At 47.8% G+C, this 109,118-nt stretch overlaps 4 protein-coding genes across 4 annotated transcripts; 1 reads left to right on the top strand and 3 right to left on the bottom strand.

The window, feature by feature from the left end:
* Window positions 1–3,483: 3,483 nt before the first annotated feature.
* CPTP (ceramide-1-phosphate transfer protein) lies at window positions 3,484–8,136 on the bottom strand. The gene is made up of 2 exons (XM_065421260.1): window positions 7,898–8,136; window positions 3,484–6,407 (listed from the first exon to the last, which is right to left on the bottom strand). Exons 1-2 carry the CDS (start codon window positions 8,134–8,136, stop codon window positions 5,885–5,887), a joined length of 762 nt encoding a protein of 253 aa, XP_065277332.1. The 3' UTR covers window positions 3,484–5,884.
* Window positions 8,137–8,339: 203 nt separating this feature from the next.
* Window positions 8,340–32,083, top strand: INTS11 (integrator complex subunit 11). Its single transcript, XM_065421240.1, has 18 exons — window positions 8,340–8,382; window positions 9,790–9,982; window positions 11,145–11,242; window positions 12,573–12,646; window positions 12,893–13,121; window positions 13,997–14,095; window positions 14,198–14,232; window positions 15,802–15,940; window positions 17,854–17,918; window positions 19,059–19,248; window positions 20,206–20,289; window positions 21,624–21,713; window positions 22,411–22,573; window positions 23,634–23,741; window positions 24,495–24,556; window positions 25,458–25,600; window positions 26,080–26,209; window positions 31,889–32,083. The coding sequence occupies exons 2-18, from the start codon at window positions 9,955–9,957 to the stop codon at window positions 31,952–31,954; spliced, it is 1,803 nt and encodes a 600-aa protein (XP_065277312.1). The 5' UTR covers window positions 8,340–8,382; window positions 9,790–9,954; the 3' UTR covers window positions 31,955–32,083.
* Window positions 32,084–32,294: 211 nt separating this feature from the next.
* On the bottom strand, window positions 32,295–34,634 carry LOC135893556 (lysophosphatidic acid receptor 6-like). The gene is made up of 2 exons (XM_065421399.1): window positions 33,410–34,634; window positions 32,295–32,847 (listed from the first exon to the last, which is right to left on the bottom strand). Exons 1-2 carry the CDS (start codon window positions 34,467–34,469, stop codon window positions 32,837–32,839), a joined length of 1,071 nt encoding a protein of 356 aa, XP_065277471.1. The 5' UTR covers window positions 34,470–34,634; the 3' UTR covers window positions 32,295–32,836.
* Window positions 34,635–40,316: 5,682 nt separating this feature from the next.
* PUSL1 (pseudouridine synthase like 1) lies at window positions 40,317–107,403 on the bottom strand. The gene is made up of 8 exons (XM_065421429.1): window positions 107,345–107,403; window positions 103,413–103,470; window positions 87,904–88,091; window positions 72,557–72,706; window positions 69,742–69,915; window positions 50,756–50,810; window positions 42,545–42,707; window positions 40,317–40,379 (listed from the first exon to the last, which is right to left on the bottom strand). The coding sequence occupies exons 1-8, from the start codon at window positions 107,401–107,403 to the stop codon at window positions 40,348–40,350; spliced, it is 879 nt and encodes a 292-aa protein (XP_065277501.1). The 3' UTR covers window positions 40,317–40,347.
* Window positions 107,404–109,118: the final 1,715 nt, after the last annotated feature.

Raw genomic sequence — 109,118 nt, 5'->3', positions numbered from 1 at the left:
CCTCAAGTCAGTGTGGGAGGAAAAGCTAACCTTTGTAGGAAACATCATTTGTTTTTAGTAAAAAAAAAAATAAAAAAAAAATACAAAACAGTTCAGTCCTGGCACTTCCCTCTGCCAGCTGGCAAGGAACATGGAACCAGAAACTTGTTTTTTCTTCTAAAAGGTCACTAATAACCATGTAAAGACTGCAGTTCAATGGTAAATGCTGACAATCCGGTTCCATGATGAATGCTATGGTCCAGCACCACGCGGCTATCACAGGTTGCAGGCCCAGAGGTGGCGCTGTGAGATTGATGCGTAATAAACATGCTCCCATTGTATAATGACCTTAACTCCAAACAAACCCTGTACTCTACCTGCCAAATAATTGTTATAGTTGATGTTCCTTACCAAGCAGTGGCAGAGGAATTATACATCAGTTTCACTGCGGGGGAAGAGAGGGGAATAAAAAAGGAAGTAGCCAATAAGTCCCCTTTCCCTCGTTTTTACACTGAAGTTGTATTGTTCTTTGAAGTAATCATTCCGATCCCCAGTGAGTGATAAACTCTTGCTATAAATCTAAGGCGTTTGGGGATGCAATAACGCCTCCTCAAGCACTTACATTTCTTTCGACTATCTCACGTTTCACTGCAGAATGAATGGTAACTCCGGCTTATTTATCTGCTTGAGACAACAGAAGCAGGAGGCTTTCTAACAGGGATGTTTTTCCTGCTAAAATAACTTCTTTCCAACACCTTAGGGACAGTGCTGATTTTGGTGTAGGACGTATCCCTGTGAAGTCAATGGGGATCAAGGGCCCATAGAAAGCTGCAGGATCAGGCTCTTTGGAGACCCGAAGCTCTTTGTGCACCTTGGGGCGAGGGGGAGAAAAGGGATGGCAATAAAGAAAGTTGCCATAGGTGTTGCAATCTAGATGATTTAAAGTTCTGTTTCAGAGGTTCAGGTGAAATGACTCGCCCATGGTCAGACAGTAGGTCAGTGGCAGAACTAGGAATAAAACCCAGGTCTCCTGGCTTCCCGTCCCCTGCTCAAACCCCTAAGCCATTCTAGTCTACTGTCATTGTAGACAGACATCCAGAAGTTCAGAGGCTTAGCTCACCTTCTTGGGTCCACTGAAATGTCACTCCTCTTTTCAAACAGCCCAAAGCACAGGGACAGTTTTGGCTGGGTATTTACTCTCAACCCAGTTTTAGAGAAGATCACTGACTTGATAAAAAACACACCCAGTCACCCTCTTCAGTCTCCATTACGTTGGTCCCAGGAAACCTTCTAAAGCAGTGGGTCTTCCCCTTTTCCATCCCACAACCCGGTGCGACACCCTAAGAATGTTGAGGGTCCCTTCTAGTCATAAAGAAGAGGAACAAGCAATATGTTGAGAACACATCAAAAATATGGGCAGACATTCTTCGGCACTCTGAATAAATTATCTAGCATTCCCCTTGACAGTACAGCCTGGCTTCGACGTGGGGGTGGTGAAATACTGGCAGAGGAATATAGAATAGTTATTGCTAGAATGTGGAGTAAAACATTAAATGCTGCCATTAAACTCAGTGTTCTTCTCTGGGGACACACTGTGTGTTTCTCTGCCATTACAGATGCACTTTCCCAGCCTCAGCTCTTCATTCTCTTTGGGACCTATTATTCCTCCATAACCTTTCAACTTCATCCCCAGGTACTAAATTTATTCTCCAAACTCCTGATTCTTATTTGAGCCTTTTCATCCAAAGGCACGGTGACTAATTTGCTAGCTAAAGCTCCACATGTTGCATCTCCTGCTGGTTTTCAAATCACACTGGGAAAGAAATCCTTTAACTACTTAAAGGTGACCTGCAATGAAAGAATGGTGTGGAACTTGTTTTTAAATGAGCTATGGAATTATGTGCTCAGTGGCCCAGATAGTAAGGTTAGGAGCAGCAGGCAGACAGCAGGGATCCTAAACTTTTTAATTTTAGGTCATCCAATAGCACAGATTTGAGTCTCCTTCAGAATCATCATTGGAACTTGTCCGGAGCAGAGAGCTAGTCTATACTCCAGGACAGGTAAGTTGTGCTGCTATTTTTTAATAGTCATTTGGCAAAATTGTGATTTCTCGCATATGGGGTTGCCATGTTATCCTTCGTGCAACTCTTCAGGGATCTCTATTCCAGAATACAGTCATTTAGGCACTAAGGCATATCCTGAGGACAGATCTAAACTGGAGAACTTCTGGTTTTAGCACTTAAACTCACTGGTGCACTTCTTACTGGCTCTGCATGCATTGATATTCCATCACGCACCTAGTCTCAAAGCACCAATGAAAAAAGCACTGGTTTCTACTACTAGATGTTTGGAATATGTCTTTCAATAAGTCCATTAGAGGAGTGATACTTGTGCATTTAAATTTAGTGTTTAGCTTGCTGTATGATCCGATGAGGGTAGACACAGTTGTGAGTTTCCTGAGTTCAGTGGGCTGTGTTGTACTGTTTAGCTGAGGTGACCGCAAATCTCTTGGTAAGATTTCTATGTACCATTCCCTAATCTTCGGTAAAGGGTCAGAATGCAAGTGTAGGAATATATCTAAGGATATGAACATATGGAACAGGCCAGCAGAGAATGATCTGAAATCCTTATGTGACTGCAAAGTCAATTCATTGCTCCAGAAATGTATTTCCTTCTCCTTTTAATGTTACGGGCTTACTTAGATTATAAATTCTTCAGGGCAGGGACCATCTTTTTGTTCTGTCTCTATAGAGTCTAGCACAATAGAATCCCTAGTTATGACCAGCCTCCCACATGCTATGGAAATGCAATTAATGAGCGGAGTGGAAAGTGATTGATTTTTAAAGTATGTAGTTTCAGAAGACTAAACTAAGTACACATTCGCTCCAAGATAAAAGGGAATTTAGAGCCAAATGGTGCAAGATTAACACGTGTACAGAGGCAAAGAGATTGCACCTGTTCAATTCATCACTCGATGAACAAGCTCCATCTGCTGCACAGATAGGTTCATTGCGACCCTTCCTCAAAACCTACATCCAGTTCCTGCAGCTGTAGGCCCACATGTCCGACAATACTTTCTGCTTAAACCTGAACCTCTAAACCCAAATGTAATTTGGGCCCCAATCCTGCAAGCTGCTCTGCACGGCTGGGCCCGTATACCATGCAGAGGCCTTCTGTGCAAAGCAGCTTGCAACCCCCCCAGAGCTGTTTGTAGGACCCCGGCCTTAATGAGCAGTAAGGGACAGAGGCTAGGATTTTAGGAACATGGCCAGAGCAGGGAGAGAAGAGGCACCTCAGAATTTGGAGCATCACTAAACAATGCATATGCATAAGAATTTGCTAAAGATGCCACACAGATTGCAGGGTGCTGCTAGAAAGGTGTCGATTTTCAGTGTATTAAGTGTGTGTACCGCCCTGTGGAATCTAACCATCATGTATATATAACCCTCATTTGGAAAAAACAAAACAGGACCAACAGATTAGTAGAAACAAAGCAAATTCAGGTTTTCCACTGGTAAGTGACTTTTTAATTGAAAAACCACTTGTTGGAAATTGCAGAATCAAGTATTACAGCTTTGATGATATAAGAATAGCATTTAGCTTGGACATACTGGTGGAGAATAGATAAACAGTTTTCAGATGATGTTTCTCCCTTTATATTAAACCCTTGGAACAAAGGCATTATGCAAATGTTACTTACGATACATACAGCTTTTTCACATCATATGTAGTGCAAGATGCTTCAATTTCATACAATATTTTAATCGTACACAAAATATGCAACACCACATTTTAGATGAAATATCAACATCTGACCAGAAAGAAAACTCATTTAGCTAAAACAAAACAAAAAATAGCAAGTATTTATTAGACGTTGGAACACTGAGCTACCTGAATTGTCTTAATACGTGGGGGATCTACCCCATGGCATTGAGTGTAAACAGCATTTTGAAAGTTACAGTAAGTTTAAAAGGGGCTTTTCTAAATTAATATCTTAACATGGAAGGAAAATGGCACATTTCACAGAGCTATACTAGAGGCATAAATATCTTTTAATCACTGTGGGTAAATATCCATCCTTGGATCAGATGGGGGGAAACCCTCCTTTCCTGATCCTCAAGCTAAGAAATACTCTGTGGACAGATTCTGATCTACAGAGATGCATGCTGCAGCTGAGAGTTTAGAATCCGCTGTTAAATGTATTGGGTCTCTTCTGATCACTACCCAAATGGCTAATTAAGCAACCACTCATTATTAGGTTCAATATGCCCTGAATGTATGAGACCCAAGATCACATGCCTTCAAAGACCTGAGAAAGGCAGGCGTTTCTGTACACCACCACTCTTTGAAGGCAAGTTATTAATGTAATTTAAGGGAGAGTAGTGTGGCTAGCTAGGTCAAACCCATGAGGTAATACTCAATTCCAGCATTGTGGCCTTATTGGCCATTTAAATGCCTCCGATTATCTAGATCACTTTATTAGCGTTAATAAAATGTACAGGGGCACAGTGTGAGAGGTGTGAACGTTGTCTTGAAATAGTTTCACAGCCGTGGTATTAGTGTTCTTTCTGAAATATCCATGCAGTGTTGTGAAAGATAAATTTTGAAAATATCTGATAAAGTACAATTCATTATTTTATAACCAGCTTGCATACCTTTTCCTGTTTATACACCTATTATATACACAACATATATAGGAATTCTTGCTAAAACAATTTTACCCTTACCACTTGCATGAAGATTTACCCTCCTTTTAAAGCTTATGATTGATTTGGACTGGAAGGCATTAAGCTTCAGCAAACACTATGATTTTATGTATAGTACAAATCATAATTACCCCACCCAGCCAGCAGGACTTCATTTCTCTAGGCTTTCAGCATTCCCTTTATTTCCTAAAGTCTACTCCAGGGGTAGTTTCTGTAACTGTAGCCTCAACATCCATAAGGCTCTGAATTATTCTGTGATTCAGTACTGTGCAGTTTGCACTAAAGATTATTCCCCACCCCCAAAAGGTATGAGGCCAAGCAACAAAACTGGGGGGAGGGAGGTGGAAGAGGGAGAAAATAACAAAGGGACTTCCTATCTCAACAGCCCCACACAAAAACGGGGGGGGAGGGAACGTATCCTTATACCACATCTCCACACCATTTAGTTTTTGGGAGGATGAGTGGGAGAAGAAAGGACAGGAAGTATTATCCAGTGCAAGTGATGACCAGCTGCCATGAAGGTGGTCTGTAATCAATTGCTCACTCTGTTGAGAGAAAGCATCATAATTTCAAGGGCCCTGCTTTGCAGTGCATCAAAACCAAAATACCAGGCCCTGTAACACACATCACCTTGCTAACCCAACCAGAGAACAAGTGGCTGAATGGCAATGAGTGTCATCTGTACACAGGCCTTACAATATCACAGCAAGAGGTTCCAACCCTAGTTTAGCTGAATTTTAGTATTATCACACGAGTAGGACAAAGGGAGAGTCCTCATTACTTTTGTTTAAAAAGGCATTGGAGCTACAAGGATTAAGTGATCACTCGTGGCTGGGTGCTTTGTTTGGCTTTTACAAAGAATATGTTTTTACAAAACCTGATAAAGTTTTGAAAAAGAAGTTCAGTGCAGAGAAAAGCGACAAGTCCTTTAAGTTTAAACAAGCTAATATGGGCTTTGGAATGTTTATTCCAAATTTCTTCTAATAAAAGGGGAGCCAAGAATTAAGTCAGCTCTCTTTTAAAAGGCCAAAGAGTACCAATCAGGTTATTTATGGGCTCTACTAGAGACATGGGGGAGAGGAAGAGAATCCAGTCTCTAGTGCAAATAACCACTTATTTACATGAGTGCACCCTCCCCCCCCATACAGTGAATTCCAGCAATCTCAATATTGAGATATTCTAATCAAACATCTCCTACGCTAGGGGAGGTCAAGCAGTTTGTGTTGGGCATAGAGCTCCTCTGTGATTTTATAGACTTCACAGATATAGGGCAAAGCATCCCCCAGCATAGCCACAGCCTCTTCAGCTGTGCCCACATTCATGGTTTCAAGGAATGTATTTCGAGTGGGTAAGGCACAAAAAGCCACCCCGGCAGCCTTGCGAACAATCCAGGGATGATAGTTAGCCAAGGAAGCATTGTACGTCTCTGAGCAGATCACAGAGGTTTTGGAGTTGTCCTCACCAGTCCTCAGTCCTTCCAAGAACATCTGCAGCCAGTGAAGGGCTCGGTGGAGGCGCAAGAAGGTTCTGCAGCCTGAGTCAGGGTGCTTGGATCGCTGTTGGAGATCAACCAGGCCATTAGCCAGCTCATACTCCACCATGGATTGAACGGTCAAGTACTTTTCTCGCTGGTCACTATTACGGTAATTCTCTATGATCTCTATTTTGGTCACTGCGTCTTTAGAAATGAAGGAGAAAATTGTGCCCAGGCAGTTCAGAAACCTACAATCAAAACAAAAAATCAATTGTGTTATGTGAGGGAGTAAGGGAGCTTGAGAAATGATGCTGAAATGGTGACCTTACTTAAGTGGTTAAGAGTTCGATCAGTCTTAATTTTATATCAGAAATTATTGGACAGACCAGAACTGGTGAACATAGATTGAACTTAAATCTAAAATGGAATATATGTAAAAATAAGGTGGTAGTCATTTTTATTTTTATTACAGGTAATGTAGTAAATAACGGGAACAGGCTTACAAACAAGATAGTAGTGGAGTCAAGTGTCGGTAATATAAAGTAAAACTGGTTAACTACATAGATTCTTTGTGCCTAGTACTAGTCACCTACCTTTTTCAGGGATGATCAAGAGGCAGTGTTTCAGTGTTAGGCTTGGAAGGATTAGATTTTTATCGGTAGACATTGATAAACATTGATTTCACACAAACTGATGAAAAAATATTTTCATCAACAGTCATCAAAGTTTACGTATAGGCAAAGTAAGAAAAATGCTGCTTGAGAACTTTGAGTTTGATATAAGGCGATTTACTTTGTTAAATTGCCAATATCATATGTCAAAACAGTTATTGAGATTCAAAAGCTGAAACTTTGTCTATTATCATTGAACTGTCTGACCCCCCCCCCATAATTTTGTGCAACTGCAAAAATTTAAATTGATAAAATTTGTTTGAAGCATATTTATCATAATTAAAAATATCAAAATTGAATTCTGTCATGCCTCATTATGCTTCACCTCTAGCTTCGATCACAAGAGCAGGGGGGCTGAGGCAGGTGGTTTGCATTAAACTCATGTCAAGTGTGTAGTACGGGGACATTAGAGACACAAGGTAGGTAAGTTCATATCTTTTATTGGATCAACATCTGTTGGGGAGCAAGACAAGCTTCGGAGCTCCAATGAACTCTTCAAGTTGGATGGAGCGTGAGGGCACAGTTATCCTCAAAATGTTCCAAAGAAGGGGACTACGCTCCATAGGACAGTTACCTGACGCTGGTTTCACAGTGCACTATAACATTTTCTTAACTATCAACCCACCTTTGTCCTGTGCCTGCAGTGGTGTTCGTTTCCCACTTCTTTTTAAGTGGTCTCCTGCAGCCTGTTTGTTCAGCATAAGGATCTATCTGCTCGAGCTGGTACCTACCTGTGACACTGGTTGCCTCCTCCAGTCCTAAAGCGCTTGAAAGCTTTGATCTGCCTACACCCCAGCTACAGGCCCGGGAACTGGCAGGACAAACAGGCCAGGCTGGGCAGGGAGGCTACTCACATGTCTCCTCCAGTACTTCCGGGAAGGGCGTGGCCCTCTGCCACGTGACCACAGACGCTAGCTATGGGCGGGGCAGCGAACCCAGACAGCGCCCCCAGCGGCCACCGGCCCACTCGGTATCTCCCCTTAAAAACCGGGGCGGGGCCTCGCGGGCGGCCGCTGAGGTCTCGGGCCGGTTGAGGCCAGTCACAGCCCACGAGCCCCCCCCCTTACCGAACCAGGCCTTTCCAGCCCGCCAGGTACGGGTCCACGCGGACTTCCCGCTGCTCGCTGACACAGGCTGTGAACGCCACCAGCACTTCCCGCAGGGAGAACGTCTCCGCCCCCGCCGCCATGTTGAACCGCTGGAGACTCCCCCGGCTCCCCTCAGCCAGTTGCTTCCGCTTTCCTGACTGTTGCCCCGCCCTCTCTCTCCGCAGCCAATCGACGCCCGAGGCTCTTGCTCCAGCCATTAACCGTCTTCCTCTCCGGGCACCACGTTGCCTTGGCCAATCGCAAGTAGGGATACGGGTGGTGGTTGGGGGGGAGGATGATAGCCGCTGCCCATTGGCTGGCGCTCGCTGTGGACGTGGTGAGAGGCTATGCCTGCGTCACGTGATAGGGGAGTGACCCCCTCCAGGTCGGGACGGCGCTTAGTTAGGGCTGTCGCGCATGCGCAGATGTCACCGGGGAGCGGGCCTGCCAGAAGCAATGGCAACGTGAGTCCGTTTGGGAGCCGCGGCCTGGAAGTGAGCGGGGCCCGTGCCCGGGGGGGGAGAGTTGGGGGGGGTCAGGGGGCGCCGTGCTGGGGAGGGGGGGAGTTGGGGAGGGGGCAGGGGGCGCCGTGCTGGGGAGGGGGGGAGTTGGGGGGATCAGGGGGCGCCGTCCCGCGGGGTACGGTGTGTGTGTGGGGGGGGAGTTGGGGAGGGGCAGGGGGCGCCGTGCTGGGGAGGGGGGGAGTTGGAGGAGTCAGGGGGCGCCGTGCCAAGGAGGGGGAGTTGGGGGGATCAGGGGGCGCCGTCCCGCGGGGTACGGTGTGTGTGTGTGGGGGGGAGTTGGGGAGGGGCAGGGGGCGCTGTGCTGGGGAGGGGGGGAGTTGGAGGAGTCAGGGGGCGCCGTGCCAAGGGGGGGGAGTTGGGGGGATCGGGGGCGCCGTCCCGCGGGGTACGGTGTGTGTGTGTGTGGGGGGAACGGGGGGCGCCGTACTGCGGGTTAACTGGGACATTTTTGTTTTGATCATTTTTTCGGATCCCAACCTTTTAAAATTTAAACTGGTTTTATATAAATAAAATTTTATTCCTAAAAGTTGTTTTGAAACAAACCAATCAGAACGTTATATTCTGGAAAAAAAAAAGGGATGTTTTTATGTTATTTCAGGATATTTTGATTTTATTAAAACACTTCATTTGGTTTTTTTTTAAATGTCAAAAATGACAACTTTTTGTAAATATTTTGATTTTGACTTAAATAACATTTTTGTTTTGTTTTGATGAAAATTTTCCCATCAGCAGTGGTGATAATGCAACCTCACAACTTCCCGTAATGATTTATAAAATAGGGACTGCTCTGGAATCCTAGAAGCAGAGCTAAAGAATGTACTAATTGCATTCAGACAGTTTAAGGTGTTTTGTTATGTCCAGGCTTAGAAGTTAATTGAACTAAATTCATTCTCATCTTTGATCTAATAGCAATTTGCATTGGGAAAGGGATGCAGAGGATGACAGTCTTAATTTTTTTAAACTAACTCACACTGCAAAATCAAGGCTGTAATAGGGAGTTTGTTTGCAATTTGTTAATAAATGAATGAACTTAGAGTCCAGGAGGCTGAAGACCTCACTCTGTCTGGCAGAATCAGCAGCAGTCAGGCTTCCCACATACAGCCATGCCAATGTGCATCCCCTCTCACCTGGGCAGAATCCCTCTAAGGACCAAGTCCATGGCCCAATCAGTCCTGGACTGAGTGACTATAAAACACTCTAATAATGTTAGGGTCAAGGAAACCAGTTTATGTTTTCGCAGAACCTAAGCCTTGACTATATTGGGAGCAGGCATGCATTTTTAGATGACACTAATAATGTGCTGAGTTAGCTGACACTTTTCTTGTCTGTATTCTTGTCTCCCTCTAGGAAGCCATGGGGTCCCAGCTGAGCTCTTCTCTGTGATATTAGTAAATAAACGGATCAGTGGTTTGAAGAAAGGCTGGATCTTCTCTTGTTTTCAGTACCCAGTTATGGTATCTCTGAAATAGCCTGCTATACTGCTAAGGTTCAAAAAGTTCTTCTCGGCTTAAAATGCCTGAAATAAAAGTCACTCCCTTGGGTAAGTTCAAACCACAAGATGGAGCTGAAATAGATAGTAAAGTAGAAAAGGTTTGGATGCTGTGACAGAGCCCTAAAGGAATTAAAATTAGTTAGAAATAACTACAATACGCATAGCAAGAGATTCATGCTTCTTTCCATGTTTTAACATAGAATAGCTTGTTATGGTCTTATACTTGCACTTATACGTTACTACGTTACATTTATGTAACTAGCATGCAGCATTCAGATTTGACTCCTCTCTTTAGGCGATCTTAATCTTGCTTTGCAAACGAGAAGACGGAAAGAGATGTTGCTAACCTTGCTTTCGGATGTTGAAAGGATTAATTCATTTATATTTATAAGCTGCCATATAGTGCAAAATATTATTATTTCCTCTTGTCCTTTTGAATTTGGCAAACACTGTTTTCCGCCCACCCCAAAAATGTTTTTACGGAAGCTGGATTATGCTGTGAGCCTCTTGTTTCCTTTGTGGTTTTGCTTCAGCATACATATTAGCACAACGTGTGCAGAATGTTAGCTTATTTAACATTGCTATAGGACCAGTGGGGGACATTGTTCTGTGGAGTACACAAATTCAAAAATAGCTGCTGCTAGTTTGTATAGCTATGTTTCTGTGTGTAGTCTGCATACAGAGGATGCATCCGAAGAAGTGGGTTGTAGCCCACGAAAGCTTATGCTCTAATAAATTTGTTAGTCTCTAAGGTGCCACAAGTACTCCTGTTCTTTTTGCTGAAAGATGATAGCAGTTTTAGTGACAAACTGTTTGATAGTATCTTCTTAAATATATCAGCAGAAATGCTTTTTGCTAAGATATGTCTTTTGGTCTGAAACTGACAAGCCAGGTGCTAAATGGAGAGCTGCACTTTTACCAAAAGATGAGACACTGTGGCATAGAGGAGTGACTATAGGAGAGGGTTTAGATTTCTAATCCAGCTCTGCCAATGATTTACTGTGTACCATTGGGCAAGTCATTTCCCCTGTCTGAGCCTGAGTTTCCTCTTTTCTAAAATGAGGATAATGATACTTGCCTATTTAATAGGGGTGTTGAAGTTTATCTAGCCAGTGTTTTCCCAGAGCTTCAAATGGCTTATATCCTTCTAAAGGTTTAAGAGGTTATATAGACGTGTGATGCAGCTGCCTTTGTTTGTCTCTTGCTCCAGGGGCTGGCCAGGATGTGGGCCGGAGCTGCATCCTTGTGTCTATTGCAGGGAAAAATGTCATGCTAGACTGCGGGATGCACATGGGCTATAATGATGATGTAAGTATGGCAGAAAGACCAAATGCTGTGTGCAGATTCTTTAAGGTTTATCTGCCCAGCCTTTTCCAGTATTGCTTCTGGTTCTATGGGTGCCTTAGCTACATAACCTACTTGGCCAGCTGTACCAAGCTTCATTTAGAAATTGTTTGAAGAATCCAGCACAACGTTTTGGTGCACTCTTAGGTGAGGGCTCACTTTCCTCTGAAACCTTAGGTATTAACCGCTGCTGGAGTTATAGTACCACACTTGATGGACCAATATCCCCTCTGGCAAATTCTGAGTTCCTGTGTAGGGACTCCCCTCGTCCCCATATATGTTTGTGTTCTGTAGTTCCACCTCCCAGCCCCCAGGTGGTGTGTGGGCTGCCTGAAAACCTTAAAAAGAGGCTCAGCAGGGCAATGGGTGCTGCATTTCAGCGTCATTTCACTTTGTCAGGGGTTCTCAAACTTTTGTACTGGTGACCCCTTTCACATACCAAGCCTCTGAGTGCAACCCCTCCCCCCCCCCCAAATTAAAAACACTTCTTGATATATTTAACACCATTATAAAGGCTGGAGGCAAAGCGGGGTTTGGAGTGGAGGCTGACAGCTCGTGACCCCCCCCCCTGTAATAACCTCGCGACCCCCTGAGGGATCCTGATCCCCAGTTTGAGAACCCCTGCTCTGTGTGGCAGGAGGCTTCCTTTGCTCTTAAAACGTAAAGCCCATCATTAGTTTGGTACTGGGATGAGCTTTGTTACCAGCCAGTTGATTGATGATGGGACCCAAACCAAGACCTGCAGCATGTACGCTTTGCTGGATATAGAGTGACGCAATGGTGGTTTCCCCCCCGACTCTGTTGTTTTGGCTCACGATACCTGAACATTGATGGCGTCTAATAGAGAGAGGAGTAAGCTTAATTCTTGTGTGCAGATAACAAAACTCATAAAACACAGTACAGAGCGAACTACCAGCTTTAGCAGAACTCTATGAAGAGGTCTGAAACCTACAAATGAGAATTATGGTGAAGATAAAATGGATTCGCTATCTTTCTTCTTTGATGATAACTTAATTACTTATTTGCAATGTCAAAATAAACCCTCCCATTGGCAGTTTTCTCCTCCTCCTTCTTGGCACACTCTGCATTCATCTCTTTTATGGGGTTAGCCTGTAGCGATCCACCTTACTGGTGACACCAGCATTCCCTGTTGTCCTGCTGGAGTTCTGCCCTGTAATAAGATCACAGTGCATTCCTAATGCTACATGGGCAGCTGACATTTGTTTAATGTCATGTTTTGAATTCAGTAACCAGCTTTGTTTAATATCTGATAACCTGCTTTTGTGTCTTTTAGAGACGCTTTCCTGATTTTTCATACATTACCCAGAATGGAAGACTGACTGACTTTCTAGACTGTGTAATCATCAGGTAAGAAAACTTCCTGCCGTCTTATAATTCAGGTGCAGAAGAGGAAAGCACTGGAAAATAATTCCCCTTAATGGCTTGCATTTCTATACTGCAAAGATTAGATTGCACTTCTGCTTCATGCAAGGATCTCTCCGTGTTTTACATGAACTAATGCACGTTCACAAGATCTGTGTGTTAGGTGACAGCTATAAACATCTAGCTAAGTGCCTGTAGGTCATATCTTCCATTCTGGATGTTCCTTCACAGCCACTTTCATTTGGACCACTGTGGAGCTTTACCGTATTTCAGCGAAATGGTTGGCTATGATGGACCCATATATATGACGCACCCCACCAAGGCCATCTGCCCCATCCTGCTGGAGGATTACAGGAAAATTACTGTGGATAAGAAAGGGGAGACCAACTTCTTCACTTCCCAAATGATTAAAGACTGCATGAAAAAAGTGGTAGCTGTCCACCTTCACCAGACAATCCAGGTAAAATGACTCACCCCGGGGAACTCTCAGAATAAATCAATTGGACTGTTGAAGAGGAGGGAACAGGGTCTTCCATTGCTACACTTCTGTAGTGCCTGAGATACAAAAAAGGTTAAATGATGTGCCCATGGTCAGACAGTGAGTCGGTGGCAGAGCAGGGGAAGGCGCTCAGGAATCTTAATCCCCTCCCCTCATACTCCTGCCCTAGCTAAGAAGCATTTTCACTTTAAACTTGTAAGATATTGTGTTTCTTGTCAGTTTCCCTTTGCAGCCAGCTATGTGCTCTAAGGAGCTTGATACAGAAGGAAAAGGACTAAACCTAGTCAATTTCCTCTGCAGCCCTTCCACGTATAAAGGGGGTGGAGGGTTGTTGTTCCTCACCTAGCAAAGACCAAAAATAGGTGGAAAAAACAAAGTGCATATAAAAGGAAAAAGAAAAACAAGCAAGAGACCAAGGTGGAGAGGCAGAAATGAGAAAGCAGGGAGTCAGAGACACAATACAAAATAGGAAGAAGGTGAGACAAAGATTACCCAGAGTCCTTTTAGCGGCTGCTATGGAAGCATTTCAGGAGCTAGTGCATTTGTCTTTGGGGGTAATCAAATCCCTTATTTGTTCAGGGTAGTACTGCACTAGAAGTTGGTTCTGTCCTATGGTTTCCTCTAGCGGGAGTGTGACTTTTGGTATAGAGGATGCTGCCTCTCAAACACAGGGGATGGGAAGAGGACAATTGTATTTGGGAAGGGATCAAAATTAGCAGTGAAGAAACAGAGTAATAAAATCAGCTGCCATCAGTGCTCATAATTCCCAATTCATGAATTCTCTTTAACCACTGAGAGAGATGTCTAAAATTGGCTATATGGTTTTGTCTCTGTAGGTAGATGATGAGCTGGAAATCAAGGCGTACTATGCTGGCCATGTGCTGGGAGCAGCCATGTTCCAGATTAAAGTTGGCTCTGAGTCTGTGGTCTATACTGTAAGTATACAGATAAATATTTATAGACCTATACATCTCCTTTGTATGGTATGTGTCCAGTTATCTTTCAGGTAGTAAATGGGTTTTCTTTTCTTCCATTAGGGTGATTATAACATGACGCCAGACAGACACTTAGGGTAAGTAGGAAGCAGAGAAACTATGAATTTTAGTGTGTGATCCATACATGGGAGATCTTAACCTGCAACTCCTGTTAATGTATGGGAGTTTATTACTGATGATTCTTTGTTCTTGGATAAGAGACTCAGTCACTTAGTGCCTTCTCTGTTGGGAAGATAAATTAAGTTTTCAATTATGGAACTAAATAGGTTTAAAATAATTCCTCAAGATCGACTCTGAATGCACTTCTGCAGTATTCTTCTTCTCTCTGGTGTACGGTCATGTTAATCCCCTTTTTAAGACTGCACAATAATTGAATTTAAATGTTCCATATATTTTCCTGTCATGGCATCTTTTATAGATGTTAGCCTTCTAACATAGTTCAGATCAAATGCTATACATTTGCAGTGAGGCATGTTTTATTTTATTACTTGCAATAATAAATGTTGTATCGGTGCTAAAGGAGAAGGATATTAATGTGTATGAAAGATTTTAAATGTTGGTGATCTTTAATAAAATGTAACCTCTTAAATTAGTCTTCAGCAAGTAAATGAAAACTTGTCTCTCAAAAATCTGTAGTGTTAGTCTCCATATTGTGGACTGGATTCATTTAGCAAGAGACAGTTACAATGTGGAACAATGAAGTTAGGATTCTTGGCTCTGCTCCTGACTTCCTGTGTGACCTTGAGCAAGTCACTGCACAGTGATCTGGACAAACTGGAGAAATGGTCTGAAGTAAATAGGATGAAATTGAATAAGGGCAAATGCAAAGTATTCCATTTAGGAAGGAACAATCAATTGCACACATACAAAATGGGAAATGACTGCCTAGGAAGGAGTACTGGGGAAAGGGATCTGGGGGTCATAGTGGACCACAAGCTAAATGAGTCAGCAGTGTAACGCTGTTGCAAAAAAATGAACATCGTTCTGGGATGTATTATCAGGAGCGTTGTAAGCAAGACATGAGAAGTAATTCTTTCGCTCTACTCCACGCTGATTAGGCCTCAACTGGAGTATTGTGTCCAGTTCTGGGTGCCACATTTCAGGAAATGTGGACAAATTGGAGAGAGTCCAGAGAAGAGCAACAAAAATGATTAAAGGTCTAGAAAGCATGACCTATGAGGGAAGATTGAAAAAAATGGGTTTGTTTAGTCTGGAAAAGAGAAGACCGAGAGGGGACATGATAACAGTTTTCAAGTACGTAAAAGGTTGTTACAAGGAGGAGGGAGAAAAATTGTTTTTCTTAACCTCACAGGATAGGACAAGAAGCAATGGACTTAAATTGCAGCAAGGGAGGTTTAGATTGATCATTAGGAAAAACTTCCTAACTGTCAGGGTAGTTAATCATTGGAGATTTTTAAGAGCAGGTTAGACAAACACCTGTCAGGAATGGTCTAGATAATACTTAGTCCTGCCATGAGTGCAGGGGACTGGACTAGATGACCCCTCAAGGTCCCTTCCAGTCCTATGATTTGTGATTTCTGGGCCTCAGTTTCCCCATCTATAAAAGAAGGATAAGGAACATCATTATCCCTATATTAAAGTGCTATATATTATCTATTAGATGGTCTCTCTCTGTTTTGTTTTAGAGCTGCCTGGATTGATAAGTGTCGTCCGGATTTATTAATCAGCGAATCCACCTATGCCACAACTATCAGAGACTCTAAACGCTGCAGAGAGAGGGACTTCCTGAAGAAGGTCCATGAAAGTGTAGAGAGAGGAGGGAAGGTATGGTATGTGGCATAAGCTAATTGGGGCATTTTCCAGTCTGTAGAAAGCATGGGCATCTGGTGGGTCAGTAGGGCCGTATTATTGCTAATATTTGAGCTGACTTCTTACACAGCCTGATGACAGCTCTGTTGCTCCACCAAGCAAAGTTGGTGGTTGGTTTTATTGCTAACCTATGCTAGAAAGGGCAGGGTATTAAGTGTGTGCTTTTGTTTTTCTAGTGGAAGGGAAATGCCAAGGTTACAATCTTAATTCTCTGTAGTTCAAAGTTACAGAGAAAGTAGTGCCTGAGACACAGGCATATGCACTTTGTGCTCTAAACTAGTCTCTTAGTCTCAGTTTCTAAATTTAAATGACTATCTGTCAAAATCTTTACTCTTAACCAATAATTTCTAGTGCTCTCATCTCAGTATTCCGTGCCCCACGATTAGACCCTTAGCAGATTTTTGCTGTAAAACCCCAAATATATGGAAAGTATTAACATACAAAGAGGTACCTACATCCCCGTCTGAAACATTTTAAAAATCTTTGCCTGCACTGCGTGTAGCTTCCCCCTTTTATTTGTTCCGTTCTTTTCTAATAATGTCAGTTTGAAATAAACAACTGGTCTTGTTATCTACATGACCACCAAAGCACATGGCACATAGCGGTGCTTATCATGTCAATAACATCTTCATGCCATTTTTAACTATAGTTGGATTTTGTGGGTCTGCCTTAGGCACTTGTTTGTTTCTCGCTCATTCAGAATTTTGGTCATTGCCTCCCTCTGTTAATAAGACAACATTCTGTAGCCAGTGAGAGAATTTCCCCAATAAAATGTGCCTTAAAGCAGTCCTACTTAAAGGTGGATGTTGTATCTGCATTATAACAAATAGTTTAGAGCCAGATCCCAATGGTCAAGTCACTGGATTCTCAAATAATGGAACTATGCTGATTTGCATGAGGATGTGGCCCTTAGTTCCTGAAGTTTGGATTAAATTAATCGCTGATAAAATGGGAGGTGCAGTCTGTATGGCAATCGCATGTTTACAGTTTTAATGGTGTTCTCTTGGTTAAAAGGTACATTAGTTCATCCCTAGTGACTTTGGCCATATACTTCGTTCATTTATTGTTCTGTTCCCAGTGAGGGAGAAATCTGGAACTGCTTATGGAAGGGAAAAGTGAGTCCTCTGAGAACAGAGGTGGCATACCCATAGATCTCCCACCTAGAGACTCATCTTAGAACTAGCTGATGATTTCTATGAAGTTGTCACTGAATCTGGAAAACCAATCAGTGTAATGTAAGGTCCTGCCAGTTGGCAGCAAGCATCAGTGAAGAGTTTGACAGCAGAAAATATTAGAGACGTGAAACGACGTGTGTGAAAACTCTCCAAGGAGGCAGCTGTGTGTACGTTCTATGTTTGACTCTCACGCTCCTTGTCCCCTGGAGGGCTAAAAAAGTTACTGCTAGGACGTAACTGCTCCAGTGTGGCCTAGGCAGTCAAGATGAAAAGTGCTTGGCACAATATAATTTTCCATAGACAATGCCAGAAATGTGGTTTTGTTTTTATTTACAGTATTTTATTGGAAACTTCCTTGCAGTGCTAAACAGAACAATGTGATTCCCTAGGTCTCCATAAAGCATGTTCCCTGTTATATTGCGAGAATCCAGGGAGCCTAGGCTGTTGCTTTCAGTAAATGTGCAATGTCTCCTCTCCTTAAGAACAAATGATGAACAGGGAAATAAAAAGCAGCATCAGGAAGATCGGCCCTCTGTGGGAAGAGTTTGGAAAGGAGGGCACATGGAGTTCATCTACAAAATGGAATGTGCACCCACTGTGAGCAAGTGCAGGTGTTTGTGGGCACCAGTGGGGCACACAATCTTTGCATGGTGTTTGGCAGTAGTATAGTCTAACTCTGCACTTTAATTGCAGGTTCTCATCCCGGTTTTTGCTCTGGGACGTGCCCAGGAACTCTGCATCTTACTGGAAACTTTCTGGTAAGAACAGCCTCAACTTTTCCATTTAAAACATGTATTTATTCCCTTCCCCTCCTACACTTAGTGCTCATTTTTTCCAGGATTCTGTAGTGTCTGTTTGTCATGCACAGTCTTATATTCATCTCTCTGCCTTGCTGACCTTCTGCCACCTCCCCTACCTGGCAACCCTGGTAGCCCAGCCAACCCTGGTAGCCCTTGCCCACACTCCACTGGGATCTTGCCCAGGGCTGGCTGCATCTGGTCCCAAGCAACAGCTGTCACAGCTGTATTCCAAGTGCTCTGTGTCCTCGCTGCTTTCTCTAACCACTGCCCCACTCTATACCCATTAATGCAACATCGGAAACATCCGAATCCCTCGCGTCAACACCGAGACCAATGCGAACCTCCCCCCGCAATGTTGGGAAAAGCTGGATGGGAACTTTGTGGCCCGAGTTCAGCACTGATATCCACAAAGCCCAAATTCAGACAGACGCACGCCACAGACGCAGATTAAGGAAACCGGCTGCCCTGCAAAGAAGCTGGAATGTAAACCTCTTGAGTGCCTGTATCTGCCCATGCTGGCTGGTGTAGGATTGCTCCCTGTAGTATATTTTCTAGTGCTTTTGTCCCTCCACCACTTGGACACTACTCTAAAATATCTTGCTCTTTTGAGTCATGCCTTATCCTGCCCCCAGACACTCAGTCTAAATTTTCCCTTTCTTTATTTCATACCATCCCTCTGGCCTTGCAAAACTCTCCATGCTCAGGATAAGTAACTTTTTTTGGATGGCCGACTAAAATATTGAGTCTTTTTCATGAACATTGTCATGGTAAGGATCAGAAAGGAGAGGCTGTGTCTCGGTTGGAACATGTACATGATGATCTAAAGCTGCCTTACTCTTAATTATACCCCATAGCATCATGTTTAACATTCATAATTGGTTAGATAAGTCTGGACCAGCTGACAAGGAGAATTGGATCATCTAACATTAATGTGACATAGCGGTGAAATTGACTTCCTATTTCCCCAGGTAAGTGTATGCATAGAAATCTTAAGTCCCTAGACTGATTCTTGAGCACACAAAGGGGAGCGCCTGAGAGGTTTTTGCCAGGATCCCACTTAAGCAACCACAACTGACTGACTCTTCTCTCTCCCCAAAGGGAAAGAATGAACTTGAAGGCCCCAATTTACTTCTCCATGGGACTGACTGAGAAGGCCAATCACTACTACAAGCTCTTCATCACATGGACTAATCAGAAGATCCGGAAAACTTTTGTCCAGAGAAACATGTTCGAATTCAAACACATAAAGGCGTTTGACAGGGCTTTTGCTGATAACCCTGGGCCAATGGTACGTGGAGGTTAAGAATGTGATAGGATTGATGTGCATGGGTAGGAGCTGTTTTAGTGCTGTTTTTTGCCTGGATTTAAGGAAAGCGCACAATTTACATAATACCTGAGCTCCTCGCAATTGTCAATGTATTTTTCACAACACCTTTCTGAGATAGTGAATTACTGTTATCCCCATTTTACAGATGGGAAACTGAGGCCCAAAGAGATTAAGTAATTTGCCTAATGTCACATAGGAAGCCTGTGGCAAACCTGGGACTCTATTCAACAGGGATTTGGGCTTATACTTTTTTTTTTTTTTTTTTTTTTGCACTAATAAATCCAATCATATGCAGCAATAATGAAGCTTTTGTCTTAAACATAATAAAAGGAATAAACATATTACAAGAACTACCTTCCAGTGCATTAAATTTAAAAAGTATTGGAAAATTAATCTAAAAATGGCAAATGTTAAATGCATTCCTCTGCATTGATCCAATCTATAGTTCTTATAACCAATCCCTTTAAATTAAACTCATGAAAGTGACCCTTTTTAAAAAAATGTTGTTTTCTTGCCATTGATTTCGACAGATACCTTTCTAGTTACCTCCCAGCAGATCACTCAGAAACCATCATGGTACTGCTGGCTAATAAAAACTCTTGAAGGGTTTATTAGGAAATGTGAATTTTGAAGTATTTTGTTTTATGGAAAATTATGGAGATCTTGTATGAAAATAAGGCACAGTTTGAAAAAAATTCCTCTGCCTCCCCCTTCTTCCCCCCTCCCCCCCAAAACCCCACAGCTGTAATGAGTCTAAACTGTACTGTATATTAATTGGTACTATATAGATTCATAGATGGAACTTTCCTGGTTCTATTCTTGCGTGCTCTCTCCATAATCTGGGACACCTGTTTTCTAATCATTAGGAAAAATGAATCTCTGTGTGGCAGCTCCTAACACTCTTCTTTTGAAACCTAGGTTGTATTTGCAACCCCAGGTATGCTTCATGCCGGACAGTCCCTTCAGATCTTCAGGAAATGGGCAGGGAATGAAAAGAACATGGTAAGAAATTCTGTGACCTTGAATGATGCTTCATATTGATGTGTGGGGCTACACTCCAGTTGTTTTAGAAATAAACTGTGCCTATATTGGCAGGAGAGTCTTTTGCATGTATCTTTCCTTTATCAGCTGTTCTCTAAACGAGTCATCAGTTAGTAATAACCGCTGACGGAGTGACCTTATTTAATTAAAGCATGATTAAAAAATGCTTTTTATGACTGGCACATTGCATTTGGACCAACTCTGGGCTCTGAAATTAGTGGACGTTTAGCCATTGGCTTCACTGGGGCCAGGATTTGTCTCTGTTGGACAAGGACTCACCCTTTGTGTCGTTGGGGGACAGATGCAGCTTGATGGTTTAATTACTGTGCATGAACATGACGCATTCCATACTGATGGCATGTCTACATTCCAGACTTCAGTCGACCTATGTTAGATACCACATTGCGCTTCAATTAGGGGGGAAAAATTAGTATTAACTCCTTACATGCTGCCTGTGATCCATGCGTGGGGACGCATTGGTCCATTTATTTCAGTGGGGCCACCTTATCGAGTATCCATGCGGGTCAACTTTTACAAAGGCAACACTGGCTATGAAAACCGTCGATGGTGAATAGCTGTGGAACTCTGAGCGTTTCACACTGAGTCACGCTCTGAAAGCCCAGCCTGCTCTGGTGGTCTTGATAAGGATATCAATATCCCATTGAGAGGTTTTGTGCACAAAGGCTGGCCGTGACCTTTGAAACCCATAAAGTGACGTTCCTCAGGTTTGAGACTGTGGAACCACTTACTGAATATTTAGAAGGTCTTTTAAAGAAGCCTTACTTTCGAAGGAATCCCGTGAAACTGAATGATAACCAGGCCTTTATAGTCGGGGAGAGAGGGATTCCCTGAGGAATTGACACGGGTACAGTTCTGTTAGCGTGAGTTTTTGTGACTATTAAAATGTTGCATTGTTGGCAGTAGACTCGGAAAGGATGAGTGATGCAAGATTTTATGTTATGGAAATGTATTTTCAGCTGTGCTTATCTGTTCAAAGCTGTCTGTTTACCCATGACTAGTAATAACCCATATTTAGTAGCATGCAGATTTTAACAGAAGCCGCCTTTTTAATTTAATCTTAATGCTTGTGCCATACTCAGGTCTTTATCATGCAAGATGCTGAGGGGCATAATTGAACAGAATAGATTCAGTAGCTTCTATACATGTCAGGAACCGTGGAAACTTGCCATCAGCATTATACAGGTGGATGTGTGGCTAGCTCTGTCCCAAGAGAACAATTTACTCTAGCTCCATTCAGTGTGCAAATGCTACGTATTTGTCTTGATTCCTTCCAGGTCATTATGCCAGGTTACTGTGTGCAAGGAACTGTGGGCCATAAGATCCTGAGTGGACAGCGGAAGCTAGAAATGGAAGGAAGACAAATAGTAAGTTAATTTTGAAAGGGCACCACTGACTTTCAGGGGGACTTGCACATTGCACTGCCCTGTGTCGGTGAAAATCTCTCCCTGTGTTGATATACATTTTAGCCGAAGTGACTGAATTAGTTCCTTTGGTTGCGCTGACAATGATTTGCATTCTGCTGCCATCCTTCCACATGTGGACCCACAACTACAGTCAGTGGGAGTTTGGCTACGTGGGCAATGGCTGAACAATTGCCCCATAAATCTCTTACCCTGCTGAAATCATTGTAGATGGGCCCAGAGACTTTAATGGGTGTTTACTTCTATATGGAAAAGTACATAAATCACCTGTACCCCGGTAGGTAACTGTCACATAGATTCCTGCTGAAAGGGACATTGCAGCTGGTAATCAAAATTCTTACAAGGTGATTTTCTTTGGGCAAAGCTGAGACAGGTAGTGTATCCAGAATTATAAAGTCTGATCCTGCAAGGTACTAACTGCTTTCCTTGTATGGTGCTGACTTCTGTCAACTGCCCCTGAAGTTAAGGATCTGGCTGTCTCAATTGTCCCACTTTCTGATGTAGGCGTCTTGCTCACTCCAGTTACACGCGGATGCTGAGAGCTCTGGTTTAGTTACTGCGTGGCTTGTAAGTTGTGAACAGGCAAAGCAAGTAGTGATGGGGGATGGTCTGTGTTTGCTTCTCCCCTTGCTCCCTGCAGCTGGAGGTGAAGATGCAGGTAGAATACATGTCCTTTAGTGCCCATGCTGATGCCAAGGGAATAATGCAGCTGATTCGCCAGGCCGAGCCACGCAGTGTTCTTCTGGTTCACGGGGAAGCAAAGAAGATGGAGTTCCTGAAGCAGAAAATTGAACAGGAATTTCGTATGTAAGGTGTTGGGGTCTGGAGGGTGGTGGGGAGGATTAGTAGTGGAAGGGGGAAGGATTAATTATTTTTATAGTTTATATACTTTGGCCAGGACGTTAAATCTAGTTAAATAACATGTTTTGATTGGCTCAAGTACTGAAAGGTCCCTGTGCTGGAAGCAAATGGGTAGGATAACTCTCCAGATGGCATGGTTTGTAGTGAGCCCCTGCTGCAGGTTTAATGATCTCTGGGGACCAGTCAGATGCAGTGTAGTCAAAGAAATGGAGAGTTATTGCATGTGTGCATGTATAAACAGGGAGTTAGTTCTGTAAGCTGTGCCTCTTGGACTCCTAAAACCAACAGAGACTGGTGGGGAAAAGTTCGTTCTTGTTTATAATTCTATACTACGGACTTAAGTTACAGTGAACAAGAGTAGAGGAAAAATAAAAACCTTTTTTGAAAGCAGCTGACTTTAAGGCTAGGTGGAGAATGATCAGCAAAGAGACCATGGTGTATTACTCTCGGGATGCTTATTCATTGGGTGCATTTTCCCAATAGTTTCAGGTGACTTTTGCATTAACTTGTTTTTATCATGGCTGTAAGTTCTGCTGCAGTCTGTGATCGTTTCAGCTCTCGCATATTCTCCAAGCCTCCGGTTGGGTGGGAGTTCCCCAAAGGAAGAAACACATGCTGCTGCATGAAGTGTTGCTGGTGATTCAATAAGTAGCGTTGTTCCCTTTGTGGGAATCTGTGCTGTCTTCCACGGGAAAAGTAAAAAAAAAAAAAAGGCTGTGGCTACTTGTGACTAACAATCCCATGGAATTTACCATGATTAGGGGGGTTAACTCTGGTCTCCTGGCAAGATTCAACTATACTGGTTATTTGAATTACCCCTTCAAGTTTCAATTGACTATAATGTTCTTAGTCCCTGTCCCAAATTGTTGTAAAGGGTTGCTGTTAAACACCTGCCATGTTCCACTCTAGCCATGGGTGCAATGATAGTTCCCGTATAAAAAGTCCTTTGGGATTAGAAGCTCTATATGGATGTTTCTCCAGTATTGTTTGCTTTTAATACAGATGTGAACTGTTACATGCCTGCAAATGGAGAAACCACTACATTGTTCACCAGCCCCAATATACCAGTGGACATTTCCCTTGGATTGTTGAAGAGAGAGAGCGCCATAGGTAATACACCTGTTAACAATGACTTTCCCCTTTCAGGCACTGCAATTCTAGTACATCTTATGTTTTTACTGCTGAATGTACGATTATGCATGGATGTGTGAGAAGGGGATGTTGTGGACACATTTATGTGATCTCCCATATAATGGAGCTTCATAACTAGTCATTGGTTGAAAGAGGCGTCCAGTGGGATGACGTGGATTTCACCTGCCAATTTATCCCCATTCAGAGCATATTCACTGTTTTTTAAAAGCCCCATGCAGGAAAGTCGGAGAGACACAGAATGGGGCTGCCCTGCTATTCATCACTAATGCGCACCCTGCAGAGAGATTACATGTCAGTTTGCTTAATGGATAAAAATGCATACTTCAGTGGGCCAGTTCCGCCCCCATTGGAATGACAAGATAACCTGGTTTTAACCCCCCCAAACTTCTATCTAAAGCAAGGAAGCGACGTGTGCTGCAAGATCGAGAAGAGAAGAGAAAGTCAATGTTGCTGAGAGTGATTTGCCCCATCCCCATGGAGTTGCTAACTGGTTTAAGTACATGGTTTGTAAAGGGTCTCTGCCCAGGTTATAAGACCATAGACTAGACCTACTGCATTTCAGTTGAGGGGCTGGCAGTTCAGACCCTCTTCTCACCATGGCTGTGCAGTCTGTTAGATCCTGAAGTGTTTTACTATGTTTGTATGAAAGGTGTTAGATAAGCACAAGACCATTAATGACTTTGCCCTTCTTTTCTGTTGGTCCCACTCTAGGTCTCGTACCGGATTCCAAGAAGCCAAAGCTCATGCATGGCACATTAATCATGAAGGATAACGTAAGTGAAAAGGAGATTACTCTAGTACAGGGATTCTCAAACTGGGGGTTGGGACCCCTCATGGGGTCACGAGGTTACTCCATGGGGGGTCACGAGCTGCCAGCCTCCACCCCAAACCCTGCTTCACCGCCAGCATTTATAATGGTGTTAAATTTATAAAAAAGTGTTTTTAATTTATAAGAGTGATCACGCTCAGAGACTTGCATGTGAAAGGGGTCACAGAGAACCTCTGTGTTAGTGTCAGCTAACAGTAAAGGTGTTGTGCTCAGTCCTAGCGTCTTGGAAGCAGCTCAGCAGTGACCACTCTAAAGCGTTGTGAGGCTGTGAAGGAAATCCAGGTGTATGAGAATTCCCAGCCTCTCAACTGCCAAGGTTGGTAGAGATCAGACCAACCCAGAGGCGTGGCACTCTGTCTCTGGAAGAGGACACTGGAGACATAGCTAACCAATCCACAGAGCCACTTCCAATAAAGTTCTGCTTTTTGTCATGCTCTTGACTCCTGCTGCCACACTGGATGCATTTACCTTCTGGTCCAGGTCAAGAGATCTTATCCTTCGCCTTGTGGCTGTGGTCTAACTCACTCTTGTCAGACAGGAGGGTTGTGCCAACTTTTATCCATAGAGCAGCTGTGCTTGAAGGCAGGTTTGGAAAACGGGGAATGTATAACAGATAGAGGTGTTTATATAAATAAATCTGTGTACACACACATCTAGCTAGCTGCTGCTGTTGGTGGCATTGTCCACAGTGTGCTAGGCCATTTAAAAAGGCAGGGTCCATGCCCCAAGAAAATCTGTGCGTTTGTCCTTTAGCTCTATAGAGAGCTACCTAATAATGAAAAAAGGACTCTGGAGCAATGTGAACGGCAGCCTGCGATTAATAGATTTCTCCCTTCCCTTGGCAGAGCTTCCGCTTGGTCTCTCCCGAGCAGGCACTGAAGGAACTGGGTCTTGGGGAGCATCAGCTGCGTTTTACCTGCCGTGTCCACATTCAGGATCCTCGCAAGGAGCACGAGATGGTGCTTCGAGTCTATAATCACCTTAAGGGGTAAGCGTGCCACAGGCTGTTTAACAGCTGCTGCTCCAAGGGTGGCCTTGCTGTTCCAAACCAGCTGTGTGTAGCTGGGGAATGTTAATAGGTGACACAGAAACTATTTGTAGAGATTCCAGTGACTAAAATGTAGATAATTCCGCTGGCCCAGCCCCTGAGGATTGGTTTATGCAGACCAATAGGAACCAGAATTTTACTTCAGGATCTCGCCTGTCCTTTTCAGACAGGCCAGAAATCAAGCCCTGTGGGACTATGTGACTTTCTAATGATTAATATTCAAAGTCTTCTTAGGCCTTTTTATAAGTCCTGTTCTGCCCTCCTCAGCTGGTGGGTATTGGCTTACACTCCAGCCGGGGAGTCTGTGAGGTGCAGGTGTTCTCTGTACCGATGCACTGTTTGTAGGAGCTAGGTCTGTGTCGTCAGACACCCACTTCAGTACAGAGCAGGACTGCATAATATACCTTCCATCTTCCTAGAGTCCTGAAAGATTATTCTGTTCAGCATCTCCCTGACGGATCTATCATGGTGGAGTCCATTCTGATCCAAGCCACAGCACAGTCAGAGGACCAAGGAACCAAAGTTTTGCTGGTGTCATGGACATACCAGGTAAGAATAAATGTCATGTCGAAGAGACACCTTCACAAAGCGACTCCGGTTAGCTCTGTTCTAACGTGGGCCTGTGGTGGGGGTTGCAGTTATAAGAACCCGTTTCCAGAGGAAGTGGGTTATTGCAGTGAGGGAACAGAAAAGAGCTACTCCAGCTTTGAGTTTGTTTGAAAAGTCCCGCATGAGCCACTTCGGCTAGGTCTGTGCGGCACGTGGGAGGTGTAACTCCATGCCCAAGCTGTTTTTAGTGCACTAGCTCACGCTGAGCTAGCATGATCGTCTGTCTGGGCTGGGAATCTCACCTCATAGACTTTAAGGTCAGAAGGGACCAATATGGTCATCTAGTCTGACCTCCCGCATGATGCAGGCCACAAAAGCTGACCCACCCACAACAGAATCCTCCAGCCTGCGACCCCTGCCCTATGCTGCGGAGGAAGGCGAAAAACCTCCAGGGCCTCTGCCAATCTACCCTGGAGGAAAATTCCTTCCCGACCCCAAATATGGCGATCAGCAGAACCCCGAGCATACAGGCAAAATTCTACAGCCGGACCCTCATTTTCCCCGCGATGGCACGTTAATGCCTAATTGACTAAAATCACGTTATCCCATCAAACCATTCCCTCCATAAACTTATCAAGCCTAATCTTGAAGCCAGAGAGGTCTTTCGCCCCCACCGTTTCCCTCGGAAGGCTGTTCCAAAATTTCACCCCTCTGACGGTTAGAAACCTTCGTCTAATTTCAAGCCTAAACTTCCCCACGGCCAGTTTATATCCATTCGTTCTCGTGTCCACATTACTACTGAGCTGAAATAATTCCTCTCCCTCCTTGGTATTAATCCCTTTGATATATTTAAAGAGAGCAATCCTATCCCCCCATAGCCTTCTTTTGGTTAGGCTAAACAAACCGAGCTCCTCGAGTCTCCTTTCATAGGAAAGGTTTTCCATTCCTCGGATCATCCTAGCGGCCCTTCTCTGTACCCGTTCCAGTTTGAGTTCGTCCTTTTTAAACATAGGAGACCAGAACTGCACACAGTACTCCAAATGAGGTCTCACCAGCGCCTTGTATAACGGAAGCAGCACCTCCCTGTCCCTACTAGAAATACCTCGCCTAACGCATCCCAAGATCGCATTAGCTTTTTTCACAGCCACGTCACATTGCCGACTCATAGTCATCCTGCGATCAACCAGGACTCCGAGGTCCTTCTCCTCCTCTGTCACTTCCAACCTATGCGTCCCTAACTTATAACTAAAATTCTTGTTAGTCATCCCTAAATGCATCACCTTACACTTCTCACCCTATTATTGTTACTCCAATTTACAAGGTCATCCAAGTCTCCCTGCAGAATAGCCCGATCCTTCTCCGAATTGGCAATACCTCCCAACTTTGTGTCATCCGCAAACTTTATCAGCCCACTCCTACATTCGGTTCCGAGGTCAGTAAGGAATAGATTAAATAAAATAGGACCCAAAACCGAACCTTGAGGAACCCCACCGGTGACCTCCGTCCAACCCGACAGTTCCCCTTTCAGCACTACCCGCTGCAGTCTCCCCTTTAACCAGTTCTTTATCCACCTCTGGATTTTCATATCGATCCCCATCTTTTCTAATTTAACCAATAATTCCTCGTGCGGCACAGTATCAAACGCTTTACTAAAATCGAGGTAAATTAGATCCACCGCATTTCCTTTATCTAGAAGGTCTGTTACTTTCTCAAAGAAGGAGATCAGGTTGGTTTGGCACGATCTGCCTTTCATAAACCCATGTTGTAATTTGTCCCAATTGCCATTCACCTCAAGGTCCTTAACTACTTTCTCCTTCAAAATTTTTTCCAAGACTTTGCATACTACAGAAGTTAAACTAACAGGCCTGTAGTTACCCGGGTCACTTTTTCCCCCCTTCTTGAAAATAGGAACCACATTCGCTATTTTCCAGTCCAACGGTACCACCCCCGAGTTTACAGATTCATTAAAAATTATCGCCAAGGGGCTTGCAATTTCTCGCGCCAGCTCCTTCAATATTCTAGGATGAAGATCATCCGGTCCGCCCGATTTAGTCCCATTTAGCTGGTCAAGTTTGGCTTCCACCTCGGATACTGTAATGTCAATCGCCCCTCCTTTATTCCCCTCTGTCCCGCTCCCTCTATTCCTAAGCCCTTCATTAGCCTTATTAAAGACCGACGCAAAATATTCATGTAGATATTGTGCCATGCCTAGATTATCCTTAATCTCCACTCCATCTACATGCTTCAGCGGTCCCACTTCCTCTTTCTTTGTTTTCTTCCTATTTATATGGCTATAAAACCTCTTACTATTGGATTTAATTCCCCTCGCGAGGTCCAACTCTACACGGCTTTTGGCCTCTCTCGCCGCATCCCTACATGCTCTGACCTCAATAAGGTAGGTTTCCTTGCCGATCTCTCCCCTCTTCCATTCTTTGTACGCTTTCTGTTTTTTCTTAATCGCCCCTTTGAGACGCCCGCTCATCCAGCTAGGTCTAATTCTCCTGCCTACTAACCGTTTCCCCTTTCTAGGGATACAGGCCTCGGACAGCTCGTGCAACTTCAGCTTGAAATAATCCCAGGCCTCATCTGCCTTTAGCTCTCTAAGTACGTTAGCGCAATCCACTTCCCTAAGTAGTCGCCTTAATTTATTAAAGTTGGCCTTTTTGAAATCATAAACCTTAGTCAGAGTTTTATTTGTGTTAATCCTTCCATTTAGTTTAAACCGAATTAGCTCACGGTCACTCGAGCCAAGGTTGTCCCCTACAACCATTTCCTCAACGAGGTCCTCACTGCTCACCAGCACCAAATCTAAAATGGCATCCCCCCTCGTCGGTTCAGCTACTACTCGATGAAGGAATTCATCTGCTAGCACGTCTAGGAACATCTGAGCCCTATTATTGTTACTAGCATTTGTTCCCCAATCTATGTCCCCCATGATTACACAGCTCTTATTAGTTTTTACTTCCTTAAAAACATTAAATAGTTCTCTGTCCGCATCCAGGCTAGATCCCGGCGGTCTATAGCACACCCCAAGCAGTATCTCAGGGGAGGCTCTAGTAGTTCTTTTACGCAGTGTAATTATTGCCCAGACAGACTCCGTCTTATCCATTCCATCACTTATTATTTCTTTACATTTTAGCTCATTATTGACATACAATGCCACAGCCCCACCTTTACCTTTTTTCCGGTCATTCCTAAACAGCACATACCCTTCCATACCTGTACTCCAGTCACGACTACAGTTCCACCACGTTTCGGTTATTCCTACGATATCGGGTTTCATTTCTCGGACCAGGAGCTCCAATTCCTCCATTTTGTTACCTAGGCTTCTCGCATTTGTGTATAAACATCTTACCGTATGCTGTGTATCCTTTCTCCCATTAGTTATGCAATTTGGTACGGACCCCATACCGTCCATCCGCCCCCTCCTTCTTATGTCCAATTCCCTACCCCTACCTATATCTGTGCTTATCTCTTCACCCTCTTTTTCAGCGTTGGAATCTGGCGTGGAGATTAACTGGACATCTCCCAACCGTCTCCCCCAAGTTCCTAGTTTAAAGCCCTTTTGATGAGATGAGCCAGCCTCCCTCCCAGAAGTCTATTTCCTTCCCTACTCAGGTGAAGTCCATCCCGCGAGAACAGCTGTCTGTCCCCGAAAGCCTCCCAGTGGCCATACATCCCAAAGCCCTCCTTATAGCACCACTCCCTGAGCCAGCTATTTATCCTCACAATCCTGTCTGCCCTTTGCTGTCCTTCTCTAGGAACAGGCAGAATCCCACTGAAGATCATCTGAGCCTCGACCTCCTTAAGCGTCTTCCCCAGCCTGGCATAATCTCCCTTGATTCTCTCTAGCGAGAACCTAGCCGTGTCATTCGTTCCTACGTGAAGGACGATCAAGGGGTTCTTACCCGCTCCTTTCAGGATCCTTTTCAACCGCAGGTCCACATCCCGTATCTTAGCGCCCGGCAGACAACACACCCTTCTGTTTTCTGGGTCCGCCCTGGTCACAGGCCTGTCTAATCTCCTCAGTAAGGAGTCCCCAATCACATAAACCTGCCTTTGCCTGGGGGCAGCGCAATCTACTAATCTATCCCCTGTTCCCTGCGGCCGTAACTCCTGCCTGTCTCTATTTTCCCTTATAGTCCCCCTGTTGCCATCCTGTATCCTCCAGGGGCTGAGTATTGATGCTGTTTCCATCAACTCCTCCCCCCTGTCTATCGGACTAGCTGCCCTTCTTTTCTTCCTCTGCCTCCCACCATCAGTTACCACCAGCTGCGTCCCCTCCTCGTTAGCCAAACACCCAAACCTGTTCCTGAGTTCTATTTCCCCCTCACTAGCCCTCCTTTTCCTTGGCCTGCTTCTCACGGTCACGTGCTTCCACTGCTCTTGTTCTCCCCCCGACATTCCCCCCCTCACAGACCATAGCCCCCGCTGCCATCTGCACCCCCGAGCATTCCCCTTCAGCCACCCCTTGCCTTTGCTCCAGTAGCTGCTCAACCCCCCTTCTAAACTCTACCAGGGTCTCCACCTGCATCTCCAACCCTCGGACCTTTTCCTCTAACAGGGCAATTAGACGGCATTTCATACAGACATACCTCTGATCAGGTGCCTCTGCTAGGACTATATACATACCACAGCTGCTACATGCTGCCATCTGCATTGTGTCCCCTGCTGCTTGGCTCATGGCCGCTCTGGGGAAACAGAGCACACCGACGGCCGGGCCCTGCTGCCTCCCCTTCCAGCTCCCCCTGCAAACTCCCACGGAAACTCCCCTGTTAGCAGCCCTGTTGGCCAGCTCCTGGGGGCCGCTGCTCGCTGCTAGGGCCGCTGCTTGGCTGGGAGGCCTCTTCTATAGGCCCCCTAATCAGCCAAGCTCCGCCCCCTAATCAGCTGCAGTGTAGACACAGCCTTAGAGCTTGTGGAAACAACATCTTAGTACTGGGGCATTGTAGATTTACACCCCAGCTTGCCATGCACTGCCTCGCTGGAGTCACCTCCTTTCCTTAAGCTTTCCCCCTAATAAAACTACCTTTCCAGGAGCACCATCTCTGGAGTCTACCCCCCCCCTGTGGGCACTGGAAACAAAATCATCAACCCCCCTAAAATCCATGGCCTTACTTATGTTTGGCTATTTCTAGTATCCTGGCCCTAGTCCTCAGCAATGGGTGGAGTACTGGTAGCAGAGGGAAGGTTGGAGCAGGGGTTTGTATGAAAAATGTGAGGTGTGACTAGCATACATATCAACAGTCTCAAACTTGCTGACTCTCAAAAAGCTCGCCCCAGCCGAGTCACTCGTGTTTAAGTTCAAGGATAGAGTTCTCTAGTGCCTAGGTTTTGTGGGTTTCCAAGGGATTTTCTTTAGAGGGGAAATGTTTTCCTGAGAGCAAAGCAAAAATCAATAGTCCTTTCTTGTCTCTTAAGAAAAGAGACATCTGTTGTCTCAGGGCCCCCTGTACTTTGTTACTGCCAAGTCTGCGATTTTGGAAGAATAAACTCCCATTTGTCAAACTATCAGAAATGGGTTCGGGCCAAACAATTCTGAAACCGTACTAATGTTAGGGGGTTTGGGTCTGGATTTTTGGTTTAGTCCTGTCAAAAGAGCAGCCTCTGATGTGCTGCCCTAAATGAGAGTGGAGTGGGGGCGTTGCCACCTGACCTATTTCTGATGTCTGTGGATAGGATGAAGAACTGGGCAGCTATCTTACCTCCCTATTGAAAAAGGGACTGCCACAAACTACAGCTTGAGTGACGCAGCAATGGGGAAAATGGAACTTCAGAAGCCTTCCAAGTTTACCTCTGGTTTTTTATATTATCTAGAGCATGTAAATACTTAAGTTGTTTTTTTTGAATAAAGAAAAGGTCTATTGTAAAATATCCTGCAGCAGAGAGTATTAAACTATTCAGACAACATTTTGCTTTAGCGGCACTGCTATCCCCCACTGGCAAAGTCCGTCACAAATATCAATTACTGGGCAAGCTGTTTGTATTAAGTTACCTGGAGCAGCTTCGACTGCTGTTCCTTGTAGAGCAAGGTAAGAGATTTTCGAAGTCTTTCCGTTCACATTTATTTTTGTAATATTAAAAAGAACGTTCTGATGCCAGCACTTTGCTTTTTCAACATACGTAAGTACAGCACAGGAAGATGCTCCTCTTAACAGCGTTTTAATTCACTCGGCCACCTTTGAAGCTTGTGAACAAAATAATTGAATCATTTTGTTGCTTCTGCATTGAACGTAAGGTCAGCTGTCAACTTTAACGGTACAGAACGCTGATAGGGAGTTAGAACTTAAAAGTAGGCCTGAGGGATTAAAACTAAGCATAATATTTAAGCAGTTACTTATCCATTACCGCATATGCGTACACGGCTGTGAACTCAAGCTGAGGTTCTGTACTCCCCAGGGGGCCTCTTATCGAGAGGAAGACCATCCCTCAGCTATAAAGCAAAGCTAACTTTCAGAGTGTTCAGCAAAGAAAGGGACAACACGGAGGTGCTTGGCTATTCCCATTTTATAGATTGCGGGACATGGGCAGATATTCAATGCTGTGCCAAAGCAACTGGATTAGAACCTAGCCCTCTGAGTCCCAGTCCTTTGTGCTAGACACTTGATCAGACTGTCTCAATAGCAGTTAAAGGATACCTAAGAGAGAAGGATGCAGATGATGAAATGACTGTCAAGTAGTCGGTATACCAAACCATACTGGTGCAGGCCCATTAGTTTGGATAATTCATATTATACACAAAGACTGAAATTGTTCTTATTCTACAAAGAGATTTTAAATAGCAGAAAGCCAGCTGCTCCCTTTACTTTGGAAATCGGCCTATAATGTCACCACTTTCCAAACAAAGGATTTTTTGTGTACTGCTTAATAAGTAACACTGAAGTGGAACTATTGCCATACATTCTTGACACTCTTCAGTTTTCAGAGCTCTTGATCCCCACTAAAGTCCTATTTATACACAACACAGGCATCTCTACTAATGTGTTGTCTTTTATCTTCATTTTGTCTGCTGAGCCCACCCTTGCCAATTAACAGACTCTAGTCTCCTAGGAAGTGGACTGACCACCAATACATTCAATTCATAGTCCCTGCCCTAAAGAGTATGTGTATACAGCACCTGATCTCACCTGAATACTCCTCCTCCTCCTCAAAGTTTGGTTGGATTTGAACTCGTAACCTATGGGTGAATAACTTACTGACCTTGTTTTAAAAAAGGCAATTCATTCAAGAGCTGGGGTGGTGGTGGTCTTGTTGGCTTGCTTTTATAAGGATAGTCATTGAATTTTCTGTCACAAATGGTATAAACCTTGGTTTTGGATCTGAACTTGAGGCCGAGATGCCATGGCTTGCTGGAAGACGTGAAGTAGTAGAGGAGGGGGTTCAGGCAGCAGTTGAAACTGACCAGGGCCAAAGTGACCCGGCGCATTTTGTAAATTAAGTTGGTAAACCGGCAACTTTGGATGAGCTGGACCCTCATCAGGAAGTGGAGGAGGTGAGTGAGATGATAAGGAAGGAAGCACAGGATGCAGATGAGCAGGATCAGGTAGATGGTCCTCAAGGCCTTCTTCTTGTGAATGCTGCGTCTAGTGTGGGCGATTCGCTTGGCGATGAGAGGGTAGCTGATGAGGATGATGGCAAACGGGATGACAAAGCCAAACAGCAAGGCACAGACGTTGTAGGGCATCATGCGATGGGTCCAGCTGGTCAGCGAGAAGTTCTCAAAGCATGCGGTCTTGTTCCCTGTGCCCTTGTTGTGAAGGGGCCCCCCGAGAATAAGTGGGATCGTGATGCTTGCGGCAACGAGCCAAAAGACTGTGACCGCTATCCTGTAGTGGGTGACTTTGATCCGGATGTAGGTGAAGGGGTGCAGCACGGCCACGTAACGATCCATGCAAATGCAGGTGAAGAAGGCAATGCTGACGTAGATGTTGATGTAATACAAGGCCCCGGTGATCCTACAAGCCATGTCTCCAAAGATCCAATCGTTCTGGTTCAGGTGGTAATGGATTTTAAAGGGCAATATACAAACAAACAAGGTATCTGCTACAGCCAGGTTGATGAGGTAGATGTAGGAGTGCGAGGTGTACTTGACCTTGCAGGTCAAAAGGTAGAGAGCCAAGACGTTTTCTAGCAGTCCCAGTACAAAGACAATGCTGTAGATGATCGTGAAGAGATGGTACTGGAAGTCTGCTTCCACCCAACAATCAACTGTGGTTGCATTCGAGTGTCCCCTGGCCATGGTACAGGAAGTGTTTGCCATGCTTTCTGCTGCAGGAGAACAAGTTCGGTGGGGAGAGCCTAGATTATCCTCTTTTTTCCAAAAGATGAGCAAATCCAAAGCTCCAGGAGCTCTCGGTCCTGGGGTGAGAACTCGAGGTGTGTTGTTACATCAGCCAGCTCTGGTTAAAAGGCAGCTAAAGCTTCTACGCTCAGTAAACCTAATACGATAAAAATAAGCATTAGTGTGGTGGGGAAAGACTTTCCCTCACGTTACAATCAAAAATATCCCCTAAAACAGGAGACGGGTTTACTGCCCTGGGATTGTTTCACCAGCGTACTGACTGTGTGTAACTCCCTTTGCAATGGTTCTAAATGGCAGGCAGGGGAAAGTCTTCAAGTTAAAACGGATGAGGTTTGATTGAAAGCCCAGAGCCAAATCTAAGACCTCCGGGCTGGTGCCAGGCTATTTCCCGTGAACGTGCTGCATGACTTTAGCGCGCCATTATCACAAGTGGCCCCTCATTCTGCATGCCCAGCTTGGGACAGCTTAGTGAGAGGTGCTCAGCACTGGTGGAAGCCAAGCCCCAGTTCTCTGAGATTAGCCATCCGAGTCTGAGCATTGGACTGGGCCCAGCAGCCCTGGCTTCTGTTCCAGGCAAGTCATGTCGCCTCTCTGTGCCTGTTGCCCCTCCTACCCTTTGTCTTAGACTGCAAGCTCTTCAGGGCAGGGGTTGTTTCTCATGACGTATCCGTACAGAGCCGAGCACAAGCGGGCTTGGATGTCAGCTGGGGCCTCTAGCTGCTACTGTAATACAAATAACCTCTTGAAACAATTGGGATACCACCTCCCTGAGGAGTGAGGTTTCACGCAATGTTTGTAAAGTGCTGTGAGATCCTCTGGTGGGAGCCCCTAGGAAAGTAGATGTAACTATTCATTATACATTAAAGGGGCACAGTCCGTCTCCTCTCACTTGTACTGTTGTCACAAGAAGTACCAAAGATGATTATAACAGATGGGGGGGGGGAGGGGAGAGAATAGTTTCATTTTGGCACTACAGGGCGAAGAGCAAGTCTGACTACACAATCTGTTGGTGGGGGTCTTTCAGATAACAGAGGGCGGGGAAAGGGAAATAATTGCAAAACCACACTGTGGCAAACCATGCCTCTCAACTATTCAGTGGATGGTGTCCCAGGCAAGAGAATTTCACCAGAGCAGGATCTAAACGCGCAGCGACAACTCTGATTTGACCCTGTCCCTGACAAGAAAAAGAGCGACCGAGAAATTTCAGCAGGCCTAAAACAAAACATACTGACTCATGTACACAAACGAGGAGGTCTTAGATGGAGAATTAAATTTAAGATAGATCCGAGGAGCAGCCAGGGTGATCTGAATAAATAAGAGTGATGTATGAGTGGAGAGGATACTAGCAAATGAAGTGAGCGGTGGGGTTTTGAATAGGCGGTAGAATTTGTCAAGAGGAAAGAGACAGTAATTTTACTGACCGCTAACTGAATGACGTGGAACAGAGCAGACTGAGTCACTCAGTAAGTCAGTCAGTCAGTCAGCAGAGGTAGCACCACACAGGAAAACACAGGTTTTTTTCCATAAGTGACATTTTGCTGACCACACCACCCCACTCAAATTAAAGGAAAATCTCACGCTCTCACTTCTCAAGCAGGCTTGGTGTGAGAATTGACTAGCCAAGGCACAAAATCTACTTGCCTGACATCACCATGATGAAAACAGAGACTAATATTCTAGTTGTCTGCTGTGAGTACAATCTTGCACAGCTGTGCTAAAGCCACCATCTAAGTAGGCATCCGAAACCAGGTCTGCCCCACTGAAAGAGGACAGCAGCCTTCTCCAGCCTCACAAAAAGAAAGTGAAATGTACGGCTGGAAGGGATCTCGAGAGGTCATCGAGTTCAGCCCGCTGTGCTGACTTGGTAAGACGGGTAACTCCATTTAGATGTTCCACTCCCTTAAAGTGAACCTGCTTTGGATTAATTATGGCAAAACGAGGATAAGAGAGGGAAGAAAACTCTGAGGACATTCCATCATCGGCTCTTTACAAACAATTTAGCATCACAATACACGTCGGAAGTAAATAAATTTAAGTATCTTCATTATACACTAGGGGGTAGAGGTAGTAGCAAAATGACTCTCCCCATGTCACAAAGCTAGGAGAAGCACCCAGTTCCCCAGGTACAGTCAACTTCTCCCTATTGTAAATAAACTAAATTGTTTACTCATGGTTCTCCTATTACCCTAAGGCCCCCATTCCGCAAGTAAATCAGCTTGCAGGACCAGCGCCTACATTTCTTTAAAACCCCAATTCTTTCTGCTGTATTTATCGAGGCCATTTTACTTCCTGCATTTCAGCTCGGATATTGAAAATCACCATTGTGAGATTCACTTGCCAAGCTCTCCATGGTGCAAAATTTCTGGTTTGCAAACCCAGTAGTGAAGAGGAAAAGGTCTGTTGGACTGGAAAAGAAGTTTCCATTGTTATTAATGGAAACGTTTCTGTTAGTCACAGGATAAATGCACGTTTTTACAAAATTTGAATTTCGGGTCACGTGATTTGTAAAGCACCAGAAATGCAAGCATTCCCAATGTCGGGGTGCAGCGTCCTAGGCAGATTACAGCCAAGTGGAAGGAATTAGCAGCATAAGATATTTAAAGCCCCCCCCCCCCAAAAATAAGTTACTATGTCAGCTGGAGCTAGTAAGTTATTTTCACACATTTACCAGGGGCGTTGCAAACCTAATTCAGCCTGATCATTTGGAGAGGGGCTTTCCAACTTGTATTAACATGTAAGCATTCCTTTAAAAAACCCCAGACACTCGCTGCCAGCTGCCCTCGTCCTGGGCCATGCAGCGTCTCAGGATAAATCAAGAAAGGGAAGTAAAAGAAACAAACTCACCCACCAGCCCCAGGCCACTATCTCACGCGAAAAATGCAACGAACACACTGGATCCTCTGAAGACGCTTCACAAAGCAGAGGCTTGATACTGAGCTCTCCTGTCGAAAGTGTAGCACCAGAATGAAGTCACCTTGCAACGCATATCGCAAAACCCTCCCACCTTGCTCTGCAGCGAGAAACCACAGGAAGTGCAGAGGTAGGCCAAGAGTTCCAGTTCATACTCGGACTCGGCCGGTAGGTGAACAGAACATTTCACATCATGCCCAGCATGTGTCACGTGAAACTACAATGAGATGAGTTTCAGTTTTGCCAGCGAGTGAAAGGCGGTCTTCCCGGGCGCCAGCGAGTGAAAGGCACAGTCCCATGTTCATTCACAACTGCGACAGGCACCTGAGCTACTACGCAGCCCTAGGCCTCCCCCTTAGCCGAGAACGCTGATGCTTCCAAATCATGGGCCAGTACTTGACTTTAGCCTGAGCCTAAATCCGATTCATTTCACTTGTGATTTTATCTGTATTTTAACCAATGCTTTTCCTGGTAAGGAGAAATGGCAATGATGCGGCAAGGTTTAGGCCACTGGTTAACGCCTTTCCAGGGAAACAGCTGCCTAAATGTGATTGATCGTGTCCGATTTCCTGTGTGTCTGTATCTATGTGGAGCTCGGATACCCAGGTGAGTCCAAAGCAACGTGACAGCTGGTCCCTTAACTGTTCTGCAATACGTCCAGTCTCTAGGGTAACAACAGGGTGAGTCCAATGCTTCACAAACAGATGCACGAAGCTGTTGTATAACATCAGTCGGCACCGCCCCTACTGAGATACCGACGTTCACCTTCCCGACTGCGTGGAAGGGATTGTGTGGCATTTTCCGGGGCTCCTGGGAACTGCCAGTGGCACTGTTAGTGCTAAGAATGCAGCTCCCGACTCACCCGTGTGCAACCAAAGAAAGTGAGTAGGAACCAACCCGCTATGTATGAAGGGAGAGAATAAAATGGAAAATTCTTACCTCTCCTTCAGTGGGTGGAAGTAGTGAGTCCACTGGTAAACCTGCTACCGGCAACAGTAAAGGGCTGAAATACTTCACCATCACCAGCTCACAACCCTGCCTGTCAGAGTTAATGCACACTGCACAATCTTGCAACTAAGTATTTTTCATTTGTCTGAACAGGTTACCGGGTATCTAGGCCAACCCCCCAGTAACAAAAAGCACCCTCCGACCTTGAGGAGCTGACTGTAGGGCTCTGAACACCAGCTCTGCAGTCAAGGAGAGAGCTTGTCACAGGGTCTTAAGAGTTCAGTCTCATTTCCTGTATATCACAAGCCGCCGCCACCCAACAACCAAAAGGAAACTAAATATGACAGCCCTCTGGAACCTCCATTTTGTGCCACAGGTAGAGAATAGAAAGGACCAAGATGCACCGATGCCCAAAGTCGCCGCAAATGGCGGGGAAATGAGTAAGTGAGATAGACCCTGATAATCTTGGCAGGTCACCTGCATCCACACACTGCAGAGGAAGGTGGGGGGGGAAAAACAGCCACCCACAGTCACTGACAATCTGACCATCTCTCTGGTCCTTCTCAATAATTGCAACACAGGCACATGAGGAGGAGGAGCTAATTCATAAAGTTGACATTAGGCACCTTCAATGTGCACCAAACATGATTTTTGCAGCAGGACCCGGCCAAGCACTAGTGTTTAACTGAGCGATATGTTCGCTTTCTTTTGGAAAAACCACAAAACACTGAAGTTTGCACTAACCAAGCCATAAGACACCGCAAAGCTTTAGAAGAGGTAAAGCAAAAGGCAGAGCGAGATGATGTTATATAAGAATAACTCCTGCTTCAGTCTCTGCCTAAAACTTTTGCCACAAAGACGAACTGTTGCAGAATATGCACAGCAAAACAGGCCCCCCCTCCAGCACACCTAGGTCTGGTTTTTAGCTCCCAGTGACGTCAATGCTCAACACCTCCCAGGGACTCAGCTGCCTGTGACATGGGCCTTTGCAAACAGAGTCCCCCTCAAGGAAGGCTGGGGTTTTGGGGCCATTCACAAGCCAGGCCAATTAACACATCATATGATGCTGACTGTATCAGACCTAGACATAAAATAGGCAAAACTTGAGGTTTAAGTGTCACAAAAAACAATCCTGTTTAATTAAAAAAAAAAAAGGTATCTGTGTTCTCCATCACGCTATGCTCCTGTGCTGACTCACGTGTGCTTTGTGCATGATAAGCCTGCTGTCAGCCCCACGCATTAATAGCTGTAACCCAGTTGCAGCAAAATGTCCGATTATCAAAAATAATTTGCTCGTCTCTAAGGTGCCACAAGTACTCCTCGTTCTTTTTGGTAATCCTGGAGTGTTTCTATTGTTCTAGCAATTTTTTTCTTAAACAAATAGGTCTTCTCTGGCTTTTGCAAATGACCCCAATTAATCAAGGGCCATTATTACTTTTCCGCAATTTTCCATGTCTTGTCCACAACTCAGCTGCAATTATTTGACAATCATCCCGCAATTCAAGTTGGGCTTTCATGATACATACATAAACGACTGTGTCTCCTGCTGGTCTGCAAGACGACAGGGATTACAAAGAAGAGGGGTAAAGAGGAGACAAAGGTTTGCCTACTGTGGTCTGACCCCATTCTGCGTCTGTGCCCAGGGGAAGTGACGCCCCTCCACACACACAGGTCCCTTCCCTGTATGTTGGTGGAGGCAGGAGGCGAGGGGAAGACAGTATGTGAGCGTGCAGCCAGTGGTGTGACCCAAGTAGCTTAGAATCTACAAACCAACCAGCTGTCCGTCGCCCAGAGTTACCAATCCTTCCAAGCCTCTGGGCACGTGGACAAATGACGTGGCGATGTCTCTAGCCACAATCCATGGGGTTTATTGAGACCCGGCCGCGTATCAGCATACAAAGCGAGGTCTGGAAATCTCTGCGACATGGCCCCCACCAACCGAGTTCTTTCAGGCACAGCTGCACGTCTCACAGGGCCGCTATTTTGCTGCGTTACCTTCTGTGTCCACGTCTGCGAGGAGAAAAAGGGAAACCATTGATGTGGAAAGAGAGAGAAACCCAGCCCCACCTGAAAGCACTTAAGTTTGTGTTTCTTCATTTCCTGCCTGGGCTCCGTCCCCACAAATGTGGGCAGATGGTTGGGCGGCTCGGCAGCCAGCGCTTCTTGGGAGAAGTGCCATTAGAACGGGCCAAAACTGACAAGGCCCGCCTAAGAGCTCTGCTTTGTCTCCAAGCTGGTTGTGTGGCTCTTTGTTTCCCTGCTTCTTGTTCCCTGAGTCCCGCTCTGGCACCTCCAAGAAAAATCAAAGGAGGCCTCGTCTGCTGCTGTGGGGGATGAAACCTAACCCCAGTTTAACAGAGCCTCGGGGAGCCTTGACAGCTTTAGCAAGCCCTGGGTGCAACGGAGTGGTCCCAGGGAGGGCTGGTGGGTCTAGCGGAGATGGACGCTCTGTGTTTGTTAAGGCCCCTTCATACCAGCTCACCCCGGCCCTGGTGAATCGCTGGCTAATGAGGAGAGGAAGATTCTACCAGGAGCTGCAGAGAGAGGAAGTGGCTCCCAGGCAGGGCACTCCAGGGAGATGGGGGCCCCAGAGACAGCCTGTAGAAGGTGAACCATGGAGGTCCATTTGTCCCCACCCCGCCTGTAGAAGGGAATTGAGTTTTGTTTATTCATTGCAGCTGCCATGGGCCTGGGGACAGCTCGGGGGTCCGAAGGCCTCTCTCTACGCAGCATAGGATCACCAGTTACACAAGCTTCTCCATATCGCCACCCACCATCGTTTGTGCCCTCAACGCTGACCTGGCCAGGTAGGGCACAGTGCTGTGTAGCTGTCAGGACACCTGGGTTCTACTCCAGGCTTCTGCCTCGGAGCCCATGTGACTATGGGCAAGTCAGTTTTGCCTCTCCGTGCCTCAGTTTCCCCAATCATTGGCAGTAATACACGTCTTTATAAAGGGCTGTGAGAGCTATGGATGAAGTAGCTCCAGTAGGTACTTGATTATTGTATCATTTCACAATGGTGGCTCACATCTGTCACTACGGCAACGCTCGCTAGGAAGTAATTCGATGCCCCCATCCTTCTCCCTTGGAGCGGATCGCTAATCTCATCAGAAGCAAGTATGCGTGTTTACGGCAAAGATTTCATTGATGCCCTTTAATGGGACACTAACACAGAGGCTGTATTCAATTTAGAAATAAGATCGTCTTTGCCCCATCAAGACATCATCTTATCACATTCTGCCTGCAATAAAATCGCTTTTATCGTTCAAGCCAGTTAATATCCTCCCTCCCTACAGGGGATATGAATTTTGGATTGTATGAATTCATAATCTTTTAGGAGAAACAGATTGGCTTTTTTTTTTTTTTTTTTTAAACTTCCTCAAGCAGTACCTGAAATAAACAGCTTAAAACAGATACCACGTCTCCGATCACAGGGACCCCCTGGATTTCTGTCTCCTGTTCTGGACAGGTTAAGCAACAGGCCTTATCATTATGGGTTCTGTGCAAGAACAACCCAGTGAGAGATGGGAATGAAGATGCGAGCAAATTCTGGGTATCTGGCTGGTGCCCACTACCCTTCTCAGCCCGCTATTAAACATTTAAAGAGGGTAGTAGCTCTACTCGTTACGTGCAAGAGACTAAGAGTCTCAAACCCTGGGTTCTGTTCCTGTCTCGGGGAGGGCAGGGGTCAGGTAGTTAGAGCAGGGGACCAGGAGCCAGAATTATTGGATCCTAGACTTCGCTCAGCCACTGATTTGCTCTGTGACCTCGGGCAAGTTGCTGCACCTCCTTTGCTTCGGTTTCCTCATCAAAACGGCCAGAATGCTCACGTGGGTATAACGAGGCTTCATTAGTTCGTCTGCCCTGACACAGCCCCGTTCATCCAAGAATCTCAAAGCCCTTTGCAAACTGTATGATGAATGTTTTACCAACGGAGGAAACTGACCAGGAAACGCACCCGTCCATGATGCCCCATTGCAACGAGCGCCCATTACGACTTCGGCACTCAGTGGAACGTGGCTATAAATAGCCTGTGGGATGAATAATGGCGAAGATGGTTTTGATAGCAAGGCTGGGGCAGGTGACTGCTGCCTTCACAGGCAGATCCGACTCCACTGAAGGAGTCTTGCGATGCTCAGGGTTCCCTCTGACCGGCACTCCATGGATTCACTTACCAGCGTCGTCATACTTCACAGATTTCAGGAAGAGTCCAGCTGCTGGAGCCATGGTGTTTTGTGGATAAGCCAGCGAGTCTCTAATCTCTAATAGTTCCTTTATGTGATAAGAAGCCAGCCTGCCTTGGCCAACTGCTACCAGAGCCCCTGCCATCCTTCGTACCTGAAACAACAGAGAATCCGGCTTAGAAATACCGCCCCGTTGTTGTCCTCATAAAAAGCAGACGTGAAAACCCATCTGATGCTTTCAGTGTAACCCAGCAGGGCCCAGGGGCATGTAACGTTCCATAACTACCAGGGCCAGGGAATTAGCCTATGGAGAGATGCTTCATGCCCTGCAGTTCAAGGCAGCATGCCCGGTCCCTGTCACCCTGGGAGGAATCCTGCCAACACACACTGGTTGAGAAATGGCCCGAGAGGGCCAAGCAAATTCCAGCACTGGCGACTGGTAAATTAAGCCCTTTGCTCAAAGGAAGGTCAGATAAACCAGCCCCTGCAAGAATGCGTTGTCTCTCTGGGGCCTCTTCTGCAGGTATTTTGAGTGCCACCACTGGCTGTGGCATCTCCCTGCCAAGCCAGCTGCGGGAAGCTCCCATCACTCATCCCAGCTAACTCTGTCCCTCTGTCTGGACCCAAAGGGCTCTGGGCGTCTCCTGAGAGGGGCTGAGTGGGAATTAAGGGGACTCAGGCCCTTGGAGGAGATTCCAAGCTCCGTGGTCTATTCTATGCTGGGCTTCTTTACTGAGAGTCAACCCAGGGGCTCCATCACGGCACAGACCCGCTGGGTGTGTCTACACTGCAATGAAACACCTGCAGCTGGCCTGTGTCAGCTGACTTGGGCTCACGGGGCTGTAAAACTGCAGTGGAGATGTTCAGGGGCAAGCAGGAGCCCAGGGTCTGGGACCTCCCCCCTCCCCCCATCACGGGGACTCAGAGCCCGGGCTCCAGCCTGAGTCCGAATGTCCACACTGCAATTTTGCAGCCCCACAGCCTACCCTCGCGTGCCCGGGTCAGCCATGCCTGCTTTAGTGCGGTGTAGACGTACCCAAAGAGAACCAGGCCCAGACCAGTCACCCCAAAGAGCTCTGACTCTCTGTCCATAATGTGGCAGCCTGGAGCTTCCACATCCCCCAGAAGCACCCCTTGGCCTTGCTCTTTTAACTCTCAGGGTCTGTCTACACTGCAACGCAACCCCAGGGATAGAGAACTCGAGTTGGCCGGCCCTGGGTTTGTTAACCTGGGACTTGAGCGTCTACACCCATTCGTAAGCCAAGGTTAGGAATCGTTGAAACCCAACCTGGGGCTCCAGCATCTACATTGCATTATGCAGGTCCGAGTCCAGCCAGGCATATCCCAGACTTCCTAGCGCCCTCCCACAACGTGGCCACTCTTGCCCCTTGTTCATGGGGCCGTGCGGGAAAACTGGACTGCCCATGAAACTTAACCGTTCAGAGGACAAAAAGTCAGCCCATGGGATTGTGGGATACTCCCCAAGCATGAGTCCGGGGGGGGGCGGGGCTGTGTCTACACTGCAAAGCAATAGGGCTTGAACCCAGGCTTGGAGCCTCCACCCCCAAGGGGTCCCGGGACAGAGCCATGTGTGTGTGTGCACGGAAGAGGGGTTAGGGGTGCAAACCCTGGACTTGCATTGCAGCGTAGACATACCCTGAGACCCCGCCTTTGTGACACCCCCTCACGCATGGCCCCTGCTCCCCCAATCCGCTGGTGAGCTCCAGCAGCTGCCCCCTATCTCCAGCCTGCAGGGGGCAGGGCATGGCAGTGGTAGCTCTGCTGTGATTTGCCTGCTCCATGCGTCTGCCCCGCTCAGCGGTGCCTGGGACTGCAGGCAGCAGTGACAGCGGCCACCAATAACACAAATCAGCACAGTGACCTCTAGTGGCCAAAGGAGGAGGGGTGAACTTCAGACAAAATTCCTGGGCCCTCTGCATTATATCATGAGAGCCTTCCTTGCAGTGATACTGAGAGTGCCGGGGACGCTGAAACTTTCTGCTACACAGCAACGCTGCCTCTAACCGGAGCGCACGCGTGGGCAGAGAGAGCTGAGCAGAGGCGAGGAGCAGCAGCACCCACACATCCCTCTGTGGTAGGAAACTAACGAGCACGCGACAGAGCTGGGCTTTCAAACTCAAGTTACGCAACCAACCTGGTTTCCAGGCGGGGGAGACTCGGGGGCTCGTGTCTCTCTCAAAAAGCCAAAAACAAGTGAGTCAGACGAGAAAGAAATGCCCCCGCAGCCGGGAATTTGATATTTCAAACACCTCCTCTGATCTGCATAGAACACCTCCCCACTGCCACTTGCTGCTTCCATCCACACCGGGAGGACGAGAGAGCTACATGGAGAATCTTGCCCTCATGTCTATCACCTGAGCATCTAGGCTAACAGTTGTCCTTTCCCTCTCTGTCCCTGGAACCGAAGGTGCTGCATGGATGCCACTGGCACTTGCATCCGTCGGTGCCTCCTGTCCCAAGATGCCCCAAAATCAGCAGCCTCCTACGCCAGAGGCACGGAGCATCTCCGCAGACAGGCCGTGCACGGCCTGCTGCCTGGCACGGGCGGCAGAAGCCAATGCCCGCTTGCAGCAGCTGCATCAACACGAGCAGCCACCGCCTGACAGCTCCTCCTCAAAAAGGGCACATCTACCAACATGCAGGAGAAGCGAAGCTAAAAACTAGAGCACCAAGGATGCGAGTAGGAATGAGGTCTGCCTACAGGAGGCGCTGTCGCTCGTTAAGAGAGAGGATCTGATAGAGCGTAAGCTCTTTGGGGCAGGACCGTCTTTTTCTTCCATGTTTGAACACGCTGGGGTTCTGGTCCATGAATGCAGCTCATGGGCACTATGGTAATACAAATAATTAATCATCACAATCATAGGTCCAACCCCTCAATCCCCTTAAGCCAGCTGTGATAGGGCTTGGGATGGCCTTTGGGTTCCATACAGCTGCTAGGAAGTGAAACCCATTGTTGTGTTTTTCAAGGCACTGACTGCCCAGCAGCTAGTTAGTTACAGGCGGGAGCTGGACAGGCGTCACTGCTAGCAAACAAGCAGCAAAACCATCAGCAACAGCTGGGCCCTGTATCCTCTCCAGGCAAAGCTCTGGTGGGGCAGGAGAGTGGGCACTGGCAGTGATCCTGTTCAAAGCACGCAGTGCAGCTGGAGAAAGGAGATGATGGGATTTCACAGCTCCCACAAGAGTTAATGCACAAAACGGAAACTGTCCACCCATTGGCACTAGCATCGCATCAGCCAGTGCCCCTTTTAAGGGCCGTGGGCAGACTCAAAGGGGGAGATGGGGCGGGGTGCTGACTCTGCCGGCGGGATGCTCAGTGCTTTCCGAACATCAGGCCCTTTGAAGGCACCTCAAAGTGGGCACCCCAGAGAGCCCCAGGTTGGCCTTTCCAAAGCCCTCTGCTATGCTCGCACGGGCAGGCCCTGCGGCTCCCCTCAGGCCGTAGGACATGGCAGTCCCCGCCCCAAAGAGCTCATGGTCTAAAAGACAAGCGTAGAACACCTCCATCTAAGAGATGGATGAAATTAACAAGTGGGCGGTGCAAGGAGCCAGCCAGCAGCCGAGCTCTCAACATGCCCAGGAGAACGTGAGCCTGAGTGCGTAGCCATGGGCCATAATCCCCATGGTTCAGTCAGCGGGTGCTGCGAGGGCTTCCGACCTTTGCCCTTTCTGGCTGCCTTTCCAAGGGTATAGCTAGCCCAGTGGGGACCCGGGGGGATGCAAGGCACTGTAGAAATGCTAGATGTTATTTAGCCTTTGCTCAGGGTCCCTGCCCTGCAGGTTGCATGGGGCAGAGAGCGCTGTTCGGCCTCTCACAGGAGGGGGACACTTCCATTTTGCTTTTATGCAAAAAGCACACTAAAAAGTTACTTGCTCCCTTTTATATTATTGGCAGCCTGTCCTCAGCCGTGTCACTGTCTCCTCCCCAGCTACCAACCAGCTCCCCCACAGCCTTCCCCCGCATGACTCAAGGGGAAAATTATTCCAGCATCCATGCCATGAAAAGCTGCCTCGCCCTGGCTTCTGTGCTTGCTACCGTCTCTGCGCTCTCTCCATTACAGCCCAAGGCGCTGGCTTAGCCATCTCAGCAGAAGAGTTTAAATACCTTGTCTCCCTTCACCCCCAAGAATCAGAGCAGGACTAACTGAGGTTTCACACACAAACTCTAATGCAGGTAGCTAAGTGTGTACAGGACTTTTGCACAAACCCTTAAACACCAAGGTCCTGTCTGGCTATGAAAGACCCTAGGACATCTTTCATAAGAGCAGGGTTTGCCCTGGTGTCTGCCCACTCGCTGTCACACACGGGGCTCCCTGCCAACCCAGAGGTAGCTGCATTGCAGAGCACAAGGCTGCTGGCTGTGTGTACAGATAGTTTGGGGAGCATTTGGGGATGAAAACTGCTAGAGCAATTGGAATTCTATCACAGTTAATAACTTTGCATCAGGAATTTCCAGCCATTAGGATCCTCCTTTTTTGGGTGACCTATAAAGGTAGAAATAAAATTATGCTGGCACCCTATTTATTTATTTAGCTTCTTTATGGTGCCACCCGATAATGAAAAACAGGAATATCGAGTCTGATTTTGCTGGAGGAGCCGAAAACCTTGAGCCCTTAACTGAAGGGGCAGGGGACGATTAAACTTTAACAAAAATGTCTTTTCTCCCAGATGTCTGGCAGGTGTTTGAGTTGTGGTAGTGCCTAGGAGCTTCTGTCCCATCTCAGCTAAAAGGATCCCTCTTCTCAATTGCTCTGGGTCCACTTTCTTGAGAGTTCAGATCCTATCATCCTTTAAGCTCCCCCATCCCAGAAGCTTCGAGGAAAAGCAGAGCAGACACAACCTGAACTGCTAAAACAAAAACTAAAAGCCCAGACTCCTTCCTGCTCTTGATGCAGTTCATCATGCTGCAGCACCAAAGGACACAAGCACGTCCTGAAAGCCACCTTCTGGGGCTGCCTACTGCCTGACCCTCCTTCCCTCTTGTCATCTGAGCCAAGAAAAAAAACTCAGCACCTCCCTTCTGAGCAGGGCTGAAGAAAGCTCCTTTCTGCTGATAGCTCTTCCAGAAACAGAGTCTGGCAGGCTCTGAGCTGGTACCTTTGCAGCGTAGCTGCTCTCCCAGGAGCTCCGACTGATCTCATCAGAGGGATATAGGGCTGAGGGTGCTAGCTAGGCTGCACGATCGACTCCCAGCCCTCCTCCTCCCTCGTATATCGATGAGCTTATTCTGAAACTAGACTTATCTCCTGGCCCCTGGCATATTTCATGTTGCCCTGTTAGGCTGCAGTCAAGAAATGTCACTTTAAACTCCCACCACAAGCCTGGCTAGCGATCCATTTCTAGGGACACGGGCTGTTCTGCGGTCACGATCAAAGAGACTGTCTAGTGGTTAGAGCTGGGGAAGAGCTGGGGTCTGCTCACTGCATGACTGTGGGCAAGTCAATTTGCCCTTGAGAAGTTTAATGTGCAAAGGGCTTGGAGATCCCCAGGAAAATAAAGGGAGAAAGAGGGGAGTGGGTTCCAAAACCAGGCAGCCAGCTCCTAACAGGGCCAACCAGCAGGAGAGAAGGTTCAGCGGGGGTCACTGACGCGATTGGGACGTCATCCATTGAGCTCACTGCCTGTGGGAACAGCCGCTCAAGCATTCCTAGAACTCTGCAATGCACAGAAGCCCCAACACCTAATTCCACCCGGCTCAGTGGCGACCGGCCTTTCAAGCTGGGCGATGTGTTTGGTGAGGTCCCGCAAGACCCCTCCTCGACACTGCTGGAGCTTTGCGATTGGCTGACTAGTATCCCGGGCGCTGAGAGGAAAGCGACCATGCAGGCTCAGGGGAGACACCAGCTCACAACTGCCTTTGTGTCACACATCGCAGGGATGGGGAGTCCCATTGACATTTGGAGTTGGGCCACAGAACATGCTACTGGTGCAGCACTTGCTTGTGGTTGTAACTTGTATCCCACCCACTGCTATCTCATCCCCTCCCGTGGATCTCTCCAGATTTTCCACTAGCTGATTTTACCAGCAACCCATGAGCGCAGACCGAATCTGTACGAGGGACTCGGATCAAACACACGGGGGCCCAGCTGCCACGCTTACTTGTGCAAACAGCTGTTGTGCAAATGCACATCCACCTCCGTACGTGCAATCGGTTGTGCCCGCACAGAAGGGAAGGCTGGGGCTAACATCGGAGTTCCGTTTAGATTTGTTTTATTAGGCTGCTTGTGCCCTTACAAGAAAAATGAAGAAACAAATGTAAAGCAAATCCTGCAAGGACCTAAGCACAACACTATAAAAGAGGAGGAAACAATTATCCAGGCGGTTGCGTTACAGTGGAGTAAACTCAGCTAATCGGGTTTGTCCTTGTTAAACCCACGCACAGGTCAAACGAGCGAGGAGTTATTTATAAGAAGACAAAGCACCATCACTTTCCCACTAATGCCTTAATCCAATCAAAGCAGCCGGCTCCCAGTGCAGTTAGCAACTAGGGGGTTGGGTTCGGTCGCTAAATCTTCAGATTGATGGGCCAACCCAGCACAGATCTGTTTTATGGATCTTCCCTGCTCAAGCCAGCTAGGTCTTTTCCAGCTCTACCTGCTAAGATCCTATACTTCAGCATGGATAAAACAAGCCAGGTCTGACTGTGAAGAAACGACCCTTCTGGACACGCACTATTTTACATTTTCCCCACTAGAGGTCACTGCCTGCTGCGAATCTAACTCCGATGCCTCAGTGTTTCACGTCTGCCTGCTTTAAAGGCCGGCTGCCTCAGGGATCTGGGATAGCCACACGCCCCGCATCCTCATCAGCCTCACGGGGCCAACACATTACACGCCTCGTGACAATTCTCCTGGGCTGCCCCACCCTGCTTCCCTTGTCAAATGCATCCTGACTGCCCCAGTGGGTAGGTCGGTGCACACAGTTCAAAGCTGAGCTGGGTTTCTGCAGGGATGGGGGAGGTTGTCATAGCTGTCTGCAGTAGATAGTTGGGCAGAGATGGAGCGTGGGGGGGCCCAGAACATCACCGCCCGAGGCTGGGACCTCCTAATGCCTAAAACGCTCACTTGGAGGGAGACAGACAATCTCTCTCTCTTAATTGTCCTTCCCGGGAACAGGGAATGGGCCTACGTCCTTCCCATGCCCTGAAGGTCTCCCCTGTTTCGAGCCCACTGCTGCTCCGCCTTGGCCGCTCAGTCCCTGGGCGCCTGCAGCCAGGGAGTTTAAGAAAACAAAGCTGGTCTGCCGTAATGGAATCCAAAAGAGCTGCTTATTGCTCCCACAAAGAAGACCAAGCTGCCCTCTCTCTGCTGCCAGAACGTGACCATGGCGGAGACCCACCGACCAGCATTGCCAACTCTTTCCTAACAATGAGCTCCATTAAACTGAGGAGCAGCCTCTACCGGGAGGGAGGGGGGGAAATGTGGTGAAAACCCCCCTCCTGAGTCATTTCCAAGCAGACAGGACAAAGCTAGAAAACAGGGCAGAGAAGGGAAGAATCTCCCTGGGAGAGGAACCACACGGCGTAATGGCGCTTTTCCAGCTCTCCTTTCTATAGTTCCACGTAGTATTTCATGATCCAAAACACAAGTGAAAACTCCAGCCTGTCGTCACTAGGGTCGTCACTAGGGTCAGCATCGTAGCACAGAGTGAGACTGCCTGGCTAGTGGCTGCAGCCACTCAAACCGAAGGGATAAGGCAAGGTAGTTTGGGGGGAAGGATAGCTCAGTGGTTTGAGCATTGGCCTGCTAAACCCAGGGTTGTGAGTTCAGTCCTTGAGGGGGCCACTTAGGGATCTGGGGCAAAATCAGTACTTGGTCCTGCTAGTGAAGGCAGGCGGCTGGACTCAATGACCTTTCGGGGTCCCTTCCAGTTCTAGGAGATAGGTATATCTCTCTCTATATTATTATTTAGAACTCCCACCCACATGGCCTGGAACCTCCAGTCATTTTAGGAGCAAACTTAGAGGTTCTGGTTCTACTGGTCCAAACGCTGAAATAAGAATATGGATTCACTGCGTGGCCAGAGCAATGACGGCGCCTCCTTGCCTCAGTTTCCCCCTCTGTAAAATAGGGAAGACACCTCCCAAGGATGTAGTGAAGTTTGCTGAGTGCTTTGAGATCCCTGGGTGAAAGGGGCTGACGGCGGATAGAGCTGTATCACCATCGCGGCACTCTACCATACCTGCCTGTAGAGGAATGATCTGCTCTTGAATTCTAGCTCCCAGAACTGCAGTCCCCTAGAAAAAGAAACAAAAGATCCGTTTTTAAAATGGTCTCTCTCAAACCAGCCACCCGCAGCCCCAAGAGGGACCGTAAATCACTGGTCAATTACAGGCAGGCAGGAGAATCAATGTGAAGCCGTGAGTTTCCACTTCTGATGTAAAGAGCCCTCATTGATCCCCAACACTGAACAGTGACAGCTTCCTCCAGAGCCCAGATTCTCCAGCGGGAACTACGCTGAACTTGCAAACGGTCAGTTATGCAGTGAGCAAAGCTGCACAGAGCCCTCCCCAGCCCTCCACTCGCCTACAGCTAAACGGGCAAATTTCACAGTCCTGGAGTAAGACAAACAGCACTGGCTGAAATAAAGGAGACACAAACCTTTGTCAGGGAAACGGCAGAGCAGATTGATGGGGGAAGCTGAAATGCTGCTTCTAAGACAGACGGCGCCAGAGCAAACAAGCAGCTCGGGGCTGCACAGGACATGCGTTGCACCGTACCCAAGGCAAATTTCTCCCTCACCATCCCAGCTCGCTTCTTGTGTGGAGCTTACAGGAAGTTTATACAGCAGCAGATGCGAGGGTCTGTTCTCTACCCAACCCACACACTGCTCTGTCAGTCACATTCTGGCTGGCCCCATGTAGGTGGGGATGGGAAGAGGCCAGGATGGTCCTTCCCTTTGTGCCCTCAGCACTTGCCCAAATCGTTGAACCACCACATGCATCATGCGGCCCATCTGGCAGGCTCTCTCTGCCCGGCAACAGATTGGAAAGGGGGGCAGCTGCAGAGCTGGGGAGTAGCAGGGGGTGCGGCGGGTCTGGGCGGAGCGGCATCAGCAGAGCCGTGGAACGGTAAAGGCACTGTGGGTCAGGACTGAGGGGAATCAGGACAGCTGCTGGGGGAGGTAGGATGGGCACGGCAGGGGATGCTAGGAGTCAGGATTCCAGAGCATCAGCAGAGCTGGGCTGGGGAAGTTTTGGTCCCCCGCTGCTCTGCCATTCACCTGTTCGCTCTCAATGGCACCAAAACTCAAGCTCTCTTTGTGCCACCACCACCGCGCAGAGCTGAGCCTCAGCCTCTCCCTATATCTCACCGTGACTTAAAAAAGAATCACTTTTAAACTAACGGGAACGGGAACAAAAGACTAAAACAGGCTCCAGAAGAGGAGATTAAGGAGGAACAATTCCACTCTCAATCTTCTTAAGCCTTTGGCAGGAGAAGAGAGAATCAAACACACGGGCCCGGTTTCAGTGCTCCCTGGATGGCACTCATCCGACCTGCCCATAGCCCTCGCTCTGGTTACAGAGGAGAACATGCCCATTGCCCTCGCTCGCCTGGGGGCGGGGCGGGGGGGGGGAGAGGGGTTCAGATCACAGTTTTAGTGCAATCAATAACCTCTCCCATCAGGGAAGTTTGGGTTTTTTAATTTTTTCTTAACTCCTTTTCGTCTCGATGCACTAAAGCGCCCCACGGATTCTCAACCCGTTCAAAACACTAAGTGCCGCTCTGGCCCCGAACAGAAGGAGCCGACAGACCTCAACCCTGCCCTGCGGCGCTCACCCTGCCCTTCCGCTCTGAGCTCCCCGAGACCAACCATGTAACTAGCACAGATACGGACATTGCTGCAGTCCAGGGAAAATCACATTTACCTGCACCTCCAATGAGCCAAAGGTTGCAGACGTTCCCTGAACAGGGCAGCTACAGGGGATCCTACTATCCATTATTATGATTATTGAATCGCGAGCTCACGTGGGCTGCTGCCAGTACGGTGGAGGTTTCCGGGGCCTTGCCTCCACTAGGGATTTCAGCCGTTGGTGATCAGCCCCAGGCAATGCTACTTTGCAGCAGAGAAGCGGTCACCACTTAAGGGCAGGGTAAGTGACGCGGGTGCACATTGAATCTCCCCGTTGACAGTAGGGGCTGCAGCCCAGTCGGTCAGTGAAACGGGGCTGGAATCCCCGTTCATCTGACTCTGTCCTAGGGCAGCAGCCTCCCTGTGTCAGGGCTAAGACTCCCCTCCCTTTTCTTCCCAGCCTGTGAGCACCAGAGGGGTTGCCGATTTTATGTAGCTTTCAAGGAAGCAGATGCTGTCCTGGGGGTTCTTTCGGGGGATTCTTTTCCTGCCATTTCAGAAATTCGCCCCTCACTGAGTAGCACGACCCTAAAATGCCCAAGGACAAAGTAGGTCTGAGCCAGAGGGGAAGAGATGGCCAGGCACTCTCAGAAGGACTAAGCATTTACAGCACAGTCCGGTCGCTGGGGAGACGTGGTCAACTTCATGAGCACAGGTTTAAAACAAACACAAGGAAGTATTTCTTCACACAACGCACAGTTAACCTGTGGAACTCCTTGCCAGAGGATGCTGTGAAGGCCAAGACTATAACAGGGTTCAAAAAAGAACTAGATAAGTTCATGGAGGATAGGGTCCATCAGTGGCTATTAGCCAAGATGGGCAGGGATGGTGTCCCTAGCCTCTGTTTGCCAGAGACTGGGAATGGGCGACAGGGAATGGATCACTTGATGGTTACCTGTTCTGTGCATTCCCTCTGGGGCACCTGGCATTGGCCACTGTTGGAAGACAGGATACTGGGCTGGATGGACCTCTGGTCTGACCCAGTATGGCCGTTCTTATGCTCACTCATGTGATTGTCCCGCCTGGGCTGGTCAGCTCCGTGGTGACTATACATGGATGCAATGCCTTGGCCAAGTGGGCTGGGCGGTTCTGGGCTGCTCCGTGGGGATGATGTGCCTCAGCCTGGCTCGGAGGTGCTCCACACAGGTGCTGCCCACGGGCTAGGAGCTCCATACCAAGTGGGAAATCAACACTTTTTATTTGCGCCTGCTGGGTGGTCCCTGCTGATCCATTTAAAAGGCCAACCACCTCCTCAAGTTATTTCCAATTAAATTCTCAACAGCTGCATAGCCCAGTTTGCCAGCTCCCCCTCATTAAACCTCACCAGCCTCTCACGCGGCCTAACTGGGCTTTAACCAATCAAAAGCCACGCAGGATGCACACACCCAGGCAGGACACTGCCCCGATGAGCTGAGATCTAAATGGGGGCAAGCCAAGCGCAGACAGGATGCCGGGATCAGCAGCGACTGCTACAGGCGGAGAACAAACTGCACCGGCAGAGCTGGCCGGAGACCCCCCAGCTGGAATGGCAAGGGAAGGATTTTTAGGTCAGGGTTCTGGACCCAGGCACATCTAGGTGGAGGAAACTTGCCCAACATCTGAGCTACCCAGGACTGCTGACCCCCCCCCCCCACACACACACACCGAGCCAATCTGTCTGCTACTTTCAGAAGCACTAAATTCACACAAAACCAGCCTCTTCTCCCACCGACATGAAGATTGCTTTTGGCGTTTGCTGCAATTATGCAGCTTCTGTTCAGGAGGCGGGGGAGGGGAGTCATGAGGATCGTTTGGCGGATGTAACCCGAGCAGACGTCTCCCAGGAGGATGCACAAAACACACTCTTCTCCAGAAGATGCAAAATGGGCCTTAATTGAAGCACTATTATTTAAACAGCAGGCACTGCAGCCCTTATGCGCAATTTTACTCCAGGCATCTGTAAGTAATGGGGATCGGGGGTGGGGGGTTAGAGTCAATGGTTAATAATGACACCACCTCAGCCGCCGGAAGCTGATTTTTCCATGGCAGCCCAGTGCGGCTTTCTTGTTCTGGGATCCGTCGCATGACCTTGGTCAAAAGTTCGCCTGGGAAACGAGCATGGCGGCTGCACTGACAGCGGCTCCCTCTGCAGCTAGCAATGAAGCAGTGCTGCCATGAGTTAGGTACGTTCAGAGGGGACATGGCAGAAGCATGCAACATAATGAATGGGACAGGGAGCATTGATCAGAAACCAGCATGACCCGTGTGTCATGATACACGGACAAGGGGACAGTCAATGAACTTGAAAAGCGGCCAAGTCAGACCTGGTCAAAAGGAAAGATTTCCCCCCACATGATACATAATTAGCCGGTGGAACTCATTGCCACAAGATGTCACCGATGCCAAGAAGTTTAGCAGGATTAAATGGGTAGGAGGCATTCATAGGAGTAACAAGACTAGCAAGAGTTAGAATAGTACATATGAAAACACACACCAGACTAGAGTTTTGGAAGGATAATTAGTAGTAGTAGTATTGCAACACCTAGGAGCCCTAGTCATGGATCCCATTTTGCTAGGCACTGTACAAACACAGAATAAAAAACAGCCCGTGGCCCACACAGCTTATCATCTACATATAAAACAACAGACAAAGGTAGATACAGACTGACAGGGGAGTACAAGAAAACCATGAGACGGTGTTGGTCAGCAGGACAGGCTGTGGTCTCTGCACACCAGCAGACTAACCACTGTCAAGTTTTGTGTAGGCATCACGGAAAAGGAGGGTCTTAAGGAGGGTTCTGAAGGAGGCTAATTCATTAGTTTTGTGGATGTTTATGGGGAGCTCAACCCCAGCAAGAGGGGCAGCACGGGGGACAGCACAAAGGTGTTACATTTTCAAACAAGCAAGTGGGCAGTGGAGGCTGGGATCCTGGACCGACCGGCGGTGGGACAGCGAATGAGAGATGGGGAAAGGCCAGGCAGGACCTTGAAAGCGAAGAGAAGCAGCTTATATTTTTGGTACGCTAGAGAAGGGGGAGCCAGTGGAGGGTTGCAAAGAGAGGGGGCGACACGGTCAAAGCAACAGGCCAGGCAAACAATCTTTGCAGCAGCATTCTGAAGGGATCTGAGCGCGACAGGACTGCATTGGTCAAGGCCAGAGAAAAGGATGTTGCAGTAATTGAGGTGCAAGATGGGGAAAGCCCGGATAAAGCCTCCTGCTGTGTGGCAGAAGCTCTCACGTGTGGGGTTTGGGAGTAGACTTTCCTTGGGAGCAGCTGAGACCGTAACTGCCAATTGCAAGGTCTGGATCTTCGATATTGGACTGGATGGAGCACCTGTCCGGCCCAAAGTTCCTAGAAGTTGTCTTTGAGGAAGCTCTCATCACCCCCCCTTTATAAACTGGATGCACCGTGAGTGCTCCAGGCGGCGCTGCCGCATGTGTTGGGATAGACGGAGCCAGCCCTTCCTGCAGCTCCCTCCAGGACTGCTCAGTTGCACGAGCCAAGGTGCAGAAATGAACATTCTTCGGTACCGGGGTCAGCTGCTGAACCATGAAACGCATCTGCAGCCAAATGTTGAGAAAGAATTTCTACCTGTCAAGAGAGCAGGGGATGCAGCCTCCCAGTAGACAGCCGACCAGGAGTCATCCGGAGACGGTCAGCACATTGTCTGGCCTGGGAGATGTTTGTTTCCAAGAAGCTTATAAAAAAAATAAATGTTTATTTCAAAAATATGTAAATACCAACGAAGAAAGAAAAATTCTAGAGTATTAGCATCACCAGCTTTCCATCTCATCGGCAGCTCTAACAAGTGCTAGAGACGTAAACATGGATTAGTTCAGTGACTGGATCCATCCGATTAGCTTGGGGTTTGCATCTTTAATGAGAGAGCTTTCCCCCCAACTATTTAGCAGGTGTCTGAGTTAATTAGTTGTTGCTGAAACAACAGAGTTTTGAACATCAAAATCTCCCCTCTTTCCATTTAATCGGTTTTCAAATGCTTGGTGTCTGTGACTAGTTCCCCAATCATCGAAAGAGTCTTTCAGGGAAACAGAGTGGAAAAGAACTGAATTCATAATGTAACAAACACACCAGGTTGTTGGGTTTTTTTCCTTCCACAAACCTTTCAGATCTTTTCTCATTCACCAGGAAGCAGCAAAAATAAAGATGCACATGCCCATTTCTCCTACTCTTTGCAGGTCATCTTTAGGAAATGGTGCAACTGTCTGGAACACTGGAGGCCCACCAAACGTGGCCTTCCCTTCCACGTGCAACACCGCTTTGTTGTTATTCACCTTCCTTGGGACATAAACTCCACCAGCTTCCTGGCATCCACTCCTTAGCTGGGGTCAAATGTATTATTCCATAACTGTCCACTAGCTGGTGGGGGCTTCCTTCACCTTCTGCTGAAACAGCTGGTTCTGTCTGCTGAGCCAGGATACAGGACGAGATGGACTGTCTGATTCAGCCTGGCCATTCCTACCTCCCTGTGCAATTCCACAGAGCCTCATGGGGCTGGGAAGTGTGCATCAGATGCTGGAGACAGGAAGCGAGTGCTAGAGCCGGAGGGGAAATGGGGCATTTCTGTCCCTCCCCTCCCCATCGGCATTCACATTTTTGATGAAAAACATGGTCAACCTTTCAACCAACTGCAGCAAGTGGAAGGATTCCAGGGAGGGGGCAGGGATAGAGCCAAGGGAGGGTGGAGAAGAGGCGGGCACCGTTTGAACAGGCTGGGGAGAGGGAAGGGCCTGGCCAGGACGTAACAGGAAACGGCAGCGCCATGGGATTCGAGTCACGTTAATTTCAGCCTTTGCACTACGAAATCCCATCTGTCTTGTCGGGAAACACTGCCTCTGACACAGTCTCCCTTCTCTCTCGAGGGCACCCAGCCCTCGGTCTGCGCTGGTCGCTAACGCGGCTTTGCTTACTGGCAGAAAAAGGATGAGGAAAGCAGCTCTGACCCCTAGATCAGGCTCCTTCCCAAACAAGAACTGGCTTTAACCACCACCAGGGAGGCAGCTATTGCTAATTTACTGCAGGTTACATTTATATTTCATTTATGCATCTCAATACCCAGTGCAAAGGGCTGTTCAGAAACAAGTGCTGCAGGAAATTGCAAATGAAGAATCTCGTTACCTAATGAATTGGAGCCATTTAGTTAATAACATTTGCCAGCATAAACCTGGAAGCAGAGCCAGGCTGCTCACTGCAGTTCCTTCAGCCACAGTTCAAACACAATTAGCTGGGCATCATATCACCAAGAAAATGAATGTAAGGAGCCCCCAGCAGGTCAGATTTAACTCTACCTCTTCCCCTTCTCTCCAAAGAGACAGCTGGAGACTTGAACCCTGGTCCTTATGTTCCAGACCCATGTGCTTCTTCCACTTGAGCTAAAGGAGAACTCCCTCAGTTTGTCCTAACGTGTCTGTGAGGGCAACATCATGTATTCATATGCTCAAAGCCAGCATATGAGCTCCAGCACATCGGCAGCAGACAGGATGAACCCAGGAGTCTGACGTCCTCTGCTGGTGGGTGGTTCCATCCTGTTGTCCCAGCGGGAGAAACTGGGCTCCATGCACATGTCACATGCTCAGTTGGCACTGGGGGTAGCAAGGCAGAGAGGGAATACACCAGGGACAGCCATCCCCCCAGGGCCGGTCGGGGCTCTTACATCAGCGCTGCAGGCGGTGCACGCTCAGCCGACGAGCACGGACTGATGCAGGGAGATGCGTGTTCTGATGTTGTTACGGATCAGGTCTCAACAACCGAGGCTAAAAATAGACAGCACAGGGCAGGCGGAAAAGGGAGCCCAGGCAAAAGCGCCGGGGAACTGCCAAGATGCGTTCAGTGCAAGCCACCGCTGAGCTGGCGAGGCAGCTAACGTGCAGCGAACACGCAGCCTGCCTCAGGGGTGAGGAACCAGTCCCGACAAAGGAAGGGCCGGTGGCTAATGCACTGGAGCGAGATTCAGGTTTTTCACTGATTCACGGATTCTAAGGGCCCATCGGGATCCTCCAGCCTGACCCACTGCAGAGCACAGGCCAGAGACCTGCCCCAAAACAATCCCTAGAGCAGAGCTTTTAGAAACACATCCCAGCTTGATTTAAAAATGGTCACTGATGGAGAATCCACCACAGGCCTTGGTAAGTCGTTCCAATGGATAATCACGCTCGCGGTTACGAACGTACGCCCTGTTTCCAGTCTGACTTTGTCTAGCTTCAACTTCCAGCCATTGGATTGGGTTCTACTTTCTCTGCTAGACTGAAGAGCCCGTTATTAAGTATTTATTCCCCACTTAGGTACCTGTAGACTGTAATGAAGTCACCCCGTAACCTTCTCTTTGTTAAACTTAATAAATCAGGGTTTCTAACCCTTTAATCGTTCATCTCCAGACCACTTGGGCAGGTTGGAGTTGGTCCCCCAGCCACCTGGGCTCCTTCCTTTTAAGAGGGAGGAAACAAAGTACTAGACACCTTAACTTACCAATGGGCTACTCGCCAATTAGGCGCTCCTCGAGGTGAGCTGGGGTGGTAGAATCTGAACACAGGCATTGTTGTCTGCCGGCTTGGGGGCTTGCAGTTATTAACCAGATCAAGTGCCGTCTAGGGCAGTGGTTCTCAACCAGGAGTCCGGGGCCCCCTGGAGGGCCGCAAGCAGGTTTCAGGGGGTCCTCCAAGCATGGTCAGCATTAGACTTGCTAGGGTCCAGGGCAGAAAGCCGAAGCCCCACTGCCTAGGGCTGAAGCCCGGGGCCCTGAGCCTCGTCACCGGGGGCTGAAACCGAAGCCTGAGCAATGTAGTTTCACAGGGGCCCCTGTGGCATGAGGACCCCGGCAATTGCCCTGCTTGCTACCCCCTAACGCTGGCCCTGGCTTTATATACAAAAAGCCAGTTGTTGGGGCCCAGGTGGGCCGTGGAGTTTTTATAGCATGTTGGGGGGGCCTCAGAAAGAAAAAGGTTGAGACCCCCTGGTCTATGCTGCTCATGCTGCGAGCCTCTTTTAAGGGAGAGACAATTATCACGGTGCCGGAAACAGGCAGCATCCTGGTCAGCTCCCCGCCCCACAGCACTGCTTACAATAACCCCAGACACAGGGAGTGCTGGAAGCAGGGAAAAGTTCCCCGCCTCTGGTTTTAATTTCACGTCCTGGGAAAATGCAGAGGAGCTGGGTTTCAGTGGGGATATTACATTACGGGGTCCGCGGCGAGGAGGGTTTTGTGCTTGGCTGGGAGGAGGGAATTCGAAACTAGCCAGATTGAATTGCGGGGAGGGGGGGAGCAGGGCAGGCAGCACTGCTAGCAGACAAAACAAATCTCTTCCCCCTTAACCAACCCTCCGCAACGCTGGCTACAGGCGTCCCTGGGGCATTTGCAGATAAGGCTCCCTTGCTTTTCTCTAAGCTGCAGCTCACTATAAATCTGCCTCCTCCTCCCAGGCCCCCTGTCCTCTGTCTCCATCCCCGCCCAGCGTTCAGCATCATTAAAAGGAATTTTTTATGGGTGTGATTTCTAATCGAATTTGCTAGACGTTACCTGACCAGGCTTCGGGATGAATTACTAACTGGAACCTCATGGCATTAGGTTGTTGCATGCTCTGTCTCGCCCCTCCTGGTTTCCTCCCCCCCGTCCCAGAGAAAGCAGGGCTTTGCCAAGCTTTCAGGACCAGCATTTCTCTCTCTCTCTCTCTCTCTCTCTGAGCCTCTGGCAAAACTACAGCACTCAGTGGTTTGTAGCGTCACTATAGATCTTGGAGTGTAGCTACAAGGGGGTGGAAATTAGCGCGATTCACAGGAACAAAAGCAACCAGTGTATGAGGGAGAGGGGAATAAGCAATTCTGCAAGTGAGTTGGGCAAAGTGTGACCATCTTCCCTGAACCCAAGAGGGACTGCAGCCAGGACAGGAGCTTACAGAACTGGGTCCCTGGGTTCTAACAGGATTTGGTCTTGCTGCTTGGCCAGGCCCACTGTGCATTGTAACTACGTGCCGCATCATCAGGGGGGTTGCGCAGGACAGTGTGTTTGGCCCATGACCATTACAACATGGGGCCGCTGGCCTGGCAACATCTGGAGCGTAGATGGGAGGCCATTGGTGGCGTTATAACTGGGTTTGGAATTGCAAGTGGTGGCCACCAGTTCTGGTGCAGAGCACCCCATGCCCTGCAATGCGCACTCCAGGAGAGCGTCCGCTTTACAGCGTGGGTAGGCAATTCTGGGGCTAGGCGCCACTCCTTCTCCGGGTTACATTTCCAATTTCAACGGAACCTTTCCTCCTGCCTCTGCCTTGCTGACCTTCTGCCACCTCCCTTACCTAGCAACCCTGGTAGCCCTTGCCCACACTCCACTGGGATCTTGCCCAGGGCTGGCTGCATCTGGCCCCAAGCAACAGCTGTCACAGCTGTATTCCAAGTGCTCTGTGTCCTCGCTGCTTTCTCTAACCACTGCCCCACTCGATACCCATTAATGCAACATCGGAAACATCCGAATCCCTCGCGTCAACACCGAGACCGACGCGAACCTCCCCCCGCAATGTTGGGAAAAGCTGGATGGGAACTTTGTGGCCCGAGTTCAGCACTGATATCCACAAAGTCCAAATTCAGACAGACGCACGCCACAGACGCAGATTAAGGAAACCGGCTGCCCTGCAAAGAATCTTGGAATGTAAACCTCTTGAGTGCCTGTTTCGGTCAGCAGTTAAACGGGGGTTTTGCAGGCAGGCAGTTGAATGTAATGCAAAAGGAAACACCGATCTTCCCGCGGGTTAGGGTAGGCCCTACGTATTTTGCAGAGCGGATGCACTGTGCATCTGCAACAGAGGAGCTACTGCAGCTAGCAGAGTTGCTATTATGTCCTTCATACACACGGCTGATCATTTGCATCAGCACCACTGACTGGATGCACTTAGTAACGGGCACAAGGAGCAATGTCCAGAACCCAAGGGTCATCAGTGATCTCCCTCCAGCATCCAACCAGAATAAAAGGGCTTGTCACATCTACCTGATTCATCACTTGTCCTTCACAGAGGAGACGAGCGCCAGTCCCAGTGGGGAGATGGGAATTCAGAACTTCTGGTCCACATCTCACAACGCTACTAGCTCTTCTCTGCAAACCCAGTTAGCCTGCAGGGCTGAACGATGCCACTTTGCATTAGAATAGCTGCTGTCAAAAGTCTATCCAAATCCAGTGGCCAGCAGCCGACTGCAAATTAAACCAGCCCAGCTCACTGTGGTGGAAATCTTTGGTGTGGGTCTGGGAGTAGGTGGCATTTTCCCCCTAGAGAACCAGTGCCCCAAACAGAGGCTGCTTGATGGCAGGAGGAGCAATCTTTCAGAGAAGATGTGAAACCGAAGTTGGGAGTGGTTGGGGTTTTTTTGGTAATAGCTTTTAACCTCAGTGTCCCGGTCAAAACATAACACAGTTCCTACATTCCGCCTATTTAAACTCTTCTGTCATTTCAGCTAGAGATAGCGTTCAGCACCACTTCCACTCCTAAATTAAAGTGGAAAATTGCTGTGAGCTGTTAAACAGCTGCCATGTTCCACCCCAGAGATGGCTGCCTCTGAGCAATCCCTGCCTAGTTTGTATGCATGATTCCTAAGCTTGTAAAGAGCTTTAGGATCCTTTAGCGCAGCGTGTATAGGTTCTTATACACGTATGCACAATGGCTCACAAACAGAGCAATGACTACAACCTGAGATGCACAGTATAAAACAAGGTGCAATTCAACTGCCTGCAGAGAAAGTGCTGACTCTGGGTACGCTCCCTGCTGGGAACAGGAAAAAAACCCTCTCCTAATACCCAGAGCAAACCCAAAATGCGATTTCATCGGAGCTGCCTGGGGAAAGTCATGTGGTCACCACCGACTTTGCAGAATGCTTTTCATCATTCAGCAATCCACATCGCAACGTCCACATGCTGCTGGAAAGGCCAGAGCAAGCAAATCAGGAAACTGACGTGCACAGGGAATCCATCTGTAGCAGTCAGGAAGGCATGTAGCAGCAGACAGAGAGGCGTTCCCATACAGGGGCGAGAGTCGGGGGAAACGGCCAGATGGAGATTCTGGTTCAGACATTATTTAAGCAGGCATTCTTCTCCCTTGTCAAATCGTACTGCTTGGATAGAAACAGCCGCTGCTATCAGCAACCTGGAGATCACTCGGATTCTAAAACCTTCGGGGATGATCACTAACGTTCCTTAAAGAGGATCCTACCAACGCTAGTTCTCCCAATGTTTCATGTAGGCTTGCAAACCCCATTTAATTCTTTATTGGTTGTCTTTGAATACTTTGTGCCTTTGCACCATCCCGTCACCCCAAAAGACGGGCAGAAGACCCCGTGTTCACACCCAACCCTGTAACAACAAATCAATATCTGCAGCCCAACTCTCAGGAGCAGCCCTACAACAACAAACCAGCACGAACCTTCTTCTCCTACAGCCCTAAAAACAAAACCCAGCATGCACGGCACAGCACTCAAGAGCAACCCTATAACAACCAAAATGTCCACCCTGCCCTAAAGCATGATCCTACCACAACGAGCCAGTGCCCACGTGATGAAGGCAAAAATATTAGCTTACGAAATGGATACCCAAAAGATTTAGGGTTTCTAAGACTCATTGAAAACAGGATTTTAAAACCCCCAAAGGACACCTCGACACCATCCTACCAACGTGGGGAGATTTTTGTTTTATGGCGGATCCAATCTGGTTCATTTCTGAAAAAAGCGGTTTTGTGGCAGACTCTACAAAAGGACAGAGACAAAGCACTCTCCAGTCCATTACGTGTATAGAGAGGGTACCAGGGCCGGCTCTGGCTTTTTTGCCACCCCAGGCAAAAAAGCCTCCCGCCGCCCCCCCCACAGGGGAGGGCGGCGAGCCCCGCAGGGGAGGGCAGAGCCCCGGCGGCCAGAGCGACGGGGGGAGGGCGGCGAGCCCGGCCGGGGCTCCGCTCTCCCCGGCGGCCAGAGGCAGCGCGAGGGGGGGGGGCGGCAAGCCCGGTCGCGGCCCCGCTCTCGGGCCGGAGCGCCGCGCCGCCCCCCTCCAGGTGCCGCCCCAAGCACCAGCTTGGTGGGCTGGTGCCTGGAGCCGGCCCTGGAGGGTACATACGTAGCAGCACATTTATAGACTCCCACTGTGATCTCATAATTAATTACCCACCGGTATTTATCCATGCGACCAAGTGCTGCTGGAATTCACGTGATAGCGAATGGAAACTATCCAATGCACTGGGAGTTCCCAAATGCCCCAGCTCCCCCATTCACCCCCCCCCCCTCAATTCCTTCCTACTGCCACTAGGGATAACATTTACCTTTGCTAATCCCAACAACTGACCTTTGTATGCAAGTGACTGTTAGTGCTGTGTGGTCTGTTCCCACGCCCCTGCAAAATTATTAGTAATGGCAGACTGGGCAGCTATGACGATTTGGACCATCTGTGTTTAGGTAGAAGGGGTCTGTGTGTGTGGAAAGCGTGGCTGCGAGAAATGCATCCGTGTTGTTCAGGTTGGTTCCCCATTGGCTTGGGCCTGTTCAGAACCTGCAGGCCTGTGGGGAAGGGCTCGGCTCTCTGGGAAGGTGAAAAGCTACCATGCGATCAAAGACAGAAGGGCAGAGTGGGGTTGAGGTCACCTGCTAGCACCGGAGGTCGGCGCACTAAAGGGTGCAGAACGCGGCATTAGAACACTCCACGTTGGGAGGATGCTTTTAAAGACAAATCACTGATAACATCCAGCTGCAACATGTGCTTCTCCTTCCCCTAGTTCAGTTCCCACCCCCAGCCTCTGCTCCTGTCAGAAAACGTTAATATCCTACCGCTTCCCCATGCCATTACTTCCCCTCTATGTATATGTTTTACATGCATGCGCACTCTGCCCATGCGCACTCTGCACACGCAATTTTAAGCAGATTAAGGTCTTGATCCAGCAAAGCATTTATGCACATGTTCTGAATCGAGGCTAATATATTTATTGCAGTCTCCCTTAATTTTATGCAGCACCACAGGCATGGTTTCTTGGTCTCCTAGTTCTCCAAGTCCCCTGATCAATAACCTTGGACCCCAATTTAATGAGAAGGAAAACTGAGGGCCTTGCCACCCATTATGTGACACTAAGTATTTGGACACTTGCATTCAGTTCTTGTCATTGTTTTGCTGCATTGAATCATAGAATATCAGGGTTGGAAGGGACCTCAGGAGGTCATCTAGTCCAATCCCCGGCTCAAAGCAGGACCAACACCAACTAAATCATCCCAGCCAGGGCTTTGTCATGACCCTGGGCAAATTACTTCCCCCTCTCTGCCTCAGTTTTCCCATCTGTAAAACAGGGCTCATAAAGGTGCTCAGGCTCATGATCTATCTGATCTCTGAATTTTAGTTTTTTTCTAAAAGAAGAATATAAAAAGCAGGGGGGAGGGATAGCTCAGTGGTTTGAGCATTGGCCTGCTAAACCCAGGGTTGTGAGTTCAATCCGTGAGGGGGCCATTAGGGATCTGGGGCAAAAATCTGTCTGGGGATTGGTCCTGCTTTGAGCAGGGGGTTGGACTAGATGACCTCCTGAGGTCCCTTCCAACCCTGATATTCTATGATTTTGATCAGGACAAGGCTGAAATCGTGCCACATACTGCTGGGGTCAAGGGCTGGAATTGCCTGTGAAATCTGACTTCCTAAATCGATGCAAGTGGCATCTCTGATGGCAAAGTCGAATAGGACTTAAGGATGAAACCAATAGCAGTCTATAGAAGTTGCTCTAAAAACCTATGGAGCTGAATGGAAAATGAGATTCTTTCTGAAAGTTTTTTGAGCCTTCTTATAGAATTTTATAGCAGGGATATAGCTTAATAGAGAATTCTATCAGATGACTCAAACTTAGAGAAAGGATCTGGTTCTCTGTTAAATTCTGTCAGACTTTTCCATAAGGGGGAACTTTCTTCTTCTTGTTAATATCACACACAATTCTTCTTCTGAGCAGAACTCTGGGCTGGCTTTTCGCTTGGCAGAACCCAGCACCTCGCAACGAATAATACATGTTCAGTGAGAAACAGGTGATGGAAAATTACTCCCAAGGAAGCAGCAATGGGGCTAAGTTCCTGAACATGGCTGTAGCATTCAAGAGTGCTTTGTACTGATGGGACATTAACCTAACTTCCACTGTTGCCAGGCAACACGGAGTTTGATGGAGGGAGCCGTTTTAACAGCTGCCCTTTTACACAGACAAGTGGTCAATTCAGAAGCTCGGTTTTTGTGTGGCGGGGAAGAAAGAAGCAGGAAGAAAAGCTGCATTATTTGACTAAAAGATCATGGTTTATCATTCTCTGTAGCCCACCCTCCCGAGTGAAAAAAATAAATAAACCTCTTAGATTAGTCTTAAAACCTATTTATATGCTATTAGCGCAACCTCAAGCCTTTCTTTGCAAGCTGATTTCCTGCTGCTGCTTCAGTAAAGAAATGCACACGCTGCAGGTACACTGGCTGTCAGTCACAGGTTTGGGAAAGGTGCATACCCAGTTTCATAAGTGACAACTGTCTCACCGTGGGAACATCTGACAGATTCATTATAACCAGGAGATTAATACAAAGGATAAATAAAGCCAGAATTGTATTTATTCCCTACATCAGAAAAATAATGGTTTGGTTTAACAAGATTTTAATAATTAAGGCTGGGATTTTAAAAGGCATCTATGGGAATTAATCATCCAAATCCCATTGAAATCATGCACCTTTGAAAGCCCCAAGTCTGCATGCTCAGTAAATAAATAAATAAAACATTACATCGCTGTAAAAATGACTCGTTATAAAACAGCCGCCTTTGTGCATCACCAGAACATAGCAGAAATGCTCCTTCAACAACTAGTGTGATGCCGTTGATTCAGCTTGAAGGCTCTCTCAAGTTGCTTCGCACGGATTTATGAAGCAAGATAAACTAGAAAATGCACATTCCCTTTCCAAACAATTTAAATCAACAGCGTTCTATTAAAATCGAACACACAAAACTAAGCTGGACCACGTTAAAAATTCACAAATTGATAGATGAGTGACGAGAGAAAGATCTGCCAAGTCCACTGCTTTCCCCAGTAGTACTCTCCTTATCAGGCTATTGGGGTTTTTTCCCCTGAAGCTGGGCTCAGTGCAGGGAGATTTCACTCTGAATCAAAGAGCAACGGATGGGTTTCAAGAAACAGCCCTGGTACTAAAATGGGCCTGTCTACATTTATGATACTGGCACTGGAGTAGCTACACTGCTGTAGTCACTCCGTTGCAAACCCTAATCTAGACATACTGCACTGATGAAAAGCAGGATGTACACCACTGTGGCCATTTACTGGAGTTGGCTGTGCTAATCCAGAAGGGTCTAAATCACACTTCTCTTTCCCTGATGTGTCTGATCACTTAGGTTACCCAATTCCAGTTCCCCCAGGCTCCACACATCCCATAAACACGGGCAATCATTTCCACACGCTAATGACTGGTTATACCATAACTTCACGATGGACAGGCAGGTGGCTTTGGATGGATTGTGCCAGTAAAGATATGCAATTCTGGCCCGCTCCTTTGGTTGCTGGACTATGAGCAATTTATTATTGAACAGTGAGATTGGAGAGGGAGCTCCCCTTCTTGCCCCATCACCACCTCTCCTTGGCTCCTTTTACTTGCCTTCTACCCTTTCCCCCAGCTCCTCCCTCCACCCTGGGACAGACTGCAGGCCTGTTGGTTGAGGTGAGCCTGAAAACATGCCAGCAGAGACGTGCAGAGAAGCCAGGCTGCACAAGCTGGATAAATGTGAGGCAGCACTGGCTAGTGCCTAGAGAAGAAACTCCAAGTCAGCCGTTCCCAAGTTCCAGTCCCAGCTCTGCCTAACGCGCCCTGGGTTGACCCCAGGCCAAAACACTGGACTGCCTCACTTTCCCCACTGGTAATTCTCACCTCCCAGCTGAGGCGATGGATTAGCTATTGCGGCAAAGCCCTCCTTCAAAGCTAAGCATTCCTAGCTACTCAGAGCTGTGGGGTTTTTTAAGGAAGAGAGCTCCGGTATCGTCAGGAGGACATGCCTTTAATGGGAGGATGACCTGACTTTTCACAGCGCCAACAGCTCTGCCAACGTCACCTCCTTGCCACTTCCCCCTCGGCAGAACGCAGCAGGGTAGGGGACACAGGTTTGGAGGGATTGGGGGGGCCCCCAGATGCAAAGGGGTGTTTTAACTTCAGCTCCATCCAGCCCTGATGGAGGAAGGCTCTTTGTCTCCAGCCACAGCAGCCAATGAGTGACACAAGGAGGCTGCCGTGCACAAGAGGCCAGCTATCTCAGCAGTCTTCCCCCTTGCCATCAATCGCCAGGAACTACCTGGAAAGGCAGCTTATTTAGCTGCCCAGTGGAGTGTGGTGGCCCAGGGTAAGATCGGGTAGGTGCAGATTTACTACCAAGATCCTGCCTAGCTCGGATAACGTACGTGTGTATTCTCCCCCCAGTGGCTCAGCTCTATAAACACTGATTTCTTGGGGGAGGAGGGGTGTCTTTCCATCACGACCTACCACTTCTCTTCACTTAAAGGGCCATCACGATGTCCGCTTTGTTCTGGACACACACATGCCAGAACAATTGATTTTTCACTTATCCTAACAAGCCAGGCGATGCCTACCAATGACCTGCTGTTCAGATCAGTGGGTGTTTAAAAAAAACCAACCACCACCTCTTGCACTTCTCTGGCATATTAACTCCCGATGAATCCAGTACTCCTTTGCAAATTGAATAGAGGGGAATCCCTTCTTCCTCACGATGAAATGCAGCTGCCTCTAGAGTGGAACACATTAGCTAACAGTGCATCACAGTCTTGGAGAGGACAGGAGGCACGTTTTACCTGACTGAGCCGTTCCCAGAGCTGGGGGTTGATGGAGGTAGAATTTAAAGGTTTAAACTGGAACAGATCAGGACAACAAGGGCTAGAATTCCTACTTTGGGGAAAACATGCCAGGGAATGTTTAATGAACACAAGTGGTCACGGCCTCGGTCTTACACTCAACCCAAGAGTCTGGCAGTTCAGTGCCATGGTAGCAAGAGAGAGTGCCACCCTCTGAGACGCCAACACCAACCCAGAAACACCCTAATTCTCCTCCCTGGGTCTCTCCTGTACGGATCACACCCAACTCCACCTCGCTTAGAGTGTCTGACCCAGGTGGGACAGCTACAGTCATTGCTCTATTACTAGCCTATGAACATGGGTGCAAACAAATCTCCTTTTTCTTCTGTTTTCAAGGCAGTTTAAGGCGTCTATTTTTTAAAACGTGGTTTATGGAACAAACACCAAATCTCTAGGCACTCTAAAGCTTGGATCTCAGCACCTGGCTGACCCTGCCCAGTGGCCTAAAACAGATCACCCTGCAGTGAGCCTGCTATACTCAAAGTGCCACCATGCCTACAAGGGTCACCACAAAGCTATGAGATGGCACGGGCCTCCCCCTTTAACTACCTCGCTTGCAAGCTGCAAGGCTGGACAGCTGGCAATGGAGGAGGGCGTGCACGCTGCAGCAATGTCTGCAGCTTACACCACACACAATCAGTCCCTTTTTTTGCTCCACAGAACCTTGGCCAAAGTCGGAGATGACGAAATCTGCATGTAACACTTGGAAAATCTCACAGACAGGTTTGTCTCAAGTGCCCCACTCTAAACCTACGCGTGAGATGGAGTTGGCCGGGGGAGGTGTGGGGAGACACGCAATATGGCTAATTCACTAAATACTTAATGCAAGCAGGACTCATGCAGAAGTAATAACAATCCAGCACAGCTTTACGGAGACCACAAGGAAGGGCAGAGTGCTCCAGTTTCAATTCTTGACCTTAATGAGTGGTACATCACTGACCAGAAAGGAGAGGTTTTTAAGATGGCTTTGAGCCTTAAAAACTGAAGCCAATCCCCTGTAACCCAGGGGTTCTCCACCTTCTCAGCTGTATGGCAAGGAGAAGTTAGGGAAACGCTCCACCCGGTGAGAACAACGCATGTCCTTCCACTAGCAGAGCAGAGGATGCAAAGAGCCAGAGTCACGTTAAGTTTGATGGCTCCCGCCAATGGGGCATTCGATACTGACCAGGAGGGCAGGAATGACAACATGTCACTGCATCTGCCTGATCCACACTCCATGGTGGGACAGGCAGCCAGTGGGTCTATTCGGCTCGCTCAGCCGTGGGCTGCTGCTTTCAATCCCCTTCGTTTCCAGTCTTAGGCTGCTGGCAAGAGGAGAGAACAGTGGGCTATTGGCAAGCTGCAGTTCGTGGTCAGCTCAGCAGAAGCAGTGGCCAGTCAAGGTGTATGATCAACGAAGCGCCTGACAGGGCTGAGGGCTATGTGGGTTCTTACCTGTATTCATAGTGATGCGACATGAAGCCAGAAGAGGGTCGGATGTCTACCTGGGCCAGGGTTTTAATGGGAGATTTGAAAGGTTTTTCAGAGCTGACTGAGCGGAAGGTGCTGAAGTCATGGGTCCCTAGGAGGGAACCTGCTGCTTCCTGCATGGCAGGCACATTCAAATGGCTGGAACAAAATGGAGAGAGATGCATCAGCGCAAGAAGGAAGGTCGTAGGGTGAGTCTGGAAGCACGGGAAGGTTCTGCACACCAATGTCTTTGCGGGGGTTAAAGATAATAAATTTCCAAGAAGGGTCCAAGTCCAAGCCCCAGATTCAGACACTCAGAAAAAAACTGGGAGGGGCGAGTAAAGGCTGGGGAACTCCCATATTGCAAATGGCCCCTTATAATGGCCCAAACCAAAAAACATGGTGCCAAACACCCCTGAAGTTTGGGGGTGTTCCTAACCCAGATGTGAATTCTGTTCCCCTCTAAGGGCCTATTATTGCAAAGGTTTACGCAAGGCAGTAGCTATCAAAGAACTTCTAGATCTCTCATGACTGCAGGATCTGAACACCTCCATTAAAGTTACGGCCCTGAAAAAAAACAAACCAAAAATTCTCTCTGGAGGATGAGGTTCTTATAAATTAGAATGGAAATTGCAGAGAAATTCACAACACAAGGACAATTCCCTAAACCACGCCTTTGGAATAGCCTGCTACAACCAAGCCAACCAGAAGGTGCAACTGACTAGAGATGGAAGAGGAACTGACAGGTAACAGCATAAGCTTAAGGCACTGCAAACTCTCAATGAACGGACAGTGTAAAGGGCAAAAAGTAAAGCTAAGATTTCTAACTGCCATTCAGATTTAATAATCCAAAATGTTTAAAGAGAGTAGCTATTTTTTTAAGTTTTTTTTGTGGCAAAAAATGGTGGGTTTGTTTTTGAGAGTCTGGACATGGAAATCACCAAAAGAAATGTCCATTTTTGCTTAAATTTTTTTGGGGGGGTAAGGGGTTGTCAGAAAACCACAAAAATGGTGTGGTTTTTGGCTGAACATTTTCAGGTTTTCAACAAAAGCCCCAAAACTTTTGAAGAAAAACTTCAAAACTTTTTTCCATTTTTGTGGAAATTTTTCACAGGAACAAAAAAAAAAAAAAAAAAAAAAAAAGCTATTTCCCAACTAGCTCTAAAGGTGATACTGGGAATACAGAAAGGAATCTGGTTAGGGAATTTTAAACTGACAGTGTCCCTTTAAAATATATTTATGTATTTAGGGCTGATGCTGCTTTCCACTGAAATCAGTGGGAATTTTCTCTCTGGATTTTGTTAGAGTAAGGATCAATCCAATTAGTAAATTGCCTCCCACTCAGAGTTTGTTACAGTCTGTCTTTACCCATTGTGTGGTATTGTCCTTTGAGAAAATTAACTGCAACATCTGGGCTAAATTAAATGTCATTTCACAAAGCTTGAGATTAGGGTTTATTGTGTGTGCAACATATAATTTTGCAGTTTTAAGCTGATTTTTCCCCTCCCCAGCCCACAAAAAAGAATCCACATATTTAACATTAGGACAATATAATTTTGATTTCTCTGCTGGGACCATCTGGGATTGTTATGCTGGTTTTATAAGAATACATGTAATGAAAAATGTCAAGTTATTCCATGAGTGGTGATAAAACTATTGTAACTGACTTTGAAGTTATAAAACTGTTTTATAATGTGATTGAAAAAACTCCAAAAAAACCAATATTCTTGAATGTATATTTATTATAGTATATGCTGGTAAAAAAGAATGAGGATAGCTTGACATGGTTTTATTCTTTAACTCACAATTTAGAATATCTTAAAGCTTGGAACCAACATCTTGTTTCTTTACTAAAATGTTTGTATCCTCCATTGCAGGCATGCTGCTATATTACTAAACGGTTGTTTCATAGGTACCAATCTGCAATAACTGGTTTGCTATTCCAAGATTGTTTATGAGCACTGGGTTACGCAGAATGGTTTGTTTTTGTAGGGCTGCACGTGAATGATTGGCACCTGCGTTCATTCATTATTTGAATACACAGTATTGTAGAATGTGATCGGGGAGAAGAATTATATGGATTTGCAAACAGGGGCAAGAAAAAAAATCTTGAGCTGTCAATCTTGATGGGACTGTAAAGAGCAGACTATCCATAACTTTAAAATCTGCAAGGTAATGGGTTTCTGCACATTTGTTTCTTGTTGGATAATTGCACCCTAGACTGTCAGAATTAACTTGCTGTACAGAAAAAAGTATCCATTTTAGATGCTTCTCACTCTCTACAGAGGATGCAAAAAGTTTGCTCCATTGCGAGTTTCTGGCTTGGCAGCACAGAGAACGTCAATCACAGATGCAGTCCTTTGTGACTCAGTCACTGCAGATATGCTATTAGCTGTAAGCAAGAGAAGCCACTGCAGTTACCCCAGATCTCACTGAGGAAAGAATTGACAGCCAGATTCACAGCGGCGGTAAGTCAGTGTGGTTCCAGTGACTTCATTCGACAAAACTGACTTACACCGGCTGGGGATCTGGTCTCACACCTGGAAATTAAGGGCTTGTCTACACAGGAACACTCAGGAAAGTGAATCCGAATTAACTAAAGGTGTGAATTTAAAGTGTATTAGTTAAACCACATTAAACCCATTACCATATTAAATTATTCAGAATTAAAGTGGACTTAATTCCACTTAGTTTAACTCACTTTGAAACTTAAAAAACAAAAACAAACAAACAGAAAAACATCTGCATAATCCAATAAGGGGGATTTTCCTGAAGAGTTCTGTTAATTAAATAAACTTACTCTCCCTTGGGAGCCCAGCACAGATCCCTTTCAAACACCGGTATTTGGGAATGGTGAGAGCAGCCTGTCACCAGCCGATAAACATAGGTTCTTGACAACGCGGAGAAGCGTGCGTGGAAGTTATCAGACACCTGATAGGCACTCAGAATGCTGTCAGGAAAGAAGAGTTGAGATCCTCGTTAATCCACTGGTTTAAGCCTGGTCACCACCTGGATTGGAGACCTCCAGAATTAAACACACAACAGACTTCTCTAGGAAGCTCCTCTGATGATTCCCTAGTTACCACCCATCCCTTTGAGCTGATAAACCAATTCTTTAGCATGGAGCTTGGAGTCACTGTAGATTTGTGTTGACTAGTATAGAAAGGGAGACCGTATGCTTCAACTCAACCGGCTGGCACTTGGTAAAGTCTACACACCCTGACTATCCACCCTAGAGTTTTAGACTGTGTTAGCTATCACTTCTAGCATACCTTTTAATCCCAGACAAGGGTAAGCCTGGGTCACTGTAGGTGGTATCTTTAGAATGAGACACAAAACTGAGGTTCTGACCCCTTGCAGTTATTAACAACCCCAAAGCTCTTTTTGCAAGAATAGGGAGGTAACCTTGGTGTCCTGACCTAGGTTCCAACCTGAATAATTAACTCCTGCCACCCTTAATTCCCTTTCCATTTCAATTTCAACTGAAGGTTGTATCTTAAACTAATGTGTTTCTGAGCACTGCTAAACAGCTGCTCCATTCTGCCTAAGCAGTAGATGTGGAATGCACGTTTGTGTACATCTAAATATGCATATAGATAAGTACTCACTCACTCTCTCTCTCTCACACACACACACACACACACCACTTATGTGGAAAGTTTTGCATGAGTAAAACAAGCAGGAGTTTGCTCACGGTTTGCAGAAATGCTGTGGGATAAAATGTACTACACAAATACAAGGTATTACATTACACTAAATTATGGCCAACATCAACCACAACGGGGCCACTACCTCTTCAGTGGCTGGTGCAAATGTCAAGGGAAGCATAGTGGTGTTTTTTGGGGGGGGGGTTGCAAGAAGTCACTATATACTTACCAGTTTCTTTGGTATCCCTAGCATGTTACACAAACATAGAACATCATGATTAACTCTGTTGCTACTGATGTGGATTTAAAAATTAAATCTTTCTGCACCTTCCCGCCCTGCAACTCCCACCATCATGGCTAGATCACATGAATGATGGCAAGAGAGCCATGCTCTCCCCCACCAGGTCCCTTCACAGCAGAGCTCTGCAACGAATGAATAAATCTTAGAGTCGATGGATTTCACCCCAGATTGATCACATCAGCACTAACTTTCATGCAAAGATTATAGCCACGAGGTGAATCCTAAGTAACGATCGCTGTGTGGAAGCTGGCCACACTGCTACCAATCAGTCGGGAATCAGTTTGGAATCGGGAAATCCACCGTGGGGGTGGCTGTGATGCAAGTGTGCAGGGCCACTAATCGCCTCCTGCTATGAAGGATTGTGACTGGGCAATGTGCAGGACATAATGGATAGTTTTGCAGCAATGGGGTTCCCTAACTGCAGTGGGGCGATAGATGGCACACATATCCCTATTTTGGCCCCAGAACACCTGGTGACGGAGTACACCAACAGAAAGAGCTACTTATGGTATTGCAAGCGCTGGGGGGATCACTGGGATCATTTCACCGACATCAACACAGGCTGGTCAAGGAAGGTGCACGATGCATGCATCTTTAGGAATACTGTACAGAAAGCTGCAAGCAAGGACGTTCTTTCCAGACCAGAGGATTACCATTGGGGATGTGGAAATGCCAATAGTGATCCTGGGAGACCCAGCCTACCCCTTGTTCCCATGGCTCATGAAGCCGTACACCGGCCACCTCGACAGCAGCAAGGAGCGCTTCAACAAGAGGCTCAGCAGGTGCAGAATGACTGTTGAACGTGCTTTTGGCCGTTTGAAGGGTCGCTGGCGCTGTCTCCTCAGAAGGTTAGTCCTCAGTGAGGACAATATGTCCATGGTCATAGCTGCCTGCTGTGCACTTCATACTATCTGTGTAGCAAAGGGGGAGAAATTCCCCCAGGAGTGGAGCGTGGAGGTGGATCGGCTGTCTGCTAATTTTGAGCAGCCAGATACCAGGGCTATCAGAGGGGCTCAATGGGGAGCTATTCGGCTGAGGGAGGCTTTGAAGGAGCATTTAAACAATGAGCCACCGTAATGTGTGTTGCTGTAATGTGTTGAGCCTGGCACTGTTTTTCTGCACCTTGGTATGAACTTTGTAAGGATGACTGTGGGCGCCTTATTAGGACAATGCAAATGCATCTATTGCTGTCGTTTGCGAATGTTAGCAGCAGCCACCATATGCTGGAGAATAATAAAAGTAAATTCAGTTTCCATAATAGATTTTTATTCTACACCCATGCAAACATACCTATGTAATGCTGAGTTAAGCTTCACACATACAGGGAAAAGTATCTTTAATGGGGAAGGAACAGGGAATTCACAAACACATATGCCAACGAGGCTCTCACTGCTGGGTTTATGAGTGGCTGCCATTGTGCACACTCTCCCGCAGGGTGGCGTGCCTGGGGTGCTGCTGCAGCCCTGGAAGATACACGGAATGTGGGGGCGGGGGCAAGTGTGGGGAGCTCCTGGAATGCAGATCTCTATGGGCTGCAGCGGCGTTGAGCACAGATGTGCTCAGCCTGACGTTCAATCAGAGACTGCAGCATGTCTGTCTGCCCCTTCAGCACCGCTATCGTCTCCTGCTGCCTGTTTTCCCTGTACACCCGATCCCTCTGCATTTTGTCATTGATTTCCACCCTGCAAGGCCTGCTCGCAATCCGAAGCACCAGAAGCTTGCAGGACCTCCTGGAACATGCCTTCCTTATTCCTCTTCTTTCTCCTCCTCATCTTGCCGAGCCGCTCCACCAGGATGCTTGAAGACACCCTCAAGGCCACATCTGCAGTTGCTAAAGAAACAATGGACAGAGGTCCTATTTTCAGTGCACTTACACCCCTTGATCCAAACCAGTTACAATCACAACTTTCTCACTTTCCCTTCTGAGTCAGAGAGCAGGATGGCAGCCCCGGGAGGGGTGGTGGTCGGGTGGCACTGGGGTATCAGTACAAGCACATAGGGCTGTTGTTCTGAATACTGGTACTGTTTTCCAAAGGCAGTGGTGATTGTAGCTGATCTCACTCCTGAGGGTAACTGAGGCTGCAAGGGAGCAGCTCCTGCATGCATCTGGCTGCAGACTGGGTCTATATGTTGCTAGCCTGAATGCTGCAATGGTGCCCGCTGAAGTAATTGCTGAGTGCCGTGGCAAAGTGTCCTACCACGGGGAAAGAAACAAGGCAGCCCTCCCAAGAAACCTTCGGCAGAGGATTGCAGATTTACCTCCAGGAAAATTTGCTAAAGATCTCTATGGAGGATTCACGTGACATCCCAGTGTGCATAAACCAACTGTTCCACAGGGCCCCCTCTGCCTAGCTGTATAGGGGAATGAGAAGCAGATAGCAACTGGCCCTGTGTTGGTTATTTCACAACCTCCTCTAGCCTGATTAAAAAAGCAGTAATGAGCAGATGTGTTCCTGTGATATTGAAGCAAATGGAGTACTTACCAGAGCTTCCCTTCCCTGCATCAGGCTCACCAGAGCTAGACTGGTCAGGAGTCAAAAAGAGATCCTGGCTCCTCACGCCACCGGATCTCCCGGTCACCTGTCCCCCATCCACCTCCGCCTCCACTTCTTCGTCCAGCAAGTCGTCCTTAGAGTTCATTCTGGTGGGCCAGTGACTCTAGCCCCCTCCCACCCACCCCCAAAAGTATCCACGGGGCTCTGGACTGTGCAGGTGGGGTTGCTGCCGAGGATGGCGTGCAGCTCCTTGTACAAGTGGCATGTCTGTGACTCCACACCAGAGCAACTATTCGCCTCCCTGGCCTTCTGGTACGCCTGCCTCAGCTCCTTGATTTTTACGCAGCACTGCTGTGCGTCCCTGGTGTAGCCCTCCTCCTCCTCGCCCCGAGCGATCTGGCTGTAGATGTCGAACTTCCTACAACTAGAGCGGAGTTGTGACTGCACAGCTTCCCCTCCACACAGACCCAGGAGATCCATCTCCTCTGGTGTACTCCAGGCAGGAGCGCGCTTGAGCCGGCATGGTCAGCTGGGCAGGTGTTATGTTAGCTCTCCAAACCGAGCAAACGGGAAGAGCCATTTCAAAAGTTCCCAGGGCGTTAAACGGGGAGGGGCATACACCTGCGTACCTGGCTGCAGGGCAGCGGAGTTCAAAACGGTTACCAGAGCAGTCACCATGGGACACCTTCTGGAGGCCACTTAGGGCGACGTGAGCAACGCAGTGTCTACACCGACACTGTGTCACCTTAACTACGTCGCCCTAAGCGCTACGCCTCTCACTGAGGTGATTTTGTTAGGTCAGCGTAGCGAGCGAGTTAAAGCGCCGGGAGGAGTATTGTAGCATAGACACCTCCACAGTTAGGTCAACGTAAGCTGCCTTACATCAACCTAACTCTGTAGTGTAGACTGGGGCTCAAAGGTTTAGGGAGACCCAGAGCATGAGGTTGCATCCCTGACCATCTTGGCTAATAGTCATTGATGGACCTATGCTCCATGAACTTATCTAGTTCTTTTATGAATCCAGTTTTACTTTTGGCCTTCACAGTATCCCCTGGCAAGGAGTTCCACAGGTTGACCGCACTGTGAGGAAGAAATACTTCCTTTTGTTTGTTTTAAACCTGCCGCCTACTAATTTCATTGGGTGACCCCTGGTTCGTGTGTTATGTGAAGGGGTAAACAGCATTTCCCTGGGGGCTGTAACGAGTTCACTCCCATGCTTACAGTCAGGCCTGAGCTCGAGCGCCTTCCTGAATTGGGGCCCTGAGGAGGAAGGTCCTTCCAGTCATGGCCCACCTGGATACCCAAGGAGCACACTCCTCACTAGCTCTTTCCAAAGGCTGTTACTCAGCTCATTGCAGCAGATGGAGACAGCAGGAAACTAGGTCACTCCCCCGCCCCCCCAAAGACAGACACGACTTTGCCGCAGTCGGGTGGAAATGCAGAGCGACTGATTCTGCAGCCAGGAAGACGAGCACGTGGACTGCATTTAAGAGACCTCCAGGAAATCACAAGCTCTTGTGAATTGAGAGGAAGGGCATCTTGTGTATTGAGAGGAAGTTGCACCCGGCAAGGCAGTGGCAGAACCAGGCCCAGAAGGGCGCTAGGACAAAGTTGTCCCCAGCGCATCTCCATGGACTTCAGAGCCGTTACACCGGGGAGGAACTTGCCAGTTTCCTACGCTCCCTTGTTTTCTATTTTAATCCAGGTAGAGGAGCAACTGCCTGCCTCTGTGAGAAGCTGCCATGGCGACCATCAGATGGGGCCACCTTGGTTTAAAACAGAGGGGGGCCACAGATTATAGCGGGGGGAAGCAGGGATACAGCTCCTCCTACTCTCTCTGGCTTTGGGGAGCAGTTCCCACGCCCCTGTTAGCTCCCCCACTTCTTTCAATCTATTTAAGACACTGGAGGCAAGAGGTGATATCAGAGTGTTTCCCACAAAGGATCCTTCGCCTTGGAACTCAATTCCCCGTCTTGGTCCCGCAGAGCACAGATTTGTTATCCTGCAGGGACAGGCCGAACTATATTGCCCCACAGGCTTTTGGAAGAGGCCGAGGTCATTACCCTCTTCTGGCAGGTGTGACTCTATCGAAGGTGGGCTGCCCCTCTGCGGAATGCAGGGGTCCTCGCTGTGCCAGGCACCCTTTGCATTAAGTATGGGGTGCTCTGAACCTGGGATCTGAGGAGCAATGAGATCAACGGCCATTAAAAAACCCGGTGCCCATCAAGAGCAAATGTTTGAGCAACAAACTTATTTACAAATATTTTTCTTGTGCCCTAGGGATTTTTGCCAGCTGGAGTGCCCGCAGATCCTCTCCCCGATCGCTATGGAGTGGATCAGGAAGGGGGAAGGATAGCGGAGCTGCAGGACTCAATGCAGTTTTCCAGTAACAAGCCTCATCTGACCCAAGTACCATAATTAAATGTTCCATTTATTCCCCCCCACACACACACACACTCTGCAAGTATGCGGTTCCCCTGGAGCTTTCCTTGTCAATGCTCATATGCTTATTAGGAAATAATCACCCTTGTATGCACTCCAATAGAGCAGCTCTTTCAGAGAAGAAATATATTTATGCTCACATGATTCTTCTGTGTACACATTATTTCCCGCCTCGCACACTCGGCGTAATGAGTGCTACACTCCTTTTATAGCTGGGACCGTCTTTCCACAATGTAGTCCTCTAGGCCTCCTTCCTTGCTTCATTTCAGTCACTCCTAAGAGCCCATTTCAGCAGCACGGCCTGCAAAAATCATGCTAGGCACTGACAAAGTCGAGATTTCCAAAGGAATTTAGGTCCCTTGGTTACCTCGGCTGGGATTTCTTCAGCGACATAAAAGATGGGAACCATCAAAACGCGTGTACATCTTGTAACCACAAAATCATAGACCTGTAACCCATCTCCTTTCCACCCCTCCCATCCTTCCAGCAGTGAGTTGTCTCCTCTCTACCAACTCTGTCTTTCAGACTGGGACTAGAGCTGGTTTGAAGGGGGGGGGGGGAAGGAAGATGAATTTGTTTTTTCCCCAAAATATTCCAAAATTTCCGAACGTTTCAAGTGAGCCCTTCTCAGAAACCTGCTGTCTACGATGCACCGAGCAAACTTGTGACTGATATGCAACACCCCACCATTATTGCTTATGTCTCTGACCCTGCAAATGGAACTATCCACCCGCTTGGGAGCCCCGGTGAAGGGACTCTATGCAGGAGGTTGTCAGCGCAGGATCAGCACTGGGCCCAGTGCCTGGCGATGTTTGCCGGATACAGCGCTTAGTCATGATCGTTTCAGGCTAAAACTGCATGGTAAGAGAACGCCACCTACTGACAGGAACTGAATGATGACTATTTATCTGGATTACCGTAGCACCACAGAAAACCACCCCCTTGTGCTAGGTGCTGTACAAACACAGAACAAAAGGACAGTCTCTGCCCCAGTGAGTCAACAGAGGGGGGAGCACAAGGAAACAATGAGGCATTATTGGGCTGTGGTTTCCGCACTCCAGCAGCCTAACCATTGTCAAGTTGTTTGAAGGCACCCAGGCAGAGAAGAGTTCTGAAAGTGATGAGGAGAAGCGTTGGCAGATGTTTATGGGACGCTCCTCCCACGTGGGGGGAAGGGGGAGGCCAAATCCACTGGCCTAGTTTTTCAAGAGTAATTGGTGATCGGTAGCATCTCAGTTTGTGGGGGGCCCACTTGAGATCCATAAAAGGACCTGATTTTCAAAGGGCAGGTGCTCAGCGCTGTCTGAAGACCAGGCCCCTTTACCCCATCTCAAGTGGATGGTACAAAAATCACTCGTTACTGTGAAACCCTTGGCTGTGTTCTCCTGCGCTCCGATTCAGAGAGGTACAGTACTACCTTCCACTGGGAATACGGAGGAAGCGAAAGCAATTCTTAAAGATCCCAACAGAATCTGTCTGGAAGCAATATTTTATTAGCAGGTCCTGCGACCACCAAATACTTGGCTTCCTTCGCTTTCATCTGACACTAATGTTTATTTTGCTAGGTCTGTCATTAATCTGGAAGCAAATAATAAGCAAATATGGAACTGAAACCAGAAACAAAGGAATACAAGTCAATTTTCCTGCCATCATTCCATCACTCTGACAAAACGCCAGCAAATATACGGCGGGGAGCCATCCTACAGTGGCTGGGGAGACGAGATGTCTTTAACAGATCTTCTCCATCTATGTGAGGCATACTGGATCTGCGTGGGCGAGAGCCTTCAAATTGTGCTTTGCAGCCCTAAAGTAACGCAAGACTGAGTCGAGATGCGGCAGTTGCTAAGGGACTGCAACCAGATGAGCTTTGGGGGAATAACAGGATCATTAGGCATGTAAAATCCCTTTAAAGCAGATAATGCGCAAGGTACCACTGCCATAGGGATAGGAGCCACAGAACAAACACAATAATGCCCTTAGATCCTCCGAGTTTTTGCACAGGGGGCGCACAAGACTGGTGCACTCCGGTGCAAGGGTCAGCCGAGACTGTGGGCAGGCACACACGAGAGTTAGAGGAGGAGGGGGGCAGAAAATTGGCCTATGCTGGTTCATCATTGCGATGAGTACTTAGCTACCCACTCCCTACTTAGGCCTGAATGCTGCTGCTCGGCTGGAGCAGCTTGGGGGTCCTGCAGCAAGATGGGATGGGGGTCTCCTACGCTGCTCCCTGCAGCCAGGCTCAGGCTCCGCCCCAGCGTGGTTCATTTGCTTCAGAACTTTGTGTGGACTCTTTAGCAACAAAACACTAGACTGGACGTTCTGGGGAAGAAACCGATGTTAAGACCAGTCTGACCTGAACAGCACAGGCCAAAGACCGTCATCAAGCGATACCTGCATCCAACCCAATAACAAGACCCCAGATTGGTTTCCTGCTCTCCCCAGAACTCCCACCACACAATGCGAGGACACACACTGTTGAGTCCGGCAGGGGGAGTAACCGCTGACTCATTCTCTAGCATGCAGCAATGCGCTTGGATAGAGGGTGGATTTCAAACTCTTCTGCGATAGGTTAGGAATTCCTCGAGCATGTCTCCAGCTCTAGAGCGTGGGTTTTGGTGGAGCATCATCTGCTGCAGCCAGGTTTGTGGAGGGGGAAAGCTCAGATGAGAGATTAGACCCACCACGTGGCATATGGGAGAGCTATACAGGAGGATATTACTGCTGATAATGCAGCCAGCCAGCCAGCATGGAATCTTGTTTCCCTTCCAAACTCTATCGACAATAATATGCTCTCACAAAGACCGTCCCTCCCCACCCCCTTCCCCGATCTCAACCACATGAAAGTGCTCAGTTTTCTGTTCAGCATTAGGAGGGAATTTTTTTCAGCAGAGTAATATTTACAGAGGGAGAGTGGCGGTTGCTGAGTCCGCTCCGGCTCATGCCCGTCACCAATTCCTTAATATGAAGCAGATGGACGGTTTTGAAAAGTACAGCCAGGGGAAGTAGGAGGAAGCAGCACCAACCCCAGCTCCTCTAAACCCGAACCCTCTAACCGATCAGAGCGACACTATCTCTAGTTAAAGACCAAATAAAGTGAGATTCCCCATCCCATGGGTCAGTCATTACAACCGTACCAGACCAACAGGCTATGCAGAAAGAGAAAAGCTTATCCCTTCCTTGGGATACGACTACCAGCTTTTCACTGGATGCTCTCTAGCCGGGATCTTCTGTCTAATGCCAATCTCAGCACACAAGACCACGAGCTTCTTTATGGGTTGCAAGGAATAAAACTCTGAGCTTTCATCACGATCATCAAAACCAGCCTCCCCGCTCCATCCAAAGCCCAGCACAGAAATCTAGAGACATGTTCATCACGTTTATTCCCACAGCATCCATAAACCCATCGGGAGGAAAATAAATCAACAGTTTGAGATGTATTGAGTATGAAGTAGAGTTTGCCTCATAAAAAGGTTTGACAGGGAGATTGCTATCTGGCTTTCAAAGGCCTTTGTAGTAGAAATGGAAGATCTGTCCCTTAGGCCTGGAACAGGGTTTGAACCTTAAACGTCCAGGGCTAGAAGCGTTGCCCCCTACTGCTTGAGCTAAAGGAATTACTCCACTAGCTTGCAACTGCAGTAGGCTGTTATCCCCTTCAGCAGACCAGCCACTAGAGGGAGACAAAGGCCCACACTTTCTTAATGTGCGTTAGACATTGGATAAATGGTTGTTCTGAATGGTGTCATTCTTCCCTCAGTACTGAACCAATACCCGAGCAGGGCCATAGGTGTCACTGTGCCATATCATTCAGAGGAGACTGAAATCCTGACCACTCAGTCATTAAAAATGTCATAGTACTTAAAAAAAAAAAAATGGTATTCTGGCCAAACTCCATCTCAAGGAATTACATTCTGCTTCCCTAAATCCTCGCTACAGTTTCACAGAGGTATTGTGGTTCTTTACTTCCTACCCCATAGTGTCGTGCTGTTAAACACAATGTTCCACCCCAGAGGTGGATGCATTTCCACTGTGGTGAAGTAATACCTATACATCCCCTTCCTCCCCCACAGAGATGTTGTGGAAAGGGTGTTCAGATCCTCAGATCTCAAGGTGTTACAGAAGTGTGAAGTACCGCGGTAAAATTATGTGAGGGCCTCTGGGTTTCCTTTGGTTAATAGTGGTGGTTATGGTAGCATAACTTCTGGCAGCCTGCTGGACTGAAAACCAATTCTTTCACCCTGCTGCCTTCATGCAACAGCTGGAGATGTTCTCGGAAACTCCATGCCTCCCAATTCAATTAACATATTGGCATCCTACATCTCATCACTCCCAGAGCTCTTATTTATAGCACATGTGAGGCCAAATTTCACCCTCTGATGCATGCAAAGAATTGTCATCGACCTCCAACACAGCCACATATATATACCAGAAGCACTTTTTGGTCCCCAGCTCCACTTCTCGATGTTTATCTCATTCGTCACTAAAGCAAAATGCTCTTCTTACATGTCCTTTCCCCCCAGTAATGATTAGCCATCAAACCAGACTATAATCACAAGGACATTGTCAATTTACATACCACTATTTTAAAACCTTTACCTCCAACCCCCCAATTCGCTAGTTAGAGTCACAGGGGGAATACATCACTACAGGCTATTTCCTTATTGAATTCAGTCCCTCACCCACCCACCATGATGCATGCACTTACTGAGTTAGAACTGGACAACTGCCAACACCACATTTGTTTTGCTAGAAAGAAAAATTGCATGGAATTTTGCAAACAAATTCAGAAAAGAACACTTTGCAATTCCGGAGCACCAAGCAAACATTAATGAAGCCTAAAACCACCCCCAATGAAGCCAACAGGAATAATTTGACAAGGGGAAATGGAGGCACGGGAAAGTTAAGTGACTTGCCCAAGTCACAATGAGTCAGTGGCAGAGCCAGGAATAGGATGCACAAATTATTGGGTTCAACACAGGACGAAGTAGATGAAATTCTGTGATCTGTGATATACAGGAGGTCAGACTAAATGGTCTAATGGTCCCTTCTGGCCTTCGTATCTGAGTTCTGACTTCCAAACCACTGCTCCAACCACTAGACCACATAAGCAAGAAATCAAATATGGGGCCTCCACATTTATACCCTGTTCCTTCCTACTGTCAGGGTGATCAGAAGTTCTTTGACTTCCAAACTGTGTTAAGTTCTGAGACTGAAAATATAAGACCAAATTCTATTTTATGGCCTTTTTTAACCAAAGAGTCATCTGAAAACAAACCCTCTCCTAGCGCTCAATACAGCTGCGTAGGCCATTTTCTATATGTGTTGTACAAGGTGAAAGCTATCGAGGGACAGTTCCCCACAGATGTTAAACACGTAACTTCAGCTGGCTTGTGAAATACTGGTTTCATGCGCTGGCCTCTGACTAGGCATTCAAAGGCCACATGGTAACCTCAGCCATCTGGCTGAGGGCATAAACAAGTGAAATTACAATGATGCATTTGCTGTTTGCAGTACAGCTGAGACCTATACAGGGGCCAGGCGGGTGGAAGTCAAACCTGATCTTATTGCTCCTTTTTACTTTGCACCGTAACCGTCAATGAACTCAAGTTCAACCCAAACCTCAAAACCACCACCACCAGGATTCTTTCCTGTATTTTAAGAGGGGTATCCGGACGTGGTGGCTTACATTTGTCAACACTGGTTTATTATTGTAGGGTTGCCGCTGAGTGCTGGGCTGCACAACCTGGTTTGTTATTGTAGGGTTGCCTCTGAATGGTGAGATGGTGGCACTGAATTTTTTTATTTTTTTTTAAATCATCATCACAGAAGCATTTGCTTTGAGGGAACTTAATGGACTTTGCAAACTAATAAACTAATTTTTTTGCACTTCAAGAGACATCAACTTGAAACAAAAATCACAATCCCCTCTGAAAAACTTTTACCTAAATATTTACGCCTTAGATTACGCTAAACAAATGAGATCAGAAAAATCTCTCTTTTGGCCAGTTTGTTTACTCTGCATTTGCCAGCATTTTATTGCCAGCTTCACTCCTTCCCGGGGACCAGTTGGGCTCCCTGTCCCAAGCCCCAGCACCGAGACATTATTCGCATGCACCTTGGTGGGTGAACTCCCTTTCCCAGGCATCATGAGAGGGCATCTCCAAAGAACAGCAGCAGCAAAGCGAACACTGAAGAGGCAAAAGGAAGATGCATGGCTGGGGAGGTGGGAGCGGGCGTATGTTCAATGAGATCGCTCCTTAGCCTGCCCTAAAGACCCTTCTAAACATCAGTAAGGGAGCAGGAATCCCTCAGGAAATTAGTCAATTAAAAATAATAATTGAAGTTGATTGTCCCTTTAATAACAAGGCTCTTACAACACCTTCGCCCCCTGCATCTCCTCTGTCCGCGGAACCCAAATTCCGAGGACTGGACTTAATCGTTCCCATACAGATACCATGGCACTTGTTCAGACATAAGAGTGCACAGTTGGCGCCGAGACAGCTGCTGCAGATGCTGCTTCACTTATTCACTCAGTCGAGAGCCTTCAGACAAAAGGCCCCACTGTATTTAAATGCAAAGTAGCCTGGTCACCCGGCTCCGGAAACGGTGCAATAAGCCAGAGCCGGGATTGATCCTGAGAGGTGCCGAGCACCTGAATTCCAAGAGGGTTGCCCCAAGAGCTGCAGACACTCGGGTCCAGACCCTGGGAAAGCTTTCACTGTGCGTGGGTAGGACCCTGGCCACCATGGCAGCCAGCGTGGATTCACACGTGATCACCATGGCTGAATTTAGGAGAGTGGAGGACAGCTCCCAACCAGGAGGCACAGCGGGAAGGTCTCCCAAGCTGACCCCTGTCATCCAGGGCTGTCACCACACCTGTCCTGGGCGTCACTAATGGCAAAGCCGTGCACTGCGTGCTGTCAAACGCTGCCATGGAGAACGCCCTGGAGATTGTGCCAAAGAGAACAAGAGCAGAGACAGAAGTCTGGGGTCCCGGCCACTCAGCGAACCCTCCACCTTGTTCCGCCTGTCCACACACCGAGGGGTCTCAGGGAACATGCACGGGGACCAGCAGCTCGGCCTAACTCTGGCTGGATCCTGACTCAGTGCATGGACCCGAGCAAGTCACAAAGAGCCTAAGCATATTCGGGGTTAATTCCCACTGAAACCAATGGGCGTTCGGCACTGAACTGGCTTTGGTGCTTCTCAAACCCCCCCCAGACATCTAGCCGCATCTTTAGCGCCTAAACATCTTTGACAATGGGCCTAATTTTCAGTTTCAGGTGGGTTGCTGAGCACCCACCACACCAGTTAAAGCCTGAGAGAGCTTTGGGGGATCGGGACCTTTAAACCAAGCTTCCTAATCTGTCTCACTGTTCACCCCCGCTGTGATAAAAATGCCTGCCTCTTTGGGGTGCTGCAGAAATGGGCTAGGCTGTGGGTGTCCTGTGCTTTAGGGGTGACCTTGCTGTGTGTATTGCTATTAAGGCTGGCTCAGCACCCTCACAAAAGGACATGACCCTGCGTGGTATTTCATACCCTGATTTGGGGATTCTCCCACACGGAGGGGAGAAATCAAAGTGGCATTAAAAAAACAACAAAAATATAAACCCTCAACAAACGACCACCCACGCAAAAATCTCTCAGAGCCGGCACAATTTACAGCCAGGGTTGGCGCAGTCCCCCAATGCCGGACGACTGGATTTTCTATCCTGCAATGCTGAGATCAGATGCAACTGTGATGTCAGCCCCCAAATCCCAGGCCTTGCTGTGTCGGCATTTGGGTCGGGCCCTGCTATACAAAGAGGAGATTAGGATTTAAAGCAAACAGGGGTGCTGGGGGGGAGGGGGGGGGAGGGGGAGAGGCGCTTTACAATAATGTTGCGATGCTTAACAACAATCCTTTCACAGGGTGCGTTGGGGATTTGTTTTTTGTCCTGAGCCCGTTGGCTCTGGCAGGAGAGTATTTGCCTCCGTAAGCGTCCCTTTGTTTAATTTCACGCCACCAGACAGCAGGCGGGTTGTGGCGACATGTGATGGAGCAGGCCACGTAGGCACCATGAATGGGCATCTTACATCAAGGATCTATCATTCAGGTCTCAGGCACTGACCCAACTACCTGCTTTCCTTAATGCCAATTTGGATTGTAAAGCACTTATGTAGATTATTATTTACGGTAGCGCCTACGGACCAGGCGAGATGGGGACCGCATGGTGCTAGGTGCTGTACTAACAAAGAGATCATCCCAGCCCCCAAAGAGTTTACAGTCGAAATAGACAAGACAGATAGTGGGTATGGCATAGAGCTAGAGCATACAAGCAAAGTGATGGTTTGCAAACAGCATGTTGGTGCCCCAATTTGGGAGAAAGTGACAAAGAGTCCTATGGCACCTTATAGACTAACAGACGTATTGGAGCATAAGCTTTCGTGGGTGAATACCCACTTCGTCATGAAAGCTTATGCTCCAATACGTCTGTTAGTCTATAAGGTGCCACAGGACTATTTGTCACAATTTGGGAGGGGTTTTTTGGTTGTTTTTCACAAAGCATTCAAAACAATAAAAAAGATAGATGTAAACATCACTCTTAGAGTTCACTCAATAATCACCGAAATGCATCCACCTCAGAGGAGGAATATAGCACTATTAACAGCTCACAGTAACAGCACACAACAGTTTAGGAAGGAAACAAAGGAACATTAAATTCACCCAATACTTTAGAAACACAGAAAATATACATACAATATAGCTTATGAATTGCTTATATAACAAATTCAACTTCCCGACAAAAGCTTTTGGTTTAATTATCATATTTTTCCCAGCAGCAAGGTCTGTGGGAGCAGGTGTTTCGACCTGGGTTTTGTCCAAACTAAGCTGATTTTGTGATTTTATGAGAACTGCTTTTATGAAGAGCTAAATTCGACTACATGAGCAATCTGCAGCTTTCTGTGAAGTTACAGTCATAGCATCATCATTGGTTGACCATGCCCTGAATGTAGCAACTACAGGAGCCGGATCCCCTCATTTCAACCCTTAGAGGGTTCTCCACAAAGTACCATTATTGTGATACGAGACTGCCCGACTGCCAAACGGTACTGGTGGGACAGGGGAGACTGTGTGTGTGTCTGTCTATGTGTGTGGACGCGGGTGGGGAGCTTGCAGAGATGTTTAAGACAGCCAGACCCATTCTGTGGATAAACACGGGGGAGCTCATCGCACCTTCGCCAGCAATCGCAGAGAAAGATTTTGTCCCTCCACCAAACTCACCGGATTGGTTCGGGCTTCAAGTGGTAATTGAGGGCGGAGACAATAACGCTTTCAGAGAAAGGCGGCTTCCCGACGGCTCTCTGGACGTCGAGGTGAGCGGAGTTGCAGAGGGCATGGACGCCGGTGTCCGTTCGGCTGGAGACGTAGAACTTGATGGGAGTGACGGGTCTGAGATTCTGTGCCGCCCGCTGCAATCCAACAGAAGGGACAGTGAGCAAGGGATTCGCAAGGAGGCATTAGGACACAACGCCGTGTTCTTCGGCTCTCCCACGTGCCCTCTCCTGCACCACGGCAATCAACGGGAGCAGAAGCGAGGCATGTTTATAGGCCTGGTCCCACTGAAGTGATCTGACCTTTGCACTGGTAGAGCATCAATCGTACACATTTAACTCAAGCACATGCAGCAAACGGAACTTCCTGCATCTGTTCACCTGCTTCTTCCTTTGAAACTTCTTTTATACAGTTACACACCAGGGAAAAGAGAACTCCCCACTCCAAGCCCTCTACACATTCACCATGACTCAGTGCTAAGTACTGGCCTCCGATCGTTTGAGCAGGAAACAAAACCAGCCAGCTCTGTCACTGGCAAATATTTAATAATGTTTTCCCGGTTCTCATCAAAGGATCCATTCTGCAAGGGGCTGGGGTCCATCAGCTTTCAAGGACATCAACAGGAGTCCAATTCAGACGCCTCAGCCCCTTGCAGAAAGCAGACCAGTGGGTGCTTTCGTTTCTTTGAGGCCAACAACAAAACGAAACCCAATTTTCAAACACGACGGGGTGATTTTGGGGGCCCAGTTTCAGACACTTTAAAGGGGCCTGATTTTCACACAGTACGGCGCATTTGCCCTCTGAGAATCAGGCCCCTTTAAAAGACACCTTAGGCTGGACACCCAAAGATGGAGGCACTCAAAATCCCTAGTCACCGCTGTAGATGTAGGCCGTTGCTTTTCATACAATTGTCATCAGGGAAGAAGGAATCACATACAACAGATGTTAGTCACAATGCTTAATGCACGACTGGAAGGTGCCCAGACACTGTGGTGACGAGGATGGTATAAAAACCTAGCCAGAACAGAAGATCGAAGAGGAGGTTGGCTGGTTGTTTTGTAAAGGTTGGTCCTGCTTTGAGCAGGGGATTGGACTAGATGACCTCCTGAGGTCTCTTCCAACCCTAATATTCTATGATTCTAAGGTGACTTCCCCTTTAGGGTGACCCAGATTCTAAATCCAGTTTTCCACCAAGATATGGCTGTCTCAGATTTTCCCTAGCCCTGGTCACTCTTCCCACAGTGCCATATGGATTGACTGAGCAGAGATGGCATTTAGCAGAGTGGCAGGTCAGGTGGGCAAATCCATTCCCCTTCTCGGTGACCCTTACAAACTGAGGCAAGACAACCGTTTGCATTTTAAGTCACAGCTTAGACATGACATTTAGTCGATGCACCCAGCGTTTACGTGCAACCCAGCAGCTTATCCTGTGATTGGTGAGTAACTGCATTTACAGTGATTTACCGCCTGTTCTCATTTGCGGACCCCTAAAACATTTCGAATGGAGGTGCAGACCCCTTTGGAAATCTTAGACATAGTCTATGGACCATCAGCGGTCCGCAGACCAGAGGCTTCCTTACAATGCTATTGATCTTAGCCTGACTCTATGCACACACCCCTAAAAGAACATGGAAGCCATTTACTCAAGAGACACATCAGCAGCACCTAGGGACCGATCCAGCACCCCTGCAGTTTTGACACCAGACTTTAGCAGGTGCAGGGTTCACCCTTTCATTTTCAGAGCAGACCCCAGCTGAATAAAATATCTCAAGCCAAAGATTCCTCCCACCCATAAAGGGAGCAATAGGCTTCCATCAATTATTAAGATCAGAGGAGGGGCCAGCAGATCAGACTAACAGTAACACAGCACCTAGCTCATGCATTTCATTAGTCTCAGGAATAAATGCTATCGCCCAAGGATCAAGGCACTTCCCCATTAATACGCACATGTAGCGTTGGAGCTGATGCAAGGACATACACGCAGGGATATGAGTGACGGGATAAACCATACGGACTCAAGTCACACCCTTCTATTCATTGGTCACGTATGTTACTATGACACAGAATTGGGCTGCTCCTGTTTAAAAATACTGCCTCTCTTTCCTAGTGAGAGTCATCTTAGCATTGATGCGATGTCCTGCTAACACGACTGGGACGTTAGTCACAGCAAGACTAAAATTAAAATGACTACGGGCAATATATTATTTATAGAGCGAGGGGACTGTATTTTACTAGTGCCACCATACCGCCCTTGAATCACACCGCAGCTGTGAAGTGAGATGGGGGGGAGAGGGAAGGGGGGACGACGGGACGGGACAGTTAAAAATTACACCCAATAATACTAAAAATCACCATTTTTAAACCAAGGGTAGCGGAAGTACTTTAATATCTGCAAGGTTCTGCACCACAGCACAGCTTCCACAGTGAATTAAACACCTTTTGAAAGGGATTTCAGTTCCCATTCCCCACCACTCTCCTCCCCAACAGCTGTTCCCCCCCCCCTTCCTCCTTTGCCCCATAACAAAGGGCTGGAAAAAACAAACAGGTGCGATATCTTTACTGCCCCCCTACTGGGAAAGTAAAGAAAAACCCCGATAAATGAGTCATTAATGTGGTGTCCTCTAAGAGACTCTAATGCAGCTAATTAGGCGTGTCTGCGTGCACGAGCTAGGACGAATTACGTTTTCTTAAAAACCCTAGTGAAGACAGGGCAGGTTTTATTTTAACACGTGAGTGGGTAGGAGCCTAGGGTTCACCAGGACTGACTTTACACATTTTAAAATACAACTTGTCCTGTCTACACTCCAGTTTTCAAAGCATGTTCGCGATCTCATTGTGCAAGCACACCTTTCAGCCTCATGTTCACCGGCCCCTAGGGAGAGACTAAGGCAGTTAGCCAGAGGGGGGAGGACGGAGGGGGACGGAGAGAGATCAGAAAGATGGGCTGAAAAAGAAATAAAGGAGAAACCCAGATTAATGGCTAGCATTGGCTCTCACTCCCCCCCCCAAGGAAACCAAGCAGTGATCTTTATTAGATTTCAATTTGGTACCGAGAGTCAATAAAGTTTTAACCGCTCACTCGGAAATACCTTCCAGGCTCCTGCTATTTTAGCAGAGAGGATTCTGGACTCTTAGAAACGTACCATTATAAAGGATGGGGAGGAGCGCAAAAATGTAACTGAACTGCAGGGGGAAGGCCTGGGAACCAGAACACACCCCACCCGAGCCTTTTCCTCTTCCTAGTCCTTTTCTTGGAGCTCACATGTGGTTACAATTAACATTGAAAATCTTTATTTATTACCCTTTAGCAGAGAGGAGCAGACAGAAATTAAACAGTTTTCTTTAGCAGACCTTGACATGTGGCTCCGCGACTTATGGTAAAGCTGAGGTTGCATTTATAGAGCAAACTTGCAAGAAGACGTGTTTGGGTTTAGCAGATTTTGTCAGGCATAGGAGAAGCGCAGCAGATCCACCCTTGGGGAACGGGGCTAGAGCCTGGGAAACACCCTGCTTGGCTTGGTATGGATTTGTGTCTGCTTGGGCTCAGGACTCAGCGGGATCCCCACACCCACCCCATCCCTTCTCCAGCCCCTTTCAAGCCTGTGTCTGAACAGCACTGGAAGGTACTGCAGTGAGAGCCATGCGCTGAGGTTTGGATCTCACCCCTCTGCCTGGGAGAAAGTCTCTCTTTTTGGAGAATAGACTGGAAAAGAAGCGTGGACCGTAGGATCCAAGCAGGGCTGACTGACTGACTGGCACATGGGGAACAATGAACCCCAGAGAGACACAACTGGACGATGGGGACAAAGAAAAGCTATTTTCACAGCTGCCTCCATCCAGCAGGCATCCTTCCCATGCAGAACTCTCTGGAGAGGAAACTGAAGGATCTATGTGCTGAACATTCAAGGAATAACCAACAACAAAACCGGAGCTATTAAAAGCTATTTTCCCTCCAGCCCAGCAGCCACGTGGTCTTTAATAGATATTACAAGTGACTCCTGCACCAGATTCCTTTTTAATAGCTCAGTGGAAGCACGTCCTAATTAATCTCCCCAATGCGGAGCATTGCTGAACTGCTGACCCCCGTTGCAAGCAACTCACAAATGACCCCTTCACTTATAAGAGTGTCCCATAATTGGACCATCCAGATGTCCTTTGAGCCTATATGCAGCTGGTGGTTTGTTTCCCCCTGATTCCCACAATGCTAATCTGCTAATATCACCCGTACTGAATTATGAAAAGATGCATTATTTACTCTTCAGTAATTTCAGGGAAAAGCCTGATGACAAAATAAAAACACTTTGGCCCTGCACAGTGCTTTTCATCGGAGGAACTCACCCCGGCATTACTGATATTAATTAAGCCTCCCAAATACCTCCCCTGGGTATTATCTCGGAGATCCAAATGAGGAAACTGAGGCAGAAGGATTAAGCGACTTGCCCAAGGTCACCCAGCAAGTGGCTGGTACAGCTGGGACTAGAGTCTAGGATTGAAGGGTCTCCTCTCACTTGTGCTGTTTTCACACCAGTGTAACTCTGCTGACTTGAATGGACTTACTCCTGATCACTCCAGTGCAAACGAGAGGAGGATCGGGCCTTAGAAGTCCCCAGGTGCTGGTTCTTAGCCCACATTGCATCCAAGTGTCCTCACTTTAGCAGATGTTCATTTCTGAGGGCTCTGCCATTTGATGGCTTGACACATGCTGGAGGTGCCTCATTTACCTAGATCCAGTCAACTTTCTATTGGACTTTACTTTCTGGTGTGCAGTCTCTCCAGCCAACAGTATTCCTTGAGCTGGGATACACATCCAAGGGTTTCACTTTACCCTGAATTCCTGCCTACGCTGTGATGCATGAAAAGAACCACTTGCAGTTAGCTGGGCTGTTCTTCTCACAGGTCATTCGCGAAGCGTTTCCACATTTAGAACCGCATGAAGTGCCAGAATGCTATGGATCCACGTCCCGTATTGCTATTATTCTTCTGGGGCCCATCCTCCCCTCAGTCCACACACCTGCGAACTGCAAGGATCCCATCTATTTCCACGGAAACTGGGTTCGGTCCCAATTTAGAAGCTCTGGCACAAGGGCCACAAGCCAAGGCTGAGCTGAGAGATTTGCAGAGGGAGGGAATAAAGTCCTAGTGTGTTGGGGGAAGGGGTGAAGCTCTGGAACCCTACCTGTAAATCCTTTTTTTTTTTTTTTTTAAACAACAATGAACCTTGCACCGTTCAATGCAATCTTGTGCCTGGGAAACGTAAGAAAAAATCTCAAATTTCCCAATCCAACTCCCATTCAAATCAATGGGACTGACTTCAGTGGGAGCTGGGCCCTTAAAGTATCCTGAAGAGACAGGGAATAACAGGAATCCCCGGTAGGTCCAGCAGGATCCAGAGAAGAAGGACAGAGTCCTGCAGAGCCAGGGAAATCTCGGCTCCTGTTTGAACACTGCCTGCAGAAGAGGAGCCAGAGAGACATCACCTGCAGTGCTGCAGCCTATAGAAAGAGTTGGTTTTCAGCTCTCTGACCCAGGTCCAATTGCCCTTTAAAGGTTAAAACAGACATTGAGCGTGGCTCTACACAGCCCATGGAAGCAAGCGCTCCCAGCCCGGCTTCAGAGACGGGCTAGCAGGACACAGCTCTGAAGTTGGGGCTCGTGCTCGTGCTCTGAAGCCTTCAGGGCAGGGTGGCAGTCTATGTACTTGGGGATGGGAGGGGCTGACTGACTACAGACACAAAGAAGGGAGGCCCAGTCAAATAAGTCTGAGAACCACTGAGCTGGGGAAGCAGTTAGAAAAACTCCATGGTAAGCTTGTTACATGAGGTCTCTCAGCTCTATCCCGGACATCAGAAGTCACCCAGCCACGATACCTGCCTAACTGCGATGCTTGACGTATTGAACCCACAGAGATAGCAGAAACTCTGGCTGCAGGGCCAAATTCTATCGGCGACAACGGTGCAGCTCTCCTGATTCCAGTGACGTTTCCCCTCAGTTACACTGGGGTAAGCCCAGGGCCGGCTCCAGGCACCAGCCCAGCAAGCAGGTGCTTGCGGCGGCCAAAGGAGAGGGGCGGCACGTCGGGCTCTTTGGGGGCAATTCCGCGGCGGGTCCCTCACTCTCTCTCGGAGCGAAGGACCAGCCGCCGAATTGCCGCCGAAGACTGAAGCGGGGGCGGTAGAGCTGATCGCAATCGCGGCTTCTTCTTTTTTTTTTTTTGCTTCTGCTTGGGGCGGCAAAAACCCTGGCGCCGGCCCTGGGTAAGCCCTGCAAAAACAACACTTCGCACCTCCCCTAGAGGCCCCTTCAGCGCTTTGCAAACTAATGACATCCCTGTGAGATCGGAGAATAGCATTCACCCCCCGGGGAACACATTGACGGTGAAGTGACCTGCCCAAAGCCAGACAGAGAATGAATGGCAGCACCCTGAGAAAATCTGGGCTCCCTGAATCTCGCTGTGCGCTCTAATCACTGGACAACGCTTCCTCTCTGACTGTGCCGTATTAGAGAGAAGGGAAATGGATGCTTTCAAATGGGTTTTAAAGGTCAAAACAGAAGCACTAGGGCAAACTGCATGTGGAAGAGAATTCCATCACGAAGGCACCAGATGTGCAGAGACCCCATGTGCTGCGCTGGCTCACAGCCACCTACTGCGGCATGAGGGTACATTTTAAAATTAGTGGGCCTGATCCTCTTCTGGTATAGATCAGCACAGCCTCATGGACTTAGACAGCGCTACACCGATTCACACCAGCTGAGGATCTGGCCCGGTACTTAGTGTGATGGATGCAAGTTCTTGTGGCAGCAAGGAGAGTACAGTAGAGACATTCACTAGGTCTAAAAGCCAGTCGCCCACATCGCTGGAGGAGCAATCCAACTCAAACAGGGACAACAGATGACTCATTCCTGTGTCTACCTTCTTCTCTTTGGAGTTTGTTCTGAAACAGCCTCACGCGGCCCTGGGCTGCTCTGTTCCCCGCTCCCCCTTGCATGGGAAATAGTATCTGGATATAGCACAAAGCTGCTGGCCAAAGCACAGCTTTGTGCAGGAAGATTTGTTCTGGGCAGCGTTCATCAGCACGATGGGAAACAGAACACGCGGGAGACGATTCAAACCAGACAGCAAGCACCACACTGCACATAAATTCAGGGGGGAAAATACAACGAAGAAGCAACATACAACAGCTCAGGGCTGGGGGCTCTGTTTTCTTGGGGGTGTATAAATTGGATTTGTGTTTGTTGCATTTTAGAGGAGATCAAACTGGGTGCAGTTTACTAGCTGTAGCACTAAACGGGCTTGATTCTGCAAATCCTAACAGTGCTTCCTTATGCAAGTAATCCCACTGAAGTCCAGGTGCTCACTTGCATGAGTAACAGCTACTCATTTGAGTAAGGGGGTTAAAAGCTTTGATGCTGAAGGTTTGTCCCTCTAAATTGCACTTACAGTGGGGTTACCTGTGTGTAAGGGCTGCAGGATCGGGTCCTATATATCTTGTCAATATTAATAAAGAAATAACAAGAGAAATGGCCAAGCCACAGTGTTCAGATCTAGATCCAAACTCTAGAAAAGTCGGGGGGGGATGCTTAGATCTGGGTTCTAGGTTTGCTCCCGTCCCTAGAAATGATACGAGTTTTTAAGGGGTGCAGGCTAAATAAATATTCACCAAGAAAGTAAGTTTTAATCTCTTGGGGGGGGAAAAGCCAAACATATTAAATCATCATCTATCTCTGTATGCTTAGTCTGCAAAACTGAGGCTAGGTCTACACTACAGCGGGGGTCCGACCTAAGATACGCAACTTCAGCTACGTGAATACCGTAGCTGAAGTTGCGTATTTTAGGTCGGCTTACCTGGCGGTGAGGACGCGGGAAAGTCGACCGCTGCCGCGCTGCCGCCGACTCCGCTGCCGCCTCTTGCCGAGGTGGATTTCCGGAGTCGACGGCAGAGCGATCAGGGATCGATTTTATCGCGTCTTCACTAGACGCGGTAAGTCGATCCCCGATAGACCGATTGCTACCCGCCGGATCGGCGGGTAGTGAAGACAAAGCCTCATACATCTCCCTGTTTCATGCAGGTGGTCTCTGAACACGAACAAATCTGTGGCTACAGGATTGTCACTATGGTGCATGCCATGACCACTTGTGAACTTCATGGTGACAGCGGGGATAGAATCAAAACCTCCTGCTCCAAAGGACCAGTCCTCAGCTACTTAAGCTAAAGGAGAATCTTGGTTAGCAGTATAGGGTCTATGGCGCACAGTTGAGCAGTTCTGATTCCATTCAGGAGAGGGCAGTCGTAAACATGTTTACACTAACATGTCTATATGGTGCTCTCTAGGAGAGCACTTCACCACCATCCGGCCCTGAAGGAGTCTAAGGCACAGTTTGGCAACTTAGACCACATACGTGCACACTGTAGGCTCTAAGATAGCTCTCCCAATAAATGGGGCTATTCTAGCTGGAGCTGCAGATGTTAGAATGTCCACCAGCTTGTGAGATTTTTCCCAGCCTCCTCCAGGTGGCTATCAAGAGCTATAGCCATCTTCCGCAACAGCTCCAGAGGAGTCTTAGAATCACCCCGAGGTGGAGAACCAGGCTGCGCCACAATTGCCTCATCTGGAGATGAGGAAGAGGATGCTAACGGCACCAGGGGCTGGTCCAGTTCCTTCTCCTCTTGCAGCTGCTCATGAAAGGGAACCCAACTCTGCTTGGTACCAACACTATGGTGCTTGTGGTGACAATTCTCCTGATGCCCAGCACGTGGAGCCGGCTGAGATGGCTGCAGAGATGCTCTTGACTTGGGGGGGGGGACCCCCCAAGGTTCCAAAAGGGCCACAGGTACAACCCTGGACCCAGCTATGCCTAGCCCAAAGGTCCCGCCTGTAAGCTTCCTTCTGGCGCTGGGGTGGAATCCGGGGGGGCAGGTGGCATATCCCTCCGGATGGGGCTGGCTAGGTTGGGGTACATAGGAACCCACTTCAGAGTCCAATGAGTACGAAGCTTCTTCGAGACCTCGGCAGCACCGTACCCATCAGTGCCAGAGAAGGAGGCTCAAACTCTGAAGAAAGGGCAGCCAAGGATATGATGTGTGGCTTTCCCCTAGACCAGGGATCGACAACCTATGGCCCGCAGCCCATCAGAGAAAGCCGCTGGCGGGCCGGGGTGGTTTGTTTACCTGCAGCGTCCAGAGGTTCGGCCGATCGCAGCTTCCATTGGCCTGGAACGGCGAACCGCAGCCAGTGGGAGCTGCGATCGGCTGAACCTGCAGACGCTGCAGGTAAACAGACCGTCCCGGCCCGCCAGCAGCTTTCCCTGACGGGCCACGGGCCAAAGGTTGCCGATCCCTGCCCTAGACAGTACCAGCCTCACTGGTACCCTAACAGCCACATCCGGTGGAGCTGCTCAGAGCGGAGGTGAAGGTGCTGGAGGAGGTATCTTGAGCACCGGTGCCAGGCAAGTCTCTTGAAGTGCTGGTGACGGGGGCTCCGGGAGGTTCAACAACTCTCTCACAGCCTCCAATGACTCAGGAGGAGACAGCCCCGGGTAGACGCTCTGCGGCGCGAGGAGATGCTGATGAAGGTGCTTCAGGAGCCAGTTGCAACAGGCCTGCAGCAACTCCCTTGCTTAGCGGTGTGCTCTGGGGACTGCCTCCTCTCTGAACGCCCTCCCGAGTCTCTGGAAGAGCTCATCCTCCTCGAGTCTTTTGATGACGCCTCTTTATTGGTACCAGTGATGCTGATCTGCCTCTTCCTCCCAGTAGCACCGAAGGTGCAGTGCTGACGGACGCCAAGGTGCTCGGTACCCAGAGAGAGGCAGAAGGCTCGGATGGAGGCCGAAGTGCTGATTCCATCAGCAAATATTTTAACCTGGTTGCTCTGCCTTTCAAGCACTTAAGGCGGCTGGGGTGAGGGTCACTACTACAAGAGTGGCAGGCATTGAAACCCGGAGAGCACAGCACATCTCCGGTACCAGTCCTCAAGCTGGGTGCCAGAGGCACACAAAACAAGTTTTTACCCTAACAAACTAACTAGCTACTAAAGGACACTAACAATACCCGGGTACTAGATACAGGTATTGAAAAAAGACTTGCAGAAGCAAGGACAGGGAGCTCCAACAACCGTCACGGGCAGAAGGAACTGAAGGAGACCTGGGGTGGCTCAGCCCTTTATGCCTGCACCATGTGCACAAGACAGAAAAGAGTGCTCGGGCCACCCTGACCAGCGCTGCTAAGGGTAAAAACTCTCCGATAACCATGCACTGGAATGCACCAACACCGACAGTGGAACGGACACGTGCAATCGCTCGAAGAACATCATGTCCTTCGGAGTTCAAGGTTGCAAGAAGGTGGAGCAAAGGGGACAAATTCCTACAGACTCCAGAAGTTTTCCATTAATGTTCCTTTAAGACATCCCATGTGGTTCTCATAAATGCAACCCGACTCAGCAGTGCCCGACATCAATCCAACCACATGAAAGGAACGAGCATATCCATGAATTGGCCAGCGTGCAGCTGAGGAGATCAAAATGCCGATGCCATGAAATGACAATACCAAATATGTTGATCTAACTTTTTCTCCCCACCCCACCCCCCTTTTTTTTTTTTTTTAAATTGCCCATTCTACCCATTCGCTTGTTAAAACTAAAAGTTGCTCACTCAACTGTTGCAAAACAACTGCTGAGCTCATCCAAAGCCCCAAACATGGGACAGGGAGGGAAAGCAGTGCTATGCTACGCAGAGGACAGGGTAAACGGGATACACGGCCTTTTGGACTCTCTGTCTTTCCAGCTCTGTGGAACATTCATGCAGCATTCCAGATACATCTCTGGAGATGGGTGGGTGCTTTATAAATCAATGAGCAATACAAATAAATGTTGCAGAGATTTCCAATTAGAGTTATGATTCTTAGCCCCTAGGCAGCACTTTCCCTCCATAGATCTCAGAGCTCTCGGCCAACTGATGTGAGAATTATTATCCTCAGTTTGCAAATGGGTAACCCAAGGCGCTAAGATTAGGTGACTTGCTTAAGGTCATGCAGCAGGTGGGTGGCAAAGCGGAGCATAAAACCCGAGTCTCCCAATTCCCAAACCAGTGCCCCAGCCGTCGGACAGCGCTAACTCCCACCACCAGAATTACAGACAGCCCTCAGCTACCACAGCAGTGAGTGCCGAATGAATGCCAACACAGGCCATCAAAAACAAGCATGGCAAATACACAGGCGCAGAGTCTTCTAAGGACCATTGCACCAGTCAGTCAGAGTGACCGCGAGTGATGGCATCACACCAGGCATCGCGCAGTCACGTTCCCAGATCTGGCTCAGTCCTACACATCCATGACTCTCTGGGGCAGCCAGCCAGAAGGCCTGGGTGTCTGGGTGTGGGGAGGTCCAGATGCTGGGGGAGTGGGGTGGCGATCCAGGTGCAGCTGGTTGGGGCTCGGTGGGGTGGGGATCCGGGTGGCTCATCGGGGTGGTCCAAGTGCATGGGGAGTGGGGCTCCTCAGTGGAGTTCTGGGTACAGCAGGTGTGAGGCTCAGCGGGAGGGTCTGGGTATGAGGGGGTCTGGATGCACGGCGGTTGGGGGAGAAGCTCCCTGTACAGAGATCCCTCCCCCTGCAGCTGAGGAGCGATGGGTGCAGGAAGTGGGGGGCCGGGGGAGTTTGCAGAGCTTCCTTCAGCTGGGGGAAAAATCTGGGTGTGGGTCTGACCCGGCCCTGTATATCGTTCAAGGGAAGAGGTAGTCCTGTCCTCCCCAGCCCAGCCGGGACTAGCAGCTGAGCCCGGTGCAGGGTAGGAGCCACCAGCCGGGTCTTCCCCAGTCCCGCCCCCTGCCCTCCAGCGATTTACCTCTCTGCTGGCTGCCGTGGGCACCCGAAACGTACTGCTGGGGAGAGTCGCATGACCACTCTTGTGGCTTCCCTTTGCTTTCCTATCAGAAAGTCATTTGGGGGGGGGGGGGTGGGAGGAATACAAAGAAATCTGCGGGGAACATAAATTCTGCGCATGTGTAATGGCGCATCATTCCCCCAGGAGTAATCTGACCCATCACTGACATGCAGGTGTCTCTGACAGCTCTGAAAAATGGCAGCTGTTTAAGAGCACATAGAAAGACAATACAACAGTTCGGCCAGAAAGCAAAGAATACTGCTTGTTAGCTGAAGCGGCAAGAGTAATGGTTTTTTTTTTAGGTAGGCATTACTTAACCTAGCTCAAATTTAAGCAGGACATCAAGGTCTACAATTCTACCCGTGCAAAATGTGAAGAGTGATCTTTAATGGCCACAAGTCATTCTTTTCAGCGACCATAAACGTTTACCATCTCATCTTAAAAGGACAGCACCTCCAAAAGTGTATCGCCACCTGACACCATGTTGGGGCCCTGATTCAGTGCTAAGGGTTCACACCACCTATTGAACTGCACACAGCTCCATCCTGCACACCCCTCCCAAACATACACACTCCTCCAAAGAGGAAAAGCAGAGCAAGAACTAAGACTATGCCAGAGACATGCACACTGTCCTTAAAACCCATAGGTGATAAGAAAACGTGCTGCTCTAAGAATACTACGCTCAGATACTATGGGGAGGGAAGCCATCATATAGAACCTAGATTGGCTAGAATAAAACATATGGTTTAATCTCTGCTTCTGGCAAGCCTAAACCCAGCCCAGAAACATGCCAGAGGATAATCTTTCCAGAAGTAAAGCTTATGAGAACCGTACATCATTTCTGTTGCTTCAGAAGTGACTAGAAACAGTGGTGTGAGTGTCTCATTCTGGATAGCAAACGCAGTCAGCTGCAGCACAAGGTGCCTGGATTGTAACCTCTCTGACAGCTCAAATCTCATCTCTTACACAAACAGGCATGTGTTTCACTTTAGCTTATAACTTACCCCGACTGCAAGAAGTAAATTAAGACAGCAGAATCTCCTTTTAATTACAGCCACTCGTGGGGACAGGGGAATCACTGGCAGTGTTCAGAGATGTGCCACTCAATACAGAATTGTAATTAACTTAGCATTACATTACAAAAATGCCTAGATGTGCAGAGCATTAATTCTGTAACCTGTACTAGTGACCCACTTTCTACTGGCTGAGATAGGAACAGGTCTTTTTTCACTGCTACTGCACAGTTAGGGCCCAATCCTGCTAACAACTGATACAGAGAGAAGTCCTGACCACCGTGGGAAGTCTCCTGGAAGTTAGTGGAACAACTCAGACGCTACTCACAGTGTTTGTAGGATCAAACCCATATCCAGTGTATTAAAGGGATACTTTCAGGTTAGAAATCATTTAAAAACCCCACAAGGTTTCTTTATATGTGCTCATAGTTATATCTGAGAGCATTAAAACCGGAGAGAACTTTTAATGGCAAATTTCCTTCTTCAGTTTTTGCATTTCTTGTCATCTTGACAATGAAAATGAACTAGCCAATTTCACTCTTGTTTACATGCAGCGTTGCTGTAGCTGTGCTGATCCCAGGATATGAGAGAGACCAGGTGCGTGAGGTAAATCTTTTATTGGACTAACATCGGTTGATGCGAGAGATAAGCTTTTGCGTTTACAGAGCAAAGAACTCTACGTAAGCTTCTCTCTTTCACCCATAGAAGTTGTACCAGAAAGAGATATTACCTCTCCCGCCTTGTCTCACTTTTATTTACAGTTACTAGTCAGTTTCACCTTTGGGTGTCACACACTAACACAATGCTGTGATGTTTGGATTGCAGTTCTGCAGGGGAATGTTTAGCTTAAAAAACAAAAACTGTTTCCACTGGAATTTTCAGAACCATTTCTACTGGTCTTCGGTTTCATGAAAAGTTCTTCTTACAAGCCAGCTTTTGGTTTAAGTTTGGCCAGGCAGAGAAGAAGAATGTCTTATTGTTAAGGCCCTGTATTGAGACTCAGGGACCCTAAATTCAGTCCTATGCTCTGCAACAGACTCCTTGTGTGACCATGGGCAGGTCTCAGAAACCCTGATTATCAGGTGTTTAGGAACCTAACTCCCATTGAAATCCATGAAGGTTAGGTACTTAAATACCTTTGAGGATTTGTTCCTTAATTTCTCTTGGCCTGAGCTTCCCATCTGTAAAATGGGGAAAACAACACTTCCGCACAGGTGTTTTGTGGGGATAAATCAATTAACATTTGCGAGGTACAGTGAGGGGAGCTATGTAAGTACACAGGCAGACACACGGGATCGCTTTTAATTGCTCTACCAGGAAGACTCCAACTCAGTATCAAGTCTCTCTAATTTGAAGCTATTTGGTTTTGCTTGTGTAGAAACGGAGAGATTGTCACTGCCTGTCAATTAGTGAGAGGACAGAGGGTAAGAATCCAGCGCTAATTAAACATTTCTGATGGCTTTGCTTAGATAGGACAGTCATACGACCCTCTGGAGAGGAATGCACTTAAACAACATAAGCATGATTAGCAGAATTCCTCTACATCAGACAAAATTCCTGCACATTAGACAAGTGATCTAGGAACCAGATGTTCCCTCGGTACAGTTCCCAACAGAGATTACGGAAAAGTAATGGCTGAGTGAAAGTGCTGCCCCCTTTGAGACAATAATGACCATGAGGAACATACATTAAGATTAAACCAGTCATTCATGATTGCATCTCTGGGACAACAGGCTGAGTACACCAGTCTTATGAGTGTTTACATTAAAATTAAGCACAAATCATTAATTTTAATATACCATAGGAATAACTGAGTTTTTGTTAATAGCAAACAGCTATTAAATACATGGCTTTGGAATGTGACGCCAGTTTAACAAATGTATTTGCAGGCTTTGGAAATAACAATGCTTTGCATCCATACAAGGATCTGAGGAGGTTTTACAAACATCCTTCCAGTAAAACTCTCATGCCCCTGGGAGGAAAGTATTTTAATACCTCTTTTATAGGTGGGGAAAACTGGGCACAGAAAAAGCTGGATGACTGCCACAGGGTCCTATAGTAAGCCAGGTTTTGTCTACACATAAACTTTCACCCATTTAGTTAAACTAGTTTAGCTAATCCGGCGCTACATGAACACCAGTTTAACCAAACCGGTTTAAAATCAAATCTCAAGGTAAACCAGCACAACTCTGCATATAGACAAGTGCCTGCCCATGCAGAGCAGCTTGCAGGACTGGCCCCCACATCCCCTCAAAAAACAAAGAAAAGGCATGAAAAACTTGTCCTGGATCAAATCCTTAACAACAATGCCACTGAACTGCTGGGTAACCTTGTGCAAGTCACTTCATCACCTGTGCTTCAGTTTTCCCATCTTTAAAATGGGGATAATAATATTGAACTCTTTTGTAAAGAGCTTTGAGAGCTACAGACTAAAAGTGCTGTACGAGGAGGTAGGTATTATTATTATTATAAGTGGTCAGTACAAGAACAAGTGTTCCCCCTTATAATATCTGTGGTTCCACAATGCAACCTTAGCTTTTCGGTTTGTGTCAGTGCCACCCCAAGTACCTACCTCCAAGTAATTCTGGACACCGAGCACAGACTGATCAGTCAATGTCTCCATGACACCACTGCAGAGCAAAAGAAGGACAACAGTTATTAGCAGTTGTCAGTGAATTCCAACCTTCAGCCAATGGCCGAACATCACACATAGGCTGGGCACCTGGGCGACAGCAAAATAAGGATCGTCAGCTTTTTTGTCAAGTGACTGATTGTGATTGAGATCCAGGGAATTCTTTATATACAACTGATCTAAGGATTAAACGCTACCTTCCACTTCTGTGCGTGCGAGCAGAAAGCAGTACGAGCCAGCTGGCAGGCTGCAGGGGGGGAAGCCAGGAATAAAGGGTGCTGTCCCCCTGCAAAGAATGGGGTTTGCTTGTTCGGATCAGGGAGGATGAGGCTCTCCTTGTTATGAACCATTTCAAGATTAGGGGGAATTCGAGGAGCTGATAGCATTCACTGGCATGGCTCACCCCTCCGCTGCATGGGCCTGACCCAAAACCCAATACAAGAGGTTCAATGGTTAAAGCACTGGGTTAGGACTCGGGATCAAGTCCGTCCTCTGCCACAGACTTCCTGTGTGACCTTGGGCGTCGTTAAGGGTACGCCTACACAGCCCATGGCACCGAGCCAGGGTCGACCGACGTGGGCTTGCACTATTTGTGCTACAAACTGCTGTGTGGACATTGCAGCGGGAGCTCGGGCTCTGAAGCGGGGGGGCTTCATAACCTGAGCTCCAGCCCGAGCCACAGCACCATTTTTAGCGTAGTAGCGTAAGCCTGAGTCTGTCGACCCAGGCTCGGGGCTGGCTGCCGCGGGCTGCACAGACATACCCCGAGGGAGAGATTTTTGAACGTATTTAGATGCCTAAAGACGCTTTTGAAAATCCCATTAGGTACCTACCTGCATCTTTAGGCACCTAAATACCCTTAAAAATGTTGACCCTTGGCCACTCTGTGCCTCACTTTTCCCTCTGTAAACTGGGTATAAAAATATTTCCCTACCTCACAGAGATGTTGAGAGGACAAATGCATTCAATACTGTCAAGTGCTCCATGACACTTATACTACAGTTATGGGGTCCTGACAAGTAATGTAGATAGATTGCCATGGACTTTGGATCAGGCACCAATACTGTACACTGAAGTAAAATTATATATACACGTTTTCCTACCACTACACGCTGCTAATTTAGTCAGGCTCTCATTTAGCAAAGCAATTAAGCACATGCATAACCTTAAGCACATGCTTATGTTCCATTGACTTCAAGGGCTGGTAAGTGTTGTACTGTATTGAGGCCACACAAATAGGAATCAAAGTTTTACAAAGACTTCTTAACAATTCACATAGCATGGAGTTTGCGGCTTTCCAGCTATAGTAATTGTCCCATTAATAATAATGGCCTAATCTGATTATAGGCAAAGAATAATATTTAAGCAGCAGATGCAGACACAAATCTATGACTATGGTTTCAACAACAGATGACATTTGCATATCTTATTTCAGTTATTCCTCCTCTATTCTGCTTACATTGTCTGCCTAATAGAATGTCTCGCCGAGAGTTAAAGAGACTCACTCAAGTGGAAAAAAAGAAAAGCAATATAATGCAATCTCAGCTGTCAAAATGGATTACGTGGCATATCCAACGTTCAAACTCTCCCCGCAAAAATTAAATGGCCCTTTTACTGCATCTAAAGACAAGTTTATCTGCCTTGGTTCTCTCTGCATCATTCAAGGATGAAGGGAAACGGTCACATACAGCACTTGGTATTTTTAAACACTTTTATTTATTTATTTTACTTTGCAAAAAGGTTTGTGACTGCAGAAATCACAATCCATCCTTTTCTCCTCGTTCCCTAGCCAGGCCTCCATCCTCCCACCTACATAGGAACTGCCACACCAAGGATCTCTCCTTAGCTACTGAGATTTCCTCCTCTTTGGTCTTCCTGCTTTTCTCCCTTGCTCCCCCATCCCGTCCACGCAAAATACTGCCAAAAGTCACCTTCCTTCCTCCCACAATGTTCTGATCACATCACTCCCCTCTCCGAAGTACATCCCCGATTTTCCCTCTAGCCTTCCATATCAAGTTCAAGCTACCTGTCCTCACCTTTAAGCCGCTACATAACTCCATTCTCAGCTACTTTTCCCTCCTACTGCTTATGTTTCTCCTAAATTGCCCTCATAAAAGTTCCTTGAGATCCTTCTCCTGCTCTAAAAAGAATGAGGAGTCCTTGTGGCACCTTAGAGACTAACACATTTATTTGGGCATAAGCTTTCGTGGGCTAGAACCCACGGAAGCTTATGCCCAAATAAATGTGTTAGTCTCTAAGGTGCCACAAGGACTCCTCATTCTTTTTGCTGATACAGACTAACACGGCTACCACTGAAACCGTTCTCCTGCTCTGACCTTCATGAGCCAAGGTCACAGGCCACCCTTTCTAAGTGTGTGGAAGGCCCCCAGCATATAGCTGGAGCAATTGCACATCAGTCAACATTAACGATAATGACAACCCCACTGAAGTCCTGGGGACGATTTGCACAAGGTAAAGGCTTTCAGGATAACGTCCCAACCCCGCTGACGCTATGGCGAGCGAGCAGTGCGACTGACTGTAACGTCACCCGCGCAAACATGCGCATTTGCGGGACTGGAGCTTCAGATCAGAAACTTCTCGAGGCAGGGACCTTGTGCAGCACTGCGAAAACCGAGCGCTGCAATAAATAACTCTACTCATTCCAACAGTCGCTGACCTGCATGTGAGTGATTTTGATTCTCACATTAGAGACAAAGTAGAAACGACAGGCTGAAAGTTATAGACATTGAGGCCTTGTCTACACTAGAAAGGATTTGCCTGTAGCCAATACTGGCAACAGTTTGTTTATAGTATATACCAGTTCCCCAACCAAAAATTAGCCATAACTGCACCTACACCGGAACTTTTGCTGGCACAGCTCTTAATTTCACACTCCTACCCAACGACACTACACCCGCAAAAACTCTGAAGCCAAGTTACTCTGCTATAAGTCCCAATCTACAAACGTCAGAGGGGTCGCCGTGTTAGCCTGTACCCACAAAAACAACGAGGAGTCCGCTGGCACCTTAAAAACTAACCGATTTATTTGGGCATAAGCTTTCGTGGGTAAAACCCCCCACTTCTTCAGATGCAATCTACAAACTGTTCTTCGGGGTGCAGGGATCAGCCCCCATGGGACCGCTCGCTGGATCAGGGCCTTGGCCTGAAATACCTCCATCGATTCAAATGGAATTACTTTGCATTTACACCAGTTTGAGATCAGAATCTGGCTCTTTTTTCTATCCTCCAAGGGACATGTGTCATCGTTCAGTCCCCCATCACTCCAGGTAGGGCTTTGAGGGAGGAGGGAACCAGGACAAAATCTCCCCCACCCCAAACGATTTGTCCTAGTTCCAATTTCTAATCCCCAGTAGATGTATTCCTGCTCTCCTCCCCTTCCCTATGCATTCAATAATGTGATTAATAGTTACCAAAAATACAATGAGTTATTTACCTTCAAGACTGGTGTGTAATTTCTGTGCCTCCCACCCCTTTATGGTGACCAGATAGAAAGTGTGAAAAATTAGGACACAAATTGGGGGAGGGATAACTCAGTGGTTTGTGCATTGGCCTGCTAAACCCAGAGTTGTGAGTTCAATCCTTGAGGGGGGGGGGGCATTTAGGGATCTGGGGTAAAATCAGTACTTGGTCCTGCTAGTGAAGGCAGGGGGCTGGACTCAATGACCTTTCGGGGTCCCGTCCAGTTCTATGAGATAGGTACATCTCCCAGGGGTTATAGTTGCCTATATAAAACAAATCCCCTACTATTAGGACATCTGGTCACCCTACACCCCACCGTATGAATGTATAGATCACGGGCTTGTTTTACCAACACCACAGTACGGGAGGATCACCAGCACTACGGCACCTACCTATATTTAGTCCCAAAGTACTGAAAGAAAACCAAGTACCGAGTTTTGGGAGAATTCATCTCGGTTTGCAAAGGCTCTCGTTTAAAAGCTCGGCTTTCAGGTCAGGCTCGCGCAGCAGCCCCGAAAGCTGCTGTTACATCTCCCCCCTCTGGCTTTTAGCAACCCGGACCTGCTCCGCATTGTCTCTGCTGGAAAATAACCCCCCCGCCGCCCCGCTTTGCACGGAAAACTGCGAGGTCAGAGCAAACCCCCGCTCCACCCAGGACCCATGCCCGACCCGGCGTGGAGCTGCTGGGGGATCCGATTTCAGTTTCGGCAACCGGCCTTTCCATAGGCCCCTTGCAGGGCAGCTCGCACAGCTGCCAGCTCTGCCCGGCGCCACCCAGCAATGCATTTTCTCCCCTCGCCTAGGTTTCCCGTCTTGTTTCCCCTCCCGGGACGCGGGGCAGCTCGCCCCTGGCTGTCTCTCCAAACCACGCGCCCCTTCCAGGGTGGATTTTCATCCATGCATTTTGCAGGCAGCGACCCGGGGAGCCAGATCGGTGCACATGTTCAGGAGATAGAAAGCTTTCAGGGGCCTAAAGAGGTTGGTGTCGCTGCTGCTGGCAACTTTGGCAAGCCCTAGCCACCCACAGAGCAAGAGGAGGAGCCGATACTTAGTTGCAATCAGCCTTAGGGAGTGAGGTAAAGTTTTGCCTTCGGTATAAAACGTGTAATGGCTTTGTGATTTACAAAAGAAAAAACATTTTTTTTTAAAGGTCTAGCGAGGTTTATCCTTTAAAGGGTCTCGTCTGCTCCATCCTGGAGCTTTTGTGCCTTGAAAAATGCTCCCTTTGAGGAAACAGTTGTGGGTTTGGTTTTTGTTTTTAACCAAAATGTTTCCCCGCAGTTTGCACCCCAGGCAGCTGCAGGGGGGACTTGAAAATGGAATTGACTAGACACTGAAGTAACCCAAGGGGAAACTGACTAGTCTGTATCAACATGGCCCCCCCCACCACCTAAGAATAACTTGAAAAACACAAGTATCAGAGGGGTAGCCGTGTTAGTCTGAATCTGTAAAAAGCAACAGAGGGTCCTGTGGCACCTTTAAGACTAACAGAAGTATTGGGAGCATAAGCTTTTGTGGGTAAGAACCTCACTTCTTCAGATGCAAGAAGTCTTAAAGGTGCCACAGGACCCTCTGTTGCTTTTGAAAAACACAATAAGCAAACCGCACAAACAGTGAAAAAGAAATTCTGGGCAGAATGTTCAAAAGTGGATAAGTCACTTAGAACCTAAGTCCCACTTTCAAAAGGAATTTAAGACACAGATCCTCAAAAGTATTGAGGTGAGCTGGGCACCTACATGCCTTTGAGAAGCCAGCCTGTAGCCGTGATGCCTAAGGCACTTATAAAAATTACAAATCCCCTAATATTAGGACATCTGGTCACCCTATACCCCACCCTAAGAATGTATGGATCACTGGCTTGTTTTACCATGTTACCCTTTAGGTTTAAAATCCATTCATTTACAATCATCTACAGTGTGGATTGCAACAGGAAACCAATCGTGTTGTCCAGGTGTGCATTTTTCAATCTGTGCCCCTCCAAATAAATAATTAAAACAAAAGCTAAAGGAGCCATGCTGCCCTGGCAGAAGCAACGACTGTATATAGCATTCATCATGGATGGGACCTTGCAGAAATTTGTGCTGTCAAAAGCAGCACGAACTGGTGCTAGAATCCCCTTGGCTAGCTATGGGAATTATGAAATTCACCCAGTGACAGATCAGTCCT

The sequence above is a fragment of the Emys orbicularis genome, chromosome 22 (genome assembly GCF_028017835.1).
Source record: "Emys orbicularis isolate rEmyOrb1 chromosome 22, rEmyOrb1.hap1, whole genome shotgun sequence".
Taxonomy (NCBI): Eukaryota; Metazoa; Chordata; order Testudines; family Emydidae; genus Emys; species Emys orbicularis.
Note: the sequence above shows the minus strand (reverse complement) of the source record. Positions and strands in the feature narration are given on the sequence as shown.

What these genes read in the sequence shown, in the direction of transcription:
- LOC135893556 (XM_065421399.1), bottom strand. Translation starts at nt 34,469, where the DNA reads ATGGCAAACACTTCCTGTACCATGGCCAGGGGACACTCGAATGCAACC.
- CPTP (XM_065421260.1), bottom strand. Translation starts at nt 8,136, where the DNA reads ATGGCTGGAGCAAGAGCCTCGGGCGTCGATTGGCTGCGGAGAGAGAGG. An exon ending in GGCTGGAAAGGCCTGGTTCG is followed by an intron (nt 6,408 to 7,897) that starts GTAAGGGGGGGG and finishes TTTTGATTGTAG; the next exon opens with GTTTCTGAACTGCCTGGGCA.
- PUSL1 (XM_065421429.1), bottom strand. Translation starts at nt 107,403, where the DNA reads ATGAATTCTCCCAAAACTCGGTACTTGGTTTTCTTTCAGTACTTTGGG. An exon ending in TTGAAGCCCGAACCAATCCG is followed by an intron (nt 72,707 to 87,903) that starts GTGAGTTTGGTG and finishes CTTTCCTGACAG; the next exon opens with CATTCTGAGTGCCTATCAGG. An exon ending in TGCTGGGCTCCCAAGGGAGA is followed by an intron (nt 69,916 to 72,556) that starts GTAAGTTTATTT and finishes ATTTTGTTCCAG; the next exon opens with CCATTTGAATGTGCCTGCCA.
- INTS11 (XM_065421240.1), top strand. Translation starts at nt 9,955, where the DNA reads ATGCCTGAAATAAAAGTCACTCCCTTGG. An exon ending in CTGAGTCTGTGGTCTATACT is followed by an intron (nt 14,096 to 14,197) that starts GTAAGTATACAG and finishes TTCTTCCATTAG; the next exon opens with GGTGATTATAACATGACGCC. An exon ending in CTGATAACCCTGGGCCAATG is followed by an intron (nt 19,249 to 20,205) that starts GTACGTGGAGGT and finishes TTTGAAACCTAG; the next exon opens with GTTGTATTTGCAACCCCAGG.